Below are 144179 nucleotides of genomic sequence, written 5' to 3'. Positions count from 1 at the left end.
GAGAAACAATTTTATAAAATATGGGATCTCTTTTATCAGTGGTTAGAGAGGAAAATATGTTAAAGAGATTTAAGTAAGATTGAATAAAGAAAATGTTAAATTATATAACTGAGTTTAGGAATGAAATTGGAGATGCATAATATTAATCTAGAAAAGCTGACTTGAATAGAGAGAACGAAATGCTATAGCTAATTAAGATTAATTGATTAAAATGTTGAGAGATATATTATATTGATAAAAAATAAGATTAGATAAATTAACTGCAACAAATATGGTGACCTGCACAAAAGAGTGGTGATCAACCCACCGACGCAATGTATTTGGATTAAAGATGGTTTTATGTATGTGTGTTTGTTAAAAAAAAATAAAAAAAGTTTTTCTAAAAAAAAAAGAAAAAAGAAAAAAAATAGGACAAATCTTTCAAAATGAAGGGAGGAAATATTGCAAGTACAGTCTACATCTCTTTCCTCTTCCCCGAACTCAGAATTTTCCAGTGCTAATGGATATTTTCATCTACTTAGTGAATATAATCCAAGATACCATTTGAATTTGCAGCACGAATGAGTGCCCATTTCCTAGGGTTGCTTTATTGTTCTTTAAAGCAGAATAAGTAGGAATGTGAGGCAGAACATGGCACAAAGTCTTCTCATTCTCATCCAGCTGTTAAAATGAGAAACCAAGAAAATCATTTCTAATCCTCTCACTTCATTTTCAATTATGCTATCTCACTCGCGAACTGTTATCCTAAATTAATCTAACTTTGGCCATAAAAACGCTATTCTCATGGAGCCCAAGAGGCATGCACCTTAGAATATTTGCTTTTTTGCCAAGGAATCTCATAAAATGCTTTGGAAATGTTTCAATCAGTTTTGGAAACAGACCATCAGGAGCCAAACATTGAAACTGTTATTTAACAAACATGTTCGACATCATCTCTTCTTTATACTGCCTGGTAATGCAGTGTGTGAACTCTGGTTAAAACCATAGATTTCTATATCATATGACTCAAGGCTACATCGATCATTTGCTAGAGTGTAACACAGAATTACCAGTCTGGATTGGGCACATTAAATGATGGAAGGAAAAGCTATCTTAATAACTCAATGGACTGAAGTCAAAAATCTATGAAGAATGGTTGTAGGAATGAAAAGAAGAACTAAGGGTCACATGATAGCAATGTTCTGAAATCTAAGGACTGCCACAAAGAAGAGGGGGTCAACCTATCATCCAAAGCATCTGGATGTAAAATGAGAAGCAATGGGTGGAAACTAATAAATGAAAGTAGCAACCTAGAACCAAGGAGAAATGCCCTGACAATTAATCAGTGGAATGACTTGCCTCCAGAGGTTGTGGGTGCTTCAACACTGGAGGTTTTTAAGAAGAGACTAGACAACCTTTTGTCTGAAATGGTATAGGGTTTCTACTTGAGAAGTGGGTTAAACTAGAAGACCTCTAAGTTCCCTTCCAACTCTGTTATTCTGTTCTGTTAATATGCAAGGAATTGAAGAAAAGGACTTCTCAATATTAACTTCCAATTTCTGACCACAGCTGTGCTGCAGAAACACAATTAAAAGGACCTATCGTGCCCAAAATCTTTTTGTAACCCTGATGTTCACTTTTGACTAGAGTTCCTTGATTTAACTTGTAGAATGTTGTATATGAATCCCAAACTTGCTTTCTGCAACTATGCCCTAAATCAGAAAAATTTATATGAAAGTATGCTTCCATAAGTCTTCAATATTTTCAGAGATGGAATTTGGTAACCAAATATATTACATTATTATAAGCAATGGATGCTACCTGGTAGTGTACAAATAGTCCTTGGTGTATGACCGGTCATTAAATCATTCAAAGTTCAAACAGGCTAAAAAAAAGTTACTTAAGATCCGTCCTTAAAGTTATGACTGACACACATTCATCCCAGTGGACACATTATCACATTTCAGGTGATCGGTGACCAGCTCATATTCACAACTGGTGGCAGCATGCTGTGGTTATGTGACTGTGTTTTGCGATATTTTTCTTGCCATTTTTTAGCAAAAAAAGCTGGATTCAGACTTACGGCTATGTGAGTTGCTTAACAACCACTGACTCACTTACCAACTGTTGTAATAATGGTTGTAAAATTGAGTCTGGTCATGTGATGACTTGACTTACTATCAAAATTCTGGACTGAATTGTGATCATAAGTCAAGGACTACTAAACATAAAATTACCAATTGTTGTGACTGAGGCCCAAGTAGTGATTACCAAACACAATTCAGTCCTGAACAAACTTAGTTTATTAAAACAGCTGAGAATTAATTCATTCTCAGCTTTAGTCCAAAACAAATTCTTCGGCCTTATCACCAACCTTTGATGTCTTTGGCAACCTGCCAAAGGCTTTTCTTGGCAAAAACCCCACAAAGTTCAAGAGATGCTGATAAGAAGCACTGGAATCAACGTCGCTTTTCTACAAAGAATCTGACGGCTCATTGCTGCTCTATTAAGCCTTATGGGAGTGGCCAGTCATCTTCCGGCCTTACTCCCAAGTCATCGTTTTTGCTTCAGCTGCTCTTGCCTTCTGGCAGGTCTTCGCATGCGTGTACTAGGAACATGCTCCTCCTGTTCCTCTGCCTCTCTGCTGTCTGCCTCTGGAGGCTCTGGAGTCCACACATCGCTCCCAGATGGCCCTGGCCCCATCTCTGCCTCCGACGCAGAGCCCTCGTCCAGGTCTTCCCCAGACTCTAGGACTGGCCCATTGTCCTCCCCAGCCTCCTCACTGTCTGACTCCGCTGCCAGGTCCGCAGGCTGCTGGTGGACCGTAACACCAATGTAATAAAAGCTAAGCAGTAAAAAAGACAGAATAACCTATTCCATAGTTTTTGGCAGTCATTTTTGTATTTTTATTGTTATAAAGCTACGTCACGGTGCAAATGTTTCTTAACAATAAATTTATTTATTTAGTGTATGGCAATTGAACAATAAAGAGACACGCCTTTAACTTTTTGTCTCAGTAAATTTTGCCTTTGCTGATTACAATTGGTCCCCACTGATTAACCCATTACACCTTTTGTTGATCACTCTGTTAATTGGGCTAATTAAAACATGTAGCCCTAGTTTTATTTTAACATAAGGAAGCAGGAAGGTTAGAAAGAAGAGACATTTAGAGCCTCCTAAAAGTTGCCCTCAGGATTATGGATACAAAAGAGGAGCAGCTGTAGGACTGCCCTGTGAAATCAATCTTTTTAAAAAAAAAAAAATACAGTAGACATTATCTTTATTGGGTTACTTTCTGACATTTTGCTGAGTAACAATGAAAACAGGTATTGAACATTTGCCCAAACCAGCATACTGATTTCTCCTTCTCTTTGGTGTTGGGAACACTGGATTTTTACCACCGGCAGCCAAGAATGAATGTGGCTGAGTTTTTATAAGTATTGCAGAAAAAAGTCAGCAGGCCAAGGCTGGAGTTGAGAAGATGGGCAGCAATTTACAGTGACAAACCTACATTCATTGAAATATCTAGGTTTGACCTCAGTCCCTGAACAGTCTTAAGCTTTCTGCTCTCCAGTTAAAATGATAAACAAACAAGCTTTTTCAATAACCACAACACAATGTTCCTAGGCAGCAACTCAGTCTTAGAATCGTATTGTAACACTGGCTTGTTTATTTTGATGTGATTAACTTTCTGGTTGAGTTTCTGGCTTGTTTTTCTCCATTGTTGGCTGGAGCTCTGAAAATAGCATATGTTAATATTTTCGGAATGGTGTGTAAGAAATAAAAATTAAAACCGAACTTGCATTTTAGTTTATTTCAGTCTTCCTTTATAGAAGGACCCAATACATAGGCGGAGAAATAAGCTGGAATTTTTTAAAACAAAATGAAATGGTTTGAATGGAAAACAAGGAATGGAAGGCCAAGGAAAAGTAGGAATTGAGGCCATAATGAAATCTCAATTGCAGCCTTCAACCCAGGGAGGAACTGCCACTGTGCCGTCCTGTTCAAAATGTGCAGTGTGATGCAAGGTGACAATTGGAAGATGTATGTGTCGACATCTCATTTTGTTGCCTCTAGCCCAGTAAACTACAGAGTGTACTGTCGGTTTGGTGATTTAGGAGCTGTGACATCCCTGTTTGTAAGCAAAAAAAAAAAAGGAGGGGGGAGGAGGGGAAATTACATTAGCGATACACAGGGAGACCTGTCATCTCATTCCTATCCGCATATACACAAAATGTGTTTATATGTGCAGATAGTGACAAATCTGTTGAAATTCCACAAATTCCTTCCTTCCTTCCTTCCTTCCTTCCTTCCCTCCCTCCCTCCTTTCCTTCCTCCTTCGTTCCTTCCCTCCCTCCCTCCCGCTCCTTCCTTCCCTCCCTCCATCCCTCCCCCTTTCCTTCCTTTCCTCCACCCTCCTCCCTCCCTCCCTCCCTCCCTCCCTTCCTTCCTTCCTTCCTTCCTTCCTCCCTCCCTCCCTCCTTCCCTCCCTCCCTCCCTCCCTCCCTCCCTCCCTGCTCCTCCTTCCTTCCTTTCCTCCATCTTCCTCTCTCCCTCCCTCCTTCTTTCCGTCTCAAAAGAACTTCCTGAAAATACAAATCTGGGTGGGATTAATCTGAAGAGAAAGAACAGATGGGACTGTTGTTGTGGCTGCCAGTCGCATGGGCAGAAGGCAATGAAAAATAATTCCATTTCCCTCCTCAGTTGGGAAAGCTTAAACTGGTGATCAGTGGTGGATATGGCAGATGGAGGAGGCTGGCAGACTTCATCACAAAGTGATGTCGGTATTAATAAAAAAAGGATCACATTTATGCCCAGGGAGAAATTTTTTGTACTGGCTCCACAATCTAAGTTACTAGTAAGGAAGATACGCATGCGTGTGTTAGGGAGACTCTCCCTTCCTCTTCCTTTCACAGCTAGATGCAGATATTATTGTGCTGGGGAGGGGAGGACATTCTTCATTTATCCCAAAATATATGAACTAATGACAATGATTTTCCTTCAATGCTTTCATCTCAAAATAATTTTCTTAAGGAAATCCCAGAGTGGCTTAAAGAATTGCAAGTATTAGCCATGAAATAAATCAGTCCATTTTCTTGATCTCGCTGTGTTCTATTTACTCACTCACTAATCAAGGGTCTTGATATCCTTAGCACAGAATTAGATTCACCATGTATGGAATTGCCACCCCAAAGGTACTTCACTGCCACCGACCTTAGCATTATTTCAGTACCAGGTGAAGATCTTATTTATTTTCTGAGGCTTTTAAACTGGCTTTTAATTGTATTTTGATTCACACAGTTTTAGTTCTGAATGACAGCCTTGAAGCTGCATAGTATATATGGTGTTTTATTTTGCATTTTGTTTATTTTTTTTTAATTGGAACTGAATTTATAGTGTGTGGTATTGTACTGGATATTTGGTGGTTTTTTAAACTGTAAATCACCCTAGGAACTTCAGCTGTGGGCAGTTTCTTCTTTAAAAAATGAATGAATGAATGAATGAATGAATGAATCCTTAAGGAGACTGGGTGTGTTTAACCTGAAGAACGCAAGGGTAAGAGGAAACATAATAGCAGTCTTCCAATATTTAAAGAACTGTCATATGGAAGAGGGTGTGGATTAATTCTTCATAGTGCCAGAGTGTAGGACAAGAACTAATGAAACTAGTGAAACCTTAAAGAAGGTGTTCTGATCTGAAATAAGGGAGAATTTCCTAACAGGGAGAGCTATTAAGAGGTGAAACAACCTGCTCAATCCAGGTTTTCAAATCAACATTTAGCATCCATTTGTCCAGGATGAGTATGGAAAGTCCTGTCCTGGGAAGGTAGTTGGACTAGAAGATTTCCAAGCTATCTTTCAACTCTATGATTTTTATGTGTAGGATTCCCTTTGCAGACAGCTCAGTCCAATGTAAGGATGAGAGCTCAGCTCCCCTTTATCTACGTATCATAAAATGGAATAGATGTCTGCCGTAATCCTACCAGTAGCGTTTGTTCACTCTGTATTTTCAAATGTCATTATTCCTCCTGCCTTCATTTGCTGCAGCTTTGAAAGTTCTGAAATAAAGAAAAGCAAAGTGTTTTAAAATAAAACAAAACCTGAAATACGACTTTTTAAAAAAAAACAAAACAGCGAAATAATATCGTTGGTGTATTAGATAACACAACTGTTTTTATGAAAACCAGGTTGGCTTTTTGAGAACCGTTTGAGAAATTAGTAAATGCTTGTATAGAGTGGTACTAATTGGCAGACGATAAAAGCAGAAACCCAGAGTTGGGCTTTGCTTTTTTCCTAGTAATTTGCAGATCTTTTCCCTTCCAGTTCTTGCAAAAACAGTAGTCTAGGGACCAGCTCCCAAAAGACTTCCCATCTTTAGTTACACTTGAATTCCAACATGGAGAAAGCTATCAATTTGTTGTTGCAGGATCGTTGTTTTGCTTCCCTCCCCCCTCTCTCGCCCATGCGCTTGCAAGACCCACAAGCCTTTATTTTATATCATTGGTAATTTGTTCTTTTTCCACAACCTAAAGCCAAGTATTTCTTCTGGGAAGTGATGGGGGGGAGAAAAAAGCAGTCTGGTCGTCTCCTTTGATTTTTCTCAATTTCAGAGGAGAGCAGAGCCATAAAGATACCCTTGAGAAGAAGCCAGCTAAGGAATCATTTACTCTGTTCCGGTTTTTTTCTTTCTTTCTACAAATACTGCTTCTTTCTGCAAACTTTCACAACTTGTTAGCCTAACAGAACTGCTGAAATTCAATGACATAGTTTTTGTCAGCTTGCATGACACTTTAATGAAGATAAAGGGGGCTTTCAAAGGTAGCTCTTCACAAGATTTTGTTTAGGAGGAAATAATGAACAGGGTACATGGCCTGGTTAAAGGTACAAAGCTAAGATGGATCACTTTTCAGTGCTGCAGAACATCACAATGGCATTTTGACCAAACTCTCTTTGAAGAATGAGCTCATGAAAGGAAAGGAAAGTTTTATTCTGTCCTAGATAGATAGATAGATACATCCACCGTTGGGCTTTTCAAGAGATTTTCAAAGGGAGGGATTGAAACAACCCACAGGTATGTATTACTGTGAATAAGAATTTATATATTAAATTAGGTCATTCAGGACAAGGTAAATGCTGGTCGTTGGCTCCATATTCAAGTATGGCTTGAATAAATCACCGTCAGCTGAGTTTGGACAGCAAGCTAGGACCAAAACCCTGGACTCCATACCACAATGGTGGGTTCATACAACATCATCAACTTCTTCTTTTAATGACCCTGTCATCATTTGCAGGGTAGAGTCTGGGCAACTGAATGGAGCTAGCGGATTGTTTACTGGCCAGATGCCCTTCCTATGGCCAATGCAGAGTTTTGTTCAGCAGATATATTCTCATTGTGCCTAGAGAGAGAAAAATATCTGTCTCTACCTAGGATCGAACTCACGGCCTTCTGATTGTGAGGCGAGAGCTCCAATTCCAGGCCACCGCACCACTCCTAGGGTCACACAACATATTAAACCAAAATTCATTGTAGCAGATCAAGATGACAAAACCATCCCAGTGTTCAGGTGTGTAAGCAGCATAATTACAGCAAGTAAAGAGTTGGAGAATGTGACCAAATATTGTTTCTGGCCTGCTCATTCATCAACCATCTCTGCACTTGTTCCTACCAGTGTAGAGGAAACCAGAATTGCAAATTGATGTGGAAACAGAATAGAATGGATTTCAGGCCAGAAAAATGACATCCGCATCTACTTGAGTTGCATGTATAAATGTAAATTGAAAAACAAAACTGGAGGAACAAACAATGGATCTCTTTTTCTAACTTTTTGAAATATTATGGATTCAGTAGAACTGTTATTTCCGAGAACTTGGAAGCATCAAGATACTTAAATTTCTCCTCAGTGCACCTGGCTAATATCAGCCTGATTCAGAGAAAAAGGAAGATGCAATTTAAAACTGTTTTATTTTGCAACAAAACTTGGCTTCTGCAAAGATAATCAGGACAACCACAATGCTGAGTTTAAAAAAAAAAGGACAAAGCACTTTGTTTACATAAAGTGGTCAATAAAAAAAAAGTGTGAAGCATTTTGGTTATTTTTTTCTAAAAGAAGGATCATCTGTATTCGGCACAGGTTATTGTGTGATAATGATAATGAGGACCATAATGCTCAGAAAGTTTCCTTTACTAAATGTACAGATGGCTACCGAGTGCCTAAATATCGGAATTTGGGATTTGGGGATGTTAATCTCAAATATGAAATATATCTGAGAGACTGGAGATTCTAATAGAAAAACTAGCTTTCTGTCATTCTGTCATGCCAAATTGTTTCATGTTTCATCCAGCAAAGTAAAAATATAAAAGGATCATCACCTAAGTGATAAACTGCCTGCTCCCACAAAATTGTTTTAACTGATTTACACTACTTTTCCCTCCAGAAAAATCTACATTTGTTTGAAGTATGTCTTCCTAAATTAATAAAGGCAGTGTTATAAAAAAACTTCCTTCCTTCCTTCCTCCCTCCCTCCCTCCCTCCCTCCCTCTTTCTTTCCTTCCTTCTTTCTCTCTCTCCCTCTCTCCCTCCCTCTTTCCTTCCTTCCTTCTTTCTCTCCCTCCCTCCCTCCCTCCCTTTCTTTCCTTCCTTCTTTCTCTCTCTCCCTCTCTCCCTCCCTCCTTCCCCTTTCCTTCCTTCCTTCTTTCTCTCCCTCCCTCCCTCCCTCCCTTTCTTTCCTTCCTTCTTTCTCTCTCTCCCTCTCTCCCTCCCTCCTTCCTCTTTCCTTCCTTCCTTCCTTCCTTCCTTCCTTCCTTCCTTCCTTCCTTCCTTCCTTCCTTCCTTCCTTCCTTCCTTCCTTCCTTCTCATTAAATTAGGCACAGGGGTGACTTTGCGATATTATGCTTATCATTCTACCCCTTCTCCATTCAAACACATGCCATTCGACTGCCATGAATAAGTTACTGATGATCTCTGATCTCAGCATGGTAGGGAGGGAGAGTTGCTTTTCAAAGAAAACTTCAGATACCGTTCAGCTTACCATCTTGTGAGTCCAATTCATTTGAAATATGTCAAAATATATTTTGCCCAAAACAGCACAAAAGCAATATCGCTGACAGATGTCAAATGGAAATGCCAGCTGGTTTCAACAACAGCAGCATATTATAATTAGGATATATATATATATATATATATATATATATATATATATATATATATATATATATATATATATATATATATATATATATATATATATATATATATATATATATATATATATATATATATATATATATATATATATATATATTTGTTTTCTGAGGTTTTCACGGTGTTTGTATATAGGTCTTTGGTTGTTCGGGTTTTCTCCGTGTAAAATTGGAAGTGTCTTGGCGACGTTTAAGTCTCATTCGTCATCTTCAGGCTTCAGCTTCGTGCTTCTGGGAGCAATGTGTGATCGCAGCTGTTTCTTCCTTTTAACTGCTAGTGGGGTTTGAACTGATTGGGTGGGAGCTTGGCTGTGCTCTGATTGGATGGGGGTTTTGTGCTCTGATTGGCTGGGGTGTGTCCTGTGTTGGTGGGGGCTTGGTTGTGCTCAGTCTAGTCTGTGCTGCAGGGGATTTGAGCTGGTGAGCTGCATAGCTGTTGTTTGGCTTTGTGGTCGTGCTACATCTTCATAGTGGGTGTCAGTCTGCTGCATGTATGGATTGGAGGGGTTTGAAATGGCTAATGTTGCAGCTGCGGTCTGGCTTCTGGTCCTTGGTCGTGCTTCATGATCAGTGTGGGTTTGGGTCTGCTTTCTGGGTGGATGTGTGGTGGTGACATCCTGTGTGGACCTCGTGAGTGTGGGTCTGGTGTCATTCCTCGTGTTAGGGACTCGTTTGTCAATAAGGCGGGTTTCCAAATGGCTGGTAGGCGGAGGTGTCATCTCGTTTGTACATGCTGTGTGGGCGTTTTTGTATCACAATGTCTACTCTGATTATTCTGTTGTTAAAGTGTTCAGTTTTGGCGATAGTTCTGGTCTTTTTAAAGTCAATATCATGTCCTGTGACTTTAAAGTGTTGGACCAGAGAAGAAGTTGGTTCCTCTTTTTGAATGAGTTCTTGTGTTCTTCAATCGTGCACTTATTCTTCTGTTGGTTTGTCCAATGTATGTGGTGGGGCAGGCGGTGCATGGGATTTCATATACTCCTTGATTTTCTAACTCAATTTTGTCTTTGGGGTTTCTTAGGATGGTGGATATTTTTCTGTTTGTGCAGAATGCTGTCTTGATGTTGTGTTTGTGGAGGATCTTGCTGATTCTGTCTGTGGTGCCTTTTATATATGGGAGGAGGGCTGTGCCGTTTTCTTGTTCTCTGTCTTGGATTTTAGTGGGGGGTTCTTTTGGATTAGCTTGGTAATCTTATTTCTTTGGAATCCATTGGATGTTAGTACGTTAGTGAGAGTGTCTAGTTCGGGTTTTAGGTGTTGTTCATCAGCTAAGCATTTTGTTCTGGAGATGAGTGTCTTGGCTACGGAGTTGATCTGTGCTGGGTGGTGGTGTGAGAGTGCGTGCAGATAGCGGTTTGTGTGTGTTTTCTTCTGGTAGATGGTGTGTCCTAGGGAGCCATTGGGTTTTCTGTAGACTAAGACATCCAGGAAGGGAAGTTGGTTATTAACTTCTGTTTCCATGGTGAACTGTATTTTGGGGTGTAGGCTATTCAGGTGTGTGAGGAAGTTGTCAAGTTTTTCTTTCCCGTGTGGCCAGATTATGAAGGTGTCGTCTACATATCTGAGCCAGAGTTTGGGTTTGTGATCAGATTTTTCTAGAGCTTGGGTTTCAAAGTGTTCCATGTACACCTAAAACCCGAACTAGACACTCTCACTAACGTACTAACATCCAATGGATTCCAAAGAAATAAGATTACCAAGCTAATCCAAAAAGAACCCCCCACTAAAATCCAAGACAGAGAACAAGAAAACGGCACAGCCCTCCTCCCATATATAAAAGGCACCACAGACAGAATCAGCAAGATCCTCCACAAACACAACATCAAGACAGCATTCTGCACAAACAGAAAAATATCCACCATCCTAAGAAACCCCAAAGACAAAATTGAGTTAGAAAATCAAGGAGTATATGAAATCCCATGCACCGCCTGCCCCACCACATACATTGGACAAACCAACAGAAGAATAAGTGCACGCATTGAAGAACACAAGAACTCATTCAAAAAAGAGGAACCAACTTCTTCCTGGTCCAACACTTTAAAGTCACAGGACATGATATTGACTTTAAAAGACCAGAACTATCGCCAAAACTGAACACTTTAACAACAGAATAATCAGAGAAGCCATTGAGATAGAAAACGCCCACACAGCATGAACAAACGAGATGACACCTCCGCCTACCAGCCATTTGAAACCCGCCTTATTGACAAACGAGTCCCTAACACGAGGAATGACACCAGACCCACACTCACGAGGTCCACACAGGATGTCACCACCACATCCACCCAGAAAGCAGACCCAAACCCACACTGATCATGAAGCACGACCAAGGACCAGAAGCCAGACCGCAGCTGCAACATTAGCCATTTCAAACCCCTCCAATCCATACATGCAGCAGACTGACACCCACTATGAAGATGTAGCACGACCACAAAGCCAAACAACAGCTATGCGGCTCACCAGCTCAAATCCCCTGCAGCACAGATTAGACTGAGCACAACCAAGCCCCACCAACACAGGACACACCCCAGCCAATCAGAGCACAGAAAAACCCCATCCAATCAGAGCACAGCCAAGCTCCCACCCAATCAGTTCAAACCCCACTAGCAGTTAAAAGGAAGAAACAGCTGCGATCACACATTGCTCCCAAACCTGAAGCTGAAGCCTGAAGATGACGAATGAGACTTCGTCGAAACGTCGCCAAGACACTTCCAATTTTACACGGGAGAAAACCCGAACAACCAAAGACCTATATATATATATATATATATATATATAAAACTTTAGCCTGACTGTACACTTTAGTTTCAATAATGTACGCTTTCGTTTCAACGATGGAAATATGAGCATCCATTTTTTTCAGTATTTGCAGAAGCCAAAATATAAGCAAAAGAATGTTGAAGTTTCTATTCAATTTTAGCAGACACCTTACCAGCCGCAAGATTTTGCAAAATAGGTGACGGGGGTGGGGGAAACCCCACATCAGAAGATGTCAGAGATTAGTAAATCTGAAAAGTAACCAAAATAGTGATGCTGTGCAGAGAAGGGTTAAAACTGAAATAAAAAAAAAAACCCCGGCATAGTTCAAAGTAGGTTCTGCTGTGAATGATGAGCTGCGTCCATATGACTAAGTTATAGGTTACACACATGCCCCCTTAAAATGTTATGAATTCCCATAAAAAGCCCCAGCAGATATGATATTGAGTGATCCTCAGGAGTAGTCTAATAAAGCAAATGGAGCTAGGCTTCCCCAGATTTCTGAAATGGTTCAGCAACTTTCCAGGCCAATTCACTTCCCATTAACCATCAGAATTATTTGAGGTTAGGGCATGGATGAGTGAAGAATGTCAGCTTGCGGTAACTCAGTCTTAGTCCCCTAACCTAGGAAGAGTCTGACGCTGAAATAAATGCTGTTCTTTAGAGCCAAGCAGTGCCCTTGTTTCTGTGGCTGTGATTTACCGGGTCAAAGGAAGGGTAGCATATGTTATGACTAGCTAAATCTAATCGCAGTAGGTGGGCTAGATGAACTTAGTTTTACCCCCAAACAGCTCTGCCTAAGCTGCTTCCCCCAGGCTGTTCTCTTTTCTGATTATAGAAAAAGTGAGTTGACAAAGTTAACTCTGCTTCAGGTATTCCCCTCCTGACCCCCATTAACTAATCAGAGATTTGGGTTTGTTTGTTTTTTAATCATTACATGTGGGAGGAAGAAATCCAGAAATGATTGCATTCTGGCAAGTGGGAGGACAGTGAAACTGCCCATTCTCCATTTGACACAGACATCAATGATTGCCTACTGCAATGCTCATGATTGTCTTTACCCTGGGGAACCAATAGACAAGTCATAAGAACATGGAAGCTTGTTTCGGGATTGAACACGGTAAACCTTTGCAGCATCTGTGCTCAAATGCAAGCCAGAAATATGCAGTGTTGCTTAAGGGATGGGTTTACTATCCCTTAATTAGATCAGGCATTTCCCAGAGTCTGTATGTATTTTTCCAATGCTCAGATACCGTCTGTATATCCAGAATTTCCAATGGGGTATAGAGGCAACATATAAATGGCTGCTTCTAATTATATATTCCCTAGGGAACAGGATTTGATAGCTGGGGGAATAATGAACCACCATTAACATTCAGCTTTTGTTAACACAACTTTGACACAGTTAGTATGTAGTTAATTAGGAAATGCAGTTCCCCTTTAATGAAAGATTAGGAAATGAGGATAGTTTTAGAATACACCCCCCCCCCAAACACACTCACATATTTTTCATTCTTTGGGGGGGAAAAACCAAAGATATGCTTGAATAATGCAAGCTTGGACCCACTGCGCATGTGCAGACGGTTAAAAACAGGTTGACGTCTGGGTGGGTGGGCGGAGCCTTGCACTGCTGCTGCTACCAGTTCTCCAAACCACGTTCTGCTGCCACTCAGCCGCTTCAGCCGAACCAGTCCGAACTGGTAGCATTTCACCCCTGCCCCAAAACCATCCTTATCAATAGAATTCAAAATAGTTATCATTTGACTGGTATTAGAAATAGTACCTATAGAAAAGATAAGAAAAGAGGGAGGAAAATTGGGGAATACATAAAGCAGAAAGTATGTGGAATGAAACTGACATGTAAATAGAAAACACATATTATGTGTTTGTGTTATATATGTTTGTGTTGTGTTGTGTTGTTGTAGTAAAATTATTAAAAATTTTGGATAGCAATAGTACCTATTTACTACATTTTTGTGCCATATTACAGATTAAAAAAAAACAAAACACCTTCAAAATACAATAATAAAGCAATAAATTGCCAAACAGTGCCTATGACCTTGAAATCTTCAAGGCATTGTTTGTCCTTCCTATACCACATAAGCATTTAGCCACTCAAAAAATCTCAGCTGAATGATATTCATTATGGTTATTACTATTATTACTGAAATGTATAACTCAATCTTCTATTCTAGAGACCTTTAGAGCAGTATGATATTTCAAAGCATTAAAAAAAAACTATAAATACCAAACATTAAACAATGTTAAAACAGTTATGTCAGCATGATCTCCACTAGGACATAGAATTTTAATTCTGTATTATTATATTGATTTGTTTCTGTTTGTATTTTTCATGGGCTAAGCTTTGACTGAAACAACATCATGGAGTAAATCCTAACAGCACTCAGCAGAAAACCAGATGTGCACATTTCTAGTCGGACATCACCCAGTGCCAAACAAACAGAAAATCTGGATTCACTGTGCTGAGCTGACCATTAATGGGGCATTCTGTTCCCTTAGCTACCACTTACCATATTTCAGTAGATGAGGAAAGCAAAAATAAAAAATAAAAAAAAATCCTAGTCCTGGGATTTATATTAGGACTATGCACTATTTCAGATTTGGGAGGAAACAGGGACCAAGGTGCTACAAGGTGGGTGGAGACACAAACGTAACCCCACCCTGCAACTCTTTGAAGGCATCTTTGCCCCGGGTATAACTGCAACTGTGGAGAACAGCTGTGGAATGCAGGAGAAAGAGACAGATACTTTCAAGACCTATAAACAGGTGCTGCCCTCAAATATCTCTGTGTCGTGCATCTCTTGTTCCTTCAAACACTGGACAGCCCTAGTTTATATGCAGTCAATCAATATTATGGGGTTTAAAAGGAATTCCTATCTTAGCTAAAGTCAGGCAATGAATTACATTTTTAAAAAATGATCCCAACCTATAGAATAGAATAGAATAGAACAGAACAGAACAGAACAGAACAGAACAGAACAGAACAGAACAGAATAGAATAGAATTTTTTATTGGCCAAGTGTGATTGGACACACAAGGAATTTGTCTTGGTGCATACGCTCTCAGTGTACATAAAAGAAAGGATACCTTCATCAAGAATCATAAGGTACAACACTTAATGATAGTCATAGAATACAAATAAGCAATCAAATTATATTAGGAAACAGGCAATATAAATCGTAAGGATACAAGCAACAAGGTTCCAGTCATAAGTGGAAGGAGATGGGTGATGGGAACAATGAGAAGATTAATAGTAGTGCAGATTTAGTAAATAGTTTGACAGTGTTGAGGGAATTATTTATTTAGAATAGAATAGAATAGAATAGAATAGAATAGAATAGAATAGAATAGAATAGAATAGAATAGAAGTTTTATTGGCCAAGTGTGATTGGACACACAAGGAATTTGTCTTGATGCTCTCAGTGTATGTGTATATGTGTATATGCTCTCAGTGTATATAAAAGAAAAGATACCTTCATCAAGGTACAACACTTACAACACTTAATAATGGTCATAGGGTACAAATTTAACACTTAATGATACAACACTTAATGATAATCATAGGGTACAAATAAGCAATTTATTTATTTATTTATTTATTTGTTTTATTTTGTCACAACAATATATGTAGGTATCATACAAAAAGATTATATAGTATATAAACACATATATGAGTAAATATAAGGAGGTATAAGCATATATATAGGAAGAAAAAACAATAGGACAGGAACAGTAGGCACGTTTGTAACAGCGTTATATAGTGTAGTATGGATGGGTCAGTTGAACATTCATTAGTTGTCCAGTTAATGAGAAGTAGATTTAGGTCACCCAGGAAGATGAGAGGATATGGGCAAGAGGTAGCCCATGTTAGCATTGAGGTTAGCATATTTGCATGGGTAATGTCATAGTCAGGGGCTCTGTAGCATAGTAAGAATCGAAGAGTAGTGTTAAGGGATAGGTTGCATACTATAGTTTCAGGAAGAGAGAGTTTATGTGCTACTTGGATATTTTTTAGATTCAGTGACTTTTTGTAAAAGATAGCCACTCCACCACCTCTTCGGTTTTCACGATCTGATCGATAGACTTGATATTCTTTGTTTGAGATAATGGAGTCAGGAAGGGATGAGTTCAGCCATGTTTCACAAACAAAAATGATATCAAATGTGCCACTGTTTAATAAGAGGATAAATTCAGGTAATTTGTTGACTATGCTTCTTGCATTTATCAATTTGCATTTAAGATCTGAAGTGATTGGTGTTGAAGAGGTTTGCTTTGACTGTTTCGTCATTGCATTCTTTGTTGTTAGAATCTTTTAGTGGTGGGATGGATCTTGAGTCTTTAAGTTTATTGTGTACTACTGAGTCAAAAGCTTTGCAGAAGTCTATGTAGCATCTATCTATGTAGCATCTATGTAACATCTATTGATTTGCCTTGATCGAGATTTGAAGTCCATATGTTTTTGCAGTGGAGAAGTTGTAAGTTACATGATAATTTTTTCCTGAAACCAAATTGTTTGCTGGAGAGTAGGTTATTAGTTTCTAAGTGTGAGGTAATGGATTGGTTGATGATAGATTCCATGACTTTGCAGGTGATGCAGCAAAGGGAGATCGGTCTGTAGTTTTCGACTAAGCTGGGGTCTCCTTTTTTGAAGATAGGGATGACTGTGGCTAGTGACCAAAGTTTGGGAAGAGAACTGGGGAAGCGATTAAGGAAAGTTTTGGCCATTTTAGGTCGGCAGGATTAAAAGTTAAAGCAAGCAAGTGTCAGATAGGGGTCGAATCTGTTGAATTTTGGGCTATAGAATAGACAAAAAGGGATTCACCCACTGAGAGCAAAGTCAAAGCAAGCAAGTGTCAGATAGGGGTCGAATCTGTTGAATTTTGGGCTATAGAATAGAATAGAATAGAATAGAATAGAATAGAATAGAATAGAATAGAATAGAATAGAATAGAATAGAATAGAATAGAATAGAATAGAATAGAATAGAATAGAATAGAATAGAATAGAATAGAATAGAATAGAATAGAATAGAATAGAATAGAATAGAATAGAATAGAATAGAATAGAATAGAATAGAATAGAATAGAATAGAATAGAATAGAATAGAATAGAATAGAATAGAATAGAATAGAATAGAATAGAATAGAATAGAATAGAATAGAATAGAATAGAACAGAACAGAACAGAACAGAACAGAACAGAACAGAACAGAACAGAACAGAACAGAACAGAACAGAACAGAACAGAACAGAACAGAATAGAACAGAACAGAACAGAACAGAACATTGAAATCAATAGAACAGAACAGAACAGAACAGAACAGAACAGAACAGAACAGAACAGAACAGAACAGAACAGAACAGAACAGAACAGAACAGAATAGAACAGAACAGAACAGAACAGAACAGAGCAGGACAGAACAGAACAGAACAGAGCAGGACAGAACAGAACAGAACAGAACAGAACAGAACAGAACAGAACAGAACAGAACAGAACAGAACAGAATAGAATAGAATAGAATAGAATAGAATAGAATAGAATAGAATAGAATAGAATAGAATAGAATAGAATAGAATAGAATAGAATAGAATAGAATAGAATAGAATAGAATAGAATAGAATAGAATAGAATAGAATAGAATAGAATAGAATAGAATAGAATAGAATAGAATAGAATAGAATAGAATAGAATAGAATAGAATAGAATAGAATAGAATAGAATAGAATAGAATAGAATAGAATAGAATAGAATAGAATAGAATAGAATAGAATAGAATAGAATAGAATAGAATAGAATAGAATAGAAGTTTTATTGGCCAAGTGTGATTGGACACACAAGGAATTTGTCTTGATGCTCTCAGTGTATGTGTATATGTGTATATGCTCTCAGTGTATATAAAAGAAAAGATACCTTCATCAAGGTACAACACTTACAACACTTAATAATGGTCATAGGGTACAAATTTAACACTTAATGATACAACACTTAATGATAATCATAGGGTACAAATAAGCAATTTATTTATTTATTTATTTATTTTATTTTGTCACAACAATATATGTAGGTATCATACAAAAAGATTATATAGTATATAAACACATATATGAGTAAATATAAGGAGGTATAAGCATATATATAGGAAGAAAAAAAAACAATAGGACAGGAACAGTAGGCACGTTTGTGCGCTTATGCACGCCCCTTATGGTCCTCTTAGGAATGGGGTGAGGTCAATAGTAGAAAGTTTTTGGATAAAACTTTTGGGATTATGGGAAGAGACCACAGAGTCAGGTAAAGTATTCCAAGCACTGATGATTCTGTTACAGAAGTCATATTTTCTGCAATCTAGATTAAAGCGGTTGACATTAAGTTTAAATCTATTAGTTGCTCTAGTATTATTGCAATTAAAGCTGAAGTAGTCTTCAACAGGAAGGACATTACAATAGATGATTCTGTGAGTTAAGCTTAGGTCTTGTCGAAGGCGGCGGAGTTCCAAGTTTTCTAAGCCTAGAATTTCAAGTCTGGTGGGATAGGGTATTTTATTGTTTTCAGAGGAATGGAGAACTCTTCTTGTAAAATATTTCTGGACACGTTCAATTGTATTGATGTCAGAGATGTGGTGAGGGTTCCAAACAGGTGAGCTGTACTCTAGAATTCGTCTAGCAAATGTTTTATATGCTCTGGTTAGTAGTGTGGTGTTTTTGGAAAAGAAGCTACGCAAAATTAGGTTTACAACTCTTAGAGCTTTTTTTGCTATGTAGTTGCAGGGGCTTTGGAACTTAGATCATTTGACATGAAAACTCCAAGGTCTTTAACAGGATGGGGGTCATCTGTAAGGTAATGTCCATCTAGTATGTATTTAGTTTTTGGGTTCTTTTTTCCTATATGTAAGACTGAGCATTTGCTGGCTGAAATTTGGAGCTGCCAATTTTTAGACCAAGCGGATAGATGATCAAGGTCGTTTTGAATGATAGACGTATTGTCTGTGGTGTTAAATAGTTTGACATCATCAGCAAAGAGAACACAATTACTTGAGATATGGTGACAAAGATCATTAATGTATAATATAAAGGAACGCCACTCTTGACAGGAACAGGATTTGATAAAGCATTGCCAATTTTGACCACTTGTTGTCTGTTAGACAGAAAAGCAGATATCCATTTGTGGAGGGGTCCTGAGATGCCATAGGATGTTAGTTTTAGGAGAAGTTTATTGTGTACTACTGAGTCAAAAGCTTTGCAGAAGTCTATGTAGATTGCATCTATTGATTTGCCTTGATCGAGATTTGAAGTCCATATGTTTTTGCAGTGGAGAAGTTGTAAGTTACATGATAATTTTTTCCTGAAACCAAATTGTTTGTTGGAGAGTAGGTTGTTAGTTTCTAAGTGTGAGGTAATGGATTGGTTGATGATAGATTCCATGACTTTGCAGGTGATGCAGCAAAGGGAGATCGGTCTGTAGTTTTCGACTAAGCTGGGGTCTCCTTTTTTGAAGATAGGGATGACTGTGGCTAGTGACCAAAGTTTGGGAAGAGAACTGGTAGTGAAAGCTTTATCAAAGATAACACTTAGGGGTTCTGCTATATTAATGGAAAGTTTTTTTAAGAAGTATGCACATAGTCCATCGGGTCCAATAGAAAGCGATGGTTTTAAGTTGTGAAGAGCTTTTCCAACGTTGTCTTCTGTGAAATCTATATGAGTTAAATCATCATAGTCATTGCTGGTTCGTTTGTGGAATGTCGGATATGTGTTATCGGAGTTAACAAAAACTGAGCCAAAGAAAATGTTGAAGAGGTTTGCTTTGACTGTTTCGTCATTGCATTCTTTGTTGTTAGAATCTTTTAGTGGTGGGATGGATCTTGAGTCTTTAAGTTTATTGTTGACAAAATTATAAAAGGCACGATTGGAATTTGTGCGTAGAAGGTTCTCTTCTTGCTTGGTGTGGTAATTTGTGCATTCAGTTTTTATTTGGTTGCATATGTTTCTGTAGCGGTTTTTGAAATTTGTAACATAGCCTTTTTGTTTCTTTTCAGAGGATTTTTTTGATTGAAGCTTTTTTATTGATATGGGTAGTTTGTTTTTCTTGGTCATGGTAGTCATTTGTGGTACATATAGTTTAATGACTCTATTGATTTCAAGTAGGAAGACTCTATAGTGGTCTTCAGCGGTTATGCAGGTTGCAAACAGATTTTGCCAGTCCAGAAATGAAAGATCGTTGTTTATAAGGTCGTAATTGGCTTTTTTGAAGTTGTAGTTGGGAGTACTGTTGTTATGACGATTTAAGTATGGACGTATATTGAGACGAAAATCAATCATGCAGTGGTCACTGTTGGAAAAAGGTTCTTTAATTTGTAGTCCGTAAATTGAGTTTGAATTGTTGCAGAAGATGAGGTCAAGGCAGTTGTTGAGTCTTGTATTGTTAGTTACAAGTTGTTCAAGACCTAGGTTTGTAACAGCGTTGTATAGTGTAGTATGGATTGGGTCAGTTGAACATTCATTAGTTGTCCAGTTAATGAGAGGTAGATTTAGGTCACCCAGGAAGATGAGAGGATATGGGCAAGAGGTAGCCCATGTTAGCATTGAGGTTAGCATATTTGCATGGGTAATGTCATAGTCAGGGGCTCTGTAGCATAGTAAGAATCGAAGAGTAGTGTTAAGGGATAGGTTGCATACTATAGTTTCAGGAAGAGAGAGTTTATGTGCTACTTGGATATTTTTTAGATTCAGTGACTTTTTGTAAAAGATAGCCACTCCACCACCTCTTCGGTTTTCACGATCTGATCGATAGACTTGATATTCTTTGTTTGAGATAATGGAGTCAGGAAGGGATGAGTTCAGCCATGTTTCACAAACAAAAATGATATCAAATGTGCCACTGTTTAATAAGAGGATAAATTCAGGTAATTTGTTGACTATGCTTCTTGCATTTATCAATTTGCATTTAAGATCTGAAGTGATTGGTGTTGAAGAGGTAAGGGGCGTGCATACCTAGTTTTGGATGTTAGTAGATTGGGGGTTGAGTACAACAGATGGTTGTATAGATGGTTGGATGGTAGTTTGGTTGGCAATCAGGAAACAATCAATATCAATATAAATCATAAGGATTACCAGCAACAAAGTTACAGTCACACAGTCATAAGTGGAAGGAGATGGGTGATGGGAATAATAAGAAGATTAATAGTGCAGATTTAGTAAATAGTTTGACAGTATTGAGGGAATTATTTGTTTAGCAGAGTTGCAGAGATGGCGTTTGGGAAAAAAACTGTTCTTGTGTCTAGTTGTTCTGGTGTGCAATGCTCTATAGTGTCGTTTTGAGGGTAGGAGTTGAAACAGTTTATGTCCAGGATGTGAGGGATCTGTAAATATTTTCATAGCCCTCTTCTTGATTCGTGCAGTATACAGGTCCTCAATGGAAGGCAGTTGGTAGCAATTATTTTTTCTGCAGTTCTAATTATCCTCTGAAGTCTGTGTCTGTCTTGTTGGATTGCAGAACCAAACCAACCAGTTATAGAGGTGCAAATGACAGACTCAATAATTCCTCTGTAGAACTGGATCAGCAGCTCCTTGGGCAGTTTGAGCTTTCTGAGATGGCGCAGAAAGAACATTCTTTGCTGTCCTTTTTGATGATGTTTTTGATGTTAGCTGTCCATTTTAGATCTTGCAATATGGTAGAGCCTAGAAATTTGAAGGTTTCTACTGTTGATACTGTGTTGTCTAGTATTGTGAGAGGTGGAAGTATGGAAAGGTTTCTCCTAAAGTCTACCACCATTTCTACAGTTTTGAGTGTGTTCAGTTCCAGATTGTTTCGGTCGCACCACGAGGCTAGTGGTTCGACCTCCCGTCTGTATGCGGATTCATCATTGTCTCAAATGAGACCAATCACTGTTGTGTCATCTGCGAACTTCAGTAGCTTAACAGATGGATCGTTGGAGATGCAGTCATTGGTATACAGAGAGAAGAGAAGTGGGTAGAGCGCACAGCCTTGGGGGGCCCCTGTGCTAATTGTACAGGTATCTGATGTGATCCTGCTTAGCTTCACCTGCTGCTTCCTATTTGTTAGGAAGCTTGTGATCCACTTACAAGTCTGTTCAGGTGCCTGTAGCTGGTTTAGCCTAGTTAGAAGAGTGTCTGGGATGATGGTATTGAACTAAAGTCTACAAAGTCTACAAAGAGGACCCTTGCATAGGTCTTTGGAGATTCAAGATGTTGTAGGATGTAGTGCAGAGCCATATTAACAGCATCATCTGTTGATCTATTTGCTCGGTATGCAAATTGCAAGGGGTCTAACAGCGGATCCATGATGGTTTTCAAGTGGGACAGGACTAGCCTTTCAAAGACTTTTATGACTACAGATGTTAAAGCAACTGGTCTGTAGTCATTCAGTTCCTTGAGGGTGGGCTTCTTTGGCACTAGGATGATGGTAGAGCATTTGAAGCAAGAAGGAACATAGCACATCTCTAGTGATTTATTGAAGATATGGGTGAAGATGGGGGCCAATTGGTCAGCACAGACTTTTAAGCAAGAAGGAGTTATCTTGTCTGGGCCTGGAGCTTTTCCTGGCTTTTGTCTGTGAAATAGGTCCTGCACTTCCTTTTCTGTGATCACTAGGGGTTGTGAACCCAATGGGATGGGGTCAGTTGTAGGAGGCTTGGCTGTTGTTGGTGTGTCTGAGATGGGGGTTGTGGAGATAGGTGGCTGTAGTTTCCTTTCAAACCTGCAGTAAAACTCATTCAGGTCATCTGCCAGTTGTTGATTACCTTCAGCCTGGGAAGGAGGTTTGCCATAGCCGGTGATATTTTTAAGAGTTTTCCACATGTTTGCTGGTTCATTTGCTGAAAACTGATTCTTTAGCTTTTCAGAGTAGCTTCTTTTTGCTGCTCTGATCTCCCTTGTTAGTACATTTCTGGCCTGATTGTACAGCATTTTATCACCTTTTCTGTAGGCTTCCTCTTTAGAATGACATAGCTGCTTAAGTTTAGGTGTGAACCAAGGTTTGTTGTTACTGTATATTCGCAAGTTCCTTATTGGTACACATAGGTCTTCATAGAAGCTGACATATGATGTTACAGTATTTGTGAGTTCATCCAGGTCTGCAGAGGTATTTTCAAAAATATTCCAATCAGTGCAGTCAAAGCAGGCCTGTAGCTTTAATTTTGCCTCCTTAGTCCAGATCTTCACTGATTTAATTGTTGGTTTTATGGTTTTAAGTCTTTGCCTGTAAGCAGGTACAAGGTGAATCATGCAATGATCAGAGTGTCCTACAGCTGCTCATGGTAAAGACCGATAAGCATCTTTTAGTGTTGTGTAGCAATGGTCTAAAGTATTCTTGCCTCTGGTGGGACAATTGACATGCTGAAAGTATTTTGGTAGCTCTTTCCTTAAGTTTGCCTTGTTTAGATCTCCCAAAATAATGACCAGTGAATCAGGGAATTTGACTTCAGCCTCCATGATTTGGTCAGCTAGAGTTCGCAATGCCTTGTGGTGGGACATAAAGAACAATTAGAAGAGTGTCTGGAATGATGGTATTGAATGCTGAACTAAAGTCTACAAAGAGGACCCTTGCATAGGTCTTTGGAGATTCAAGATGTTGTAGGATGTAGTGCAGAGCCATATTAACAGCATCATCTGTTGATCTATTTGCTCGGTATGCAAATTGCAAGGGGTCTAACAGCGGATCCATGATGGTTTTCAAGTGGGACAGGACTAGCCTTTCAAAGACTTTCATGACTACAGATGTTAAAGCAACTGGTCTGTAGTCATTCAGTTCCTTGAGGGTGGGCTTCTTTGGCACTAGGATGATGGTAGAGCATTTGAAGCAAGAAGGAACATAGCACATCTCTAGTGATTTATTGAAGATATGGGTGAAGATGGGGGCCAATTGGTCAGCACAGACTTTTAAGCAAGAAGGAGTTATCTTGTCTGGGCCTGGAGCTTTTCCTGGCTTTTGTCTGTGAAATAGGTCCTGCACTTCCTTTTCTGTGATCACTAGGGGTTGTGAACCCAATGGGATGGGGTCAGTTGTAGGAGGCTTGGCTGTTGTTGGTGTGTCTGAGATGGGGGTTGTGGAGATAGGTGGCTGTAGTTTCCTTTCAAACCTGCAGTAAAACTCATTCAGGTCATCTGCCAGTTGTTGATTACCTTCAGCCTGGGAAGGAGGTTTGCCATAGCCGGTGATATTTTTAAGAGTTTTCCACATGTTTGCTGGTTCATTTGCTGAAAACTGATTCTTTAGCTTTTCAGAGTAGCTTCTTTTTGCTGCTCTGATCTCCCTTGTTAGTACATTTCTGGCCTGATTGTACAGCATTTTATCACCTTTTCTGTAGGCTTCCTCTTTAGAATGACATAGCTGCTTAAATTTAGGTGTGAACCAAGGTTTGTTGTTACTGTATATTCGCAAGTTCCTTATTGGTACACATAGGTCTTCATAGAAGCTGACATATGATGTTACAGTATTTGTGAGTTCATCCAGGTCTGCAGAGGTATTTTCAAAAATATTCCAATCAGTGCAGTCAAAGCAGGCCTGTAGCTTTAATTTTGCCTCCTTAGTCCAGATCTTCACTGATTTAATTGTTGGTTTTATGGTTTTAAGTCTTTGCCTGTAAGCAGGTACAAGGTGAATCATGCAATGATCAGAGTGTCCTACAGCTGCTCATGGTAAAGACCGATAAGCATCTTTTAGTGTTGTGTAGCAATGGTCTAAAGTATTCTTGCCTCTAGTGGGACAATTGATATGCTGAAAATATTTTGGTAGCTCTTTTCTTAAATTTGCCTTGTTTAGATCTCCCAAAATAATGGCCAATGAATTGGGGTATTTGGCTTCAGCCTCCATTATTTGGTCAGCTAGAGTTCGTAATGCCTTGTTTACACAGGCTTGTGGTGGGACATAAACAACAATTAGAAGAAATGAGGAAAATTCACGAGGTGAATAGTATAGTTTGCAGTTGATAATTAAAGTCTCTAAATTTTCGTCACAGAATTTGTAAATTACAGTTAAATCCTGACACCAGCTGCTGTTAAAATATAGACATAAGCCTCCTCCCTTCTTTTTACCAGAAGTTTCTGTAATTCTGTCTGATCATTCAATCTAAAACCCTGGGATATACAGGCTGCTATCTTCAATTGATTCATTTAACCAGGTTTCAAAGAAGCATAGGACTGCTGAATTGTGAAAATCAGAATTGTATTTGTTTAAGAGGAGCATTTCATCCATCTTATTTGCAAGTGAATGTACATTGGTTAGGAAAATTGAAGGCAGAGGAGTTTTATTTCTCTTATTTCTTAGCTTGATTAGAATCCCCGTCCGTTTACCTCTCCTTCGCCGCTTCTGCCGTTTGGTTTTTTTGGTAATCCATGGCTCCAGGAAAATTGCCTCTTTCTGTGTTAGAATCTCCTCCGCGTTTGTAAAGATGGGTGGGGTGAGATCACAGAAAGCTGTTCCTTAAAGAAATGTTGCTTAATTTTTAGCAGATGGTCTCATGAGTAGGAAATCCGTAGTGAGACGCAGAGAATAATTAGAAATAAAGAAACCATAAGAGAGCATTTCACCAAGGCAGCCATCGTCGGCGCCATCTTGGAAATAAAAAGCCAACTTTAGCAGAGTGATGGCGTTCGGGAAAAAACTGTTCTTGTGTCTAGTTGTTCTGGTGTGCAGTGCTCTGTAGCATCATTTTGAGGGTAGGAGTTGAAACAGTTTATGTCCAGAAAGTGAGGGGTCTGTAAATATTTTCACAGCCATATTTTTAGCTCATGCAGTATACAGGTCCTCAATGGAAGGCAGGTTCGTAGTAATTATTTTTTCTGCAGTTCTAATTATCCTCTGAAGTCTGTGTCTGTCTTGTTGGGTTGCAGAACCAAACCAGACAGTTATAGAGGTGCAGATGACAGAATCAATAATTCCTCTGTAGAACTGTACTAGGAGCTCCTTGGTCAATTTGAGCTTTCTGAGTTGGCACAGAAAGTGCTTTTTTGATGACGTTTTTGATGTTAGGTGTCCATTTTAGGTCTTGAGATATGGTAGAACCTAGAAATTTGAAGGTCTTTAATGTTGATACTGTGATAATGAAATAATGAAAAATATTTATTCATCTATAGCCAGAATATGGCAGTGGAAATCTTAAATTTCAAATTAGTTTAGGCTCTATTCTTGTGGTTTAAAATCAATGGGCCGTCTTCAGATCAGATTGTAAAGAAGATTATTTCAAACACAGATTTTTCTCCCTGAAGAAAATATAATTGATGATCTGACCAATTCTGTTGAGCATCTCAGTCCAAAGTTATCTACATTATATTTTCAGTTTTACAAAACGTTATTCAAGTTTGCCACACTTTGCTCATATTTTTGGAAAACAAATGTATAAATAAATGTCTGCATGATATCTGTTGCAAATATAAATCTATTCTTGGGCTTCAGCCAAGAATTTGGATATTCACTGGATATTGTGATAATTAGGCATTGAAGTTGCTTAATAATATTTATATTCAATATCTTCTCTCATTTAGTTTTGATAAGAGCCCCACTTCTCTGTTGCCTAATAGACCCCACATTTCCTCCTGAAATTGACAATGCCTGAATGATACATATTATCTAGCACAGAAATGAAGCAAGAGAAACTGGCATACTATTTCTAATCAGTTAAATACTCTATGCAGCTATATTTTCTATACAAACTATAACTTTTTCAAAATCACAATCAGTCAACAAAATTATTATTATTTGCATGGGGAAATGTACATATATATGTACACTAACTGGATGCCCGTGCTTTGCTATGAAACTATGTGATTGGGTGCGATAAACTGACATTTAAAGCCTGAAAGTTAACGTAGAATGTGTAACTCTATAGCATCAGAGCGTATTAATATAAGACAAATGGCATTTGGAACAGAGGGGAAGGGGGAGTAGAATGTCCCATCCCGCAGGCTGGATGAGTTCCATGCTGGCCACACCCAAACCCAGTTTAGCAAAGGGGTAGCATCAGAGCGTGTTAATATAAGTCAACTGGCAGTTGGAACAGAGTTCTTTTCAGGTGGGGTGGGGGAGTAGGATGTCTAGCTCCTTAGCATCAGAGCATGTGAATATAATTCTGTATATGAAATACTAATGATTGATGGTCATTTTGAAAAATTCTTTCTTAGCGAGCACCTAGAAGCCAAGAAAAACATACATGCCAAATTTGAAGATTGTAGGCTTTATTGTTCTGGAGATTTCGTGATGAGTGAGTAGTATTTGGCTTTTATATATATAGATTAATATAGGGTAGCTGGAATATAATACTACCCAGAGACTGGATTGATTTTTTTTAATAAATTATGGAACAGTTTATGATGACAAGAATTAGGTTTTTTTAATTTTTTTAAATCATTTTACAAACTTTTTATGGATCCTCACTGCTTCTGTGAGCTAGAATTATGGCAGAAGAAATATATCCCATGACTGTCAGTCAATCAATGAAACAAACAAATAAACATGTTGTCTCTACCTGTTATAAGAAAGACACTTGATGTTGTTGTTTTTATATGAACAACCTGGTCTGTTTTGGTATATGATTTGGTAGTAAACCACTTTCTGCTCTTTTACCTATGCCCAATTTGGAAGCTCTGCCAGACTGGAAAGTACTTGAAAGCTTTGTTTCTTAACCTTGACAACTTTAAAAAGATGTGAGGGTTTCAACTCCCAGAATTCCCCAGCCTGCATGAGAGATTTCTGGGAGTTGAAGCCCACACATCTTCTTGAAGTTGTCAAGATTAAGAAATGCTGATCTAAGGTAAAGACAACTTTAGGTAAAGATAAAGGTTCCCCTTGCACATATATTCTAGTTATTCCCGACTCTAGGGGGCGGTGCTCATCTCCGTTTCAAAGCCGAAGAGCCAATGCTGTCCGAAGACATCTCCGTGGTCATGTGGCCAGCAGGACTCAATGCCAAAGGCGCACGGAACGCTGTTACCTTCCCATCAGAAATGGTCCCTATTTTTCTACTTGCATTTTTTATGTGCTTTCAAACTGCTAGGTTCGCAGAAGCTGGGACAAGTAACGGGAGCTCACCCCGTTATGCAGCACTCGGGATTCGAACTGCTGAACTGCTGACTTTTCGATCAACAAGCTCAGCGTCTTACCCACTAAGCCACCATGTCCTAAAACAACTTTAGATTACCCCTTTTTAAAATTGTGGATATAAAACCTGGGTAAGGGGACATTTCACCTGTTCGTTTATATGTTCAATGGTTATTTACAACACAAGAAATGCCTGTTGCGACATTAGATTTTAAAAGGGAGATGTCTTCAACTTCATGGAGTCCCTGGTACTTTGTGAGCTTGGATGTCTCTGACTCCTTTAAAAAAAAAAAAAAGAGTCCAGAATCAGAAAATTCTGTTGAAAAGACATTTGCTAAATTCCATGCAACGGCTCTTCAGTGTATCCACTAGAAGAAACTGCAAATGGTCTGTTGCATGCAGTGATGGGTTTCAAATTTTTTCACTACCAGTTCTGTGGGTGTGGCATGGCTTGGTGGGCGTGGCAGGGGAAGGTTACTGCAAAATCCCCATTTCCTCCTGATCAGCTGGGACTTGGGAGGCAGAGAATAAATGGGGGGGGGCAGTCAGAATTTTTACTAATGGTTCTCCCAACTACTCAAAATTTCCACTACCAGTTCTCCAGAACTGGTCAGAACCTGCTGATCAATATTTTCTGACAATGCAGGAAATGTTCCTATTATTTTTTTTAATCCCAAATCCTTTACAAAGTACATTTCTAAAATCTAATGCATCCAGAAAAACTATAAGCCATCTGTGAAAAATATGAATAATATTCAGTGTCGGTTTTGCCTTCTTGCAAACAGGTTCCTAGATAACTAGAGCCTCATGAAAATTGGTAGTAAAAATGTTCCAGCTGGTTTTTTTCCCCAGTATCTATCCACCCATGCCCTTATATACATGCGATGAGATGCTTTCTTAAGCTCAGTTTATTTTTTTTCAATTGCCGTGACCAAAAAATGATAACATCAAAAGCTCTCAAAGAAGCAGATGATACCTTGCAAATGAATTTCTCTGCATCTGTTCCAACTAGCCAGCACTGGATCCTACTCCTCGGATGCTCACCTTTTTCTTCCTTTTCACCCAGAAATGTGTGTGAATATTCTAGGATTGCAAAAAAGCTCCACTTATAGATCGAAGCAATCTGGTATCTGACCGTTTCTATCATATTTTTGAGGCATTTTCAAATGTCTTTAATGGGTTCACATACTTTTAAATACAATATAATAATAATTTGCATACGTTTAAAAATTCTGCAGGGGAAGCCCAATGATATAATTGCTGACCCCATCCATTCTTCCCTTCCCTTGCCAGTTAGACACAGGAAGCCCTCAGTTTACAAGTGGTCACTTAGTAACTGTTTGAAGTTATGAGGGACCTCCCCAAAATGACTTAGGACTCAATTTCAAAGTTCTGATGGTTATCCCCCTCATTTTGGGCACTTGGTGATCAGTCCACGTTTATGACAATTTGCAGTGCCCCCTGGGCTACATTACCAAGATCTACACTACTTTTATTTTTGCCACAAACTGGTTTTTATTTCTGGTTTTGGATTAAAAACCCCACCCAATTGGCTAAAATGGATTCACTTAATAACCATGGTGTGGTTTAGCGTCCCTGATGTTTGCAGAACAACCGCCACAAAAAAAGGTCATATAATTGGGCACAATCACATCAAAGGTGGATTTCAGCAGGTTCTGACCAGTTCTGGAGAACCAGTAGAGGAAATTCTGAGTACTTCTGAGAACCGATAGTAAAAATTCTGACTGGCCCTGCCCCCATCTATTCTCTGCCTCCCGAGTCCCAGCTGATCAGGAGGAAATGGGGATTTTGCAGTTTCCTTCCTCTGGAGTGGGGATGGAATGGAGATTTTATAATATCCTTCCCCTGCCACCAAACCATGCCCACCAAGCCATGCCATGCCCACCAAGCCACGCCCACAGAACCGGTAGTAACAAATTTTAAAACCCACCACTGAATCACATGGTGATCTGCTTAATGACCAACATGATTTATGATTATAAGTGGGGGAGAGATAATCACACAGTTAATCCCTTCACTGTCACCTTTGATTTTGGTTGGTTTGCTTCTTTTGTAATTGTCCTTATATGTCATGTTTAACTTTAATCTGCTTCGTTAATTCCCCCCCCTCCTTGGCATGGTGATTAAATGTAAGAATGCGAGTCTCACATGTTTTTCAGTAAGCAGTGGAAGGGCCGAGGGAAACCATTGCTGGGTCATGCTTAGTGTAGCAATTGGCCTTAAACTGACCTTGGGGACATCTCTTACCTTAAGTGCCGATCGAGCTCTTCCCCACTGTCTTCTTGACCTCAAATGCAGTGGAAAATGTTAGCCCATCTTTTGATGTCAAATAGGATTCAGTGGCCACCTCAGTCAGCTTCCGTACTTCCTGAGCTGGGACTGAATACCATCTTGAGCAGTGAACCCAGTGGTGGGATTCAGCCAGTTCGCACCACTTCGGGAGAACCGGTTGTTAACTTTCTGAGCAGTTTGGTGAACAGGTTGTTGGAAGGGCAGAGAACCGGTTGTTAAATTATTTAAATCCCACCACTGAGTAAACTGCCTTGGGTCAACCCACTGGGATATGGTGCAACTGTGGGAAGCATTGTCGGAAGATGTCTACAACACATTGGCATCCACCTTTCCTTGAAATGTAGCATTTTTCACCAGCTACTGTCTTGAGCCATTACTACCGAATCACGATCATCATATCTGCAGCTGAAAGACTTGCATGTAACAATATACCGAGAGGGAGTTACAAAGATTAATAATAAAAAGCGTTTAAAGTAACGTGGTAATTGGTATATTTACATTTCGCATATGGCTTTATGGAGCTTCAAAAGAAATGTTGCTCAGGCATATCTTTCCTAATGATTATTGTAGGCTGAGAAAGCAGCCGCTAAGCATATTAATTTTGAGACTCTGCATGCATCTATTTATTTCATCGTGGTTTTATTCTCTCAGGTTTCCGAAACTGCATCTCATCTCTCTTTTCCCCACCATCTTTTCTCCCCTCCTCCCTCTATTTTTCTACTTATCACATGGTGCATTTTTTTTTTTTAATCGTGTTTGCATTTCTCTAGATTTGAGCTGTTCACCTGCTTCCCACAAGTCTGATCCTGCCTGTCCCTCTGGGCTATTCTCCCCCACCCTGTTCAATTAACACTCTTCAAATGAGACACTTTATTTTTATCACTATTATTTGTTCCAGGAACGGAGAAAAGGAATCACAGCAGCTGAAATGGAGAGCCAGGGTAAACCCAGCAGCCGCCAGATGCTTTCCTTAGCAGCAACAAATCTGAAAGGCCTGTTTTTGAAAAAGAAAAGAAATTCTCAGTGTTCCCATTTGCAGACCGTTCACTGCAGTCTTTAGGCTCAAATGAGTTTGCTCCCTGACTTTTTCAGCATCAACAGGGTTTTCCACTAATGACTTCTTACTCCTCTACTAGAGACCAACCAGAAATGTAGCAGCTCTAATTTTTGTACCCTGTAATTTTTCTACTCATCTTTAGGAATCTACCTTCCTTTGTTATACAACTGAGCAGTTTATCAGACTCACCAGGTAGATCAGACGTGAAAATCAATGCCTTAGCAAAACTGAAACTATTTTAGTGAGGCTGACTAGAACAACAGAATTTTACAAGCTGATTGTGCTGCCCTTCCTTCCCCTTTTTATAGTTTGGTGAATTAGGAATATTATCTATCTAATGTGGTCTTAAGGTACGTTTTACTCCATTTCTCTGACAAATGGTGCTTGTCTTTCGCCATCAAGATCATCTTCCTTTACTTTTTGTGGTCTTATATGTAGCTAAGACACAAACACAAAGCTTTTTACACATCTCAAGTCAGCTGCCTTGAAGGGTAAGTGGTCAAAAATATCAAGATGGCAGCTGCAACCACATGACTGTGTCACTTATGAGGGGCGGGGCCTTGAGAGAACAGTTTTGGATGCCATATTGAGTTTTCTTTTGACACAGATTGTGTATACCCCTGCCTCATCTCTAGACTTTTGGTTGTGGAGAGTGTCATATTTCAGTTGCTCAACTGAGAAGAAGAAATATTTTTTAAAAGGATTCATTGTCATAAATTTTATGACAACCAGTGTGGTGTAGTGGTTTAGGACAAGGGAGGCCTAGATTCAAGTCTACCTTCGGCCTCACTGGGTAACAATCTCTCTCTCACACACACAAAACCCCACATAGGGTTGTTGTTGCAAGGAAAAATGGAGGAGGGAATGCTGCATGCCTTGAACAGCACAAGGAAATGTAGGCTGATGTTCTAACTAAATAGATTAAAACTCTAATATTATTGCCCTTCATCTTCTTCTGCTTGAGATAAATGTGTGACTTGAAGTCAGTGAGGATATGGAAACTTTCATTTAGCAATTGCTCATTGCTAAATGCTATAAACACTTCAGTGATATAATAAAATTAATAAAACAGTACTCAAATGATAAATTAGAAACAGCAACAACCCAGTTATCCTTTCAACACAGACTTTTTGCTCCAAAAGATTCTGCTCCATCCTTTTCCCCAACAGTCTCAGTTGACAATTTGTATCTCCTTGGGATAAATATAGCCCCCAACTTTATTTTCTTTTTTAAAATCATAGGAACTCTAGAACAGATTTGCTGAAATCTACAAAAGTAGAACCAATGATTTCACCAAAACATTGAGTGAGTCTTGAACTATGTCAGATACTTGAAGTTGGCCTTAACGATATGTTAGTAGGTTTACCACATTTGGGATGTAAGACCCTGGATCAAGGTTTTTCAAACATGGAACTTTAAGATGTGCGGACTTCAACTCCCAGAATTTCCCAGCCAGCATGGGAGTTGATATCCATATATCTTAAAGCTGCCAAGTGTCAAAAGTGCTGCCCTTGATGATAATGGATGGCAGTAAAAAATATTTTTGCTTCCATCTAGCAATAGCACTTAAACTTATATATGTTCCTCAGTGCTTTACAGACCTCTCTGAGTGATTTACACAGTCAGCATATTGTCCCCAACAATCTGGGTCCTTATTTTACTGACTTTGGAAGGATGGAAGGCTGAGTCAACCTTGAGCCAATCAGATCGAACTGTTGGCTGTGGGCAGAGTTAGCCTGGAATACTGCATTCTAACCAGAGGTGGGTTTCAGCAGGTTCTGACCAGTTCTGGAGAACCGATAGTGGAAATTTTGAGTAGTTCGGAGAACCGGTAGTAAAAATTCTGACTGGCCACACCCCCTTCTATTCTCTGCTTCCCAAGTCCCAGCTGATTGGAAGGAAATGGGGATTTTGCAGTAACCTTCCCCTGGATTGGGGAGGGAATGGAGATTTTACAGTATCCTTCCCCTGAAGTGGGGTGGGAATGTAGCAGTATCCTTCTCCTGCTAAGCCCATCAAGCCATGCCCACTAAGCCATGCCATGCCACGCCCACCAAGCCACACCCAAAGAACCGATAGTAAAAAAAATTGAAACCCACCACTGATTCTAACCACTGTGCCACCAGAGCTCCTCTTTGCTTCCATTTAGGTATTTTTTTGGATTCTCATAGTCCAATTTTGAAAGAAAGGAAATCTTTCATCTGAGTAAACATTATAGCCTTTGACCGTAAGGCTGCAAACTTCTAAATAGCATTGCACTAACAGTCTGGACATGAAATCAATTCATAACTTATCTATTTAATATTTGATAGGATTCCTTTCCTTTTGAAGAAATAGAGGTTGGAAGCAGGAAATCAAAGGAAATCTTTCTGATAGTGAAAGAAATAGAGGAAAATTTCCTCTCTATATTGAGAGACAGATTACAGAAACTATGAGGAGAACAGCTGTGGTATATAAGACCAATTAAGTCTCTTATCTGCAATAATAGTTTTGAAAGTGTAGGTTTTATTTTCCAAGCTTCAGGTTAAAAGGGTAGTCCCTAAATATTGTTTCAGAAACATCGTAACTTTCTCAGACTATATGCAGATTTTTTCTTGTCACCTTATGTATACTGAGACCATATGCACCAAAGACAATTTGGTGCATGTGCTCTCAGTATACATAAGCTGTATACTGCTCTCAGTATACATATGCCAATGAAAGAATTCTATTCTATTCTATTCTATTCTATTCTATTCTATTCTATTCTATTCTATTCTATTCTATTCTATTCTATTCTATTGGCACAAGATGATCTCAGTCTCATCAATGATGTTGAAGGAAGACTCCCCCCCCCCCCACCAGAATCCGGCTTGTATTGAAAGGCGGCGGGGAGGGGGGCAGAAATGAGGAGAGAATCATTCTCTCCTCTCCTCAAAGCAGACACTGCTGGTTAATTTTTGCATTATCGGGCATTCTTCTCTTGTAAGGGCAAGGAGGATCTGATGCAAAATTCTCTCCACTTTCTTTTTTCCAGATAGGAAAAAAAAGAATAGCTTAAAGAAGAATTCCATAACATGTTTTTGTGATCTCTCCCAATCATAAAAAGGTAGTCTTAGGCAGCCGAAACTACTACTATGTATTACCATTGTAGTCTCCTGGCTAATGTAACATCGCCATCTGATAGAGAGATAGATAGGTAGATAGATAGATAGATAGGTAGATAGATAGATAGATAGATAGATAGATAGATAGATAGATAGATAGATAGATAGATAGATAGATAGATAGATACAGTGGTGGGATTCAAATAATTTAATAACCGGTTCTCTGCCCTAATGATTTCTTCCAACAACCAGTTCACTAAACTGCTCAGAAAGTTAACAACCGGTTCTCCCAAAGTGGTGCGAACTGGCTGAATCCCACCACTGGATAGATAGATAGATAGATGTGTGTGTGTGTATGTGTGTGTGTGTGTGTGTGTGTGTGTGTGTGTGTGTGTGTGTGTGTGAGAGAGAGAGAGAGAGAGAGAGAGAGAGAGAGAGAGAGAGAGAGAGAGAGAAGCAGGCAGGCAAACAAATATATGTTTTTAAATTTTCCCCAAAAGTCCTCGTTTCGTGACTTGTTTTGTACAGCAACCATTCACATTTATGACAGTGATGAAAATATAACATGGTGACCCATGCCTGCATTTATGACCTATGCAATGAATCTCTCAGTTGGGCTTTCACCATTACACTCAGTTAGTATAGTATCACGTTGTTTTGTGTCTGCCCCATTCTCCCCCCCCCACTTTTTTTAAATCCCCTCGCAAGATGAAGAGATTGCTTAAACAAGCTATTTCTTCCTGAATTGCTTTTCCCATGGGTACAGCACTTCCCTGATTGCAAGTTAACAAACTCAGTTCTGTGAACTGAATTACTGAATTCGAATCTGGGAATACCTACCAGCTGCTGTCTGTAACTGACAAGGCCCTAACCAGTTTCATTCTAAAGGGTTACTATTGCCTCCCAAACAGTTACCCTGTGAGGGCACTAGGGAAACAGTTGGCACTAGTGCATTCTTTTCTCTCTGTATTCCCCACTGCTTACCTTTGTGTAATTTCTTCTCCGATGAATGTAAATGTAAACATTTTCTCTTATTTCAGAACCAGGTTGAGCATTTCCAAGGGTGAAGGAGAGGGGAAAAGGGCCTGTAACATTTGCCATTTTACCCAGCTTCCTTGTGAGTCAAATTCTGGGAAATGTCCCCACCATCTGGGCTCATCCAGCTGTTTGGGGGGGGTCTTATCTTTTTGATGCTATAAAGAAAGGGAAGGCTGAAGTAAAATTATAAGCCCAGTTATAGCCCCATGGCATACTTAATGGCTGAGTTACCAGTCTCAATTGTAAGTGCTCAACAAGAACTACCTGTAGTTATAGGAAGAGGTTTGTCCTCCGAACTTCCTGTTTGGCTCCCAGATATTTCGTTATCAAACTAAGTAACATCTTCAGCTTCAATCCCACTGAAGATCTTACTTAGTTTAGTAATGAAATGTCCAGGAGCCAAACAGCAAGTTTGGAGGACAAACCGCTGCCTAAATCTACAACCTGAGCTATGAATATTCTCTACCATTTCTAACTATCTGTAGTCTACATTATATAGTGCAGTGGCAAATATATTATATAGAAACTGTGAATAGAATCATATCATTTAAATAATACTAGAAGTTATTCATGTGCTGGATAATGCTGTTATTGTTTCTCCTCCTCCTCCTCCTCCTCTTCCCCTTCCTCTTCCTCTTCTTCTTCTTCTGTGCAATTGTTACATTCTGGAAATTGCCCTCTTAGATTCAATCCCCATAATTTCCAGCTCAAAAAACAGCAACAACAAACAATTCCTATGTGTGCCTGCCTTTAGCTCATAAATCCATTCTCTAATGTACTCAAGTCAATCTCTCCTACTCTTCTCAGTTTCATAAATAAATTCTTCATTTATCAGTGATGGGATATATCATTCATTATTGAACAGAATGCCTCCAAGTATCTGGCAGCCACCTCTGAAAAGAAAAAGGGAAAAAGGAGGGCTTTTTTTGTTTGTTTCTTACTCTGCTTTTCCTGAATGATAATGAATGTTCCAGTACACTAAATCATTCAAAGGGGTCATCGGGATTGATGAATCTATGTCTGATAAATGCTGGCTTACTTGGTGACTTCTTTGTCAGTGACAAAGCAAATCTCATTTTTCACCTGCTAATAGTTGCAGAGTTTTATCCTTTGCTTTCTAATCACTCTAAACATGATAATTATGGGGGTCAAAACCAAAAATAAATTAATTTAATATTGAGGTTTGACAGGGGCAGGCTTCAGCAAAATGACAAACAACCATTATTCATGTTGGTGACAACTGAGGTAATCTGTTGTAGATGCCGGGTAGATACCAATAGGTCACTTTACTTGTTTTAAAATTTCCTAGGAGGTGTACATAAATTTCAACTGAAATGCTATGCGAAGCACAAACAGGAAATTATAGTGGCGGCTACTTCATCAGCAATTTTGTGCGTTAAATAAAAATTATCGTGGTGTTCATATATTGAATGCTAAGATGTATTCACTGTCACCAATGAATGTTTGAGACTTAATGAATTTCACAGAGTCATTTTAACTCCATTTGCATCCAGACCAACCTATGATGCTTTAGACAGTTATCAAGGATTTAGCTATTTATAAACACACAGTTCTCAGTGATGTAGGTGGAGATGGGTGAGACATTTGTTTGATTGACTTAATAATGCAAGCCTATTTAAATTGCACTTCTTGATCAATGCATAAATTTTTCATCAGTATTTTCACTTTATCAAACTTTGCCAATGCCTGCTATATGAAATATACATCTATTGGACAGAAATATAGACGTATTGGTGAAAACGGGATGCAGAAATGCACTATACACCATTGCCAAAACCTGTACGTTAGGCAAGCAAAAAGCAAATGATGTCTCGCTAAGCAGATGCATGAAATAGCAATAGCACTTAGACTTATATACCACTTCATAGTGCTTTGCAGCCCTCTCTAAGTAGTTTAAAAAGTGAGCATATTGGCCCCAACAATTTAGGTCCTCATTTTATCCACCTGAGAACAATAGAAGGCTGAGTCAACCTTGAGCCTGGTGAGATTTCAACTGCCAAATTGCAGGCAGCCGACAGGCAGCAGAAGTAGCCTGCAGTACTGCACTCTAACTTCTGTGCCACTGTGGCTCATGGTGGCACAGTGGTTGGTATGATTATTGGTATGATTTTAGCTGAAAATGTCACTTTAAGAAAGAAGCCCTTTCCCCCTTAAGATTATTATTATTATTATTTATTATTTATTCGATTTTTATACCGCCCTTCTCCCGAAGAACTCAGGGCGGTGTACAGCCAAAATAAAACAAAACAAACAATACAATATACAATTAAAACCGGAATTAAAAAACTTATTACACCATTGGCCTAAAATTTTAAAACATATTAAACTAAAAACCCGTTAGAATTCATAATAAAAATTTAAAAACCCAATAAAATTACTAGACAAAAAACCCAATAAGATTACTAGACAAAAGATAGGTAGCACTCAACTTACGACCACAACTGATCCCAAACTTTCTGTTGTTAAGAGAGACATTTGTTCAGTGAGTTTTGCCCCATTTTACAACTTTTCGCCACCGTTGTCAAGTGAGTTATTGCAGTTGTTAAGTTAGTAACAAGATTGTTAAGTGAATCTGGCTTGATCAGATTGATCTGGCTGGTCAGAAAGTCACAAAAGGGGACTACGTGAGCCCAGGACACTGCAACTGTCATCAATATGAATCAATTGCCAAGCATCTGAATTTTGATCATGTGACTATGGGGATGATGCAATGGTCGTAAATGAAAAAAAAAAAAGGTGATAGGTCACTCTTTTCAGTGCCGCTGTAACTTTGAATGGTCACTAAATGAACTGTTGTAAATCGAGGATTACCTGTATCGAGAAGGCCACACTAATAGATCCATCTGTTGGTGGAGGTACAGAAGACTGGAGGAAAGTGATTGCATAAAGACCTCCAGCATGTGTTATGTTTCATCTGCAATAGCAATAGCACTTAGACTTATATACCACTTCACAGTGCTTTATTTTATTTATTTATTTATTTTATTTGTCATAACAATATAACAATATATATATACAAACGTTGCATAAAGGGTTATATAATATATGAACGTATATATGAGGAGAAACGAGGTACTAAAAACATATATATACATAGGGGAAGAAACAGTAGGACAGGAACGGCAGGCACGTTTGTGATCTTATGCACGCCCCTTAGAGTCCTCTTAGGAAAGTGGTGAGGTCAACCGTGGACAGTTTTTGAGTAAAGCTTTTGGGGTTATGAGAAGAAACCACAGAGTTTTTACAGCCCTATCTAAGCTGTTTATGGAGTCAGCATATTTTCCCCAACAATCTGGGTCCTCAAACTGTTTTTTAGATGCATGTTGCTGTAGAAACTTTCTTTACCCACTACTCATGAAAAGAGGAAGGGGAAGGGACACTAAACTGAGAATAGTGTCCCTTTCTGACTACATTCAGAGTGTCTGCATCTTTAAAGAACGGGCGAAAGGAAGCGTCCTACATTGTAGTTATAATGTATGAAACCCCTTTCATACATTTAGCTAAATGGTGAGGGGAGTGGACAGCCAAAGCATGGGCTGACAGCAAAAATATTACTATCTAGCACAGTTTCCCCTTTCTATCCACACATTCAGCAAAAGTGTGTCCGGATGTTTTCCCCGAAGTGTTCTGTTGCTGAGCAATTAACAATAATGTCAATAGACAATAAGAAATATTGTTCCATTTGTCCCTAACTCCCCTCACACTTATTTAAAACTGCCTTCACATGGTAGCTTATCAATTACATAAAATGATATTACGTCTAATATCAATAAGAAGATATGTTTTTTTTAAAAAAAGCATTAGTTTAATAACTGCATAATGAAATAATAAGTCAAGCCTAGAATACAATAAAATATTTTCAGAGCTCCCTGCCTCCTTCCTTCCTTCCTTCCTTCCTTCCTTCCTTCCTTCCTTCCTTCCTTCCTTCCTTCCTTCCTTCCTTTCTTTCTTTCTTGCATAGTTTATGGCTTTCCTGGGAAAAGGAACCAGATTGGCTCTTGTTTATATTTGTATGGGGGATGCAAGGCTTTTGATATAGTCAGATGTTCAAAAGACATTCTGGAAGAAGGCAATAACCATCCAATTCTGCCATGGTGCCATAAACTGCATGGGTGAAATCATAAGGAGTCAAGTCAAGGTCACTTTAAATTGTTATAATTTTCTAAGTTCTGTACTGATAAAGTCCTCCCCAGCCAACTGTTAGCAAAAAACAGAAACTTGGCTGTTGATCTTAATAATTCAAGCCTATGTCTTGTCCTTCAGTTTGCCTCAAAGTATTAATTGCATAATATTGGGCATGAATAGTCAATCCTGCTCCAATACATTGCCTCTAATGTTCACCAAGTCTAGTGGTGGGTTGCTCCCAGTTCGCCCTGGTTCAGGCAAACAAGTTGTGGCGGCAGCAAGAGGCTCCGCCCACCTTCCCAGACATCATCAAAAATGCTCTGCGCAGAAGTGGCGCACTGGTGAAGTGAGCGTGCACTCTGGTGCGCTACCAATAGCAAACCAGTAGCGCTGGGATTTGAACCCCACTACTGACCAAATCCCATGGCCAAGCTATATTTGAAGATGAGATTAAATGTGATTAAGTGATCAATTCTGAAGTTTATCATTCTTGAAAGAAAACCACCTCTCTACTGCTGAGGCATCGTTTCTTCTGCACATGACAATAGAGGGGGATGTTCAAGGGAACAAAGCCAGTTGTGGGTGGACCATACATTTTTTATTGATATTCTATGTCTTTATTTCTGCTCCCCTGCCTTCTTTTTTTCCACTCCAGAGCAGCAAACAGATGAAGAAAAAACACACAGCTCTTAGGAGAAATGGACCCAGTTATTGTTAGAAGTCTTTCAAATCAATAAAGGGTTGTTGATGATGCCTTAGAACAGTCAGTTGTCTTCTTGTACTTCAATAATTTAGAACAATGGCTGGTTGTTTATACCAAGTAAATATCATGTTGAGACCATTCATTTTTCTCCCTATATATAAAACTGAAAATTGAAATATCTAAAGAGGTGATGATAGTGGGAAGAGGAATGAAGGAGAAAAACCAATTTCTCTTCCCCATTTTCATATGTCTGTATCCTGGGTTTCTATTAAACTGATAAAAATACATCTATTTTCAGATTAAGGAGATTATATTGTAAAGTGGAAGGCCTGGTGCTTTCAGATCTCACAGGATAAAATTGAGGCCCCTCTGTTTGGCATATATACACATTTCCCCTTTTAGTGGCAACACTAACCTTCTAGCAAACTTTCTTTTCATAAATAACAGTGGATATTTGGGAGTTGTTTCAAATATTGTTCTGCTGACAAAAAGAGAAACAGGTTCTCTCATCTTCCTTTAGAACATCTTGAACAGCGCACAAGGGCAAAATTCTAGTTAGCCTAGAAAATGTTCAAGCCATTATTGTTGTCAACAAAAAGCAATCCGATTTGTTAGCTAGTCAGCACAAATGTTAGATTAAAAAAAAACAAAAATGAAATGACAGATAAGAAGAGACCAAAACAGAATATTCTTCTCTGGCCATTCTTCTGACAGTCTCCATGTAGATCACAGTTAAAAATGAAAGTTCCAACAAACTGAAAGCATGTTAGCAGAGTCGATTATTGTTTCAGTTTCTAGAAAACTGTATAAGGAAGAGCACACATTAAACTGAATTTATCATGTGACCCAAACCCAAGTAGTTATTACCAGACATAATCAAACATATTTTATTAGAACAGCTGAGTGAAGTAATTCATGAAGACTTAATTTGGACTATGAAGTAATGACTATGAAGTAATTCTCAGCTTAGTCCAAATTAAGTCCAAAACAAAGTCCTTCAGAAAAAGTCCTTCGGCCTTATCACAAACCTTTGTCTTCTTTGGCACCCTGCCAAAGGCTTTTCTTGGCAAGAACCCCACGAAGTTCAGAAACAGGAGACAAGAAAAAATTGTAGCAAGTTGCTTTCCTACAAAGAACCCAAGAGCTGTTTCTGCTCTTTTAAGTCTTATGGGAGGGGCCAATCATCTCCTGGCCTTACTCCCGAGTTGTCCTTTTTGCTTTAGCTGATCTTACCTTCTGGCAGTTCTTCACATGCGTGCACTAGGAACAGGCGCCTCCTGTTCCTCTGTCTCTCTGCTGTCCACCTATGGATGCTCTGGAGTTCATGCATCACTCCCAGATGGCCCTGGCCCCATCTCTGCCTCCAAAGCAGAGCCCTCATCCGGGCCTTCCCCTGACTCCAGGACTGACCCATTGTCTTCCTCAGCCTCCTCAGTGTCTGACTCCGCAGCCAGCTCTGCAGGCTGGTGGCGGACCACAATAATTTACTAGTATGATCCTGATGGAATGTTGCATATTTCTATTCAACAACTATGGTAGTATTCAGCTGGTAGATGGCAGTATTTACAGCCATCTGTGGTAGGTAGTCTATGCTCTTTTGTTCTAAGTAGAGTTTCCTGTTACAGTTATACAATTGAGCAGTAAAGCACATAGTGATTGTACACTTTGTTTGCTCTGTGTGGTACTTTATATAAACAGAATTTCCAACTGATCCAATGGTCAGAAAGCCATTCCAGAACAGGAGATGGTTAGAGCTGTATTTGGCTGGAGAATTGTGATACTAGTCTCAAACATTAGCCAAGACATCTTCACTCATGATTTCAAACTGACTCCTTTCTTTCTTTTATAAACTTTCAAGCTGTCACTATTGGAGCAATAGCAATGGACAGGTGAGAAGAAGATTATATTTCTATCCTTCTTCATTAGTAGAGCCTGAAATACTGTTGCATAGTCTCATGGTAAAATTGAAAAGATAGAAGCTTATAAGAAATTTGTACTCACTCCAGGACTGAGACAAAAGGCATGGATTAAAGCTTTCCTCTTCTTTGAAAAAATACTCCCTATTGGTGCTGTGAAAAGCAAGAGCAGGAAGTATAGTATTTTCTTTCTTTCTTTCTTGAACTAGCTTTATAATTATGTAGCTAAATCCAGCAACTGGACCTGGACTAACTAAAATCCAGCCCTGTTTTCTGTAGTTTTGTGCTATGCTGTAAATCTTTGCAGCCTAAAACTGTTTTTGGTTTGTTTGCTTTGAGGAAAAGTCTAAAAGAAAAGTAATTTTAGGGGAGCTTCAGGAAAGGTCAAAAAACCATGTTGCTGATTTTCCAGGGGATCAACAGCTGGATATCAGGAACCACAAAAACAGAGACCAAGGAGACAAATGCAGTTCAAGGAACAGATTTACCTAATTCTAATCAAGCTTAATATGGTTTAGCTTCCCTGGGTTTCAAATGCTGATTTCCATATTAGAATTGAAGTTGCTGGAAATTTAACTTATTTGACTCGGACAGAGCATGTAATCCCTCCTATTTTGTTAAAAAGGGGAGTATAAAATTAGGAATAGATGAAAAACAGGAGATTGAATTGATGCAAACACTAGGAAAAGCGGTACACCTTCATATTTATTCTTGAGACAGAAGACAAAATCAGTCACATGCAAAAGGGAAAAAAAGAGGGGGGGGATTTTCCAATTCTTTTGCGTCAGCACTCAGGCAGTTACCAACAATGAAAACCATTACAGACTGAATAATTGAAATCATATAATAAAGTTATCTACTAAGACCTGGGAGAGATGTAATATATGGTGAGGATGTGCTGCTGATAATCAACTTTCTTATAGATATTGAATTCTGGAGTTAGTAAAGAAGGAGCCATCTACAATCATACCCTGTAGGCTGGAATTGTTAGGCTGTTTATCAGTGGTGGAATTCAAATTTTCGTACTACCGGTTCTGTGGGCATGGCTTGGTGGGCATGGCAGGGGAAGGATACTGCAAAATCCCCATTCCCACCCACTCCTGGGGGAAGGATATTGCAAAATCCCCATTCCCACCCCACTCTGGGGCCAGCTAGAGGTGGTATTTGCTGGTTCTCCGAACTACTCAAAATTTCCACTACTGGTTCTCTAGAACCTGTCGGAACCTGCTGAATTTCACCCCCTTGCTGTTTTCAAAATAGACATACTGCCACCACTCTTACCACCACATGCCACCACCATTTGCTATGAAAACTGACAAACCTCAGCCTAAAAACAAGAGGTTACAAGCTTAAACTCTAAGGAAGAATTGTCTCCTATTTTCTTTTTTTCCCCTCAGGAACCCAGTAAACACATGGGGATGGAGGGGAAAAAGGAAGACTGAATCAACTCTAATTTTGAATTCACCACATTAATTGTGGATCAAGAGAAAGGAGCCAGAAATGGTCAACTGTGCTTTAAATTAAAATAAACCATACTTTATTGACTCAACTACTTAACTTTTATTTATATTTATTTATATATATATGTATGTATATATGTATGTATGTATGTATTTGTTTGTTTTCGTAGGTTTTCACGGGTATAGGTATGTAGGTCTTGGCATTTTCGGGTCTTTTCCTGTGTAAGGTTGAGAGTATCTTGGTGACGTTTTGCTTCATTTTGCTCACACAAGCACGAAGCCGAAAGCACCAGCCTGAAGATGATGAGTGAGACCTCGTTGAAACGTCACCAAGATACTGTCAGCCTTACACGGGAAAAGACCCGAATATGCCAGGACCTACATACCTATACCCGTGAAAACCTACGAAAACACACACACACACACACACACACACACACACACACACACACACACATATATATATATGCAAAAGTTTACAGCAAAAGCCTTGGCTTTTCACCAGCTACTACCATAGAAACCTAAGCAGATTTGCATAAAGGACAAAGAAGGGAGGATGCTTGTTGACATGTGGAATAGTTACCAAAGAGTTCAAAGCGATCACTTAATACTTTGGATGACCTGATCAAATTAAATATATCTCCTAAAAGATCTGTTTCACAAGGCTGAATTTAACTTAGGATATGAATTTTGGAAGGCTGTAGTCTAGACATGCTCCTTAGTTTATAGGAGTGGTTTAGCATCTGCTCAATTTTAAATTATTGGCACCAATAATCAGGAACAACAGCAAATAGCATCGCACAATTTCTGCATTTGAGAGCTGGTTTGATATAGTTGTTAAGGCATCAGGCTAGAAGCCAGCAGATTCAGTTCTAGTCTCACCTGAAGCAGGAAGCCAGCTGGGTGACCTTAGACCAGTCACTCTCTCTCAGCCTTAGGAAGAAGGCAATGGCAAACCACTTCTGAAAAACCTTGTCGAGAAAACTGCAGGGATTATTCCAGGCAGTTGCCAGGAGCCAAAAACTGACTTAAAAGCATGTGTGCGCACACACTTTCTACATTATATTACAAATCACATCTACATGTTGCTCAGGAATACTTTTTTTAAAAAAAATGTATCCTGCAGTGAAAAAGCTTAAAATGAGATAACTGCCTAATTATATATATTACGGTACTGTAATATGTAATTTTTTAGAATATTCTTCCATTTTACATAGGACCCTTAGAGGCAGATCAGAGAATATTTTTATAATCTAACTATGGAAGATCAATTAAATTCATAGCATGAGAAATACTTTTGATATTTGCTTCAGATTTACCAACTTTCTGTGTGTAAAAACCCTGCTGACACTTTGATATTGCCTTTTGCTATTAAAGCAGAACATTTACTGTTAAAATAGAAGACCCAATACTGTAAGAGTAAAAATACCAATATTTAAAGTACCAGACTATCACCCCCATCTTATGAATTGGTCTTAGCTTCCATGGAAGCCTAATCCTAAGGGTTTGCCCAGTTGGATCAAAATTCTGATCCATTTCTTTGGAAAACTGATGTCAGGCAGATATGGAATAATATATTCCTATCCTGTCTATGTCTAATTATGCATTTATTCTACCTATGTTCCGTGTTATGCATTTCTACTTTTTAAATAAATCTTTGCAATGGGTTTTTTGCTAATCTTCTGTTAAGAATGAATTTAGCAAGTCAGGAGTCAGTGGTTCTCGGGCTAGAAAACACAGGTCATCCTTGACTTACAACAGTTCATTTAGTGGTCATTTGAAGTTACAACTGCACTGAAAAAAAGTGACTTATGACAATTTTTCACACTTATGACCGTGGCAGCATCCCCACTTTGATCATTCACTTGATCAAAATTGAGATGCTTGGTAACTGACTCACATTTAGGACAGTTGCTGTGTCCCAGGATGATGTGATCACCTTTTGTGACCTTCTGTCAAGCAAAGACAATGGGGAAGCTGGATTCACTTAACGACCATGTTACTAACTTAACAACTGTACTTATTCACTTAACAACTGTGTCAAGAAAGGTCATAGAATGGGGCAAAACTCACTGAACTAATGTCTCACTTCACAGAAATTTTGGACTCAACTATGGCCGTAAAACGAGGACTACCAATATCTCTCAGCTATTCTTGTGATCTGAGAGAGAGAGAGTAGTGAAATATCCATTACCTCAGAAAGTGGTCTCCATGAACCTGCTACTGAGAAGCCATTTCCTGAATGATCTTCAGTGTCTTTAGAGTCTGGATTTCCAGCAATGCCTGAAGTAGGAACCTGCCACAAATGCATTTCTGTTTATTCATAAGCATGAAATTTTCTCTTTCCAAATGTTATTTACTGCTTCACCAATATAAACATAAACATGTAGCTTTCCTCAATATTTACTTTTACACTCAACTTTTGAGCTGAAATCTCCTCCCTTTGGAAGCATTCCTCCAAAGAAGTGACATCAGCAAAAGGTGTTACCACAAGGAGCACCCAGGTAAAACCTCTGAAAGGAGATAGGACCATTAAAATAGCAATGCACAGATGACAATGGCCCCATCCATTCAGTAACTAGCAGCTTACAGACAAGTAGGATTTTAAAATCGAGGAAAAGCAATGTAAGATTTGAATCTTACATTGAATCATTGAATTGAATTACATTGAATTGAATTGAATTACATTGAATGTTGAATCAACATACGCCCTCACATAAATTGTCATAATAATAGTACTCCTAACTACAATTTCAAAAAAGCCAACTATGACCTTATAAACAACAACCTCTCATCTCTTGACTGGCAAAATCTGTTCTCAACCTGCATCACTGCCAAAGACCACTACAGAGTTTTCCTACTTGAAATCAATAGAATCATCAAACTATACGTACCACAAATCACCACCAAAATCAAAAAAAGCAAATTACCCATATCAATAAAAAAGCTTCAATACAAAAAAAAAATCCCTCTGGAGAAGAAACAAAAAGGGCTATGTAGCAAACTTCAAAAACCGCTACAGAAATATTTGCAACCAAATAAAAACTGAATGCACCATTTACCAAACCAAGCAAGAAGAAGACCTTCTGCGCACAAATTCCAATCGTGCTTTTTATAATTTTGTGAACAATAAACTTAAAGAATCAAGATCCATCCCACCACTAAAAGAATCTAACTCCAAAGAATGTAATGATGAAACAGTTAAAGCAAACCTCTTTAACACATTCTTTGGCTCAGTCTTTGTTAACAGCGATGGCACATATCCGACATTCCCCAATCGTACCAACAATGAGTACAATGACTTAACACATATAGACTTCACAGAAGATAATGTTGAAAAAGCTCTTCGCAAACTGAAACCATCTTTATCTATTGGGCCTGATGGACTATGTGCATACTTCTTAAAAAAACTTTCCACTAATATAGCAGAACCCCTAAGCATAATCTTTGATAAAGCTTTCACGACCAGTTCTCTTCCCAAACTTTGGTCTCTAGCCACAGTCATCCCTATCTTCAAAAAAGTAGATCCCAGCCTAGTTGAAAATTACAGACCAATCTCTCTATGCTGCATCACCTGCAAAGTAATGGAATCTATCATCAACCAAACCATTACCCTCCACCTCGAAACAAACAACCTACTCTCTAATAAGCAATTTGGTTTCAGAAAAAAATTATCATGCAACTTACAACTTCTCCACTGCAAAAATATATGTACTACCAATCTTGATCAAGGCAAAGCAATAGATGCAATCTACATAGACTTCTGCAAAGCTTTTGACTCATTAGTACATGATAAACTTCTTCTAAAACTAAAATCCTACGGCATTTCAGGACCTCTTCACAACTGGATAACTGCTTTCCTGTCAAAAAGACAACAAGTGGTCAAAATTAGCAATGCTCTATCAAATCCTGTTCCTGTCAAAAGTGGTGTTCCTCAAGACAGCATTCTTGGACCAACGCTCTTCATAAATGATCTCTGTGACCTTATCTCAAGTTATTGTGTTCTCTTTGCTGATGATGTCAAACTATTTAACACCACCAACAATACTACTACCCTTCAAAAAGACCTTGACTTTGTATCTGATTGGTCTAAAATTTGGCAACTCCAAATCTCAACCAGAAATGCTCAGTCTTACATATTGGAAAAAAGAACCCAATCACTAAGTACAAACTTAATGGACATTACCTTCATCTGTAAAGTAATGTCCATTAAGTTTGTACTTAGTGATTGGGTTCTTTTAACCCTATTAAAGACTTTGGAGTTTTCATATCAAATGATCTAAGTGCCAAAGCCCACTGCAACTACATAGCAAAAAAGGCTTTAAGAGTTGTAACCTAATTTTGTGTAGCTTCTTTTCCAAAAACTCTACACTACTAACCAGAGCATACAGAACATTTGCTAGACCTATTCTTCAATACAGCTCACCTGTCTGGAACCCATACCACATATCTCTGACATTAATACAATTGAATGCATCCAGAAATATTTTACAAGAAGAGTTCTCCGCTCATCTGAAAACAACAAAATACCTTATACCACCAGACTTGAAATCCTGGGATTAGAAAACTTGGAACTCTGCCGACTCCGACAAGACCTGTGTTTAACACATAGAATCATCTATTGCAATGTCCTTCCTGTTAAAGACTACTTCAGCTTCAATCGCAATAATACAAGAGCAAACAATAGATTTAAACTCAACGTTAACCGCTTCAATCTTGATTGCAGAAAATATGACTTTTGTAACAGAGTTGTTAATGCTTAGAACACACTACCTGACTCTGTGGTTACTTCTCAAAATCCCAAAAGCTTTAACCAAAAACTGTCTACCATTGACCTCACCCCATTCCTTAGAGGACTATAAGGGGCGTGCATAAGAGCACAAAAGTGCCTACCGTTCCTGTCCTATTGTTTCCTTTCATTATATCAAATTAATATAGTTATTGCATACTTTTGCTCATATATATGCTTATATGATGTGTTGTTGTTTTATGTTGATGCTTGTATATACTGTTGTGACAAAATAAAAAAAAAGAATCTGGGGACATAGAAATATATGGTTAATGGGTAGCAGTTCCTGCTTTTCTGCTTTAATTATGACCCTTCTAATAATTGTAATAAAAGTACATTACCAAAAAGTTATTTCCTTCCATCTTTGTTTGCTAGCCTTCTTGACAATTAGTTAGATACCATTATGTTAGATCCAACTCTTGGTGTCTATAGTAAAGGTAAAGGTATCCTTCACACCTAGGTGCTAGTCATTCCTAACTCTAGCGGGTGGTGCTCATCTCCATTTCAAAGCCGAAGAGCCAGCGTTGTCCAAAAACTTCTCCATGGTCATGTGGCCAGCATGACTAAATGCCAAAGGCTCACGGAACGCTGTTACCTTCCCACCAAAGGTGATCCCTATTTTTCTACTTGAATTTTTTATGTGTTTTCAAACTGCTAGGTTGGCAGAAGCTGGGACAAGTAACGGGAGCTCACCCCATTACTCATTACTCACCATCAAACTGCTGACCTTCTGATCGACAAGCTCAGCATCTTAGCCACTGAGCCACCACGACCCTTTTGGTGTCTATGGATAGATGCAAATATAGTCTTGATCTGTTCCCAAAGGTAATCCAGAACTCTTCCAAGACACTTCTAATGGTAGTCCCCAGGAAACTTGCCTGATGGATATACTTGCCTGTGAAAATAGTTGTTCAACCTGGACAAGAACTTGTGGAAGTAGACCTTCAGGAGGTCTGGTTCCTAGCCATTTGGGACTTTATAAATTAAACCAGGACTCTGCATCAAATTTAGAAACAGACTGCATGAATGAACATGATACCATAAAATCATAAAAGCCCAATTAGTCCAATCCCCTCTTCAGTGTTGAAATTCAAATTGAATTATCCCAGACAGTCCAGATAAATGGCTTTCTAAATCTCCCATTAAAGGAAGCATATCACTTTTTGGACTAATTGATTTCATTATCAAACTGCTTGTAGTGTCAAGAGGTGGGTTTTTTTTTCCTATCATGTGAAAGGCAAAGTATTGTTATGATAACAGTAAAAGAGAATACCATATTCTTAGTCTAGTCCTAGTTTTACTGCCTTTAGAAGTGATCTTAAAGGCAGACTATGGATATTCAAAATGAGTACCAAAGGATTTTTTTTATTTATGCAAGATAGATTTGCAGCTTCAACCTCAGCTAATCAACCATGATTTAGAAGACCCAAATCCAGCTGTGCCTCTGCTGTGTGTGATCTATCTAGAAGCACTTCCACTTTGAAAATCTAATCTGAGGGAACAAGTAGAAAAGAGAAGAGGAGAAGTGGAAAAGAGTCACCTTTCAGCCACATCTTCATCCTGATTGAAACTAGCCTCACTTTCTTGATTTCTTCACCTTCCTCCATTCCATTGTCACAACTCACCACTGATTCACCACTGAGCCATTAGAATTAAATTAAAATGAATTAAAAAGATAAAGGTGAAGGTTCCCCTCACACATATGTGCTAGTCGTTGCCGACTCTAGGGGGCATTGCTCATTTCCGTTCCAAAGCTGAAGAGCCAGCACTGCCCAAAATGTCTCCGTGGTCATGTGGCCGGCATGACTAAACACCAAAGGCGCACAGAACGCTGTACCCTTCTCACCAAAGGTGGCCCCTATTTTTCTACTTGCATTTTTTAGATGCTTTCAAACTGCTAGGTTTGCAGAAGCTGGGACTAGTAACGGGAGCTCACCCCATTACCTGGCACTAGGGATTCGAACCGCTGAACTGCCAATCTTTTAATCAACAAGCTCAGCATCTTAGCTACTGAATCACCATGTCCCTTTAAAATGAATAACAGAACTTGAAATCTCAATCCAAATGTCTGGGTGATCTCACCCATAATTTCAGTAGTATAGAAATCAAACTGAGCACTGAAGGACATGAAAACATGGCAGTCAAGCAATTTTGTATTCATCCTCTTCAAAAATCAGCCTTTAAATAGGGATGGAACAATTGCAATGTAATATCCCCCTGTATCAATTCAGACAACCTAGGCAGAAGAATATTATGAACCCTGGGATCAGAGGTGAGTTTCAGCAGGTTCTGACCAGTTCTGGAAAACTGGTAGCAGGAATTTTGAGTAGTTCGGAGAACCGGTAGTAAAAATTCTGACTGGCCCTGCCCCCATCTATTTTCTGTCTCCCGAGTCCCAGCTGATTGGGAGGAAATGGGGATTTTTCAGTAACCTTCCCCTGGAGTGGAGTGGGAATGGAGATTTTACAGTATCCTTCCCCTGCCACACCCAAGCCACACCCATCAAGCCATGCCACGTTCACCAAGCCACACCCACAGAACCGGTAGTAAAGAATTTTGAAACCCACCACTGCCTGGGATCAAAAACTAGTGAAATACACCAGATAATTAAGATTATCTTTCATATCTCTCTTGGTCATCTCACAGAATGATCCAGGCACTTTTTCTATGTCAAAGAAAAGTTTAGTCCTGAAGTTGGATTCAGATATATCTACAAAATCTGTTTCATTTGTGGGCATCTGGAGACATTTGCTTAAGAAGAAGGACATCTGGAGATACTTGTCAGGAAGAAGAAATTTGGAATGGGTCTATGGTAGCTGTTATCTTGTACCACACTGAGTCACACACGCTTCTTACAAAGTACTTGGCAAGAGCAACTTATCACTTCATTTCTGTGAATTGCTTTAGCTTAGCAACTCCAACGATTGAGCCAAAGTACACAGGAGAGATAACGTTATTTCTTCCATTGGGCCTTGGGCAAATTGCATAGCCTGACCTTAATATAGTTTTGGAATTAAAAACTAATCTCTCCAACTGTGGACTTTGTGAAAGAAACTAGCACTTTTAAAACACAACAATTGCATTTTGCTAACCCAGATACAATTTTTGCAGATGAAATTGTGCACATAAAAATGTATTTGATTTTTTTTTTGGGTAGACTTTTAAAAAAGCAAGCATTAATAGGATAGTGCCAGATAGATTTACACTATTACCTAAATTCAGCCTCTGAGTTGACTCTTTCCACTGGGATATTTGTACTGGCTTAAATTCAGCAGGTCTAAATTGAGTCAGAGTTCGGAGGGAAACCAAACTCTATTATTTCTGTACCAGACACCATTTTGTAAATAGCCATTACTCACCTATCCATTAGAGTCACTTTCTTCTAAATTCTACACTCACTTTATTTAATTTATTAGACTCACATTTATTAGAACTAACTTACCCAATAGGAGCACTCAAAGCAATTAAGACCTAAAAAATAAAATACCAAACCGAAAACAAAACAAAACACAAATCCCTCAGCACATTAGAACATAATGAAAAATATAGAAGCCGATAATATAATCATAATTATTTCCCATGTGTATTCAATGATGTGTTAGCTTGGTAAAGTTTCCCAAAGCCTTATTTTTTGTAGTAATGAAAACAGGATGCTTATGGACTAAAGACAGATGATGTATCGGCTTTCCTGAAGCTGAACCATCTTGTGGTGAATTCCTGGATAAGAGCCTGGAAAAGACACACTGTTCTGGGCCCTACACGTGAAAAAGGGCTTTTGTCAGTCAACAGGTGTGCTGATTTTTTTAAAAATTTTTTTAATTTCTTTTGTCACAACAGAATACACAAACAATTGTTATAGATAAAACAACATATTTTGAAGAAAATATACATATATGTATAAAAATATGCATCAACTATGTCATTTCTGTTACATAGGAGCTGAGGACTCAGCAGCACAAGGAAACAACAGCCAATCAATACCCAAATCAATGAGTAAAAAGCCACATACAACCAAGCACCACATAAATATGACACATAGAATAGCCCAAAATACACATTCTGGTAGAGAGAAGTACTTTGAGGATAGGCTCCAGCAAGAGTCCGAAAGCTTGGAAGTCTAATCCCCTAGCCCTGGTGCCCGACTCAGATTGGATCCTGCAACATTATCCTGGGATGCATATATTTGCCTTCATTTATGACAAATCTAATCAAAAGGTAGAGGTTTTCCCTGTCCAGTTGTGTTCAACTCTAGGGGTTTGGGTTGGTGCTCATCTCCATTTCTTAGCTAAGGAAGCCATGTTGACTGAGGACACTTGGGGCCAGCATGACTATATGCCAAAGTGCATGGAATGCTGTTACCTTCTCACTGAAGTAGTACATATTTATCTATGTGAAGTGGTACATATTTATCTATGTGAAGCCCCTCCTCAAGAAGCCATCCTTGGATCCAGCTGTATTGGCGAACTATCGTCCAGTCTCCAACCTTCGCTTTCTGGCGAAGGTTGTTGAGAGTGTGGTGGCATATCAGCTTCCCCAATACCTGGAGGAAACTGTCTTTCTAGACCCGTTCCAGTCCGGCTTCAGACCTGGTTACAGCACCGAGACGGCTTTGGTCGCGTTGGTGGATAACCTCTGGAGGGCTCGGGACAGGGGTTGTTCCTCTGTCCTGGTCCTGTTAGATCTCTCGGAGGCTTTTGATACCATCGACCATGGTATCCTGCTGCAACGGTTAGGGAGATTGGGGGTGGGAGGTACCGTTTATCGGTGGTTCTCATCCTATCTCTCTGACCGTTCACAGACGGTGTTGGCAGGGGGCCGGAGATCAACCTCTAGGTGCCTCAATTGTGGGGTGCCTCAGTGGTCGGTTCTCTCACCTCTCCTGTTCAACATCTATATGAAGCCGCTGGGTGAGGTTATCCGTGGTTTCGGGGTGGATTATCATCTGTACGCTGATGATACTCAGCTGTATATTTCCACCCCGAACCACCCCAGCGAAGCTGTCGAGGTGATGGACCGGTGTCTAGAGGCCGTGCGGATCTGGATGGGGAGGAACAGGCTCCAGCTCAATCCCACCAAGACAGAGTGGCTGTGGGTTCCGGCGTCCCGGTACAGTCAGCTTACGCCTTCGCTGACTGTGGGGGGTGAAGTTCTGACCCCCAGGGGAAGGGTGCGCAACTTGGACATTCTCCTAGACGATCAGCTGTCCCTAGAGGAGCACTTGATGGCCGTCGCCAGGGGAGCATTTTATCAGGTTCGCCTGACGCGCCAGTTGCGCCCCTTCCTTGACCGGGACTCTCTACGAACGGTCACTCACGCCCTCGTTACCTCTCACTTGGACTATTGCAATGCTCTCTACATGGGGCTCCCCTTGAAGAGCACCGGGAGGCTCCAGCTAGTCCAGAATGTGGCTGCGCGGGTAATAGTGGGAGCACCACGTTGCTCCCATATAACACCTATCCTGCGTGGCCTGCACTGGCTGCCGGTAGCCTTCCGGGTGCAATTCAAGGTGTTAGTGCTCACCTTTAAAGTGCTCCATGGCTTAGGACTGGCTTACGAGACCACTTTCTGCCGCCGATAGCCTCCCAACGACCTGTGCGCTCCCACAGAGTGGGCCTGCTCTGGGTGCCATCAGCCAAACAGTGTCGGCTGGTGACCCCCAGGGGGAGAGCTTTCTCTGTGGCAGCACCGACTCTATGGAATGAGTTACCTCCAGGGCTGCATCAACTTCCTGACCTCTGAACCTTCAAACGGGAACTGAAGACTATTATTTAATCGTGCGGGACTAGCCTAAATATTTTAATTTAATTTAATTTTAATTTTAATTAAATTTTAATGTATTAATCTATTTATAATTTTAAAATTTTAAAGGTTTATATCGGGTTTGACCGTTTTAGTAAATTTGGCCTGTTAAATATTTCATTTTAAATGTATTTTAAATCTGGGAGTTTGTATTTATGTGTTTTAAATAAGGCTGTACACCGCCATGAGTCCTTCGGGAGAAGGGCAGTATAAAAATTTAATAAATAAATTAATTAATTAATTAATAAATACTTGCATTTGGATGCTTTTGAACTGCTAGGTTTGCAGGAGCTGTGGCAAATAATGGGACCTTACCCCATCTGATCTGATCTGATCTGATCTATAAATAACAACCAGTTCTTCTCTTTAACTTAGAAACTCTTGTAACTGTTAAAAGTTGAAGCATTCTGTCTGCATGTGAATATTTCTTGGGCAGGAATCTAATCTGAGTAACAATTACTGAAATAAACAAGAGGACTTATTTACAGGAAATACATTACAGCTATAGGAAAAGCATAACACCCTGTGTCCTGCTAGAAAAATAAGTGAATTAGCAGACACACTTTGTGTGTTTGTGTGCGTGCACGCCTGGGAGGAAAGGCAGAAGACAAACAGTCTCTTAGACCAAAATGTTTTTCAACCGCAGCAACTTGGAGCTGTGTGGATTCCTGTTGCAATCCACACATCTCAAAACTGCTGAGGTTGCAAAACACTGTTTTAGACAACGAACAGGCAGAATAATAGCTACAGGGTGAAAGTTAATCTTAACAAGAACTCTCTCTGCCTTAAAAACCTTCGTAGATGACTAATGGCCTTAGTGGTATTTATTCTATATAAAGTAATGGAACTGTTGATTAAAACAAAATTGTTAAATATTTAGGTGTACAATTAATGTCAATCAATGTATCTAGATGAAAACAGATCATGCCAAACACATGTGACAATCAACTCACTGCATATAACAGGCTGAGTAATATAATACTTCCAATTAAATATGTTTAAGCCAGGTTGCATATAGAGTTTTATTGGATTGTGCTATCCAATACTAAATATTTTGGAAGCAATGGATTTGGCGTGATATTAAAAAGAATCAAATTATGATAATTGAGGAGAAACAAAGAGAATAAAAATCAGGGTCTCCTGGGGGGGGAAAACAAGAGATTTCAAAAGCACAAGAGTTTCTTCCTTGAAAGATGAATCTTCTAGACATTTTCAAAACTTATCCCACAACATCTCAAATTATGATGGTTGTACAGGTAAATGATTAGAATAGAATAGAATAGAATAGAATAGAATAGAATAGAATAGAATAGAATAGAATAGAATAGAATAGAATAGAATTCTTTATTGGCCAAGTGTGATTGGACACATAAGGAATTTGTCCTGGTGCGTATGCTCTCAGTGTACATAAAAGAAAAGATACCTTCATCAAGAATCATAAGGTACAACACTTACTGATACTCACTAAATAAGCAATCAGGAAACTAGAGTAGAACAGAACAAAACAGAACAGAACAGAACAGAACAGAACAGAATAGAATAGTAAATAGAGTTGGAAGGGACCTTGGAGGTCTTCTAGTCCAACTAGTGCTTAGGCAGGAAATCCAACACCACTTCAGACAAATGATTATCCAACCTCTTCTTAAAAGCCTGCAGTATTGGAGCACCCACAACTTCTGGGGGCAAGTTCTCCCACTGGTTGATTGTTCTAACTGTCAGGAAAATAGTTCTAGTTCTAGGTTGCTTCTCTCCTTGATTAATTTCCACCCATTGCTTCTTGTCCTGCCCTCAGATGCTTTGGAGAATAGCTTGACTCCCTCTTCTTTGGGATTCTTCTTGGGATTAGAAACCCAAGCTGAGAAAAGTTACTTTACATTGTTACTGTCTGATTGGTTCAGCAGGAAACCAAGAGCTCTTTGTTCCCTACTGTTCTGTCTCCTTCCCCACTTCGGAGCAATGAGCTGGCCTTCAGCCAGTGGATTCACGGCTCTTATCAGTCCTGGCAGAGAAATCGCAGCTGCCTGCCAAAGTTCAAACAAATGACTCACAGAGTAAGACTTTCAGCTCTCTTTGAAACGGTTCAGCTAATTTGCTTCCCGTGGAATGAGAGCAGTCCCAAAGCTCCTTATATATCCTGTGGGGTGGGGCTCCAGCCCCAACCTTCCCTTTGATGATGCCGCCTCTCTAATCTTCTGAAGTGCGGGTCGATCCAAGCTTGATTTTTATTATTATCAGCTGGGTCTGAAGGCATAGCCTGAGGAAGGGAGGAATCAGGGGATGACGGCCTCATTACGTCCTCCAACTGGTCTGGTTCTGGCTCCTGGAGCCGGGCCAAAGGCATCGGTGCTCCCAAGGTAAGCCTTACTGGCCCTTCTCCCTCACTCTCGGAGTCACTTTCGGGCATGGGGCCAGGTTCAGGGGCTGGAGTCACAACAACACCTACTGAAGGAAAAATGTGGGGGGGACTTTCCTAATTCAGTGTTTCTCAACCTCAACAACTCCCACTTCAACTCCCACTTCACAAACCTCACTGGGGAGTGAAATCCATAATCTTAAAAATTCCTGAGATTGAGAATCACTGGCCTATTCCTCTTTTCTGTTGTCACAAACCAGGATGAGAAGTAATTTAAATTTTCACTGGGGGGGCCTTTTCTTCCAAGGATATCCTGGGGAAAATAATTACAGTAGGCGGCCGATAGCATCTTCTACTGAATCTTCTAACAGTACACCTTCTGCATTTGGTCCAGCTAGAGAGTTTTACTAAGGCTTTGCAGCTTTTTTTCGATCTAAAGGGAGAAATATGATTCAGAGCACAAGCAATTACATCTCAAACCAAACACATATTTCCCAGGATTTTTCTGTGGCTACAAAGGTGCTTTTCCGATGTTTCATATGAGCTGCCATGCATTTTCTGTACCACATCTCTCCCTTTCTGTTCAAACTGCTACAGAGCCCATGTTCACATCCCTTTTGATTCAGTCTTGCCGTCTTGAGCATAGGGAAGGTTTCAGTGATAAATAAATCAATAAAGCCGAATCTTGAGATAGAAAAAGAGAAAAGCAAAAATATAAGAAAAACAGTGAGGAAAGTGAGAACCATGCATTCAGAACTTCCAACCTCACCAAACAGGTTACTTATTAGCTCTTTGCAAATCTGTTGGGTGTGAGCCAATAGGAGTAATACTCAACTAATGACACCATTGAGCCCCAAATTTCCATTGCTATGTGAGACTGTTGTTAAATGGGATAGCTCAGGCAGTAGAGAAGCCTGTTATTAGAACACAGAGCCTGCAATTACTGCAGGTTCGAGCCCGGCCCAAGGTTGACTCAGCCTTCCACCCTTTATAAGGTAGGTAAAATGAGGACCCAGATTGTTGGGGGGGCAATAAGTTGACTTTGTAAAAAAATATACAAATAGAATGAGACTATTGCCTTATACACTGTAAGCCGCCCTGAGTCTTCGGAGGAGGGCGGGGTATAAATGTAAACAAACAAAAAAATGAATTTGGCCCCAACTTTATGATCTTTCTTGCCACAGTTGTTAAGTGAATCACTACGGTTGCTAAATTAGTAACATGGTTGTTAAGTGAATCTGGCTTCCCCATTGACTTTGCTTGTCAGAAGGTCATAAAAGTTGATCACATGACTCCAGGACACTGCAACCTTCATAAATGCATGCCAGTTGCCAAGCATCTGAATTTTGATCATGTGACCCGTGGGGGTGCTGCAATGGCTGTTAAGTGTGAAAACCAGTTTTTAAGTTGTTGTTTTTTTCAGTATCATTGTAACTTCAAACAATCACTAAATGAATGGTTGTAAGTCAAGGACTACCTATATTCACTGCAGAGAGGATGACTGGACTGAAAACATCTGGATTTCCTGCTTAGATGTCTATATGCAGGATATCCCTGAATTCCTTCTCTTCATAACATATTCAGTTTTACAGAATATAGAGGACAAAGAAAGCCAATTCTTTAGGGAACCTGATTCTAATTTTACCAATAAAGGAAAATATTCCATTTTTTTACATCCTGGGTCTAGCCAGCAAATCACAAATTGTCTAAGGGCTAAATTCATCCTCTCTATGAGCCATGGTGGAATTAAAATAACCCTTCAAGATTTCCTCCAATTGTAACTTTGTATGAAAGGGATTCATTAAGGGCCGTGGTGGCTCAGGCTGTAAGATAGCCTGTTATTAAAACACAGTAGCCTGCAATTACTGCAGGCTCGAATCCCACCAGGCCCAAGGTTGACTCAGCCTTCCATCCTTTATAAGGTAGGTAAAATGAAGACCCAGATTGTTGGGGGGGCAATAAGTTGACTTTGTAAATATACAAATAGAATGAGACTATTGCCTTACACACTGTAAGCCACCCTGAGTCTTCGGAGAAGGGCGGGATATAAATGTAAATAATAATTAAAAAAAAAATTAGGGACGACATGGTGGCTCAGTGGCTAAGACACTGAGCTTGTCGATCAAAAGGTCGGCAGTTCAGCGGTTCAAATCCCTAGTGCCGCATAACGGGGTGAATTCCCATTACTTGTCCCAGCTTATGACTACCTAGCCATTCAAAAGCACGTAAAAAATGTAAGTAGAAAAATAGGGACCAACTTTGGTGGGAAAGTAACAGCGTTCCGTGTGCCTTTGGTGTTGAGTCATGCTGGCCACATGACTACAGAGACATCTTCGGACAGTGCTGGCTTTTCGGCTTTGAAACAGAGATGAGCATCACCCCCTAGAGTCAGCAATGACTAGCACGTATGTGCGAAGGGAACCTTTACCTTTACCTTTTTATGAAAGGGATTATGGAGAAGCTTCTTTTGGTAAATAGATTCCATCTGTTCAGGTCTTGCAACATCAGGACATCTTAAACATGTTACTATAGAATGCAACATCTGGTTGATAAAACTGTAATTTCAGATTGGTTCTGAAATTGGTTCAGAGCCCCTGCCTCCCCACAAAAATGTCTCATTTGTAGAAAAGTAGCATATTGATTCAATTGCTCTTTAGAGTTCTAGAATTGTGCTATTCCATGGCACGGCTTAACTTCTATAATTTAGAATACATAAAATGATTATCTCCCCAATGATTTTTTTAAAAAATAGGGAATTGTATTCGTTTATTACAATTTTATGATCTATGAGACTTTTTGTGGTATGCTGCTAGGACCACACTCTAGAACAGGGATCTCCAACCTTGGCAACTTTAAGACTTGTGGACTTTAACTCCCAGGAAGGGAGGAATTCTGAGAGTTGAAGTACACAAGTCTTAAAAGTTGCCAAGGTTGGAAACCCCTGCTCTAGAAAAGGGGCTAAAGAAATGTGTGGAATCAATGTAAATTGTGACCTTTAAATTAATTAAGTACAGCTGATAGGATTTTTTTTCCTCTCCCTCTGCCATAGAAAATTTTATATAAATTATTTGATGATAACCACTTTTATAAGGACTTTGGGACTCATACTGAGACTGGGGAAGGGTAGAATATGGTCTTGTGATGAAGAATTGAACTAGTTTGGTTAAAAATGGGCCTTGTAGAGATGATTTTTGGCCTAGAACTTCCCTTCTGCTACCTGTTTCTGGCATAGTTAGCATCTAACTGACGGTGTGGGCTCTTCATCTGTAGAAACCACTAATAAATATTTAATTTTACAAATAAAAATTCTATCTGGTTTAAACAGGTTAGTTAATTGCAAACAAATTAATTAATTGGAAAGGATCAAATTTCATTGATAGAAAGTACAATTAGAAATATATATATATATTGGTTTATTTTAAAGATTGTTTTGGTTCTGAACTAGGATGTTAATGAAAAATAATAATGAAGCCATTTTATTCTAAGAAAAGACAACAAAGCATTTGTTTCCAGAACTATAATGTGACAATATTTCTTAAACTACTTTCAATTTGCCCTGAAACGTTTAAGATGAAATGTTAATAATTTGTTTAATTTTTACTTGTTGATTCTTCCATCAGAATTGGAGGTGATATGTCAAAAACTAGATTTATTTTATCATTGTCAGCCTTAATTAATCTAATCCTTTCAAAAGCCATTTGCACTAGTGGCCAGTATCACATCTCCAAGAGAAACTTATTTCATTATAATTAAAATGGTAATCGCATAATTACCTTTTAGAAGTAATTTAGAAGACCGGGCTAGGAAAGTTCACGATCAGCCACAGATAAAATTATTAGGTGGTGGAGGTCCCCCCTCCCCCCGTTATTGTTCTTTGCATTGGGCTTCAACAAGGATGGAGAACGAATTCCATGTCATAACTGCTAAGTTTCCTTGTTGGTCACAAGGGCACTTTTTGGTAATCGGACAGAGCAGGGAACGTAAATGTAATATATCTGGTCTGCTTTCTTTTCTTTCAGAGGCAAATTATGCTGGAAGGAAAAAAAAAACAGCTCACGACACTCCTGACAGCAAAGAAACAGAGGCACAAAAGACAATTTATCAAAAGTGACATTGGGGCAATGGCCCGGAACTGGCTACCCCAACCGAATCATCAATCACCATAGCAAAAGACTGTATATCTCCTTGCCGTAAATGAAGTGAAATAAAGAGCATTGCCAGGGAGATAGATCTGGAGCCCCTTTCCTCTGTGAAGCAGCCTGGGCTAATGATAAGTGTACGTTTTCATTTTCCTGGGACTCACTTTTAACACAGACCATACAAAAGAGCACTTTAACTTACCAGGGATGTTGCAGTTACCAATTTGTGGTCTTTTTCTTTTTTGGTCCTTTCTTCAATATTCCAGCAGACTGGTAAAATAACAGGTTATACCACTGGCAGATCCTCAATCAACTAACTTGATTAACTTGACTCTTCACAGGTCATTTGAGTGACATTGCAATCCCTAATCAACACAGTGAAGTGGAGAGCAAGATTGATGCTCCAGATACCTTAAATGGGCTCAATCGAAGTGACATAAGAAGTCGGCAGTAAATAAACAAACAACCTGGGTGGGATTCTGATGCCTACCTGACTGGAAAAGCTACAACTTTATTTAAACAACCTAATAAATGCCTAGGGTGGCTCAAGGGGCTAGGATGCTGAACTTGTCGATCGAAAGGTCAACAGTTCAGCGGTTCGAATCCCTGGTGCTGCCGTGTAATAGGGTGAGCTCCCGTTACTTGTCCCAGCTTCTGCCACCTAGCAGTTCGAAAGCACATAAAAAATGCAAGTAGACCATCTTAGGGGGAAGGTAACAGTGTTCCGTGCACCTTTGGCATGCCACATGCCACATGACTATGGAGACGTCTTCGGACAGCGCTGGCTTTTCAGCTTTAAACGGAAATGAGCACCACCCCCTATTATTACCTTTAATAAATGCCTACCCAACAATGCTCTGTCTCATTCTGGATGACACGTCATTGGAGCTGTGAGCAGGATTGACTGGAACAAATGAGGGTAATAAAATTGAGAACATTTTGAAAAAAAGATTGAGAAAATAACAGTGAATTAGCCAAAGTGAAGAACTTTGAATATGAAACCTGTATTGCTCAACCTGGACAGAGAAGTAATGGGAACATCTTGCACTTCTAAGAAGTACAGAACAGAACAGAACAGAACAGAACAGAACAACAGAGTTGGAAGGGACCTTGGAGGTCTTCTAGTCCAACCCCCTGCTCAGGCAGGAAAGCCTGTACAATTTCAGACAAATTGTTATAGGGTTTAAAAACCTCCCATGTTGGAGCATTCACAACTTCTGGAGGAAAATTGTTCCACTGATTAATTGTTCTGATCTTCATAAGTAGAAGCTAATTGCAGGCCTCTGTGTCCTACTGGAATCAAAGATTTTATATTTTATGAAGCAAGCAAAGTCCTGGAAGGTTTGTGGAATAATTTAAAATGATCCATTTACAACATGCCATTTAGGTGAAGTTCAACTGTTTTGAATGGAGATATTTTAACACATTTCAGTCTCTTAATAGAATGAATGGAGGCTAAAAGTGTTGGAATTATGCCCTTGTTTGTTATCTTTACACTGCTGTGAGATTATTTCTCAAACAAAGCATCACCCTTGATTATTTTACAGATGAATGAGCACCATTGAGGCTCAAAGACGTCTGACATTGTTCCAACTAGAAAAACTCCACTCTGTCATTCCCAATGCTATTTATCCACTCATTATTAAGTTTATGTCAAATGTAATAGATAGGGTCCATAGTACATATTTCAAATTGGCACTAAGATAATCTAATCAAAACCAATTTCAATAACCTAATGAAAGTTTTTCCAACCCAGAAAAACATAACAATCCATTTACAGGTACTCCTCAGTTTACAACCATTCATTTAGAGACCATTCGAAGTTACAATGGCATTGAAAAAGGTGACTTGTGACTGTGGTTCACACTTATGACCATTGCAGCATCCCCATGGTCACGTGATCAAAATTTGGGTGCCTGGCAACTGACATGTATTTATGACAGGTTGCAATGTCCACAGGTCATGTGATCACCATATGTGATCTTCCCAGTTGGCTTGTGACAAGCAAAGTCAATGGGGGTGTGTGTGTGCTGGATTCGCTTAATGACCACATGATTCACTTAACAACTGCAGTGATTTGCTTAACAACTGGGGCAAACAGATCATAAGATGGGGCAACACTCACTTAATAGCTGCCTGCATTTTTTGGAGCAAATTTTGGGATCAGTTGTAGTGGTAAGTCAAGGACTACCTGCACTTGAAGAATGGCATGTATGCAATCTTGCCCAATAATGCTAATGTTCTTGATGATGACTGTCTTAGGTAATTGCTGTTATGCCTTATATACCTATATATACCTATATTACATACTTAGGTGAGTACTATTATCCCATGACCAAGCCCTTACTGGGATGAAAAGGGGATTCCATTTCAAACACTGCATTATGCTGTTAGGCTTTCCTTTTTTTGCTGTACAATTTTTTCAACCTCACCATTTGATTGATGGAGATCACAGGGCTTCCTCAAATAATGCTTCTGCTATGGTCCTTTGCATAGGGTTCTCAGATTTTAAAGCATTTCACTGATGATAGCAATAGCACTTAGACTTATATATCACTTTACAGTGTTTTACAGCCCTCTCTAAATGGTTTTACAGAGTCGACATATTGCCCCCAACAATCTGGGGCTTTTTAGCAACCTTGAAAGGATGGAAGGCTGAGTCAACCTTGAGCCACTCAGAATCGAACTCATGGAGTGATGAGTGAGTTAGCCTGCAGTACTGTATTCTAACCACTGCGCCACCGTGGTAATGATAGTAATGATCATTATTATTGGCTTGGAAGACTTATGGTAAAAATAAAATTGGGAGGGGCTTATCTGAAAGGTTGCAAAGTTAAGGAGGGAGGATGCTTTTAATTCATATCTAAGTGTTTTAAGAATTATGTTCTACCAGTGGTGGGTCTCCAGCAGTTTACTATGCTAGCATCTGCTTTCTGATCTAACCAGAAGGTCTGTGGCAAACGATCAGAACTGTTTTCTCATCTCAGACAGTTTCAGTTTTTCATATCCTGTATCCTTCCAAATTCCCTGAACTTCTGTAAAAACCTGTCCTTAAGGCCACTTGGCCTTAAACTATTGTTGGAAGAAATATCCAGGTCAATGCCAAGCCAGGAGAAAGGCACTGGAGACAAAATGGAGGCTGGAGGCTGATTGGAAAAAGGGTCCATTTACTGATGAACCAGAAGCACATGTTTGTGGTTCTGGTGCTGCTGACCACAAGGAGTTGAGAGTGAGGGGCTTTTATACCTTCTCTTGGGCTTTGAACGTGAGCTTCCTGTTTCTGTGCAGGAACATGTATTTTATTGGCTGTTGTAGGGGTCGTAGCTGGCTCTGTATGTTGTCTGAGCTAACTTTGGTTGAAGTTTAAAGGGTGATGCAATGTCCTTAACAGATTGTGCAATGTGCTGAGCTCTGCTGCTAGATGGTAGTGGGTTTATCCTGAAGGGTCGTGTCTTAATCCCATCACCCTGGAGACCGAAGGTCTTTTTGTTTTGTAGATAAACTGGCCCAATCTTTCTCAACGGGCACAAAATATCTGCTGGGGGCTATTAAGAAAGGTGGGGGTGCTTTCCAAGAGCATGTTTCTCCATTTCTCCTTTTAGGAAAATACAATGTTCTGCCTTTTTAATAGTTCTCAAAATATTTCATTCTTCTAGGAGAGGGGTGGGTGCTAACTTTCTACACTTTTCATTCAGAATTGGTCCAATACATTTCGTTACCTGAATATTACACCTCTTTCATTCACCCAAGACAGAGCGGTTTCAAAATCAGCCAAGTTACACATGAGGCACAAAATCCCATGAACCCATTTCCCCACCCTTGATAGCAAAAACACAATCATGGCCAAATAAATAACTAGCTCTTTGCTGGCTTTTCAATAGTAATTGAAATCGGCCACCTGCAGCAGCTGCCTCACGCTGTCTAAGAATAGGGTGGGCTCTTTTTGGTTCACCTGTTGTTTCTATAAGCCAGCTGCTTTGTTACATACTCATCCTTTAGGGAAGCTATTCATACATGTGTTGGATTTGTACAGATTAATCTTGCTTGATTCACATTAAGTCCTTCCCTAACTGAAGGTTTGTGTTCAGAGCCTTCCTTCCTTCCTTCCTTCCTTCCTTCCTTCCTTCCTTCCTTCCTTCCTTCCTTCCTTCCTTCCTTCCTGTCTAATAAAAAGTAATAAAGCTTGTGCTATTCCTCCTTTCTTCTTTGCTAGAAATCGAATAAATAATCTCCCTTCACAATAAAACAACAGGCTTGATTATACCATGAATTCAACATATGATATTTGAAGATGATTAGCTTATTAATAGGTATTTCCCCCACACCTTGGTTTAGCGAAATCCAGGTAAATTACATGTCAGATATGTATCATCCCATGTGGTACATTATAACACTTCAACAAACAGAAGTGAAACCCAGCAGGTTGCTTAGTAACTGAATAACTTACTGTCAGATCTAATTAAAAAGAAGAATACTTTGTTTTAGGATAGCGTTAATTTTGATCTAGTTTTTCAACAAATGCACTCAAAAATTGTCTGAATGTGGCAGACAGTGTGAAGTGCCAAAATAAGTTGTCAGAAAGTTTTCAGATGCCTATTTAAAGTATGCAGCTGTTAGAGCAGGGAGAAAATATAGAAAACAACATTTCTGGGTCTATGAAATATTCATTCAATTCTGTCATCCCACATTAGTCCTCTTAAAACCTATCTTAATATTCAGCGCTTGATAATTGATACATTTCAACAAATCTACATAAACACAAACAAAGCAAGAGGAACAATCTCTACCTAAACTTGTAGAAGTTGGAGAGTAAATATTCTGGTAGACAATAAATTGTGGTAAATCAAATAGTTTGCCAATTGGCAAGAATATTCTGAAGGATGTAGAGTGTTTTTTTTAATTGTATTGAAGCTTTTAGTTAATAACTAGGGATTTGTCTCCCCAGAAAATATCCAGGTTAGTCAATGAGAACAGTTCAAAATATATACCCAGATGAAAAAAGCATTTTAAGGAGTGAATGAAAAGGCCTCTGAATTTGTGAGGAAGAACCAATGCTATGGAAATTAGTTTTGCATCAAGACTGACATGTATATTTTGAGAGCAGTGTTCAATGTGTTTTAAACAGATTGATAACAGCAGTGTGCGGCAGCATCCAAAAAATCTAATACAATCCTTGGTTGTATAAACAGAGGCATAGAATAAAAATAACGTGAGGTATTAACGCTTTATAAATTCTATTTATATTTTTTATAATTTGTAGGGGATATGGTAGCTCAGTGGCTAAGACGCTGAGCTTGTCGATCAAAAAGGTCGGCAGTTCAGCGGTTCAAATCCCTAGTGCTGCATAATGGGGTGAGCTCCCGTTATTTGACCCAGCTTCTGCCAACCTAGCAGTTCGAAAGCACATAAAAAATACAAGTAGAAAAATAGGGACCACCTTTGGTGGGAAGGTAACAGTGTTCTGTGCGCCTTTCGCATTTAGTCATGCTGGCCACATGACCACAGAGACATCTTCAGACAGAGTTGGCTCTTCGGCTTTGAAATGGAGATGAGCACCGCCCCCTAGAGTCACGAACGACTAGCACATATGTGCGATGGAAACCTTTACCGTTATAAATTCTTAATAAGACCACACCTGGAATACTGCATCCAGTTTTGGTCACCATGTTACAAAAAAGACATTGATGCTTTTGAAAAAGTGCAAAGAAGAGCAACTAAGATGATTAAAGGCCTGGAGACTAAAACATATGAAGAACAGTTGAAGTTATTGGATATGGCTAGACTAGAGAAAAGAAGGACTAGGGGTGACATGATAGCAGTATTCTAGTATTTCAGGGGCTGCTACAAAGAAGAAAGGGTCAACTTATTTTCCAAAGCACCAGAAGATAAGGCAAGAAACAATGGATGGAAACTACTCAAGGAGAGAAGCAACCTAGAAATAAGGAAACACTTCTTAACAGTGAGGACAATTAACTAGGGAACAGCTTGCCTTCAGAACAGGAGTGAAATCTAAATTTTTCCCCTACTGGTTCTGTGGGCATGACTTAATTGGTGGGCGTGGCTTGGTGGTCAGATGACTGGGTGGGCGTGGCCAATAATGATAAATAATAAAAATAATAAACAAAGTATACAAAACTATAAGAGATACCAAAAACCAAATTTTACACTTTACACACACACAACACAACACAACTGACTCACACACAATGTAAAAGCAGCTGCACTTCACCCCAAATGGCCCCTGCAACAAGCAGGAACCTCACACTTTCAGACTTTACACACCCCACAACACAACTGATACACACACACACACACACACACACACACACACAAAATGCCACATACAGCTTTGTGAGATTTTGTGTGTTTGTGTAGTTAGAGTAAAACACTACAGAAACACACCAAATCTCAAAAAGCTGCACAAATATTTTATTTTATTATTTTATTTATTTATTTTTTTAGATCAGGGGTCTCCAACCTTAGTAACTTTAAGGTTTGTGGACTTCAACTCCCAGAGTTCCTCAGCCAGCAAAGCAAGCAGATTCAGTTGCTCACGAGGAGATGGATTTTAGGCAGGCAGAGTCACATGCTAGCTGATGCAACTGATTACAGTACCTGAAGTAAAGCATGGCTTTGCCAGCCCAAAAGGAGCAGTGATTATAGGTGAGGAGGGGGGATTGGGTGGGCATGGGTGGGGACTATTGTAAGAGGTAGTTTAAAAATGATTTTAAAAGCCTGTGATGATCAGGAAACTCATCTGGGATCACCAGAGGAAAAAAAGATTTTAAAAGGCTCCTCTGACGATCCCAGCTGAAGTTCCCTCATCAGCCCAGAACCTCTTAAAAGGATTTTTTCTACAAGCTCTTCAGCTGAAGAACTTGTAGAAAACATGTTTTTTAAGGTTCTAGTGATGAGGAACTCAGCTGGGATCACCAGAGGAGCCTCTTCAGCCGAAGAGGTTGTTAAAAAAAAGAGTTTAAAGGGTTCTGAAAATCTCAGCTGAGCCACGGGATCATCAAAGGCTTTTTTTTTTACTTTTAAAGACATGTTTTCGGCTGAAGAAAAACTGCTTTTAAAAGTGAAAAAACAAACCTCTGATGATGGTGCGGCTCAGCAGGGGCAGGGGGCGGGGCCAGGGATTTTTGCTACCGGTTCTCCGAACCACCAGCCGCCATCACTACTGGATCGGGTGAGCCGGTCTGAACCGGGAGCATTTTACCCCTGCTTCAGAAGTTGTAGGAGCTTCATCACTGGAGGTATTTTTTAAAAAAAAGACTGGATAGCCATCTGTCTGAAATGTTAGGGTCTCCTGCTTGAGCAGGTGGTTGGACTAGAAGATCTCCAAGGTCCCTTCCAACTCTATTCTGATTGACTGATAAATTAATGATTAATTTTAATGGTAGGAGCCAGTGGTGAAATCCAAATTTTTTTACTACTGGTTCTGTGGGCATGGCTTGGTGGGTGTGGTGTGGCTTGGTGGGCATGACAGGGGAAGGATACTGCAAAATCTCCATTCCCACCCCACTCTGGGGCCAGCCAGAGGTGATATTTGCCGGTTTGTTTGTTTGTTTGTTTATTTATTTATTTATTTATTTATTTGATTTCTATACGGCCCTTCTCCCAAAGGACTCAGGGCGGTTTACAGCCACATAAAACACAATTATACGTATAACATAAAAATTTAAAAACCTATTAAAAAACTAATTCAATTTGGCCAGGTTCTCCAACTACTCAAAATTTCCACTACCAGTTCTCCAGAACCTGTCAGAACCTGATAGATTTCACCCTTGGTAGAAACGATACCCAGGATCTCCTTGTTAAAATATATATCTTTCTTAGGATGATGGCAGTTTTTTTCTCTTGATTTTAAACAATATTTTTGAGCCTATTTGTTAACCTGAAGGATGTACTAGAATCGAAGCAATCTCTAAGCATGTACCACTTACTGGGCATAACATTTAAATCTGATTTTTCCTCTCTTGAGAAATTAACACTTTGGAATAATTCTTACGTTTCAATGGCTGGCAATTCTTTTTTCTTTCTAATAGAATGATTACCCCCCAATCAACTATTAAGTAATCATCACTTCTTATGGAAACAAATTCCACAAGTTAATTAAGTACTGTACAAAGAAATATTTTCTTTGGTCTGCTCTAAAACCTCTTCCAGCCTTGTCCGACTTTTTTCCAATCCATTTTCTCTCTACCAGTCCTGATTTTATAAACTTTTAACAAGTCTCAAATTGGTTACCCTTTTCCCACAAGTTCCAGGCTTTTATCATAGAATAGATGTTGGAGCCTGTTGCAGTATAATTGTGAGTTCACATGCAGCTGGGCATGCTGGCTATGCCTTTAAGGAGGACCATAGCTTCACAGAGACAGAGAAGATGGAGGCTTTTATTATCTACCTCCAGCCAGTCTGGCCACAAAACCTCTATGGCACAGTGCTCTTTGTCATGTTGGTTGCTGATGTTTTCTAGACTTCTTTCACACACTTCAAATATGGTGATCAGGACTCCATAACCATTGTTTCAGAGTGTCTATGGAGATTCTCAATCATCCAGGTCATGGTTGTCCCAAAGATACTTTTTTTCAAAAAAGCAACTGGACTGTCTTGTTTTTGCTTCTCCAGTTGCCTTTTGAAAAAAAAAAACTTGTTTTTTTCAAAGGTGTTTCAGAGGTGAACATAGCATGGAGTGGAAAAAGCATTATATTGTTGGGAGCTTTATTTTCAGTTGGACTTAAGGATCTCTACTATGGTATGGTGTTTGTTTTTTTAAATTCCCCTGCAGTTCTCACACTCGCTTCATGTCTTTCCTGAATAATCCACTATGAATCCGAGACCTGGTTGGTTACATGAACTTCAGACCGCATCAGGTTTAGAGATGAAATTCTGGATGTGGGTGGGAAGTTGTTTAAATTTGCATTCGTTTCTATTTACTTTGAGTCACGTTTGTCATTAGGCCGATGATTAACCCAAGTTAGGGAGCTCTGTACATGTGTTCGCTTCACCATTCTGTTGGAAGAAATATCCATCTGGGTTCAGTTCCAAGTGGGGACAAAGACACTGGAAACATGGAGGCTGCTTGGAAAGATGGTTTAATGGTGGCCAGGATCACATGGCTTGAGATCCTGAACAGAAAAGGGCTGAGATCCTGTGTGCTCCCTGGCTTTATGCTTTTTCTGAGCTTTGAACTTTCTGGGGCACAGGAAGAGTATCCTGATTGGTTGTCAAACTCCCAGGTGGTCTAGGGGTCTTAGCTAACATTGTAGGTTGTCCCTCAAGCTTGCCTGAGCCTTGCCATGTGGTGAGTTTCTGTTGCTAGATGGGTCCTATTATGTTGCAGATGATGATGGCCCATTGACAAAGGTGGGGAGAATGAGTTTCTACCTCTGACCCATTGACAAAGATGGGGGGAAATGAGTTTCTTTCTACCTCTGACCCATTGACAAAGGTGGGGGGAAATGAGTGAGCTTGGCTGAGGCTTTAATGGCCATTGACAAAGGTGTGGGGGAGTCAGGAAGTTGCAGGGAGCTGCTTTGTCTTTAAAACATGTTTCTCCATTTCTCATCCAGGGAAATATAATATTCTGTCTTTTTAAATATTTTCTAAAATATTTCATTCTTCTAGGAGGGGGGTGGGTGCTAAATTCCTACAGTTCCTTTTGGTTTTTACAACCCTTAATAATCTGATATCATCCATGAATTTATCCAACTCACCCATGTCCTCTCCCTTTATTTCTTTATCATATTTATAAATAAGTGAAAACCCACCAGTCCCAATATAGATTCTTAATGGAGTTCCTATCTTGTTTTTCTTTCTTAGTTTAAGCAAGATTTACTTATTTTAAGTTCTTGTTTTTTACGAAGTTATTTTTAAATGCTGTACACTGCATAAATAAATGAAAGGATCCGAAAACACCAATCTGCTCATTAAATTTAGAATTTTAAAAGGGGAAGGGGCAATTTAGGTCACCGAGGTCTTATTTAGTGCATGCAGTAAATCCTTACTCAATGCAGGGATCCAAACAAAAGCAATCCTGTCTAGCATCTCAATGAGCATAGTCAATGTTCTACTTCCTGAAGTAATTTACTTCACTGTCTTACTACTATTACCAATCTGACTTCCCTGCCCCACATACCCCCAAACCTTCATCTAGGGTCCACTCCATGAAAATTAAGTCAATTATTCTGTTTCCTGAATTCCAGAATATTAGAGAGAAATACCTTCAATGCCCAGGATATATAAATTTTTGGTTGGACGTATTCAGTGGTGGGATTCAGCTGGTTCATAGCACTTTGGGAAAACTGGTTGCTAACTTTCTGAGCAGTTTGGTGAACTGGTTGTTGGAAGAAATCATTAGGGCAGAGAACCAGTTATTGAATTATTTGAATTCCACCACTTGACATATTGATAACCACTGGTGTTACATTGCTGTCTTTGTTTTGCATTACGGAAATGGAGAGATAGAAACTCTTTAAGAAAATCTGATGTGTCTTCCACTGCCTGTCCTTGTTCTCAGTTCTACTCAAATCTGTCTCCTTCCCTTTTACATAATTAGCAACAGGTGGTTGTTATGGGATTTTTTAAAAAAAATATAAGAATGTAAAAATCAGCAGACAACTATAGAGCAGAAGAATCCCACCAACTAAAAAGTATAATCCCTCACCCATAATGCCAAACAAAAGGCCTAAACGTTTGGCCCCATCCACCCTGGGAAAAGGGGATGTGACGGCTCAGCAGTTAAAGATGCTGAGCTTGTCAACTGAAAAGCTGACAGCTTGGGTTCGAGACCCAAGCGTTGCATGACAGGGCAAGCTCCTGTTACTTGCACCAGCTTCTGACACCTAGCAGTTTCAAAGCATGCAGATTCAAGTAGATAAATAGCAGGGGTGAAATCCAGCAGGTTCTGACAGGTTCTGGAGAACTGGTAGCAGAAATTTTGAGTAGTTCGGAGAACTGGCAAATACTACCTCTGGCTGGTCCCAGAGTGGGGTGAGAATGGAGATTTTGCAGTATCCTTCCCCTGCAGCGGGGTGAAAATGGAGATTTTGCAGGATTCTTCCCCTGCCATGCCCACCAAACCACGTCCACCAAGCCACACCACGCCCACCAAGCCACGCCCACAGAACCGGTAGTAAAAAAAATTGAATTTCACCACTGATAAATAGGTACCATTCAGTGAGAAGGTAACAGCATTCCATGCCCCTCCATTATAATTCTGCTGGCCACATGACCATGGAAGTGTCTTCAGCCAACGCTGTCTCCCTCAACTAAGAAATGGAGATGAGCACTACCTCCTAGGATAGGACACGACTGGATAAGGGAAACCTTTACCTTTGCTCTGAGGAAACTCTGGGAATATATAAAAGGAATGTTTGCGATCTCGCTGTGGCTTCTGGGCCCCCCTTTCTGAATCCTTATTTTCAAGAGAGGGTATAGAATCTGAGCCTACCTGATGTAGCTGGCTACTAGCCCCAGGTCTACAAACATTTTGGCTGGGGCTGATGGAATTGGAATTAGAAAACTTTAGAAGGGCATTTCCGTACCTGCTGTTTATAGTGGCCTAAAAAGTGTTACAGGTTTTTTTCTGATGAGGAAACATAACCTCTTATCCAACTTTGAGATGGAGAACTACATCTCTTTCTCTTTTCTCTTTCTCTTTCTCTTCTCTTTCTCTTTTTTCTTTTTCTTTTTCTCTTTCTCTTCTCATTCTCTTTTTTCTCTTTCTCTTTCTCTTTTTTCTTTCTCTTTCTCTTCTCTTTCTCTTTCTTCTCTTTCTCTTTTTCTTCTCTTTCTCTTTCTCTTTCTCTTTCTTTCTTTTTTTTTGTGTGTGACAAGATGAAAGTGCCACCCCTTTTCACTTTTAAGAAAATGCCTATGAAATGAGCTGTCATGTCACCATAAATGTACATTTAAAGAAAATGAAAATATGGGGGAAATGGATGTCATAATGCCTGCCTTCCATTAGCTAAGATGGTAAGGATTAGCACGAGTGTATGGTTCTCTCCCTCCCTTACAAAAATTACATGGCATCTGACATTATTCTTTGATAACTGAACGGCAATCTGGGAGGTGTTTCTGTGGAAAAGTCATGGAATGTGGAGACACGCTTTGCTGTTTTTTGGTCCTCTTACGTATGATTTCTTTGGAATGTAGCTATAGCAATGCGGAATTTTCTTTCCAGCCTTTACTGTAAAGCACGTTACAGGGCTGTGTTGATATGGGACTGGAGTCAGGGTATGAATAATAAGGAAGTTAAGCATAGCTTTAGACTCTCTATTGATAGAGTGGGTGACTAGATTCGTTACCATCCTGTGGGAGGTAATTATGCTGTCCTGAACTGAAGTGTGACCTTGTTGGCTCTCTTATTTATTAAATCCAGGCCTGATGTCTGGTTTCATTTCAGACTCCCTGCCTAAGATGGATATCCTAAGGCCAAATGCGGCAAGGCAGTCAGCCACCATGCTTGCCAAGAGTCAGTATTTTCAAAAGAATCCATGCTGGTAGATTATTGTGTCTGTTTCATTTAGAATCAACATTTCTTTTCTTGTTCACTTAAAATCAAATACCCACTAGTTCAGGGTAGATGTACTTTAATTCACAAACAATCTGCACCTACACATTTCTTCTAACAAGAGCTTCTAGATCTTCAAAAGAATCCGGCTATGATTCCAGTTGTTTTGGGGAACAACTGGCCCCATGTTAATGCTTCATCTTTTGCTAGGCACAAGAAACAAGTGAAAGAGATTTCCAGGCTGAGATAGTTGGATCTGTAAAGAGACTTCAGGTTCATTGAATTCATTCGGAAGCCCTCAGCATGTAACTTGGGGAACAAAAGTTGAAATTTCTACCGTCAACCAAACCTTATTTCTCATTTTGGTGCATGTAAGTTTTCAGACATTCTTCATGAAGCAACAGTGGCTGGACATGAAAATATTTGAAAGAATATCAAATTTTCCCTGTCAGGATAAGGGAAAAACTACCTTGAACCCATCCATTGGCCACCAAGAAAGAAGTTGTAGGAAATTTGATTTTTACTCTCTCCATCACTCTGTGTGTTGTACGTGTAGGTGAATACAAATTCAGTTAGAAGTGCAAACCAATAGGAAGCCTATTCAGGACAGAACCAGAATTAAGTCTCCTTACTATTACTTTAGATACTAAATATATATAATATTGTTCCTCCAGAACCTTGAAGTAACAACTATTGTCCTAGGCCCACCAACCTTCACTCAACCTGGATATTTGCAGTCCTGATCCAATTCTCATTGACCTTGATCATATATAATGCTGAGTCAGAATGTCACTTTTTTTGTGGCATTAATGTTGTTGTTTTTTGAGCGCAACTCCCAAGGTTTGCCAGCTACAATAAAAGCTCACCATGTTGTGTGAGCCTAGCCAATGGTGCTTTGTTCAGTAAACCATGTTTACTAAAATGGTTTGCTTCTTGCAGTGTGTGAACTCAGCCACGTTAAATGTGAATTAGAGAGTTTATTCTATTCGTACCTTTTGCTTGCAAGTTACCTTTTTAAAAATCATTTGATGGCATAACAAAGTGCATATCTTTAAAATTAATCAAGAATGGAGTTCTTAAAACTGCTAATAGCCAGAAAAAGGCCATCAAAAATGAGGGAAGATAACTCTTTACTTTTTGGCATTGGCAGTGCTGTGGCTAAGTGAATAGGTCAGGTGTGGGCAATGAAATGAATATGAAACTTAGACCACTGTTATTTGCATAATACATTCCTGTGGCACATCTCATCCCATTTCTGTATGATAGTTACTGTAGTGCCCTCAATGGCTATGTGCTGTCAGTAGCAGTGATTAATTGGTTCTGCTAGAAATCCTTTCATTCGAAATGTCTACAGTCTTGATCAGTCAAGTGTCACTGTTGTAGCTGGTGGTTATATGAAGGAGGGAGAAGAAGAAGGATCTTTGCCAACTGCTGGGGAAGAAGGAAAACTAGGACCAAACTTATGCAAAGGATTTGCTGCAGAGGGCAACTTACCTTAGATTTCCTCAAACCCTGTGTTAATCTTGGATTGTATCAGTGGTGAAATGTAAAATTTGTTACTACTGGTTCTGTGGGCGTGGCTTGGTGGGGGAGGGGTAATGTGACAGGGTGGGCGTGGCCAACTTTTTTTGTTTTACTTTTAAAAACATTTTTTCTACAACCTCTTCGACCGAAGAGATTGTAAAAAAATGCTTTTAAAAGGCTCTGACCATCCCAGCTGAATTGCCTGATCGTCAGAGGCTTTTCTTTTCTTTTAAAAGCATTTTTTTTGCCTTTAAAAGCATTTTTTTTGCCTTTAAAAGAAAAAAAAGCCTCTGACGATCGGGCAACTCAGCTGGGATGGTCAGAGCCTTTTAAAAGCATTTTTTTACAACCTCTTTGGCCAAAGAGGTTGTAGAAAAAATGCTTTAAAGAGGCTCTGACAATCCCAGATGAGCCCTGCGATCATCAGAGGCTTTTTTTTTTAACTTTTAAGAGTATTTTTTCGGCTGAAGAAAAAATGCTTTTAAAAGTAAAAAAAAACTCTGATGATCGCATGGCTCAGCTGGGCATGGGCATGGGCGGGAGTGGGGGCAAGGATTTTTGCTACCAGTTCTCTGAACCACCCTCCACCATCTCTACCAGATTGGGCAATCCAGTCCGAACTGGGAGCATTTCACCCCTGGATTGTATCCAAGAAAATAGGGAAAAGATTATGGGAAGCATTCTTGTTTTATTCAGTTAATAAGAATGTCCTTGTCCTTGCCCATTTAATAGAGAAAATGCTGTTGATATTTCCTCACAGAATTGTGTAATCTGTCGTTTCAGTCCTACCAAAGCACAGAATCACACATTACCTATTCTTGCTCAAAATACTTGGTCACTATAAAAATAGCTGATTGAAGTCTCTAAGCAATTGCTTATTCGCTATCAGCTCTGGCTGAACTGTAAATTAATAATTACAAACTCTAAAGCTAACTTTGCAGTAGAGGCTGGAGAAGAGTATCACTCAGGCAGCAGCTTCTATTAGAAAAGCAGTCCAAGGCCAAACACAAGAAAAGGAACAAATAAGAATATTTATTCTAACCATCACTGCTCTTATGGGACTCATTGGAAAGAATTAAAGCACAGCATATAAACTAGACAATCTGTAAAGGGACAAGAGTAAGGACCTAAATTCAATGATAAATCTTGTCTCAACTTTTTTGTCTGAAGAAACATCCACATGCATGAAAAGTGGGTTATTGATAAAATTGATATGCCAAAAAAGCATCCAGGATCTCTTGTCAAAGGCGGCCCTCTATCTGCTTGTAGAGATGACATTACAAGAACAAATAAATACTGAAATTCAGAATGAAACGGAATTCCTTTTTGTAAAAATGTACAGTAGTGGCCAAAATTGTGGAAACCTTTTGGGTAAAAGTGTATTTTCTAAAACTAGCTAATAACACCACTTTGTTTGGAGTAGTGCCATAAAATTGTATCTCAATGGAAAGATAATTTAATCAAGAATGTAATGCAATAACGTTTATGAAGGATTTGCTATTAGAATAGCAGAGTATAAAGAAGAAAAGTGAAAATGAGATATACAAAAAATTATCACCATAGAAAAAATGAGATACCGTATATACTCGAATATAAGCCGATCCGAGTATAAGCCGAGGTCCCCAATTTTACCCCAAAAACTGGGGTAAACTGGGGACTCGAGTATAAGCCGAGGGTGGGAAATGAGGCACCTACGGTTGAAACCCTCCTCCCTCAGCTGAGAAGGCTGGCGGCTCCCCGCCCGCCCTCTCACTGCACCGGCAGGGCTTCCAGCCGTCCGGTAAAATGTGAAAAAAAAAAAAAAACTCGGTATAAGCCGTATATACTCGAGTATAAGCCGAGGCTTAAAAAAAACAACTCGAGTATAAGCCGTATAGACCCGAGTATAAGCCGAGGGGACGTTTTTCAGCACAAAAAACGTGCTGAAAAACTCGGCTTATACTCGAGTATATACGGTATATAAAATTTATTATGTCAGTTAATATTTAATTGGGTAATCTTTATCATGAATTATGGCTTTACAATGTCTTCCCATGAAGTGAACCAAGTCTTTTAGTTCTTCAGCTGTTATAATGTGAAACTAAGATTGAATGATCGTTTCTATTAACTGGGTTTTATTGCTGGGTCGCTTCTGACTAACAAGTTTCTTTAGTTGGCTCCATAGATTTTCAGTTGGGTTAAGGCCTGGGCTATTCCCAGGCCATTCCAGCAGTGGAATATGATTATCTTGAAACTAAAAAAAAAAAAGTGGTGTTATTAGCCATCAGACTTCAAAAATACACTTTTCCCAAAAGGTTTCCACAATTTTGGCCACTATTGTAGGTCTTTTGCTACAATAGCCTTTGTGTCACCCCAGGCCCACAGTCAAGGAATCCGGAACCCATTTTAATTGGTCTTTCAGAAGACCAGTAGACCTGTCTGAGATCAATATATTAATCTAACTGCCAGTTTATCACAAGTGGGAAAAAGTTGTTTTACTGGTTCTGTCCCAAATAACCACATTATAATATGTTTTCTTGTTGTTTTTGTTTTTGTTGTTATTGCTTCTGCTAACAAGGGGTTTTGCATGGGCATACTTTCTACTGTTTTTATTATTTTGGGGAGAGTAGACTGGACAGGACAAATTAAAAGGGTGAAGGGTGGGGAGAAACCAGCTTGCATATGGGGGCCATATAAATTGAATAAAATGAAATAAATACATACATAAATAAAGGTAAAGATTTACTCTATCCAGTCAAGTCCAACTCTAGAGGGTGCTGCTCATCTCCATTTCTTATCTGAGGGAGCCAGTGTTGTCCAAAGACACTTCTGTTGTCATGTGATCAGCATGACTATATGCCCAGGTGCATGGAACAATGTTACCCTCCAACCAAAGTGGTACCTATTTATCTATTTACATTTACATGCTTTTGAACTGCTAGGTTGGCAGGAGCTAGGGCAATGATGGCTAACCTTTTCCGGACCAAGTGCTCAAAGTACTCACGGGCCCCACACATGCACCCTCCAGGCATGCGCACATGCCCCCTGCATGTGCCTTGCTCTTTGTTCATGCGCACATGTGCCCCACCCTGTGCATGTGCACACGGCCCCCACACACACCCCACACGCACCCCCCCGTGCATGCGTGGCAGAGACAGAAAGGCCAGCTGGCTGGCAGGAGGTGCACACACATGCACGGCAGAACTGAACTGGGGCGAAGGCTCGCATGTCCACAGAATGTGGGTGACTGCTCCATTATAAGCACCCCAAGATTTCTTCCCGATCAGGTAACCCAGAATGGAATGGATGCAGCCTTTCCTGCATCATGAGCCATGGTGGCGTAGTGGTTAGAATGCAGTACTGCAGGCTACTTCTGCTGCCTGCCGGCTGCCTGCAATTTGGCAGTTCAAATCTCACCAGGCTCAACGTTGACTCAGCCTTCCATCCTTCCAAGGTGGATAAAATAAGGACCCAGGTTGTTGGGGGCGATATGCTGACTCTGTAAACTGCTTAGAGCGGGCACAATGAATAAGTGCTATTGCTATTGCTATCATATTATGGTCACAAATATGCATCATGTGGAGAAAAAAACAGGTTGGTGCAAACATAACACATTATTTTACCACACAGAAGAAAAGGCAAATGCTACAGGCACTGCTAGAAAAGAGGGTTAGAAAGAATGCTAAAAGCATGTACTGTGTGTTCTCATTAAAATGTTCTAATGTGCATTAAATCTCTTTGTGCAAACAAGAGAATAATGGGATAAAAGCAAAACTAACTTTCCAGCTCTTCTTTCATTTGATACATTCATAGATCTTTAATTTAATTTTCTATGGATTGCCTTTCATAGTTTATTTCTCCTGATATATCATTTTATAGCATATTAAAACACCCTCACACATTATATAAAATGATGCTAAAATAGGATATGTAAAAACATAGTTACAGTAGCTCCATCACACCCAATATGTCAATATGTTCAGATGTATTAACATATCAACATGGTTGATAACCTTATCATGTCAACATGTTCTAATGCACCATCAAACCAATTTAGTCATTCACATCAATAAAGTATTGGTATTGCCAGCAGAGCTATCAACAGGAGAATTAGGAAAAAAATGTGATTTGTGCAATCACAGACAGCTCAAGTTGTTTACTTTCTATGGTGAAGGATAATATAACCAATCCAAGTGATAATTAAATCTTTCTTTGATGTGGCAATGGGAATATATACCTCAAAAGAGGAAGGTAGCTTATTTATTTATTTATTTATTTATTTTGTCACAACATCATATAAAAAGATTATATAGTGTATAAACATATATATGAGTAAATATTAGGAGGTATAAGCATATATATATATATATATATATATATATATATATATATATATATATATATATATATATATATATGAATGAAGAAGAAAAGAAAAACAATAGGACAGGAACGGTAGGCACGTTTATGCGCTTATGCACGCCCCTTATGGTCCTCTTAGGAATGGGGTGAGGTCAGTAGTAGAAAGTTTTTCGTTAAAGCTTTTAGGATTATGGGAAGAGACCACAGAGTCAGGTAAAGTATTCCAAGCACTGATGATTCTGTTACAGAAGTCATATTTTCTGCAATCTAGATTAAAGCGGTTAACATTAAGTTTAAATCTGTTGGTTGCTCTTGTATTATTGCAATTAAAGCTGAAGTAGTCTTTAACAGGAAGGACATTATAATCGATGATTCTATGAGTTAAACTTAGGTCTTGTTGAAGGCGACGGAGTTCCAAGTTTTCTAAGCCTAGGATTTCAAGTCTGGTGGGATAAGGTATTTTTTTGTTTTCAGAGGAATGGAGAACTCTTCTTGTAAAATATTTCTGGACACGTTCAATTGTATTGATGTCAGAGATGTGGTGAGGGTTCCAAACAGGCGAGCTGTATTCTAGAATTGGTCTAACAAATGTTTTATATGCTCTGGTTAGTAGTGTAGTGTTTTTGGAAAAGAAGCTATGCAAGATTAGGTTTACAACTCTTAGAGCCTTTTTGCTATGTAGTTACAGTGGGCTTTGGCACTTAGATCATTTGACATGAAAACTCCAAGGTCTTTAACGGCCTTCTTTAGAAGAGGCCAGAAGCACCAATAGGTGGTCTTTTAAAAAATTATTTTATTTATTAAATGTTTATGCCTCCCATCTTTCCTGTGTTCTGTTCCTTAATGTCTCGTAGTAGCCCTAAGATCTTCTGATTAGGTTTGCCACCTTACTTTACCTAATGACTGGGAAAGTCCTATATAATAATCACTTTTCAATAAACGTAGGGTGATATTCAGCGGTGGGATTCAAGTAATTTAACAACCGGTTCTCTGCCCTAATGATTTCTTTCAACAACCAGTTCGCCAAACTGCTCAGAAAGTTAACAACCAGTTCTCCCAAAGTGGTGCAAACTGGCTGAATCCCACCGCTGGTGATATTCCCTACAATGTAGTAGTCCCTTCAATGTATCAAAACCATCAATCTTCAACAATATTCAGGAAAGGCTTCTGTATGGATTTTACTGGAGTTCTGTCAATGTTAACTAAGCATTTTTGATTTAAAGAAAAAAGTATTAAAATATAACGGCAACAGTAAAAACAAGTAATGCCACTATAGATTACGGATCTATCTTTATGTACCATAGCTCAATAAGTGGTCTCGGAGGTAAACACATTCTGTTGATCTGTTCACAACTTCTTTCTTCCAACCATCAAGATTTTGTACTGCCTGCTTGCTTGCTTATTAAGGAAGTGCCCTTTCTTCTTTAATTAGTGGTAAGCAATATTTCCCAGAACATCTTTTGAGTTAATTAGGGAAAAAAAGCATCTTTCCCACTGTTGTTTTTAATGCTCTAAAGTAAGAGCAGAGAACTCTGTACAACAATAGCAGTGATTAAGTTTATCAATTGTTTTCCAGCTCCGTAGGCGTTTTGCCCAATGCTTGGAAGATGCTTGAATGATTCAGGTCTTTGATTTTAATTATTGGAGATGGCGGCCATGCTATATTAACTACTATAAAATAGTGGTTTGTGGGCATTTAATTACCCACTCATATCTGTGTATTATTATTCTGACATACCTTCCCACTCTTTGTTCAATGTAGGAGCATTCTCATGAGAACAACTAAATTGTCAGCATTTTCTAAGTTTTTACAAGAGAAGAGAAGGAGAGAGGTTTATTATAAAGGCAGGACTTCACCAGCCCATTGTTTGGCTCACCAATACCCCAGATCGCCACCCCACCCCAGCCATTTTACGCTTTAGTTTAATTGGGTGTACATATTTGCTAGTCATTGGCAGGGTAGCTCAACATGTAAAGACAATTTCTGATCCAGTCTGAGACTAGCCGAAAGTACCTCTGAGGGATACTTGGTGCAATCTGAACTTGTTTGTTTGCTACTAGCACTGATGATGTTATCTAATTTGGATAATGAAACATCTGCAAACAACAACAACAACAACAACCAAGCTCAGAGAGCACTAAGGACCCCTCATTTCAACCCTGAACTACAAATATTCTTCTTTAAAATTATCACTAGCAGCTCATCAGAGTTGAAGGTTTCAAGCATAGAGATCAGCTAATGTAGGATCCATAACCTTGGGTTCTGGCAGAGAAAGGCAGGACTTCACCACAGAGGGAACAGTAATGGCCACATAGCTGGTCCTAAATCCTCAGGCCATTGACCAGTACCGGTCTGTGGTCTGTTAGGAACTAGGCCACATAGCTGGAGGTGAAGTGGCTGAGCAAGCAAAGCTTCATTTGTATTTGCAGCCATTCCCCAGCACTAGCATCTTGACAACAGTTCTACCTCAGTTCATCAGGCATTAAATTCTCATAGGAATTTAATCCTAAACACATCCTACACATCCTACTGTAAACGACATGTGAGGAATCTAGTTTAACTTCTCCTCCCCTCCCCCAGTCTGTGGAAAATGTATCTTCTACGAAACTGGTTGGAGACTAATGCTCTAAGTCATTAGAGTATGATGAACTTAGCCCAAGGAAGGGATAATATGATCTCAGTTTTTTTTTATTTGAATTTATATCCCATCCTTCTCCGAAGACTCAGGGTGGCTTACATTGTGTTAAGCAATAGTCTCATCCATTTGTATATTATATACAAAGTCAACTTTTATTGCCCCCAACAATCTGGGTCCTCATTTTACCTACCTTATAAAGGATGAAAGGCTGAGTCAACCTTGGGCCTGGTGGGACTTGAACTTGCAGTAATTGCAAGCAGCTGTGTTAATAACAGACTGCATTAGTCTGTAGAGCCACCAGAGGTTGATTGATAGAGCAATTTAGAGCTATAGTTCTCAGTCCATCAAGAATTGTAAATTAGCTCTAAGAATGAGAATGGTTCTAGAAGAAGCCACAGTAGGGTTCAGATTCTGTTGGTTGGCAAACAAGAAGAGAAGAGCTTGTGAGTATCAGGGGAGTGCAATAGCAACTATCTTAAACTCGGGTTCAAACAATACATGCCTTTTTCTACTTCTCTTGGCCAATGGTGATGGATAGATTTGCACAGTTTATTTATTATGGCTCTGGCTTTCCTGCTTAGTTGTTCAGGTCTCTGTCACAGCAGGTTTGAAGAAGAGCAGTCCCACTAGAAAAGAAGTACCCTTCCTGGAATGCTAAAATCAGTGCTGGTACCCCCGGTCCTCAGGTTAAAATCCCTCTCCAGATGAAAGTCTTCAAGGCCCATGTTGGGCACCAACTGTAAGATTAATAAAAAAGGCAAACCTCATAAAAAGAAAACAGAGGCCATGAACAAGTAAAAAGCAGATTTATTGAATGGGTATATATATATATATAACACTCCCCACCTCCCCACCAGTATTTATAGAGAGGCGGCAGCTCCGACCACGCTTTGCCCACAGAAGCTCGAAGCCGAAAGCACCAGCCTGAAGATGATGTGTGAGACCTCATTAAAATGTTGCCAAGATACTCTCAACCTTACATAGGAAAAGACCTGAATATTCCAAGACACACACACACACACACACACACACACACACACACACACACACATATAGGTCTTTGGTTATTCGGGTTTTCTCCCGCGTAAAATTGGAAGTGCCTTGGCGACGTTTCGACGAAGTCTCATTCATCATCTTCAGGCTTCAGCTTCGTGCTTCTGGGAGCAATGTGTGATTGCAGCTGTTTCTTCCTTTTTAACTGCTAGTGGGGGTTTGAACTGATTGGGTGGGAGCTTGGCTGTGCTCTGATTGGATGGGGTTTTTTTGTGCTCTGATTGGCTGGGGGTGTGTCCTGTTTGGGTGGGGGCTTGGTTGTGCTCAGATTAGTCTGAGTTGCAGGGGGATTTGAGCTGGTGATCTGCACTGCTGCTGTTGGCTTCGTGTTCATGGTCGTGCTACATCTTCGTAGTGGGTGTCAGTCTGCTGCATGTATGGATTGGAGGGGTTTGAAATGGCTAATGTTGCAGCTGCGGTCTGGCTTCTGGTCCTTGGTCGTGCTTCCTGATCAGTGTGGGTTTGGGTCTGCTTTCTGGGTGGATGTGTGGTGGTGACATCCTGTGTGGACCTCGTGAGTGTGGGTCTGGTGTCATTCCTCGTGTTAGGGACTCGTTTGTCAATAAGGGCGGGTTTCCAAATGGCTGGTAGGCGGGAGGTATCATCTCGTTTGTTCATGCTGTGTGGGCGTTTTTCTATCTCGATGGCTTCTCTGATTATTCTGTTGTTAAAGTGTTCAGTTTTGGCGATAGTTCTGGTCTTTTTAAAGTCAATATCGTGTCCTGTGGCTTTAAGGTGTTGGACCAGGGAAGAAGTTGGTTCCTCTTTTTTGAATGAGTTCTTGTGTTCTTCAATCTTGCACTTATTCTTCTGTTGGTTTGTCCGATGTATGTGGTGGGGCAGGCGGTGCATGGGATTTCATATACTCCTTGATTTTCTAACTCAATTTTGTCTTTGGGGTTTCTTAGGATGGTGGATATTTTTTGGTTTGTGCAGAATGCTGTCTTGATGTTATGTTTGTGGAGGATCTTGCTGATTCTGTCTGTGGTGCCTTTTATATATGGGAGGAGGGCTGTGCCATTTTCTTGTTCTCTATCTTGGGTTTTAGTGGGGGGTTCTTTTTGGATTAGTTTGGTAATCTTATTTCTCTGGAATCCATATCCTTATATATATATCATAAGCTTTTGCAAAATGGTTCTCCCGTGAAGGAAAGAGAGAACGTCTGACAGCTCTGAATACATGGTTTAAATACATTTTCAAACAATCAACAAGGCAATTAAAATGCCCCCACTTATCATTGTTTTTCGGACATTACATAACATTTTGGCTTATTCAGCACCATCTTCCTCCCCTGGAAAGTCCCCTGGGAAATATACTTCCCTTATGTCTTTTACCAAAACAATTAAGTGGAACATGGTTTCTTCCTTTTATTAATTTCTTTTGGGTCAGTGTGACCCAACTTAAAGGCTACAAACATAATTTTATGGCTTGTTTCCTCAGAACAGGCATCACACATACTTCCCCTTTTTATTTATATATTATTTATTTATTATTTATTTATTTATTTATTTATTTATTCGATTTGTATACTGCCCTTCTCCCAAAGAACTCAGGGCGGTTCACAGCCAATAAAAATACATAAAATACATATAATACAAATTATATAAACTAAAAACTAATTCAATATATGGCCTAAAAAAATTGGAATAAGATTAAAAACCCCATTTAAAAACCCCATTTAAAAACTACATTTAAGCTAACCCTGCGCAATGGAACAAAAGCATCTTCAGCTCGCGGCGAAAGGTCCAGAGGTCGGGGAGTTGACAAAGCCCCGAAGGCAGCTCATTCCAGAGGGCAGGAGCCCCCACAGAGAAGGCCCTCCCCCTGGGGGTCGCCAGCCGACATTGTTTGGCCGACGGCACCCAGAGGAGGCCCTCCCTGTGGGAGCGCACAGGTCGATGGGAGGCTACTGGTGGCCTCCCATTTTTAAGTGTCTTACACAGCTAAAATAACTCAGGTTAACTTAGGTCATAGGAACAGTACAATATGGAGTTACTTAGGCTATATTCTTTACAGAAATAATTTTTATCTTGCCTTTATTATTTTTACAAATAATTCAAGGTGGTGAATATATCCAGAACACCTTCCTCTTCCTATTTTCCCCACAACATCAACCCTGTTAATTGGGTTGGCCTGAGAGTCGTTGGCCCAAAGTCACTCACATGGGTTTCAAGGCTGTAGATGAGGCTACAACTCATGCTCTTCCACATTTTACCCTGAAGCCTTAATCACTAGACCAAACTGGCTATCAACGATTTCAAAGTTCAAAGGCTTTCATTTGAAGGGCATTGATTTGAACCGATAGTTCAGTTTGGTTCTTAGAAGTCAATAAGATTTCAAAAGACTGCAAATCCATTCAGAAATCCAAAAGTTCCGATACGCAAGAACAAATAAAATAAATAGAACAAAACAGAATGCAACAAAAAAAAATGGTGAATGGCTATAAGCACAATAAACATTCAATACCTTGCACTATATTGCTAAATTCATTTTCTAACCCTGGCTAAATAGATGAATCAATCTGAGAAAGTGCTAAGTGAAATTTTTGTGTGTGAAGAAACTCAGCTGCTCTCTTATTGGCTGAATGCATTTGACTGGCAGATCATTTACCCCCTGAGGTTTGTTTATTCTCCTAAAGGAAGCCAGTTCAAAGGCTCCTAGACTTTGTTGCATTCAAAGAGGAACCCCCGAAAAGCCACAATTGTCAGAGCTGCCTTCAAGCTTTTCACTTGTCAGGAAGCAGCAAGATGACTGCAAGCCACCTGCTTTATTTACAAGATTGGTCCTGCAATCTGAGGGAATGCTCATTTTGAGAGGCAGCAAATGTAAATCCACCATCTTTTTTGGGGGACTTGCATTTGGAGATTCTTTCAGGTAAAGGAGAATAACGCGCTCTGGTCTGGCTGCATATTTTTTCTGAAATTACTTTGTCAAAAAATAAATGGTCAATTTACCAGGGAGGTCTGTTTGGTTGGTAAAAGAAATTTTTTTTCCCTCTTAGGAAGCAATCAGCATGCAAGAGTTTGTTCCAAAACTATTATTAAAGGTTGGTGGAGAAGTGCAGGGGATGTTAAATAACTGTAGATTCTTTAAATGGGCTCTGTTCATTGAAAAATGATCCATCGTCTTTATTATCCTTGTTAATTGTGCTGCTGCCTGCCTGGAAATACATTTCAGCCGGTAAAATGGCTGCGTTGCTCAGCTGAAAGTAAGAAAAATGGACATTCGTTAATAAATATTTGAGGAATCAAAGATTGGCTGCTGCAAAATCTACAAAGAAGAACCTTGTGGAGGCAATTAGGAGAATGATACAATTCCTGTCTTGGAGGAAGATGGTAATGTTAAAGTCGCCTACGTTTAGAAGCCCAATATCTCTTGGAGAAAACTACATTGGACTCTTCCCTTCTTTTGATGCAAGGAGAAAAAATGTCCAAGAAAGCGCATCTGAATAATCTGGACATCATGAATTAATGGCATGATGTGATTTGTGACCTCTGAGAGTAGTATGGAAACTATCCATTTTATCTTGTCTACTTCTAAACCTTGAGATGCGGTTCTACACCGTTTCAACAGATGAAGGTTTTTTTAGGTTAAAAAAAAATTACAGAGTATTGTGGACAATGGACATGTAATTTAAGGCAATTACAGATTGAACCCTATGCAGCTGAACGGAAGAGAGAAATAGATTAATTCATGAACTGAAGACCATGTATTACAATTTCAAGCATTCTAAGCACATCTGAACAGCAGTGGCTTGGCTGTACATATTACTGATTTCTGCTTCTGCCACAATTGCATTGAAGAGTTTTACCCCCCCAAAAAAATGTATGGAAAAAAGAGGTGAGAAGAAAGGCAAGCTCCGTAGACGAGTCTTAGAAAAATCAAAACTTTTAATGATTTTGTACCAGAGAACAAAATGCATTTAGAATATTTAGAATATTTAGAATATTTAGAATATTTAGAATATTTAGAATATTTGTTGCTGGAGAATTCAAAGGCAGACTTTTTTTTTTAAATACCCTTTCCTTCCTTATTGTGTTGGGTCATTTCTCCCAACAAGGGAACCAAAAACACTAAACAGAAATGAAGAGGGGTTACAAATTCTGTCAAACCAGCAGTATCCTCAGGCTTTCTCTGCTTTTGTCAGCATGATGAAAGCAACACAGCAATAGCACTTAGACTTATATACCACTTCACAGTGTTTTACAGCCCTCTCTAAGCGGTTTACACAGTCAGCACATTGCTCCCAAAAATCTGGGTCCTCATTTTACTGACCTAGGAAGGATGGAAGACTGAGTCAACCTTGAGCCGGTGAGATTTGAACTGCCAAATTGCAGACAGCCGGCAGTCAGCAGAAGTAGCCTGCAGTACTGCATTCTATCCACTGTGCCACTGTGGCTCTGTCACAGCTCCTTTGGGGCTGAGCTTGTATGATGACAGCTCTTTCCTTACTATATCTCTCTTGCCTTCCCTGCAAGGGATGTTGGGAAGACTATTAGGAAATCATATGGCTGAATGCTCAGAAGATCAAGGGCAAGACCTTTCTCTAAGTGAGAGCAACTTCATTGCTCTATTTCTTCTGAACTATTCCATCTTGCCAATACAATGATCCCAGAAGGCAAACCAATTCTCCCATAGAGATGGCAACCCAGCCATAGAGATATGATTGTGGAGATGAAAAGTCATCAGTAAGAAATGTTTGAAAAAATTCAATTATTGGGTTATTATTATTTTTTTTAAAAAAATGAAAGGTGCTGAGTGCCCTAATTGAGCCTAATATTACATTTCTCTGAATGCTGTAGAATTAGTTCTCAGACTAATAAAGATTCAAGTACCTGTTTTTACCAATACAATCCACAGCTGCATAGACCCCATAACTGAGAAAAGACCCACTCCTCACTGTTATAAAACTGTGAGAAAAAGATGCTGAAAAGTCTCTTCAAGGTATTGGTTACCACCTTTAAAGCGCTCCATGGACCGTCTACTGCCGGCCTCTATCTCCCATCATCCGGTGCGTTCCCACAGAGAGGGACTCCTCAGGGTGCCGTCAGCCAAACAGTGTCGACTGGCGGCCCCCAGGGGGAAGCCCTTCTCTGTGGGGGCTCCGACCCTGTGGAACGAACTTCCCCTCGGACTTCGACAACTACCTGACCTTAGGACCTTTTGCCGCGAACTTAAAACTTATTTATTTCGTATGGCTGGACTAGCTTGATTTTTACCTTTAAATTTTAATTGAATTTGATGGGTTTTTAAAGTTTTGTAATTTTATGGGAGTGTATGTTATTTTAATATTTGGGCAAATTTAAATCAGTTTTTTAAGGGATGTTTTAACTATTGTGTATATCTGTATTTTATCTGCCTGTTCACCGCCCTGAGTCCTTCGGGAGAAGGGCGGTATACAAATTAAAATATTCATTCATTCATTCATATTCATTCTTTGTTAATGTTACACAGATATATTTTGGTTCCCAAGAGAAAACAATTCTTTTGTTGGTATTCGTGTAATACTCTTACCCAGGGGTGGGTTTCACTTAACTTTGCTACCGGTTCGCATGTGCAGAGAGTCTTTGGTGACGTCCGGGCAGGTGGGTGGAGCCTCCTGCCACTGCCGCTACCAGTTTGTCCGAACAGGGGTGAACTGGTAGCAAACCACCACTGCTCTTACATTATTCTTAATAAAGTTTGCTAATGCATACTCTACGGGTTTGTGCTTCGGAAAGAGATTGCCAAATATTGTCGTGTATTTTCCTTTAATATGTAATATAGATTCACATTATTCACAATATATATATATTGCGGCAGGCCTTTTCTTAAAAGGAATACACAGATAGATGGAGAAATGGAATGAAATTATAAGCAAAATATTAAAAAATGACATTGATCTGGCATAGATTGTCTCTCATGTTAGTCTGTAAATGTGATTATAGAAAAATATTCAATCTAGAATAGTATATAGAAATAGAATTATAGAATATAGACTAGAATTCTTTATTGGTCAAGTGTGATTGGACATACAGTGAATTTGTCTCTGGTGCATAAGCTCTCAGTGTACATACAAGCAACAAATGATAAATCATGATCATAGTCATAAAATACATTCATAATAAATTATAAGATACAAAACTCAGTGATAGTCATAGGATACTAAATAAGCAATCAACATAAATCATACTAGATACTAAGTAAAATAATTAATATAAATCATAAAATACAAGCAACGAAGCAGGGGTGAAATCTACTTACCTTCCTTACTGGTTCGGAATTGCAGGCATCTTGTGCGTGCGCTTGTTTTGCTCACACACACACACACACACACACACACACACACACGTGTCACATGCACATGCAGACCTTTTGTGCATGCGCACAACCTTCTGCGCATGTGCAGAAGGTAAAAAACAGGAGGTAATGACACCCGGCTTTGCTCCACCATCACTACCGGATCGTTGAACCACCGGCCACAATCGCTACTGGATTGCACAATCCAGATCGACTGGGAGCATTTCACCCCTGCAACAAAATTATAGCCATAAGAAGATAAGGAAAGAGGTAATAGGAAAGATGAGAAGGATAATAGTAATACAGCCCTACTAGGTAGATTCACAGTGTTGTGGGAATTAGTTGTTTAGCAGAGTGATAGCATGGTGGTGATGGTAGGGGGGCTGTCCTTGTGTCTAGTTTTTTTGGTGTGCAATCCCTTATAGTATCATCTTGAGAGAATAAGTTGAAACAGTTTATGCTCAGGATATAAGGGGTGTCTAGATATTTTCACAGCCCTCTTTCTGTATTGCAATAATCCATCGATTCAGGAAATGACAACTTATAGTGACTGCCATATCATTTCCTGAGGACAGTCGTATAAGAAAGTTATTTATCTTCTTGGGTAAATGATCTATTTAAAAAACCATTGCTTAATTTCTATCAAAGCTTTGACTCTCATATCTCCATAAGGAGCCAACCTCTACCCTTATTTTCTCACTTACTTTCTCTTTGTGTTGATAGCTGGGGCCCTTGTTCATGTTGTCAAGCTCAAGCAAGCAGATGCATCACAAATGTGCCTGAAACACACACGACAGCTGTCTTCTAAATGTACCAGAAGTAGGAGTCTCCCCTGTGATAATGTGAGGGAGACTACAACAAAGAAAATGAAGTTGCAATTGCCCCGAGCAAAATGTCAAAAGGACAAATTTAGCTAGAAAGGGCAGGTTTGAAAAGAAAAAAAATCTGCCTGGGTATTTTTTTTTTCCTTCTGAAACTCCACTTGAAAAGATTCTACGAAAAGAAGCAATGTAAGGTGAAAATAACATTTGCTCCATGGACCGTCTACTGCCGGCCTCTATCTCCCATCATCCGGTGCGTTCCCACAGAGAGGGACTCCTCAGGGTGCCGTCAGCCAAACAGTGTCGACTGGCGGCCCCCAGGGGGAGGCCCTTCTCTGTGGGGGCTCCGACCCTGTGGAACGAACTTCCCCTCGGACTTCGACAACTACCTGACCTTAGGACCTTTTGCCGCGAACTTAAAACTTATTTATTTCGTATGGCTGGACTAGCTTGATTTTTACCTTTAAATTTTAATTGAATTTGATGGGTTTTTAAAGTTTTGTAATTTTATGGGGGTGTATGTTATTTTAATATTTGGGCAAATTTAAATCAGTTTTTTAAGGGATGTTTTAACTATTGTGTATATCTGTATTTTATCTGCCTGTTCACCGCCCTGAGTCCTTCGGGAGAAGGGCGGTATACAAATTAAAATATTCATTCATTCATTCATATTCATTCTTTGTTAACACAGATATATTTTGGTTCCAAAGAGAAAACAATTCTTTTGTTGGTGTTCGTGTAATACTCTTACCCAGGGGTGGGTTTCACTTAACTTTGCTACCGGTTCGCATGCGCAGAGAGTCTTTGGTGATGTCCGGGCAGGTGGGTGGAGCCTCCTGCCACTGCCGCTACCAGTTTGTCTGAACAGGGGCGAACTGGTAGCAAACCACCACTGCTCTTACATTATTCTTAATAAAGTTTGCTAATGCATACTCTACGGGTTTGTGCTTCGGAAAGAGATTGCCAAATACTGTCATGTATTTTCCTTTAATATGTAATATAGATTCACATTATTCACAATATATATATATTGCGGCAGGCCTTTTCTTAAAAGGAATACACAGATAGATGGAGAAATGGAATGAAATTATAAGCAAAATATTAAAAAATGACACTGATCTGGCATAGATTGTCTCTCATGTTAGTCTGTAAATGTGATTATAGAAAAATATTCAATCTAGAATAGTATATAGAAATAGAATTATAGAATATAGACTAGAATTCTTTATTGGTCAAGTGTGATTGGACATACAGTGAATTTGTCTCTGGTGCATAAGCTCTCAGTGTACATACAAGCAACAAATGATAAATCATGATCATAGTCATAAAATACATTCATAATAAATTATAAGATACAAAACTCAGTGATAGTCATAGGATACTAAATAAGCAATCAACATAAATCATACTAGATACTAAGTAAAATAATTAATATAAATCATAAAATACAAGCAACGAAGCAGGGGTGAAATCTACTTACCTTCCTTACTGGTTCAGAATTGCAGGCATCTTGTGTGTGCGCTTGCTTTGCTCACACACACACACACACACACACACACACACACACACGTCACATGCACACGCAGACCTTTTGTGCATGCGCACAACCTTCTGCGCATGTGCAGAAGGTAAAAAACAGGAGGTAATGACACCCGGCTTTGCTCCACCATCACTACCGGATCGTTGAACCACCGGCCACAATCGCTAATGGATTGCACGATCCAGATCGACTGGGAGCATTTCACCCCTGCAACAAAATTATAGCCATAAGAAGATAAGGAAAGAGGTAATAGGAAAGATGAGAAGGATAATAGTAATACAGCCCTACTAGGTAGATTCACAGTGTTGTGGGAATTAGTTGTTTAGCAGAGTGATAGCATGGTGGTGATGGTAGGGGGGCTGTCCTTGTGTCTAGTTGTTTTGGTGTGCAATCCCTTATAGTATCATCTTGAGAGAATAAGTTGAAACAGTTTATGCTCAGGATATGTGTCTAGATATTTTCACAGCCCTCTTTCTGTATTGCAATAATCCATCGATTCAGGAAATGACAACTTATAGTGACTGCCATATCATTTCTTGAGGACAGTCGTATAAGAAAGTTATTTGTCTTCTTGGGTAAACGATCTATTTAAAAAACCATTGCTTAATTTCTATCAAAGCTTTGACTCTCATATCTCCATAAGGAGCCAACCTCTACCCTTATTTTCTCACTTACTTTCTCTTTGTGTTGATAGCTGGGGCCCTTGTTCATATTGTCAAGCTCAAGCAAGCAGATGCATCACAAATGTGCCTGAAACACACAGGACGGCTGTCTTCTAAATGTACCAGAAGTAAGAGTCTCCCCTGTGATAATGTGAGGGAGACTACAACAAAGAAAATGAAGATGCAATTGCCCCGAGCAAAATGTCAAAAGGACAAATTTAGCTAGAAAGGGCAGGTTTGAAAAGAAAAAAAATCTGCCTGGGTATTTTTTTTTTCCTTCTGAAACTCCACTTGAAAAGATTCTACGAAAAGAAGCAATGTAAGGTGAAAATAACATTTGCTGCCCAGATATGCTGATACAGGTTTAAAAACAAGGAAAATGTTTTTTATTCCCTTGCATATATTTCACAATAATTTCATCACAAGGGGGAGATTGCCAGAATCTTAGAAAGATAGAAGTGGCGCAGATTCCAGATTAAGGTCTTCCTGATAAATGGCTGTCCAGCCTCTGTTCAAACACATTAAGTGAAAGAACACCCTACAGGTAAACTGGTGCAGCACCATCATTTACAGCACTCAAGGATGATAAATAAATAGGTTCTAATATGCAGTGTGTATCTTTTCGTGTAGAGCAGAGACATCACCCTGCCAACAAAAGTGTGTATAGTCAAGGCTGTGGTTTTCCCAGTTGCAATGTATGGCTGTGAAGGTTGGACCATAAGAAAGGCTGAGCACCAAAGAATTGAAGCTTTTAAACTCTGGTGCTGGAGAAGACTCCTGCGAGTCCCTTGGACTGCAAGGCGATCAAACCAGTCAGTCCTAGAGGAGACTGATTGCTCCTTAAAAGGTCAGATCCTGAAGATAAAACTGGAATACTTTGGCCACCTAATGAGAAAGAAGGACTCACTGGAGAAGAGCCTAATACTGGGAAATATTGAGGCAAAAGAAGAAGGGGACGGAAGAGAATGAGGTGGCTGGATCAGTGGTGGATTGCTACCGCTTTGGACCAGTTCTTGAGAACTGTTAGCAAAAATCTGGCCAAGTTCACAGAACCGGTAACGATGCCCAGCTGGCCACGCCCCCAAACCGGTTCCCTTGGCTGAAGAGGTTGTAAAAAAAAAAGTGATTTTAAAAGACTCCTCGGACGATCCAAGCTGAGTTGCCTAATCACCAGCACCTTTAAAAAACATGTTTCTACAAGCTCTTCAGCTGAAGAGGTTGTTAAAACAATCCTTTTAAGAGGTTCTGGGCTGCAATGAGGCAACTTCAGCTGGGATCGTCAGAAGAGCCTTTTACAATCTTCTTTTCCTCTGGCGATCCCAGATGAGTTGCCTCATCATTACAGGCTTTTAAAATCATTTTTTAACAACCTCTTACAACAGCCCCTGCCCATGCCCACCCAATCACCCCTTCCCCCACTTACCTAATTACTGCTCCTTTCGGGCTCGCTGTGCTGCAATCAATTGCATCAGCTAGCAACTGAATTTGCCTGCCTGCAATCCATTTCCTCGGTGAGCAACTCAATCTGCCTGCCTTCAATTGGTAAGTAAATGGGGGGAGCTTTAAAAATAGTTAATTGGTGTTTTTTTTAAGGAGTTGGTTTTTTTAGATAGCAATTTAAAGTTAAGGAAGTTTTAAATTTAGCTGCTTTTATCTAAAACAGGGGTCTCCAACCTTAATAACTTTAAGGCATGTGGACTTAAACTCCCAGAGTTCCTCAGCCAGCTTTCCTGGCTGAGGAACTCTGGGAGTTGAAGTCCACAAACCTTAAAGTTACTAAGGTTGGAGACCCCTGATCTAAAAAATATAAATAAAATAAAATAATAAAATAAAATATTTATGCACTTCTGAGATTTGGTGTGTTCCTGTAGTGCTTCACTCTAACTACACAAACACACAAAAGCTCACAAAGTTGTATATGGCATTTTGTGTGTGTGTGTGTATGAGTGAGTCAGTTGTGTTGTGGTGTGTGTGTGTAAATTGTGAAAGTTGGTTTTTGAGCTTTTTGAGGCTGTGTGAGGTTCCTGCTTGTTGCAGGGGCAATTTTGGGTGAAGTGCAGCTGCTTTTACATTGTGTGTGAGTCAGTTGTGTTGTGTTGTGTGTGTGTGAAGTGTGAAAGTTGGTTTTTGGTACCTCTTATTGTTTTGTATACTTTATTATTTTTATTATTTATTGTTATTGGCTACGCCCAACCAGTCACATGACTGCCAAGCCACTCTTACCCAGTCACATTTATTTTATTTATTTATTTTATTTGATTTTTATACCGCCCTTCTCCCGAAGGACTCAGGGCGGTGTACAGGCATAATAAAACCGACAATACAATATACAAGTTTAAAATACGATTTAAAAAACTTATTTAAATTAGCCCAGTAATTAAAATTTACCATACTAAAAAAAACCCGTTTAAAATTAATAAAATTTAACATTAAAATCCCAATTTAAGCCAGCCCCGCGCGGATAAAAAGATGAGTCTTGAGTTCGCGACGAAATGTCCGAAGGTCAGGTATTTGGCGTAAACCGGGAAGCTCGTTCCAGAGTGTGGGAGCCCCACAGAGAAGGCCCTCCTGGGGGCCGCCAGCCGACATTGTTTGGCGGACGGCACCCTGAGAAGTCCCTCTCTATGGGAGCATACGGGTCGGTGGGAAGCGTGTGGTAACAGCTGGCGGTCCCGTAAGTACCCAGGTCCTAAGCCATGGAGCGATTTAAAGGTCATAACCAGCACCTTAAAGTGCACCCGGAAGGCCACAGGCAGCCAGTGCAGTCTGCGCAGGAGCGGTGTTACATGGGAGCTATGTGTAGCTCCCTCTATAACCCGCGCAGCTGCATTCTGGACTAACTGAAGCCTCCGAGTGCACTTCAAGGGGAGCCCCATGTAGAGAGCATTACAGTAATCCAAGTGAGAGGTAACGAGCGCATGAGTGACTGTGCATAAGGCATCCCGATCAAGGAAGGGGCGCAACTGCCGAACCAGGCGAACCTGGTGGAAGGCCCTCCTGGAGACAGCCGTCAAATGGTCTTCAAACGACAGCCGATCATCCAGGAGGACACCCAAGTTGTGCACCATATCCTTTGGGGCCAGTAACTCGCCTCCAACAGCCAGCCGCGGCTGCAGCTGACTGAATCAGGGTGCCGGCATCCACAGCCACTCCATCTTGGAGGGATTAAGCTTGAGCCTGTTTCTCCCCATCCAGACCCGTACAGCTTCCAAACACCGGGACAGCACTTCAACAACTTCATTGGGGTGGTCCGGGGTGGAAAAGTACAGCTGGATGTCGTCAGCGTACTGCTGGTATCTCACCCCGAAACCACTGATGATCTCACCCAACGGCTTCATGTAGATGTTGAACAGCAGAGGCGAGAGAATCGACCCCTGTGGGACCCCACAAGTGAGGCCCCTCGCGGTCGACCTCTGCCCCCCTGTCAACACCGTCTGTGACCGGTCGGAGAGATAGGAGGAGAACCACCGATATACGGTGCCTCCCACTCCCAATCCCCCCAACCGGCGCAGCAGGATACCATGATCGATGGTATCGAATGCCGCTGAGAGGTCTAATAGGACCAGGGCAGAGGAATATCCCCTGTCCCTGGCCCTCCAGAGATCATCCACCAATGCGACCAAAGCTATCTCCGTGCTGTATCCGGGTCGGAAGCCGGACTGGAACGGGTCTAGATAGACATCTTCATCCAGGTGTTGGGGCAGCTGTCGCGCCACGGCACTCTCTACAACCTTCGCAACAAAGCGAAGGTTGGAGACTGGACGATAATTACCCAAAATAGCTGGGTCCAAAGAGGGCTTCTTAAGGAGGGGTCTCACCACCGCCTCTTTCAAGGCGGCAGGGAAAACCCCATCCAACAAAGAAGCGTTGATAATCCTCTGGAGCCAGCCTCGTGTCACTGCCTGAGTGGCCAGTACCAGCCAGGAAGGTCACGGGTCCAGTAAACATGTCGTGCCGTGAAGCCTCCCCAACAACCTGTCCACGTCCTCGGGAGCCACAGGGTCAAACTCATCCCAAATGTGCTCAACAAGACGTGCCTCCTCTCCCTCGCTTGGATCATCCCAAATTCGGTCCAGACCGTCCCTCAGCTGAGCGATTTTATCGTATAGATAACCACTAAACTCCTCGGCTCGTCCCTGCCAAGCCACACCTAGTGTCACATGACTGCCAAGCCACACCTAGTGTCACATGACCATCAAGGCACGCCCACAAAATAAGCCAGTTCTGATCCCAATTGTGGTCATAAGCAATGGCTATCTGCATAAGAGTAGCGCAAACTAAATAAGAAGCCTATAAGTATTCATCCTGAATCAAATAAAGAAATGCCAATAGCAGCCAAGAGATGTAGTAATTTATTTTACATCTAGGAAGATCAGGAATGAAATTTCACAAGTTTCTTATAGAAATAAAATTCAAATATTGGGACAAGAGGTATTGGTATTGAAAGAAATTCCTCCTAAAATGTTAAGAAATAGAAAAGAATATGCTTTTTTAGTGGATCAGCTTAGAAATCTCCAGATACAGTATAGATGGAATGTACCAGCTGGATTAACAGTAAACTATAAGGGAGGGAAATATTGTCTTAATACAGTTTTTAAAGCAAAAGATTTTTATACTAAAGTATTGAAGGTTGGAAGTTTGCCATTGATAGAAGTTAAGACGAAAGGAGAGGTGGGAATGCTTAAAAAAAGGGAAAATGAAGCAAAGCAAATACAACCTAAAATTGGGGCTGTAAATTTGGGAGAAGAAACACAGAAAACCATAGGGAAGAATCAAAGTATGATTGTAACTATTAAACGTAAAGAGCAAGGAATAAATAAGTAATATTTTCAAATGAAAAGACTTTCCTTTCATGGGATAGGGTAAATTATAAGCAATATTTCTGAATATAAAAAGTAGAAAGAAGTTATGGATTGTATGATAAATGGGGTGTAAATTATTTAGAAATTTATGGTATGGGGAATATGGGGAAGAATATGAGGTAAATGTTAAATTTATATAAGGAAAGATGATATTTATTATTATGTATGATGGATATATAAATAGGATGGATTATAAGTATATGGAGGAATAATTTTTGATATTACAATATTGGAAAATGGGATACTGTTTATTACAGAAGATTGGACTTTAAACTTAATGGACTTAGATGTGAAGGTAGAATTATCAGCATATTTGAAAGATTATTTTTGAAAGATATATATATATAATGGAGATTGAAATAACAAAATACTAAATAGCTTTTAAATGAATAGAAGGTAATTGTATTAGTATTAATATTTTCCTTTTTCTTCTTTTTTTTATGGAAAAGAGGAGTTGAGGTTCAAGAAGAGGGATGGGATTTTATGTTAATTAGCATATTTTAGTTTATGATTGTTAGATACGATACCCTGTATTTGCTCTGGGAAGTCGGGGGTAGGGGTAGGGGATGGGGGAAGGAGGGAGGGGAAGGGTTGGGGTTGGGGAAAGGGTGGGATGTATGGGGGAAAAAATCTTGTAAAACTTTTTCAATAAAAAAAAAAGAAATGCCAATAGCTGTATTTTGGCAATGTAAGTAAAGCAAGTTGCCAATTGCATATTTCTTGGGAGAAAAGTTATGCCGAGAAACAAGACATGCTCTTTTCTGAGTGCTTAATATAGATCTTTTACTGATGGTAATTGAAACTCTTAACATTTGGATCAGATAATATTAAAAGAGATGCTGGATTCTGTGTTTATCATCTCTTAATTATGCTGCCGTGGTCTTAGCAAATTGACTGCAAAAATAGCATCACACGTTTAAATGTTCTTGATATGAAACTGGAATGTTTCAGAAAGCCTTGTAGCTTCTTTCTATACTAATGCTTTTAATTGCACATAGTGATTGCCAGAAAGCCCTGATCACTGAACTCCCCCAGCCATGCTCCCTCCTTCCCCACCTACCCATCCTTTATTCTCATATTGCTAGATCATTGTTTTCTTTTTCATTGCTGAGTCTATTGTTCCATTGAGTAATGTGGTTGCCTTGTGGTGAAGATGCTTGCCACCCACTCAGAAAGTTGAGAATAGAATAGAATAGAATAGAATAGAATAGAATAGAATAGAATAGAATAGAATAGAATAGAATAGAATAGAATAGAATAGAACTTTTTATTGGCCAACTGTGATTGGACACACAAGGAATTTGTCTTGGTGCATATGCTCTCAGTGTACATAAAAAGACAAGATACATTAATCAAGAATCATAAGGTACAACACTTGATGATAGTCATAGGGTACAAATAAGCAATCAGGAAACTATCAATATCAATATAAATCATAAGGATACAAGCAACAAAGTTACAGTCACACATTCATAAGTGGAAGGAGATGGGTGATGGGAATGATGAGAATAGTAGTGCAGACTTAGTAAATAGTTTGACAGTGTTGATGGAATTATTTGTTTAGCAGTGATGGTATTTGGGAAAAAACTGTTCTTGTGTCTAGTTGTTCTGGTGTGCAGTGCTCTATAGCATCATTTTGAGGGTAGGAGTTGAAATAATTTATGTCCAGGATGTGAGGGATCTGTAAATATTTTCACAGCCCTCTTTTTTTTTTTTTTTGCATTTATATCCCACCCTTCTCCGAAGACTCAGGGTGGCTTACACTATGTTAGCAATAGTCTTCATCCTATTTGTATATTTATATACAAAGTCAACTTATTGCCCCCAACAATCTGAGTCCTCATTTTACCTACCTTATAAAGGATAGAAGGCTGAGTCAACCTTGGGCCTGGTGGGACTAGAACCTGCAGTAATTGCAGGCAGCTGTGTTAATAACAGACAGGTCCTCAATTCTAGGAAGCAGGATATATTTTTCTCTTGGGGTGCAAAGGCAGTAAACGTTCAGCTCCACCCAGTCGCCCCAACTCTACTCTGAATTAAAGGATTACAAGGTTGCAAACAGAAGCAAAAAATATTATTCCATTACTTTACTACTTTATGTTTACACTTTTCAGTTCTCCATTTTTATTGTTGTAAGAGTAGCCCCATGACAATATAAAGCAGCAAACAAATTTAATAAATAAATAAATAAACACAGATTAATTCTAATAAGAAATTCCATTTTAGGCCCAGAGGTATAAATCCACAGTGTGCCATGGCTATTCTGCAGAGGGTGAATTATAATTTCCAGCATCCTGTACTTTAACTATGTGGACTGATGTTCCTGGGAGTTGCAGATCTGCATAATGTGTGAATTGGGCTCCTGCCATTGAAGTTCTTCCTACTTCTGTATGCAAACTAGCTCTAATTCCAGAGAATTATTCTTTGTCAATAGCGATTCATGTATTTAGGAATTTTGTGCATCTTCTTGTATACATGTATACATTTCCATCAAGAACTTTGATGAACACGAAAGACTTCTCTGTTTTTCTAAGCCACAGAAGATCTTGAAAAGTGAATTTTGCACTTACCCACACGCTGCAAATCTATAGAGGCTGCAGCTTCTCTTTCTCAAATAGACTCCAGAGATGCCGAAGATTTCCAAAATGTTATAATGATCTGGAAATAATTTAGTCTGAGGGGAAGGTTGCTTTCCTTCATTGCTATTATGAAGATTCACAAGACATTGGGTTTAAAATTGCTGCAAATGTTCAATTTGTTGTAGAATTCAATTGGCTGCTCCCATGATTGTATATTGTCATCCAATATCTTCATACAGTGCCTATGTGTCTCTGCTGTCTGAACAAAGTCTCATTAAAGCCTGATCAGAAAGAAATTATTTATGTGGTTCTGACTCTTTTGCCATCCCTTGGAATTCCCTTGGAATTGGACAGAGTTTATTCCCAATCTATAATAAAGAAACATGGCCAGCTGTGTTTTGAATTCAGTAATCCTGGTTTACAACCACAATCTACTAGCAGATCATATTTTCAAAATGATGTAGGAGAAGCTTCAATCCTCCTGAGACTGAGAGCACAGCAGAGTATCTCTGTAATTCAATAAAGTGGTCTGACGGGGTTTTTTTTTTCCAGGCGTAGAGAAAAACCTCAAAGAAGCCTTCAAGATTATTATTTATGGAATTCATTCAATCAAGAAAAACAACTCTTATAGCAGTTACATCTTTTTCCAGGCTGGGTTGAATACTGGAGGAGAAAAAATGTGAGGTGGGTTGGTTCAGCAGTAGCAGAATTGGTGCTCTGTTTCAGCAGGTTCTGACCAGTTCTGGAGAACCAGTAGCGGAAATTTTGAGTAGTTCGGAGAACTGGTAAACCACTTCTGACTGGCCCCGTCCCCATCTATTCTCTGCCTCCTGAGTCCCAACTGATTGGGAGGCAATGGGGATTTTGCAGTAACCTTCCCCTGGAGTGGGGTGGGAATGGAGATTTTACAGTATCCTTCCCCTGCCACACCCACCAAGCCATGCTCACCAAGCCAAACCCACAGAACCAGTAGTAAAAAAAATTGAATCCCACCACTGCTCTGTTTGCACCAGATCTGCAGTATTTCTTTGGAAGCCACAATCCTGTGATTAGCATGAAGGCAGTAAGCTATTCTCTCTAGAAACGGAGAACGTCCATTCCTGAATTTTGGCCATAAACCTTTAGAACCATCAGAAATCAGAATCAGGGGATAGCAAACCACTCTAATCATGAGGCAGTATTAATAATATCTACTAAGAAAGGAAGTGAAGCAAGTATTTTCTGGCTATGTGGACCAACATTTAAAATGGGGCTTATAGCTACTATATCTAGAAAAGAGATTTTTTTTAAAAAAAAAACTTTATTTTTGGGTTAGGACTAGCATTGATGATGTTACCTAGTTTGAGTAATGAAACATCTGCAAGAAAACAACCACGCTGAGAGAGCACCAAGGACCCCTCATTTCAACCCTGAGCTACAAATATTCTCCTTTATTGGTTTCACATATGGGCATCAAATGCTTCAGAAAGCACAGCAAATGAGAACAATTTGCCTGCAGGCACACTTCAGCCAGACTAGCAATGATGATGTTACCTAATTTGGGTAATGAAATGTCTGCAAGAAAACAACCAAGCTCAGAGAGCACCCAAGGACCTCTCATTTCCACCCCGAATTACAAATATTCTCTTGTTTTAAGATTCTCTCTATCAGGGGTTATCAAGTAAAGATCTGGACTTATTTGGATTTCACCGTGTCTGTCTTTAGGCTTGGGCCTGACAGATACATTGCTTTTGCAAGTAAATAAAATTGATAAAAATGAATTTTAAAAACTTCCGGTGATTTTATCTGGTGTTCTGGAATACCGTTCATAAAAGAGCTGCATTCTTCCTGTGACCTAATACATCCAAGCGCATGGCTTCATCCATTCAGTGGTGCCTTTCTGCTCCTCCCCCCATACCCTTCATATATACAGCATGAGGACTAGAACATACAGTACAAGGTTTGCGTCTGGCATGGTGGTCATTGGTGTTGCTGGCTAGGAATTCTTAGAGCTGCATTTCCAGTAAAACTGTAAATTATCAGATTAGGGAAGGCTGGTTTAAAACCCAGGATGCCCCCCACCCCCATCAGTATGTTTAAGAAATGTTTTTTGAAGAATTCTCCACCCCCTACCTGATTTAAATAAGTATCTATCATTACTGCAAAGGTACCACATTATTAATGTTCCTGACCTCTTCCGCGCGGTGTAGGAAATAATGGTGGGTAGGATTAAAATGCTGAGAACCTTCTTGCATAAATGAAATTTTGAACTAACCAACAAGTGAATGAGCGGCAGCAAAACTAAACAGGGTAACGAAAGCTCACAGTATCTAATGAGTCTCTGTTAAGCAGCTGACATTTGGAGTCAGTCTCGCTTTTCTCAACCCTCCTTCTAATGAGTGGGCTTTTTGCAGGTCATTTGTTTTAAATGAAAAAGAGGTGACCTCCTGTAATTTTTCTGTCTTCCCTATGAAATGATACTCTGTATTACTGTCAAAGAGTATTTTTCCCAGCCCTGTTTTGCATTGGGAGCCATTCACTTCCATATATACAAGAGCAGAGAGAGGATGGGTTTTCCTCCCTTTCCCACAGATCTTGGGAAATGGTCTGAGGGAATGGGTCTGCTTCGGGCCACACTCTTTCCTGACCATCAAAACTAGCCCATCTTTGGGACTTCCGGTTGCTCTGCTTCATTAATGGCGGTCTATTTCAGACCGCCAGTTCTGTGTGATTCTGTAGAGCTGCTCAGACAGCGTTAATCTGCTGTCAAGCGGCTTGAAAATCTCTCCCTCAGGCAAAGAGGGAGAGGTGAGCATTCGGGCTGAAGTAGAGCCCCCAGGAAAACCCCAGGAAGATTTCTGGTGGCTTCATGGGAACGCTCCTTCTATAACCCGAAAAAAGCTCCGGAATCCGGAATGCTTCTGCCAAATGGTGGAACAAAATGCAGCGCCCATCTCCGTGACTGAAATGGATTAGTGAAGGACTACTAACGCGGACAGAGCTGAAACAGGAGCATTGGCATTTGATTGTAAGAAGATTTTAACTCCCTGACAGAAAATGTATTCGTAGTCAAGATTGGAGATATGAAAGTAAATGGTGTTTTGTGTATTGAAAGTAAATGGCGTTTTGGGTATTGGAAGTGAAAGCTAAGGAAATGCTTATTACAATTGCTGGCATGGAACCTTTAAGAAGAATATAACAAGATATTTTTTTAAATGGTATTTTTTTGTCTCTTTTTTTTGTCTCTTTTTATTACAGTGTTTAAGAAGAAAAGTTTATTGAATTTTTCTTTTTTCTTTTTCTTTTCTTCTTCTTCTTGGTATTACTTAGTTTAAAAATGGCTTTCAAGCAAAGAGAATTGACCACTTCTAAAATACTGGAAACTTCTTCAGTTCAGATATGGAAATTAAAAGAAGATATCAAAGAAGGTTTAAGGAATTTTTTACAGGAGCTTATGGAGGCTCATCTTTCAGAAATAGATCAAAAATTTAATGAAATGGAGAAAGAAATACTGGATTTTAAAGATATGGTGGAAGAGCAGAGGAGGGAGATGAAAAAATTAAAGGAATCAATTACCCCATTATTGCTATGTAGTATTCAGACAGAGGAAAGACTGGAAGAACTTAACCAAATTAATTTAGATTTGCAAAGGAAAATAGATGAAGTTCAAATTAATTTGAATTTAGAAAATAAAATAGATGATATTCAGGTTAAGGTAGATAGGGCAGATGAAGAAAGGGTTATATTACAATATAAATTAATGGAATATGCTATAAGGGTGAGGGGATTAAAAGAATGTAGGGAGGAAAATTTGAAAGAGATTTTTACTCAGGCCTTTGCTCAGATAGATGGAGTGGAACCAGAAGATTTTGAAGTTAATATTGAAAAAAATTATCGTGTTAATTCTTGGTTGGCAAGGCAGAAGTGTTTACCGAGAGATGTGGTTATTTATTTTACAAATAAGAAGATTAGTATGGAATTTTGCAAGCATTTTATAAAAATAAATTTCAAATATTAGGACAAGATATAATAATGATGAAGGAAATGCCTCCTAAAATGTTAAGAGAAAAGAATTTGCCTTTTTAGTGGATGAGCTTAAGAAACATCAGATATATTTTAGATGGGAGGTTCCAGCTGGCTTAACAGTGAATTATAAAGGAAGAAAGTATTTTCTCAATACAGTTTTTTAAAGCACGAGATTTCTACACTAATGTATTAAAGATTGAGAATCCTTTATCGATAGATGTTAAGTTGATTGGTGAATAGATGGTGGAAAATGTGTAAGATAGAAGATAAGGGGAGGGAGAATGTTTAATTCTATTATATATGATTATGGTTAATTTTTGTAAATGATTTATTTTGGATATAAATGTGTCATTTTAGGGGTACTATTTGATATATTTGAGGTATAAAGGAATAGGAAGATGGAATATTGTTTAATTTTGGAGGATAGATAGTAAAATTTAGGAATTTGGATTAAATATTATATTTAAGAGATGGATGTAATGTTGTTATATGGTTAACTAGAATTTAATTGTTATAACTGATATATTTTGGATAAGTTATAGGTGTAATTTTAATAATGTTATTTGATATAAGCAAGGTAAAGTGAAGATTTTAATTATTACAATTGATATATTGTGGAGATAATATAGGATTAACAATAATATTTGTAATATTATTTGATGTATGTAAATGATATCAAAGATATGAAAAGATGGATTATTGTTTACCTTTGGAGGTTGGACAGTAAAATTTAAGAAATTAAGTTGGAAATATGAACTATTCTTGAGAGACTGCTTAAGGAAGAAAGACATTACAGAAGAATCCTTGGTGAATATTGGAAGATGGAACGTTAGCCTTGTGGTGCAACCAAAACAATCTGGAACTGAACATACTCAAAACCGTAGAAATGGTGGTAGACTTTAGGAGAAACCCTTCCATACTTCCACCTCTCACAATACTAGACAATACAGTATCAACAGTAGAAACCTTTAAATTTCTAGGTTCTATCATATCGCAAGATCTAAAATGGACAGCTAACATCAAAAACATCATCAAAAAAGGACAACAAAGAATATTCTTTCTGCGCCAACTCAGTAAGCTCAAACTTCCCAATGAGCTGCTGATTCAGTTCTACAGAAGAATTATTGAGTCTGTCATTTGCACCTCTATAACTGTCTGGTTCGGTTCTGCAACCCAACAAGAAAGACACAGACTTCAGAGGATAATTAGAACTGCAGAAAAAAATAATTGCTACCAACCTGCCTTCCATTGAGGACCTGCACGAATCAAGAAGAGGGCCGTGAAAATATTTACAGATCCCTCACATCTAGGACATAAACTGTTTCAACTCCTACCCTCAAAACAATGCTATAGAGCACTGCACAACAGAACAACTAGACACAAGAACAGTTTTTTCCCCGAAGGCCATCACTCTGCTAAACAAATAATTCCCTCAACACTGTCAAACTATTTACTAAATCTGCACTACTATTAATCTTCTCATAGTTCCCATCACCAATCTCTTTCCACTTATGACTGTATGACTGTAACTTTGTTGCTGGCAATCTTTATGATTTATATTGATATATTGATCATCATTTGTGTTGTAAATGTTGTACCTTGATGAACGTATCTTTTCTTTTATGTACACTGAGAGCATATGCACCAAGACAAATTCCTTGTGTGTCCAATCACACTTGGCCAATAAAAATTCTATTCTATTCTATTCTATTCTATTCTATTCTATTCTATTCTATTCTATTCTATTCTATTGATTGATGAAGGTTGGATATTAAAAACTATGTACTTTACTGAAGAACAAACACCAACTCAATCGGATATTTCTGAGAACTCTAGGAGTGGAATGGTCTGATATATAATGGATTGGAAGAATTGTATTTTCTTTGTTTCTGGAAGGGGAGTTGAGGTTTTAGGGAGTGACTATGGATTATGATTTGTGTTATATTTTAATTTTTGACTGTTAGTTTTATACCCTGTATTCGGTTCTGGGAAGTCCCGGGGGGTGGGGGGAGGGAGGGGAAGGGAGGGGGAGGGGGGATGAGGGTAGAAAATGGATTGATGGTTAATGTACAGAGATGATTGAAGATGTATAATTAATGTAAGATCGGAGCTGCCTGGCTACCATTTCAGAATGATGGGAAGGAAGGAAGTAGAAGAGAGAAGGAGGTAGGAAAGAGAAGAGGAGGAAGAGGAAAGGAAGGAAGAGGTATAGAAGAGGGAGAAGAAAGGAGTAGGGAGGAAGGAGGAGAGGATGTAGATAAGAGAAGGGGAGGATGGTCGTGGAAAGTAGAAGAAGGTAGAGAAGGGAAGAGAGTTAAAGGAAGGGGGTGGTGACTGGGCAGGTCTGATTAATTGTATATGATGGTACACTAAATATGTTATTGGATATGAATGTTAAAATAAAACTTTTTTATAAAAAAAAACAAAAAAAACCTTAGCCCATCTTTATCAGGCATAAGCCAGCTTGTGGATAGAACATTCTTCTGATAGACTGCATCAGTCAACTCTGCTGTTCTGAATCCAGACAGTCACATGACTGCCAAAGCATTCGCTAAATTGAGCAGGACTCAACACCCACACAGCTGACTTTTCCACACCGATCGAAGGAAACACAGATGGAAAAACTGCATATTCATTGAATTATTCTTCAGGGATGTTATTCAAACTTTATATACTGGTTTTCATTTTGTTCCAGAAGCCCAAAGTGAATTCCCTGACCACTATGGTATCATCCTTGGTACCATTATGTATCTTGAATGATAAGCTACAGCAGGGGTGTCAAACTCAATTTCATTGAGGGCCACATCAGGGTTGTGTTTGATCTTGGGGGGGGGGGCAGGGGACATGGACAGGGTGGGGGTGGTCAGCTCGACATCCATTTTTGGGCACGTTTTGGGCACAGTGCCTCCTGCAGCCTTCTGCCAGTGAAAACAGAGTTTGGGAGGGCCGTGTGCAGCCCCCCCCAGCTCCATTTTCAACCACAATGGCCTCCTGCAGCCCTCTGCCAATGAAAACAGAGCAGGACTGCCCTGGAAACAGCAAAGGACTGGCCCGTGATGCCTCTGCTGGAAAAAAATGGAGCTCGGGGAACCCCTTGCATCCCCTCCCTGCCCCCGAGCTCCATTTCTGCTGGCAGAGGGCTACAGGAGTACATCCTGGTCAAAAACGGAGCTCAGAGGGTGCTGACAGAGGCACCACCAGCCGATCCTTCACTGTTTCCAGGATGGCACCGCCAGCCAGATTTAAGCATCCTGTGGATCCGGCCAATGGGCCTTGAGTTTGACACCCTGAGCTAGAGGGAAAACAGAGTTGGACAACTTCAAGCTGATAGTTGGAGCAGAAATGAAAAAAAGAGATAGACTGGATGGGAGAGCACTCATTCTTTCTATAACAGCTACTTAATAATAATAATAATAATAATAATAATAATAATAATAATAATAATAATAATAATAATAATAATAATATTAATGTCACCCATCTCATTCTCAAAGCAAGTCTCATATCCTCTTTTGTCTCTCATCAAGGCAGCAGGCAGCAAAAAATCCCTTACCAGCTCTTATCCCTTGAAAAAAAAATACTATTATAGCCAAAGGCCTGAAACATGACATACAAATGTGCAAACTGCAACAAGATTATACAAAATTGCATACCAATATTAGAATACATAGGCTGCATTATAACTGTGGGAGAACCTGAAATAATTGATGCCTCACTTTTACAACTGCAGCATAATTTTGCTGCCATAGGCTCTTAGGATGTAGGCACCACTGGCATTAATCTGAGAGGCAAATTGCAGACTGCCTGTCTACAGTCCAGGAGATGCTGAACCAGTGCAAGACATTTTACTACCAGGTTAAAAAAAAGAATCTGTTGTTACCTTTTTTACCAGGTTAAAAGAGAATCTGTTCTTTCTCTTTTACTCCAAGTACTGAATAGCAATAGCACTTAGATTTATATACAGCTTCACAGTGCTTTTACAGCCCCCTCTAAGTGGTTTAGAATCAACATATTGCCCCCAACAATCTGGGTCCTAGCTTAAGAGATAGAATCAGCTTAAGGGATACTTGAGTCTTATTTCTATACTAGCAATGAGGCAGAATCTATGTCACAACTGGTGATAGCACACTGGCTTCAAATACATGGGGCAGGCACCCACAACTCTGTCCTAAAATGACTTCCTAGCGCTGTTGCCAGCACATCTCCCTCACTGATTATGAAGATACTCACCATAAAACCACCTTCCATCCCACTAACAATGCTATGCTATGAAATTTGATTAGTGAGGTTCAGGAAGTGAGCCTCCTCTATTGTTGTCCTGCCCTGTGGAAGACTCACCCCCCTGGAGGTCTCCACCAGAGGTGGGTTTCAGCAGGTTCTGATCGGTTCTGGAGAACTGGTAGCAGAAATTTTGAGTAGTTCGGAGAACCGGTAGTAAAAATTCTGACTGGCCCCGCCCCCATCTATTTTCTGCCTCCCAAGTCCCAGCTGATCTGGAGGAAATGGGGATTTTGCAGTAACCTTCCCCTGGATTGGGGAGGGATTTTACAGTATCTTTCCCCTGCCACACCCACCAAGCCATGCCACACCCACCAAGCCACACCCACAGAACCAGTACTAAAAAAATTTGAAACCCACCACTGGTCCCCACTCTCCTGATCTTCCATAAAGGTGTAAAAACATGTTTCTGCATCCTTGCTTGGGGCACACAGAAGAGCAGGCAGATCTGGGGCTGGTTAGGGTCCTGAAAGCCACACACCTCTGCCTTTTAATTAATTTTTAGCATTTGTTGCTTCTTTTATTTATTGTTTTTATGCTTTTAATATTTTGTCTTACACTGCCCTCAGACCCCCTTTGAGGGAGGTGGGAGGTTCTTAAATATGATAAATAAATGGTCTAGAAACATTTGCACTATTAAAATTACACAGGGCAGAAGTCCCATCAGTCCAAAAGATTGGATTTTTAAACTGGCATTAAAAATTATCTTTTCAGCTTGACCAGAAGGAAAGCTGAAGGAAATCAATATATACTCCAGTGAGATATGGAAGCTGATTTATAAGTTAGGAAATCATTTTTCTAATTAATTGCTGTATTGGTTGAGCAGGGCTATTTATTTATTTATCTAGCTATCCAGTTTAGTCTCTCTTTTTTTTCCAAATATGTGTCTGTTACTCAGAATCAAATTTTGTTGAACAGGGCTATAAACATGAGCCATATGTTTTTATGAAGATAATAGCCCACAATATTATGTGTTCAGTTTCCATTAATGGGGGAAAAATATTTGGAGCACACCAGGACTCATAACCTAGTTTTGCCCCATGTTTTTGCCTCCATGCTAAATACCAAATATTATGCTCAGCACTTCGAAGGAGGTGGTATATATGGAAGAGAATAAGATATACTTCAAGACACTGTGAAACTCACCTTATTAGACCATTGTTTGGAAAAATGAGTATTAGATGAATGAGAAAACATTTAAATAGGGTAGCTATGCAAAGCTTCTGAGCTGCCCTAAGGAAAATAAGCAGTGGTGAAATCCAAGTTTTTTTACTACTGGTTCTGTGGGCCTGGCTTGGTGGGCATGGTGTGGTGTGGCTTGGTGAGCGTGGCTTGGTGGGTATGGCAGGGGAAGGATACTGCATAATCTCCATTCCCACCCCACTCCAGGGGAAGGATACTGCAAAATCCCCATTCCCACCCCATTCCTGGGCCAGCCAGAGGTGGTATTTGCCAGTTCTCCGAACTACTCAAAGTTTCTGCTACCAGTTCTCCAGAACCTGTCAGAACTTGCTGGATTTCACTCCTGAAAATAAGCCTGATTAGGTCCTGAACACAAAGACAAGCCACACTTCATGCTCCTCTGCAGTAGACTTTGTGGTACTGTGGGTCCCACCTGATGATGTTTATTTATTTATTTATTTATTAATCAAACTTATATACCGCACCATCTCCCGTAGGACTCAGGGCGGTTCACAGGCATATTAAAACAGTATAATAAATAAACATTAAAACCCAGTTAAAACTAAATATTATCATGGCCTGGTCACTAAAACAGTAAAAACCTATAAAAACCCCATTAAAATATGCTAAAACCTTTTATCTTAGGCTAGTCCTGCACGCTGAAACAATAGAGTCTTCAGTTCACGTCTGAAGGTCCGGAGGTCGGGTAGTTGTCGTAATCCTGGAGGAAGCTCGTTCCACAGAGCTGGTGCCGCCACAGAGAAGGCCCTCCCCCTGGGGACCGCCAACTTACATTGTTTGGTCGACGGCACCCTGAGGAGGCCCACTCTGTGGGAGCGCACAGGTCATTGGGAGGCAATCGGCGGCAGAAGGCGGTCTCGAAGGTATCCCGGTCCTAAGCCATGGAGCCCTTTAAAGGTGGTAACCAAGACCTTGAATTGCACCCGGAAGACTACCGGTAGCCAGTGCAGGCCGTGCAGGATAGGTGTTATATGGGAGCAACGCGGTGCTCCCTCTATCACCCGCATTCTGGACTAACTGGAGCCTCCGGGTGCTCTTCAAGGGGAGCCCCATGTAGAGAGCATTGCAATAGTCCAGGCGGGAAGTGACGAGGGTGTGAGTGACTGTGCGCAAGGCGTCACGGTCAAGGAAGGGGCGCAACTGGCGAATCAGATGGACCTGATAGAATGCTCCCCTGGCGACGGCTGTCAAATGATTCTCTAAGGACAGCCGATCATCCAGGAGGACGCCTAAGTTGCGCACTCCCTCCCTGGGGGTCAGTACTTCCTCCCCCACAGACAGCGATGGTGTAAGCTGACTGTACCGGGACGCCGGTACCCACAGCCACTCTGTCTTGGAAGGGTTGAGTTGGAGCCTGTTCCTCCCCATCCAGACCCGCACGGCCTCAAGACACCGGCCCATCACCTCGACAGCTTCGTTGGGGTGGTTCGGGTGAAATGTACAGCTGCGTATCATCAGCGTACAGATGGTAATCCACCCCGAAACCACGGATAACCTCACCCAGCGGCTTCATGTAGATGTTGAACAGGAGAGGCGAGAGAACAGACCCCTGAGGCACCCCACAAGTGAGGCGCCTCGGGGCCGATCTCTGCCCCCCTTCCAACACCGTCTGCGAACGGTCAGAGAGATAGGAGGAGAACCACCGATAAACGGTGCCTCCCACCCCCAATCCCTCCAACCGTCGCAGCAGGATACCATGGTCGATGGTATCAAAAGCCGCTGAGAGATCTAAAAGAACCAGGACAGAGGAACAACCCCTGTCCCGGGCTCTCCAGAGGTCATCCACCAACGCGACCAAAGCCGTCTCGGTGCTGTAACCGGGCCTGAAACCGGACTGGAACAGGTCCAGATAGACAGATTCCTCCAGGTGCTGAGGAAGCTGATATGCCACCACACTCTCAACAACCTTTGCTAAAAAGCTAAGGTTGGAGACTGGACGATAGTTCGCTAAAATAGCCGGGTCCAGGGAGCATTTTTAGAGCATGTTTGGGCCTCCAGCACTTTGCAGGATTTCAAAAGTGTAATGTATTTGAAATTTTGGAGGGAAATTTGGGCGGGAAAATACACATAGCTGATTGGCTGGTGCCTCAGCCAAATACTATATAAAGAGAGGTGTTTGCCTGTTGTCTTTCGCTGGGTTTCACAATAAACTAAAGAGCTGTTGTCACTTGCATCATCTCCTGCCTCTTCATTGCCCAAACTTAACATTGGCAATGAGGATGGGATATTGAAGGCAGTGAGACTAAGGAAAGAGCTGAAGGAGCAACTTAGTTTCAAACCCAGACAGTTATCAAGGATGGATTCATAGCAATGTCTAGCTATACGCCACCAGCGCCATTCGACCCAGCCAAAGAAAAATGGGGGTCATACATGGCTCGCTTCGAGTGTTTCCTCGAAGCAAACAAACTGCAAGGAGTGTCAGATAATCGAAAGCGTGCTTACTTCCTGAGCCACTGCAGACCAGAAGTCTTCAATACCGCCAAATCGCTGTCGGAACCAATGCCAGTTCAGTCGGTACCGTGGCCAGTGCTCCAGACAACGCTATGAGCACACTACGTGCCGGTGCCATCGAAGTTCGTGCAACGCTTCGAACTAAGGCAAAGAGTTCAGCGAGAGGGCGAGATGATCAGCGTGTACATGGCTGCATTAAGAAAAGCCGCAACCCACTGTGAGTACAGGGACTTGGAGGACACTCTATTAGAACAACTCATTTGTGGGGTCAGGGACATCCGACTACAGAGGCGGCTGCTTTCGAAAAGCAACCTAACTTTAGCAATAGCCCTAGATGAGGCCAGGGCGCATGAGATGTCCACCAAAGCAGCGGAAACCTTACAAAAGCTGAACACGCCTAATTCCTCAGCGAAAGCGACGCCGATTCACAGTGAGGAAATCCAGGCAGAGTGGGAAGACGAAGAAGAGGAAGAGGTTTTCCGCACAGGGGGGCCGGAAAGAAGCGACCGTGACGAGTGTGTGAGTTGCGGGGGCCAACACCAACGACAGAATTGCAGGTTCAAAGACGCAATTTGTCGGCGGTGTGAAAAGAAAGGACACATAGCCCAGGCGTGCCGAGCCTCCCAACCTTGCCGCCAAAAATTCAAACCGGCCAATCAGCAGGGCGCCGGTTACACGAGGTGGCCAGGGATTGGCCAATTCAAAAAAGGCGCGAAGTCAAATCACACCACTGTGCGAGTGGGTCACGCATCAACACGACTGGAAAAGAAAATATTCACCAAGACCTACATCGAAGGAGTGCAGTGTTAGATGGAGGTGGATACCGGCTCATCAATCACGATTATGTTCTGGGACACAATCGCAAGGGACCTGCCAGAAGTCGCAAAACGCCAGCTGCAACCCCAGAAACTGAGAGTGCAAGACTACCAGGGAAACCGAATCCCTGTTCGAGGAGTCACGTCGGTCAGAGTGAGATACGGACAATTCAAGAAAACCCTGCCGATCACCATCGTCGATGGAAACCTGCCCAGCTTGCTGGGTCTCGACTGGTTCCGAGCCTTGGGAATGGGCATTACCGGGGTTCACAGCATTGGCGGCAACCTGAAGGAAGAACTGTTGCGGGAATTCGAGGACGTTTTTCAAGACAGCCTGGGCAAGTACGTGGGGACCCCCATTTCATTCAATTTAAACCCCCAGATAGCTCTGATTAGGCTAAAAGCAAGAAGGGTTCTGTTCACGCTCAAACCCAAAATAGGGAATTAGACAAACTAGTAAACCAGGGAATCCTAGTCCCAGTCGACCATGCAAAATGGGAGACGCCAATAGTGACCCCAGTTAAACCGGATGGATCTGTCCGCATTTGTGCTGACTATAAGGCAACACTGAACAAAGCATTGCAAAAGAGTGCTTACCCTGTCCCCATCGTACAACATTTGTTGCACTCGTTAGGGCAGGGACAGGTTTTTGCCAAACTCGACCTGGCACAGGCCTACCAACAGCTACCAGTTGACAACGAAACGGCCAAAGCACAGACAATTGTCACACACAGGGGCACTTTTAAATGTACTCGACTTCAGTTCGGAGTTAGTGTAGCCCCTGGGTTATTCCAAAACCTCATGGAGCGGCTCCTACAGGGTCTACCAGGAATATTCCCCTATTTTGACGATGTGTTAATATCAGCTGAAAATTTGGGAGAGCTAAGGGTCAAGTTGCGGAAAGTTTTGGAAATTTTCAGGACTGCGGGACTTAAGGTTAAACTTAACAAATGCCATATCAGAGTTGAATCAGTAGAATTTTTGGGGTATCGGATAGATAAGGAAGGCATCCATCCCACGGAGAACAAGGTGCGAGCCATTAGGAAGGCTCCACCCCCAAAAAACAAAACTAAATTACAAGCATTTTTGGGGCTTGTTAACTTCTATGCTGTATTTTTAAAAAATAAGGCATTTGAAGGTGTTAAAAGACTTTTGTCCAGCGACAGCCTGTTAATTCAGTATAATGGGACATTGCCATTAGTATTGGTTTGTGATGCATCACCCTACGGGGTAGGAGCTGTCCTCAGCCACAAGTTACCGAATGGGTCGGAGGCCCCTATCACATATTTTTCCTGCATGATATTGGCAACAGAAAGGAACTATAGCCAACTAGACCGGGAAGCGCTTGCCATAGTCTCTGGGGTAAAGAAATTCCACGAGTATCTGTTTGGGTGGCAATTTGAAATAGTCACAGACCACAGACCTTTATTGGGACTCTTGGCGGGGGACCGTCCAACACCGGTTGCATTATCGCCCAGGCTGACCCGTTGGACTATTTTCCTGGCAGCGTACTCGTACAAACTGTCTCACCGACCGGGCAAGGATTTGGGACATGCGGACGCTTTAAGTAGATGCCCATTGCCAGAGACTCTTGAAGACCCAACCCCAGGGACACCTGTATTGTTAATTGACTCTCTGGACTCTGGCCCGGTCACGTCCACAGAAGTAGGGCATCCTACAAAGATGTTATTGTCCGAACTGTAATCGGCTGGGTGCAGAGGGGATGGCCAACTGCACCAGGAGAATGATTTAAAGAGTTTACCAAAAAGCGTTCAGAACTGTTGGTACAAGGGGGGTGTCTGTTATGGGGGGATAGAGTGGTTATTCCAGAGAAATTACGAGGGCATGTCTTGGAACTATTGCATGTGGGCCACCCAGGGATTGTGAGGATGAAAAGCCTAGCGAGAAGTTATGTGTGGTGGCCACAAATGGACAAAGATATTAGCGACCGGCTGAGGAAATGCCAAGCTTGCCAGGAATCAAGGCCACTACCCCCAACAGCCCCCATAAGGGAATGGGAAAAACCCCAAGGTCCTTGGTCTAGGATCCACATAGACTTTGCTGGGCCTTTTCATGGGCAAACCTTTTTGATTGTGGTAGATGCCTACTCAAAGTGGTTGGAAATTATACTCATGAAAACCACAACAGCTGAGGCTGTAATAACAGTATTGCGGCGACTATTCATGACACACGGGCTACCCAACACCATAGTGTCTGATAACGGCCCACAATTCACGGCCACCCAGTTTGAGGGGTACTTGGCCAGAGAGGGCATCCGACCTTTCCACCCGGCGACGAATGGACTTGCAGAACGCTTTGTGCGCAGTGCAAGGAAGCGTTATCCAGAATTAACCCAGGAGATTGGCAAGCCAAAATCGACACCTTCCTGGCAGTCCAACATAGAACACCCTATGTGGCCACCGGCTGCAGCCCATCAGAGTTATTAATGGGGAGAAGACTCCGGTGCCCCTTAGATCGGTTAAACCCAACATACTCCCCTGATGGGTACCAGAATACGGGGGACAAAACTAGAACAATGACCACAGGCGACATGGTATGGGCACACAACTACAGTGATGGTCCAGCTTGGTTAAAGGGAACCATTGTGGGAGTGACAGGCCCAAAATCATATTTAGTGGACATGGGGGATGGCCGAGTGTGGAAACGCCACATAGATCAATTACGAAAAAGAATACAAAACAATCCAGAGACCAAACAACCAGACCCTGACTACCAAATATTTGAACCAACAGCTAGCTCAATCTCGAAACGATCGGAGGACTTAGCTGAATCAGAGGAAGTCCAGTGATGCCAACCGGTTCCTCCAGAGGACAGCAGGGACGACTCTGCCAATAATCCAGGGCCGGAGGGCCCAGAGGAGGAGCTGGGAGGAACAAACAGTCCCTCCGACCAGCTCGACTCCCTCCCAGGGAATGATTTGCGCAGGTCAGAAAGAGTTAGGAGACGCCTTGTCTACCTGCATGACTACGTGGAGAAATAACATGCAAATTTTATGCAAATAATGGGCTAAATGCGTTCTGGGAGGGGAGGAGTGTAATGTATTTGAAATTTTGGAGGGAAATTTGGGCGGGAAAATACACGTTGCTGATTGGCTGGTGCCTCAGCCAAATACTATATAAAGAGAGGTGTTTGCCTGTTGTCTTTCGCTGGGTTTCACAATAAACTAAAGAGCTGTTGTCACTTGCATCGTCTCCTGCCTCTTCATTGCCCAAACTTAACAAAAAGTGCCTTTCTTTTCGATGAAGTTTTGATTGAGACACACCTTCAAAACCGTTCCCCCTTACTTATTAGCAAAGTGATCACATTTGCTTCATTTTGTTCTGCTATATAGCCCATCTTCAGCATAGTAGCTCTATAGAAGTCATCCTTGCTGTTGCCTGGTGAATGATAAGGGGCAGTGCCAAAGCACCTTCCACCTTCTCCAGGACGCCTGGTGGCAGAGTGACTAAAGTGCAGTATCGCAGGCAAACGTTGCCCATAGCCTGGGTTTCGATCCTAACCGGTTCAAGGTTGACTCAGCCTTCCATCCTTCCAAGGTTGGCAAAATGAAGACCAAAATTATTGGGGACAATATGTAATTATGCTTACATTGTAAACCACCCAGAGAGTGCTGTTAAGCACTATGGGGAGGTCTATAAATCTAAATGCTATTACTATTACTATCCCTATTCACAGTGCCAGCAGAAAAAAACTCTTCTGGGTATCGAGACCCAGGTGACTGAGGCAGGGAAGAACTTGAGGTGATACAAAGAGACAAAGGTACAAAATTAAGGCAAATGGTATTGCTTGAAGTTCTTTTGTCTTTCCAAGGTAGCCTAGCAATTTGAAGCTGGAGGCATGAGTAAGGTCACATGTACCCTAACCTCACACCTGAGGTTTTTGTATACATATTTCTGCTGATATGTGCAGTTTTGATTGTAGTTTTATTCTCTTTTCATTGCAGTGATGAAAGGGGAATTTGTTATCCTGTTAGAATGCAAATAAAAGATTAATTGCCACTAAGGAAGAACAGACAGAAAATAAGAGAAATTAGAGGGATGACATGAGGATAGAAGGAGAAAAAACAATTGGTAGTTGCACAGAATAGAAAATGGAAACAGAAATATGGATAGCCATTACATATAGATAACGTCTGGTCATTTTATTATATAGTCAACCATAGGACAATTATAGACTATAATGTTCACCTTAGCAAGTAACCCATCTGGGCTCAAGAAACTAAGGAGGATTGAGCCAGAATGTCTCCTGGGGACACTATAGAGGTCTGGGAAGAGGCAAAATAATCCTGGGAAAAACAAAATGCCAAACAACTTCTGTAGCATTGTCAAGAAAACTGTATGGATGCTACAAACTCACCTTGAAGGGGGTTTAATATTACTTTTTTCATTAAAATGAATTTTGTGGTTCTATTGTCCTGCATGCCAAAGAATTCAGAAGGACAAATGTCCAAAATCAAATGTGTATATTGCATGGTATGTGTGCGTGGATTGGTATGCCTGTTTGGATGGATGTGCCTGTGTGTGTGTTGGGTCTTCAAAGACAAAGTGTCCTACAATATTAACACACTTAATTGTAAAAGTAAGGTAGAGGAATCCCTGTGGATTTTATTCTTCTAGTCATTGCTGATTATAAGGGATGGTGCTCATCTCCGTTTCAAGGCCATTGAGCCAGTAACATTGAGCGGTTACTTAATTAATCACTTAATTGTATCTTATTTTTAAAAAACAGCCAAGGTTCATGTCTTCGCTCTAGGCCAGACAATTTTTGCTTCCTTAAAAACAGCAAAATCATCTTCCAGAGTTGAGCTGTTCAAAGACTTTTGCCCAAATAGAAGAGATAAATTGATGTCAGATTCTGGAAACACTAGTGCTGGGCCATGACTGCATGGGTTTTGCTGCTGAGTAATTGCGTTTCTTCTTAGCTGTTTTTCAGCCAGTGAAGAAATTATAAAGGCACCTTCCATCTGAAAAATAAATCTTGAGCAAATATTCCCATTTCAAGAATGGGACCTATTTATTCCATCTTTGGTGAGTTGCAAGTGCTTGGTGTCAAAGTCAAGTAATAAAATTAAAGTGCATTGTGTTGTACTAACTCATACACACTAGAACTGCATTACCAGTTCTTCTCTTTTTCTCTCATCTCCAGAAGCTCGTTATTTCCTACAAGAATTGGTTATTTGGAAATGGCATCATTTGTTCGGCTGCCTGTTCTTCCCCAGTTGAAGCATTTTTCCCCCTTCTCTATTTCCAAATCTATAATTAGAAAAAAACAAAGGAAAAAAAGAGGAGACCCTCTGCTCCATTTTAAAATAGCCCCCCCGCCCTGCCATTGTAAAAGAATATGCAGATCTTGGAATCAAAATAGGATACTTGGTGGCTTCATTTGCATGCAAATACTAAACATTTATTCTGCATTTGTAGATGCTTTTAATTTCCTTTGTTCTGCTTCAGAAGCTATGGAAATGACTGCTTCCACTTAAGAGTTTTGAGGTTAATTTTTGACAGTATGTTCAGAAATGCTCATGGATGCCCAGGGTCCTGTATTCAGTTCATTACTATTTAGAAATAATTTACAGCCACTATCAAGTCATGATTCTGAAACAAGAGCAAAAAATTGGCAGGCTCTTCACAACTTTGCATACTCTGTCACTCTTTAGACCTTTAGACCAGCAATAAGGACAGAAACTATGTATTTATCTATTCATATAACAAATGGCATGCTTTCCCATCCCAATTTTCTTTTTACAACCCTATATTCCCTTTTATCGAGGTGGAGTCGGGGTGATTGAATGGAGCTGAGTATTTACTAGCTGGATGCCCTTTCTGACACCTACACAGAATTCACAGCAGATATGTTCTCTTTGTACCCTGATAGAGAAACATCTGTCACTGCCTAGAACTAAATTTTCAATCTTCTGAGGGGAAGGCAAGAGTCTCCATCTCTAGGCCACCACACTGCTTGTGCTTTCCTATCACAATGACTTACAAAAATATAAAAAATCAGCCACAGAAAAAATAAACCTATGAGTCATCCAAACAAGAAAACCTAGGAACTTAAGAAGTAGAAACTCTAAAGGATATGAGGGTGAAGGTGCATTCTCCAAGCCTGTGGTTTGGTTTCTGAACATTTCATTACCAGGCTAGGTAACATCTTCAGTGGAGTTTATGGGATGTCAGTGTCAGTGTTCTTCTGTTTATAAGGGCTTCAGGTGTGGGTGTGTCAAGTGAGGGTGTTGTGATGGGTCAGCTGTGAGTCATCAGTGAGTCTTGCGATGAGTCTTGTGATAAGGAGATTACGTCAGGTCAGGGTCAGTGGCAGTGGGATTCAAATAATTTAACAGCCGGTTCTCTGCCCTAATAACTAGCTGGGTAGGCATGACCAGGTGGTCATGTGACTGGGTGGGCGTGGCCAACTCATCACACCCACACCCACACCCTGGTCACTCACCTCAAAGGCAGAGGTGGGATTCAACCGATTCGGACCAGTTTGGGCTAATCCCACCACTGGCTAGCCCCGCCCTCACCTGTTTTTTGGCCAGTTTTGAAGTCCACAAGTCTTAAAGTTGCCAAGGTTGGATACCTCTGAGCTAGATGTTCTGATAGATCAGTGTTTTTCAAATTTGGCAACGTTTAAGATGTGTAGACTTCAACTTCCAGAATGCTGTCCAGGCAATTCTGAAAGTCCACACATTTTAGGATTGCAAGTTTGAAAAACCCTGTCAAAAATGGGCAAATTAAGATCCTTTTTGGGAATCTGTGCTTTGGTCTCCTTTTTTAAAAAAAACACATGTTACAGATTATCCTGAGCAGCACTTCCTTCCTATGAAGGAAGATTCTAATAGAAACAAGTTTTATGCATAAAAATATAGAAAGGCATCTAAGAATCACTAATCTCCCCACATTCATGGACCATAATTTATGAGAAAAAGTTCGTAATGATCTCAACAGAAGTTTTCCTCAGCTCTGCTTTGCTTGAATATGCAATATCTATGCTCTGTCATTGAGCTCTGATCATTCTGGCCCTAAAAATAGACATAAAGTTCTCTCAATCACAAGAATTGTTCTCCATTCTCTTTATTTATAGTATGGGACCTTAGAAATAGACACAAAGTTATCCCAATAATAAAACTGTCCTCTTCCGCTTTTATTTATATTTTGGAATAGTCAGATAATGAGGAAAAGCTGAGCAGGAGAGATACATGGGCAGACATTATTATTGATCTGATTTATCCTAGAACTGTTATCCTAGAAAAGGGACTTTTACACTGATATTTAAGATTCCTTCCCTTCCCCACCTCATTACTTTTTTGGGGGGTATCTCTTGGTTTTCTTCCCTCCCCTTCTTGATTTCTTTCCGAAGAGTCTGCTTGTTGTCCAACTAAATGTGCTAGATGAGACAGATGTGTGTTTTAAAGCACAACCTGTTTTGCAAAGAGCTGTACTGATGTGAGGAAAAAGTCTAAGTGGGTGGAAGGATTTTTGACCCACTTTCAAGCTTACTTTCTCAGAATTGGTTCTAAAACTGGTCGTAAAGTTTATTAGTACAGAAATCGTAAATGGAGCAAAGAAGGAAGCAGGGGACTTTAGGAAGACAACATTATGGCAATTCAAGTTTTTGATGAAGTTTTCTTGTTTTCCTTATTTTCATATCTTGGCTTTAAATTAACCCACAGACATTACATTTGTTCAGCATAATCTATATATGGGCTATGGGAAGTTATATCTATTTTTTTCACAAAGTTTGCTATAGTGCAGGTGTTACTGTGCTTAATAGTGTGATTTTATACTATTTCATATGGTTGTGTAATAATCCAAATTCAGAAGGGGGAATATACTTCGGGGTGAAGGCTCACTTTGTGTTTGCCAGCAAATGTTTAAAAGATTTGGACTGGTTTTTTTGCTTTTGTTTTTTGGGGGGCTGTTTTTTAGGCAATTTTCAGGCCAGTTTCAGGGTGGTTTGGGGACTATTTTTGGGCCATTTTTGGCCATTTTGGGGGTATTTATCAGGCCATTTTTGGCCATTTTGAGGGCTGTTTTCGGCCATTTTTGGGCCATTGTTTGGCCATTTTCAGGCTGTTTTTTGGGCCGTTTTGGATGTTCAGTGGTAGTAAATAAATAGAGAGGGAAATTGTACCTTGTTGAGGCCTTTGGCTCAATTTCCCTCTCTATTTATTTACTACTACTGAACATCCAAAACAGCCCAGAAAATGGCCCCAAAAAGGCTAAAAATGGCCTGAAAAATGGCCCCAAAACAGCCTGAAAATGGCTGAAAAATGGGCCAAAAATGGGTAAAAAATGGGCAGGGGTCAGCCAGTGCTGGGATTAGCCAGTTTGCTGAACTGGGAAGAATTTTAACAACTGGTTCACCAGAACTGGTCCAAACCAGTTCACCTCTGAATCCCACCTCTGGTCAGTTGGAGGTGAACTGCTGGTGAGTTAAACTGCTAAAAGATATGGCTAAAAAGAATTGTGGGAAGATGTTCTAAATTCCCATGTAAGCAGGAACTCTTCCTTTTTAGCATTCCTGACTACAGATAATCCTCGAGACTATTCAAAATTATGACAGAACCCAAAAAAGGGATTTAAGATCCAGATTTGTAGTTTGATATTGAGCTCATTCCCACAGTTATGCACTTTGGGCAGTCAGACTGGCCTTTACAATTGTTTGCTGCACCCATGGTTATAGGTCTGCAACTATTTTGCCAGAAATCAGGGTTTTCTTAATGATTGCAGCATTCACTTTATGACCACTGTGTTCACTTAACATACGCCACAAAAAAGGTCATAAAATCAAGTCCAGATTAGCTTTATGACCACCATGATTTTGAATTTGTGGGCTCAATTATGGTCATATAGGTCAAAGACCACTTGTACAGGTGAAAGTAGTTATAGACAGGAGTTTAATACTAAAGATGCATATGCTTTTAGAGATGGGCCTTGAAATTTTAACTGTGGCATGACCTAGATAATGACTATTCAGGACTGATTTAGAAGGAATATGTAAGCATTTCCTCAGCTGCACATAAATTTGGGTTCTGTTCTTTGAGTTTACATTAAGAATCATGAGTATTTGTGTTCATAAATTGAATTTACTGTATTTTTTGAAGTATAAGATGCCCTGGAGTATAAGACACAGCTTAGTTTTTGTGAGGAAAATAGGAAAAAAAAATCTGCCTACCAGGTATTCATCTGGCTAGCGTCCTTAGTCTGGTCAGCTTCAGCACATTAGTTTGCTGGTTTTTTATCCCCTGCTTGGGGATAAAAAACAGCTTCTAAAGCACAACTGATCCTTGGAGGGAGAAGCAGTGAGAAAAGCAGACAAACCACGGAGATCACTTCACTCACTAGCGCCTCATTAGGGCTGAAAAAGCTTCGCAGCTGAGAGTCGGAGGGAACAGGCAAAGCATGGAAAATTGCTTCATTGAAAAAAAGCTTAGCATGGAGATCACTTCACTTGCTTGTGTTACTGCCTCATTAGGGCTGAAAAAAAAACTTTGAAAAAGCTACATTCCGAGTATAAGACCCACCCAAATTTTCAGCCTCTTTTAGGAGGAAAAAAAGTGTGTCTTATACTCTGAAAAATACGGTATATGTAGTAAAAACAGTGGAATGAAGAAATATAGGCATAAATTTGCCCAACCTGATCAGATTGAGTAGATTCTGCAATCTACTGATAAATACATTTAGGGTCAAAACAAGAATTGAACAGACAGTGGTAGTTCTAATAGCAATCACTCTTTTTTCTTAATTGTTGTTTTATTAAAAATATATAATTGCAAAGATACAAACTGCTGCAAACTTTAAAAAAAATAGAAAGAAAAACAGAGGATGCAGAAAAGAGAAAAGAGAAAGAAAAACAGACGATGCAGAAAAGAAAAAAAAGAGAAAGAGAAAATAAATAATAAGAATATAGTTAAAAAAAGAAATAAAGAAATTACTTCCCCCTACATCACAAGTATAAACAATTTTAATAACTTTATCACCTTGTCTTAAAATATAGTAAATGATCTCTTCTTCCAATACTTCCAGTCTCCATTTTTGGTTCACCATTGGGGGAGTAGCGGTTTAGAGGCAAAAATTAGGAAGAATATCATCTGATATAAAGTGGACATTTTAATTCTCTCCTGAATAGGTGTTTTGGAGCTGCTGATCCAATTCTACAGAGGAATTATTGAGTCTGTCATTTGCACCTCTATAACTGTCTGGTTCGGTTCTGCAACCCAACAAGAAAAACACAGACTTCAGAGGATAATTAGAACTGCAGAAAAAATAATTGCTACCAACTTGCCTTCCATTGAGGACCTGTATACTGCACGAATCAAGAAGAGGGCCGTGAAAATATTTGCAGATCCCTCGCATCCTGGACATAAACTGTTTCAACTCCTACCCTCAAAACGACGCTATAGAGCACTGCACACCAGAACAACTAGACACAAGAACAGTTTTTTCCCAAAGGCCATCACTCTGCTAAACAAATAATTCCCTCAACACTGTCAGACTATTTACTGAATCTGCACTACTATTAATCGTTTCATAGTTCCCATCACCAATCTCTTTCCACTTATGACTGTATGACTATAACTTGTTGCTGGCAATCCTTATGATTTATATTGATATATTGATCATCAATTGTGTTGTAAATGTTATACCTTGATGAACGTATCTTTTCTTTTATGTACACTGAGAGCATATGCACCAAGACAAATTCCTTGTGTGTCCAATCACACTTGGCCAATAAAAAATTCTATTCTATTCTATTCTATTCTATTTTCCAGTGCCAGATCTTTTGAGTTAAGTAAGGCTTAACATAAAATCTGGGCTGCAACAAGTCAAAGCCACCATTAGATGTTAGCAAAAAGATACCAAAAAGTCAAACTTTTTGCTTCCATCTACTGGTTGTTAGATGAAATGTAAAATCAATCCATCTCAAAAGCTTAAACCTATTTGATGGAAACTTCTCCATATGTGGAGTGCAAGATACTCAAACAATTGACCTCCTGCCTAAGATGCTGATAAAAAAGATTCCACATATGCTTGCTGCCTTCAGTTTGCTACAAGCTGATCGATGAATGGCACGTCAATTGGACTTCAAGATTTCATTCAATATCCTTGAATGGCACGTCAATTGGACTTCAAGATTTCAAACAATAATATATGGATCTCAAAAAATGAAGAATAGAAGAAAGGAAGCCAACAAATGAGGATTAGTGCCCTCTCTGGTTGCATGTCATTCTAGAATTCCTTCAGAAGAGAAAAAATTGATTGCCACTAATCATTAAAACACCCTAAGGCATACAGCAGAATTTAACTACAAATATTTTTCATTTGATCAAAACCCCTATATGCCACATCAGCTCACTGACATTGCTAACTGTGTTGCTTTCCTATAATTATTGCAGAAATCAAAATATTTTCTACCTTCAAGGAAAAACAATTATGATCTGCTATAAAATGGTTAATTATAGCTTAACGTAGCTTTACCTTGAGGTGAGCTTTAATGCTGCTGCTATCTCTGTGTATGTTGCAGTAAAGAAATTGAGCTGCAAACTTCTGGAATTGGCTTATTAAGAAGAGCGGTAAATACTGCTGCTCAAAATTTCAGCAAAGCAGAGATAGGAACTCCTTCTGGAAAATGTTTTTTAAACAGAGAATAAAAGTGACCCAAAGTATGATCTGCAATTAGAATGGATGGCTCAGAGAATGGCTCACAATCAGAATGTGGCATTCATTCATTCACTCATTCATTACGACCCCAAATCAGGGGTGAAATGCTCCCGGATCGGACGGGATCACGCGATCCGGTAGCGATGGCGGCTGCTGGTTCAGAGGACCGGTAGCAAAAATCCCTGGCCCTGCCCCCCCGCCTCTGCTGAGCCGCACAATCAGCAAAGGTTTTTTTTTTTTACTTTTAAAAGCCGGTTTTGCTTCAGCCAAAAAAGGCCTTTAAAAGTAAAAAAAAAGCCTTTGAGGATCCTGCCCCTCAGCTGAGACCGGCAGACTTTAAACTTAAAAATTAAAATTAAAATTAAAGGCTACTCTGGGGATCTCACCTGAGTTCCTCATCAGCAAAACCTTAAAAAACATGTTTTCTGTAGAAAACATGTAGAAAACTCCTTTTAAAAGAGTCTAAGACACTTACCTGATTACTGATCGACCTCATGGCTTTTCTCACAGCCGGAAAGCCCCAGTTTCGCTTTTAGCACTAGACTCAACTAATCTAAACTTAGCTAATCTATTTCACTACTGAGTGATTAATGCTGTCTGGCTGAGGAACTCTGGGAATTGAAGCCCACAATAAAATAAAATAAAATAAAATAAAATAAAATAAAATAAAATAAAATAAAATAATAAAATATTTGTGCAGCTTTCTGAGATTTGGTGTGTTTCTGTAGTGTTTCACTCTAACTACACAAACACAAAAAATGTCAGAAAGCTGTATGTGGTATTTTGTGTGTGTGTGTGTGTGTGTGTGTGTCAGTTGTGTGTGTGTAAAGTGTGAAAGTTGGTTTTTGAGCTTTTTGTGGCTGTGTGAAGTGTGAAGTGCAGCTGCTTTTACATTGTGTGTGAATCAGTTGTGCTGTGTGTGTATAAAGTGTGAAAGTTGGTTTTTGGTACCTCTTATTGTTTTTTTATACTTTGTTTATTATTTTTATTATTTATTGTTATTGGCCATGCCCACCCAGTCATCTGACCACCAAGCTACGCCCACCAATTAAGCCATGCCCACAGAACCGGTAGGGAAAATTTTTAGATTTCACCCCTACCCCAAATGATTGTGTTTCTTTTCATCAGACATGTTGGATAGAATGGATTTTGCAAACTACTTGTGGATAAGCAGGAAGCAGGAACAGATTGTTTTAAAGAACAATTAACCATTATTAAAATGCAAGTACAATCTATATATATACCAAAATGAAAACCACTGACTCCATAATCATGAAATCTCCAGAACCTTAAAGGCTACAAACTTGAAATTTGCCACGTATGTTCCACTTGGCTTCTAGGTGCTCACTAAGAAAGGATTTTTTGAAATGACCATCAGAGCATTAGTATTTTCTATATTATTATTAACAAGCTCTGATGCTAAGGAGTTCTACTCCCACTCCTCACCTGAAAAGAAATCTGTTCCAAATGCAAAACACAAGCTGAGGAGAGGAGTTTCACTTTCAGTTTTACTTTCACGGCAGGAAGCAGCCTTAATATAGAGCACTTGAGCTAAGCCATGGCCAGGCTCCTTCCTGTCTCCTTCTTGCTCACACAGAAAATATTGTTTCACTTTCCAAACAGCCCTCTGATGCTAAGGAGTTCTACCTCCCCTCCCCACCTGAAAAGAAATCTGTTCCACGCTCTGATGCTAAGGACTTCTACTTCTACTCCATACCTCAAAAGAAATCTGTTCCAAATGCAAAACACAAGCAGAGGAGAGGAGTTTCACTTTCAGTTTTACTTTCACAACAGCAAGCAGCTTTACTACAGAACAGTTGAGCGAAGCCACACCCAGCCTCCTTCCTGTCTCAAATACTGTTTGAGTTTCCAAACACCTCTCAACTCTCTCACACACTGACAGGATGCTAGCCAGATGAATACCGATGGATGCTGCGGGCTGGGGCATTCTATTTCCTCTCCCCCTCTGTTCCAACTGCCAGTTGCATTATATTAACACACTCTGATGTTATGAAGTTACACATTCTACATTAAGTTTCAGGCTGTAAGTGTCAATTTATCAAGCCCGAGCACAAAGTTTCGTAGTGAAGCACGGGCATCCAGCTAGTAATATAAAAGAAATACAGAACTTTTTATCCAAGCAATTAAAGGTTTTGTTTTAAGAGAAACCCACATTTTGGATCTGGTATAAACTTGTGTATAGCATAGACACAACTTCCAAATTAAATGAAATTATATATTAGATTTAATTTTGAAACATGAAAAGTTGATATGAATCTTGACTGTCTGATCATGACATAATCCTACCAGGGGCTTCTGTATAACTGACAGATTATTTATTTGCTTAATTCAATTTGTATGGCCACAGACAAATGTGATGGGCTTCACTGAAAAGCTAAGCCTCTGAGGTTATAAGCACATGTATACATCAACTGATAGACATGCATGACTTGGCCATGTCTGTTTCTTCATAGATGTATATGAAGATGGTCATATTATGCCTGAATTACCTTATTATTAACTGTATTGCATGCATAACTCCATTCACAGATTTATATCCTGCCTTTCCTGTGGCAGCTTTTGGTGACTCACATGAAGAATTTGTTTCACTGTATTCCTTCAACAACAATCCTGGTTTGGTCCAAATCACACAGCCAGTTCCCATGGTTGAAACTGGATTTGAATTTAAGTCACTCCAATCCTTATCCAATCCTATAACCATTATAGTGCCTTGATCACTATTCTTGTCATATCTCCAAAAGATTACAGAAGAAATTAACTGTACAGTCTATTAGGCAATTTTATTAAAGGGCAGAAGCTTTTGAACTACATCTCACTTCGTCACATGTAGTTCACAAAAGTTTATGCTTTTTAATAAAATTAATTAATCTGAATAAATGCTACCAGACCACTATAGCTCTCCTACAATTTCAGCTGATTAAGTATCTGATTATTTTAGGATTGTAATCATATCCTGGCACAAAGGCAACATGTGTAAGTAAACCTTAAGTGGAACATTGGAAAAGGTTTTTGTTCGGCTCAGTATTGGCATATGGCATCTCTATTCAGATGATGGCTACAGCCCCTTTAAAGGGCCCTTGTCCTACTAAATCAAACCAAGTTTTTTTTAATTGGAAAATTCCAAATTTAACTTATGAAAACCTACTTACAAAGCAAATGATTACTCTTTCTGCTGTCAAGTCTGTAAGAGCTTTGCTACCCATTGTTTACTGATTCATTCATTTATTACTGTGGAGCATCTACATTACTGACTTCTATTGTGGGAAAAGAACACTATATTAAGATAATGTCAGTAGCAATAGCAGTTACACCAGGAGTGAAATGCTCCCGGTTCGGACCAGATCGTGCGATCTGGTAGCGATCATGGCCACTGGTTCGGTGATCTGGTAGTGATGGCAGAGCGAAGCTCTGCCCACCCGTCCCAGACGGGTGGGCAGAGCTTCGCTCCACCATCACTACCGGTTTTAACTAGGAAGTAATATGTTTTTTACCTTCTGCGCACGAGCAGAAGGTTTTGCACATGTGTAAAAGGTCTGCATGTGCATGTGACATGTGTGCATGAGCAAAACGAGCACACACACACGGTGCATGCACTTCCAAACTGGCAAGGAAGGTAAGTAGATTTCACCCCAAGTTAGACATATACCCCTCCATAGTGCTTTGCAGCACTCTCTAAGTGGTTTAAAATGTCAGCATATTTCCCCAAACAATCTGGGTCCTCATTTTACCGACCTTGGTTGGAAGGATGGGAAACTGAATCAACCTTGAGCCTATCAGGATTGAACTCCTGGCTACAGGCGGAGTCAGCCTGCCATACGGCATTCTAACCACTGTACCACTATGGCTCTAGTAGCTGCTAAGTTTCAAAGTAGACGGTTCAGTATCACTACCCACAGTCAACTGCTACTATATAGGAGCTTCAGGGTTTATTCTTTACTTTGCAATTCAAGTTGGTAAGTCTTTCTTTTCCCTTTCTCCATACTGCCCCTGACATTCTTTTTGTCGTGTCCCACTCCTCCGCTGACGGCCGGGTCAGGGAAATCCGAATCAGGCTTGCCTCTGCAGCTCTGCCCAAAGTCCTAGCAAAGTCCTCAGAGCAGGCAGGAGACCAGTAAGTGACTTCAGCAAGATAAGTTCAACTTTTGCCTGACTCAAAGACTGCCAGAAAGTAGATCCTTTATATAGGCCATGGGGTGTGGCTCCATGACTCAGCACTCATTAAGGCCTGCCCCTCCCTTCCTTCTGTTGCCTCCGCCTCTCCAATCTTCTGATGCGAGGATTACTCCAATCAGCTGTTGTTGGGAGTAAACCCTCCTCAGGCTCACCTGCTGTGGAGGAGGGGGAGGGGTCTAGCTGCTCCGTTTGCCTGGGCATGGAGTCAGGGCTGGGGCAGGGAGATGCTCCTTCTTCTGCAGTTTGTGTGGGCATGGAGCCAGGACTTGGGCCGGGAGGCATACATTCCTCCGTGTTCGGGAGCAGGTAAGAAGGCCCCGGCTGCTCTGAGGGCGGGCAAGACACAACACTTTTTCTGTCAGCCTTACAAGGTAGACCAAGACCAAACAGGAAACACAACCAAGTAATAATCACCTTTCACACTTCATTATATCAGCATTCCTTAACTTAATCCTTAAACAGCTAATAGCTTAGGTTTAGCTTAGGTCATGAGAGGTGTAGATATGGAGTCACCAAGACTCTTATTCTTTACAGGAATAATTGTATTTATCTCAACCATCAAAGGAAATCAGAAGATGAATAGGTAGTTCATCTACCACCCTATCCTGAACAGAAGTCAAAGGGGGATATACCCCCCTTTTAAAAAATGCAGGCATATTGTAGAACTAAGGTATTTTCATACAAAGCAAGGAGGAAGAGAATACGATTCTTTTCAATATAGAAGATTGCTCTTCTGCTCCAGTTCATTAAATGAAGCCATTTTAAATAGAGATAGCATAAACTATCATTAGTTGTGGACAATAGACCCATTTTGAAGCAAACACACAAGAAAAACATCCCATGTTCCCAGGGCATTATGAATATGGTTTAAACTGACAATTTTGACTAAAGCTAATTCCCAAATCCATATCCTAAATTGATGAAGCCTACAGCAATATTTTGATATTTAATACTTGAGTCCCACAATAATTGAGCATTCTGTATAGTTCTGCTGATACTGTTCGCATTATATCTGCAGAAGGAAGTCTTTATAGAATAGAATTAGAAATTTTTTTTAATTGACCAAGTGTGATTGGACACAAAAGGAATTTGTCTTGGTGCATATGCTCTCAGTGTACATAAAAGAAAAGATCATTAAGAATTCTAAGGTACAACACTTAATTATAGTCATAGGGTACAAATAAGCAATCAGGAAACAATCAATATCAATATAAATCGTAAGGATACAGGCAACATAGTTACAGTCATACAGTCATAAGTGGAAGGAGATGGGTGATGGGGACGATGAGAAGATTAATAGTAATGCAGATTTAATAAATAGTTTGAAAGTGTTGAAGGAATTATTTGTTTAGCAGAGTGATGGCATTCAGGAAAAAACTGTTCTTGTGTCTAGTTGTTCTGGTGCACAATATCAATGTCAATCGTAAGGATACAAGCAACAAGGTTACAGTCATACAGTCATAAGTGGAAGGACTTTGTGTACAGACATTTTTTCATGAAGGAAGGCAAATGGGGATGGGATTTTCTGAATATACAAAGAGAATGTTTATCAGAACCCCAGGACAGGCGTTCATTTACCAGGGGCCAATTCTCTTTAATAAAATGCACTGAGACATGTTAGACTGATATCCCTTGTTGTGTTAAGACTACAGTTCTCAGAATTGCTAGTCAGTTGGTACATTTAGAAGACGTTAAGTCAGGAAAGCTTTTTCTACCTTCTTAATGAATACATGGTTGGATTGCTTCCTCTGACAAACAAGACACCGCACTTTCAAAAATGGTAAAACAACAACAACAACAGTGATTAACACTATTTGTGTAAAGTTTTTCTCACTGCCTCACTGAAAGAGGCAGTGAAAGAAAAATAAATGGGTTCCATTTTGTAAAAATCTCAGAGCTTCCAATCCCGACCAACAATTTATTCAGAGATGGAGCTGTCATGTGCTATTATGTTTCTTTTTAATGAAGTACTGCTTCTGACTTCAGATGTCCACTTCATCTGAGCATTCTTCCATTTCTTGTGACAATTGTGGACACTGAAATAACGCAAAGTATAACCCAGTCAACAAAGCATGAAGCATCTGCAAGCGAAAGACAGATGTTCAGAAGCAATAATCACCTTTCACACTTCATTATATCAGCATGAAACAAACAGATGATAAATCACATTTTCATGATGGCCATAGTGTTTGGGTTTTTGTTTTTTTTAAAAAAAAGAAGAGTTAGTTAACAGAATTTTGGAGGCGGTATATTAAAAATTTGCACATGCTTCCCAGAAAAGGGACTAAAAACCCAAATGTGTCTACAAAAAAAGCAGTCTGGAGTAGGGAATCAATGATCCCTTATGGATTGCTGAACTACAAATCCCAGAAGTTATCACTATTATCACTATTATCAACCAAGTTATCACTGGCTGCAACAGTTGCTAATCCAAGGCTTTGGCAACATATAGAAAGCACAGATTTTTCACTTTATGGGTATCACTTCAGTGGTGGGTTTCAATTTTTTTTACTACCAGTTCTGTGGGTGTGGCTTGGTGGGCGTGGCTTGGTGGGCATGGCAGAGGAAGGATATTGTAAAATCTCCATTCCCACCCCACTCCAAGGGAAGGATACTGTAAAATCTCCATTCCCTCCCCAATCCAAGAGAAAGTTACTGCAAAATCCCCATTCCCTCCCCACTCCAGGGGAAGGATACTGTAAAATCTCCCTTCCCTTCCCATTCCAGGGGAAGGTTACTGCAAATTCTCCATTCCCTCCCCAATCCAGGGGAAGGTCACTGCAAAATCTCCATTTCTTCCTGATCAGCTGGGACTTGGGAGGCAGAGAATAGATGGGGGCAGGGTCAGTCAGAATTTTTACTACTGGTTCTCTGAAGTACTCAAAATTTCCATTACCAGTTCTCCAGAACTGGTCAGAACCTGCTGAAATCCACCTCTGTATCACTTGATAAGTGTTTGTGCTAGTAAGCACAAAGGCCACTGAAGTTGGAGAAGATAAGTAGAAGACCTGATTGCAGAGTCTACATTCAAGGAATCTGCCCCAAGCAGTAGAATCAAGACCAATACCAGATTTCACTATCGACTCTTCTATAATCTTTTCTAATTGATGTTCTGAGCCTTGTTTACAAACCACTATAGTTTGTCATTCAATCCCATCCTTGATGGTAGCTTTGTAGGGAAGGTGAGTTGGCAAGCCACTATTTTGCCTGAACTACACCTCCAGCAGCAGAAAAGGTGGAGGAACAGGAGGAAGGTCTATGTGATTCATTAGCACTTATCCAACTAAACCTGAGACTGTCACCCAAAAAATCTAAATCAAAAGCAGCACATATACACACTCCATCTGTCGTCTGTCACTCTACTTACCTACCTGACTCAGCTTCCAGTAGCATGTGTCTTGTGTTTAATCTGTCTTTCTACCTGGAAATTCAAATCTCGTTACTAAGTCCAATTTGGCAGCTCACTGACTTCAAAATTTAGCCTGTGGGGATTGCATTTCCTTCCTCTCTCCCCCCACCCCGCACTTTCACTCCCAGTTGGCATGTTCCTCATCTGTTCCTAGAGCTCATTATTTAGACAACTATAGAGAAGGAGAGCTTAGAATGAGATCACCACAGGAGAAGGGGAAGCACTTTTAATCTGTTCACTTTCAGTTTGAGGAAATCAATATTTAAATCAATATTTGAGGGGCTCCTACAAAGATGAGAGGGTCAAACTATTTTCCAAAGCACCAAAGGGCAATGGTTGGAAAGTAACCAAGGAGAGATGCAACTAAGAAGAAATTTCCTAACTGTGAGAGCAATTAACCAATGAAATAGATTGCCTTTAGAAGTTTTGCTTGCTCTATCACTGAAGGCTTTCAAAAATAGACTAGACAATCATTTGTCTGAAATGATAAAGAGTCTCCTGCTCGAACAGGTGGTTGGACTAGAAGATTCCAAAGTCCCTTCCAACTCTATTATTCTATGTTTTTTTTTTATTTGCATTTATATCCCGCCCTTCTCCGAAGACTCAGGGTGGCTTACACTATGTCAAGCAATAGTCTCCATCCATTTGTATACTATATACAAAGTCAACTTAATTGCCCCCAACAATCTGGGTCCTCATTTTACCTACCTTATAAAGGATGGAAGGCTGAGTCAACCTTGGGCCTGGTGGGACTTGAACCTGCATTAATTGCAAGCAGCTGCTGTTAATAACAGACTGTCTTAGCAGTCTGAGCCACCAGAGGCCCTTCTCTGTTCTGTGAAACTTCTTTTTCAAATTAGAAGAGGATTCTGGAAAAAAATTTAAGTGTGGGATATGGCAGCCTTGTATTTGTTTAGTTGTGAAATGATTGGAGACTGGGCTTGTAAATGTTCTGTCTTTCTGAATTAAGGTTAGATTTCTTTTAATTCAAAGGAGGAAATAGTAGGAACTTGTCCCATTTCCAAAAAAAGATACTACCGTTACCCTACAAGAAAAGCTCTGCTCTTAAGAAATTATTGAAGGTTATTTTTTTTCTTTCTCTTAAAGAAATCCAGGAGGACAAGAAACTCAAGGTCTCTGTGTACAGACATGGTAGATAAACGTGGAAAGGTCATTTCTTCTCTGTTTCTCTTTTCTCATGAAGATAGTGATAAAGGGTATATTGTCCAAATGGGGTGTGTGAGCATGAACACATCTGCATGTGCTAACTAGCTAGCCTAGAGGACAGCCAACAAGATAAATATAATATATATATATATTCAAAATGTAGGTCTTTATCATGCAAGTCTGTTGATTCCCAAACAAATTTAATGGCAGATTGAATATACTATTCCTATTTAACATCCTGATTAAGTATGATTTGGAAGGACCAATATCCATGGAAAAAGACTGCACGGATAAAATTACGGATTGTCTAGGATAAAATTAAAAAGGCATTCTCAGAATTTTATACTGCACTATATGCAAAAGACAAAATATTGGATAGGGACATTTATGATTATTTGAAAGATTATAAGGTGAATATTCTAACATTAGAACAGAGGGAGGAGCTGAACCGGCCGATAGCTACTGGAGAAATAGTGGAGGCAATTAAACAATTAAAAATGGGGAAAACCCCTGGTACAGATGGTCTTACAGCAACTTATTATAAAAAAACACAGGATGAAATATTAGGCCCACTTAAAGAATTATTTAATCAGATACAATTAGGAGTGGGAATACCCCCGTCATGGAAAACATCTTTTATTTCACTGATACCGAAAGAGGAGCAAGACTGCTCTAAACCTGGTAACTATAGGCCGATTTCACTTTTAAATAATGATTATAAGATTTTTGTAAAAATAATAGCAAATAGATTAATGTTAGTTTTACAACAAAGAATTCATACTGATCAATCTGGTTTTATAAAAGGGAGGCAGATGAGGAATAATGTTAGACAGATTATTAATATATTGGAATATTTGGAAAAGAAGAATACTTCAGCGGCACTTATTTTTTTGGATGCAGAGAAAGCCTTTGATCGATTGCATTGGGATTTTTTATTTAAATTAATAGAGAAAATGCAATTTGGAGACTGTTTTATTAGAATAATTAAAGCGATTTATGGAGAGCAAACAGCACAGATTATAGTAAATGGTAGTTTGACAGAAGTTATTAAGATTGCGAAAGGAACAAGACAGGGATGTCCCTTATCACCATTATTGTTTGTTTTGACTCTGGAACCATTATTAGATAAAATACGAGAATTAATGAAAATAGAGGAATTAAGATTAGACAATATGAGTACAAAGTTAGAGCTTTTGCAGATGATGTAGTGGTTACGTTAACGAATCCTATAAATTCAAGTAGATTTTTGTTGGAAGTAATTGATAAATATGGAAAGGTATCAGGATTTAAAATAAATCAGAATAAAACAAAAGTGATAATTAAAAATATGTCTATACAACAGAAACAAAAACTAGAGGAAATGACAGGATTTGAGGTAGTAAAAAAGGTTAAATATTTAGGGGTCTATATTAGCTCATCGAACAAGAAACTTTATAAGAATAATTATGACTTGCTATGGCAAAAAGTTCAGAATGATATGAGTGGCTGGAAGAAATTGCAGTTATCCCTATTGGGAAGGATTGCGGCTATTAAAATGAATGTGTTACCTAGATTTTTGTTTCTGTTCCAGATGATACCTATAATTAAAAAGGATAAAAATTTGGAAGATTGGCAGAGTGGGATTAATAAATTTATATGGCAGGGTAAAAAGGCGAGGGTTAAAATGAAAATAATACAGGATTCATGGGAAAGAGGTGGTTTAAGAATGCCTAACTTTAAACTATATTATGAAGCAGTAACCCTTTCAGTAATAAGTGACTGGTTTAACTTAACAGAGGAAAGAATTTTGAATATAGAAGGTTATGACTTGTTATATGGATGGCATGCGTACTTATTTTATGGAAAAAAAGTGGATAGGGCTTTTAAGAATCATGTGTTGAGAAGTGCTCTTTTGGTCTGGAATAAATATTCCTATAAATTAGATTACAAGATTCCTATATGGGCGAGCCCTAGACATGCAATAGAGAATATAAATATAGAACAGAAACAGGAAATGATTACATATAAAGAACTTTTGTATGCTGAAGGAGGTAGATTGCAATTAAAATCATTACAGGTATTAAATGAAGAAGGGAGGAATTATACTTGGTTTCAATATGGGCAAATAAGTGCTAGATGGAAAGAAGATCAAAAATTGGTATAATGCAAAGGAAGGAAAATTTAATAAAGCAAATTAGAAATCAGACCCAGGAGCATATAAAGAGATTGTATAATGTGTTGCTTGAAATAGATTCGGAAAAGGATTTGGTAAAGGATTGTATGATAAAATGGGCACAGAATATTCAGGAACCAATAATGTTGGAAACAGGGAGAAAATCTGGGTTAGAAATGTTAAGTTTACACAAGCACAGAATTTAAGGGAAAATTTTTATAAGATGTTTTATAGATGGCATTTAGATCCCAAAAAATTATCATGTATGTATCCTAATATCCAAGCGAAATGTTGGAGGTGTGATTGTGATGATGCTACATATTTTCATATTTGGTGGACTTGCAAGAAAATTAAGGTCTTTTGGATAAGAATTTGGTGGATTATTTTTTTTTTATATAAAAAAGTTTTTATTGGTCAAAAAAGATTTATGCAAATACATATCAGGTATGGTAAATTTTCATTTTTCTTATACATGATAAGAATTTTACTCAAAATTTTAAACACATACAACAGCCATATGGCAAGCAGGTGATACGAAGTAGCTAAGTTTCAATCTTACATACACATAAGGAAGGGTCAAGAATAATCAGAATATCATACGAAAGAGAATAAGGAAAACCAACACAATACCAAATATCTTTGTCACTTCCTAGTTTTGGATCTCAGAACTCTGGGTTCAGCCTGACCCAACTCCAGGGCCGCAACAGCGGCAGCCGCCTCCGCCCCATGGTCTATAACCTCCTTCTTCAATTCCTGGGTCATCTAAATCCAGGAGGGCTTTGTGTTCCTCCACGTAGGCCGCAGCCTCCGCAATTGTACTAATTTTTTCGTAATGCCTCCCGAAAATCATCAATCCCTCTGGCATCAGCCATCTGAAGCCCACTCCCTTCTGGTACAATTTGCTTGATAAAAGTAATATTTCTTTCTCATTTCACGTACCTGTCTGGGAATCTGCCTCAGAATGGCTATCTCCTGCCCCTATAAGTCAGTGCCCCACTCCTATGTTTTCTAAGAATTTCATCTCTCGTCTCTCTTTTCACAAATTTGACATGAACCTCTCTAGGAACTGCATGCGTGCGTGCATATTGTGAATTAACTCTATAAACTCGATCCACATCCCAATTCATAAAATCAACACCTCTCCCAAGAAATTCTCCCAACAGTTTAGTCACAACATCTCTCAAGTCTTCTTGGTCCACTTCTTCCAAATTTTGAAACCTAAGGAAATAAGACATTTTATCCATCTGTAGTCCAAGCACAGCATTGCTTGTCGTCTCCCCTCTTTTCTGCACTGCCCGCATCTCACCCTCCAGACCTTCCACTTTCTGCTTATTTTCTGCTGAGACTTGTTGAGTATCCTTTAAATCCTTTTGGATAGTCACAATTTCTGCTCTTATTTCATCCAGTTTCTTGTCCATATTAGATAACTTTTCCAGAATTCTCTCCATTTCTCCAGCAGTTAGTCTCTGACCTTTTGCCATTAAAAAAAAAATTTTCAAAATCCTCAGGCAAGCACAGTATCCTTATAATTTCCTCCGGATCCACCAGGGGGCACTCACAGGAGCAACGAGTCCAGAGTACAGTTAGTCAACCAGGAAGCCGAAGGGAAGTGATGTCATCAAGATTCTCATAGTGAAGGCGGAAGCTGACGCCACCATTGTTCCCCAGAGGAGGGGCCTCAAACCTCCCTCCTAAATTTCTCCATCACCTCTTCTCTCCAGAGCTCCACAAAACCCGTAATCTTGTTATTTTAAGTTCTCCTCTCTCCAAAGTGATTCGTACTCCTTCCAGTCGCAGGGGAGAAAAAACCCCCCCGCACTCCGGAGTACTCCACTCACGTTTGCCGATATTCCCTTCCCTTCTTCATTCCTCAATTCTTCTCCGTTCCCTGTTCACCACCAGGCTGCTGCAATTATAAATCCAAAGCCCCGGTGTCACGGGCACAGCGCCCAGGCGGCGACCAAAGTAATGGCCGCGGCCTGTGGCCTCGAACCCCGCCGAGCCTAGGGGCGCCAGCATCGGTCCCCAGTCCTGTATATCGGCTGGGAGACCCCTGGCGAGCCGTCCATGCGGCAGGTGTCCTTTTCGGAACACCTGGCCCCTAAGGGCCTCGGCGGCGGCCGGATTCGGACACTGGAGGCAGGAGAAGCCTTCCAGACGTCCGTTGCCACCGGACACCGGAAGTCGTCTCTAGAATTTGGTGGATTATTCAAAATGTACTGAAGAAGAAGATAAAGTTCCTGCCACAATTTTTCCTTTTGGGAATTATAATGGATTGTACAGGGATTGAGACTAAATTGATTTTGAACTTAATAACAGCAGCAAGACTGTTGATTGGACAATACTGGAAGAAAGAAGAGATACCTACAATAGAAGAATGGATATTGAAAGTTATTAATTTGGCTGAGATGGCTAAAATCTCAGCGTTTTTAAAAGACAATACGCAGGAAAGATATTTAATTGAATGGAAAAAATGGATTGATTATCTACAAAACAGATATCAGATTAAGAAATATCAGATTGCCTTTGAATAATTAGAAAGTTATTTTATGTAATGGGGAGGGTTGGGAGACGAAAAGCTTTGGATGTGGTTATTTGGATTGGACTTTACCTTGTGATTGACCGGGAAGCCGGGGGTGGGGAGGGGGGTGTTTTTGTTTTTTTTTTGGGAGGGAGGGGGAAAAAAGGGGGAAAAATGTTTTTGTTTTTTTAAAACTCTTTCAATAAAAAAAAAAAAAAAGACTGCAAGGTCATTAGAATGGCCATCAATGTAGCCCTGTCTGCCCCTCTTATAGGGATTGGGATTTATTTATTTTTTTGTATCTTGTGAACCAGTAAGCATTTCCATGCATTTTGAATGGAGATATTTGAAAGGGCCTCTGGTGGCTCAACAGGCTAATGCAGTCTGTTATTAACAGCAGCTGCTTGCAATTAATGCAGGTTCAAGTCCCACCAGGCCCAAGGTTGACTCAGCCTTCCATCCTTTATAAGGTAGGTAAAATGAGGACCCAGATTGTTGGGGTCAATAAGTTGACTTTGTATATAATATACAAATGGATGAAGACTATTGTTTGACATAGTGTAAGCCGCCCTGAGTCTCCGGAGAAGGGTGGGATAAAATTCAAATTAAAAAAATAAATACCAAGCATGTATAGGAAACCACCCATGATTGAATGATTGACCCTCCCTCCCTTCCTTCTTTTATTCATCCATTCCTGGGATAATTCAGCTATCCCTTTTCCTTTCACAGAGCATTGCAGAAGAGACTATGAAATATTAGCCACATCTGGTGTGGCTAGACCACACATTAGAGTAAACTGTCTATAGTTTCCCCTCCTATGCTTATTATCGTGTTGTACATAGTCCCTGATTTTGAGAAGACATTGAATTGTCCCCACCCCAAGATACACATTTGAAGATTGGGAAGAATAGATTCCACTATTATTCAAAGACAAACAATAACAGAGGGGGAAAAATCCATTGCTCCAGCTAAGAAGAAAATAATCAAGTAATGCAGTTCATTATAATCCTAGGCAGCCAAGTTATCAAACAGAAGATTAGGAGTGAAGCCCATTCAATATCACTTACTACTGAGTAAATCTGTATATGATTGTACTTTTTGCCAGTTTGTTGGCCTATTTTGAAGAAAACTAACATGTATTCCTTAAAGTCCTGCCCAAGGCTGTATTTCTGACATAATTCAAAAAAGAAAAGAAAAAAATAATAATAAAAATAAAAATGCAATTAAAGAGGACGTAAACTTCAAAATGATGCACAAATGCAATAACTGAGCCAGAGAGTCTGGTAAAGTAATAAAAGCAAGCCCAAGATGAAAAATTACAGTGCGGTTTGTTTCAACAATGCCAGCCCCAAGGACTGCAGAAAATCAATAAAAGGAACTAAGGAATGCAGAGGGCAGGAGGGGCGCCTGTAAAAATATAGTAGAATTTCATGGGGAATGTTACAGAGCATCAGTCACCAACAGCACAAGTTTATATTTGAAGTATTAAGCTTTAAAAGTTTCCTAAATGGAGAGATGTCTGTTCTAAATGTTAAGGGGGAGGGGGGGAACCAAGTTCCAGATATTTTGTCACTACATAAATAAAAGTAGCATTACTTAGTCTTGTCAAATCCGATTACTGTATTCCAACATTGATATTTGTTGCAAGATTAAAGATGTTTGTTTTTTTAAAAAAAAATCACATTTATAATGGTATTCCCAGTCTTCAAACTTCACCATCATGCGCTATTTTTATTTTTTAAAAATAGAAAATGAAATTGCGTATTGCCATTTACACTGCAAAAAAAGCTATTCACAGAGCTTGTTTAGGATTAAGAGTAAGTGCTCGTATATGTGAAATACTGAACCAGGTTCAGAGGGTCTGGAATTGTTATATGTGCTATATCTAATGTTATTCAGAGGTATCCTTTAGATCAGTGTTTAATTGGGCTCAATCAATTCTTCAATAATCAGGGGTGCAATCCAGCAGGTTCTGACAGGTTCTGGAGAACCAGCAGCGGAAATTTTGAGCAGTTCAGAGAATTGGCAAATACCACCTCTGGCTGGCCCCAGAGTGGGGAGGGAATGGAGATTTTGCAGTAATCCCGTTTTTGATGCTCTGCGCATGCGCTCACATTTGTGAACCAATAGCAAAGATAAGTGAATACCACCCCTGACACTCATATACTGTAAGTGATACATACACAACTCTATCCCGAGATAACATAGAAAATAACACACATTTTAAAAATTATAATGTATTTCAATTAATGTCTTAACCCAGTTCTCCCAGTCTTGGCTACTCATACTGACAGAGAATTCTGGAATTCTATTCCAACAGACTTAGAAACTCTAATGGAGAAATCCTGTCATCTTTAACCAATTAATTGTATCACGAATTTACACAGGCAGATGACTTTGCCTGAACTGTGGAAATTGAAGATCTTCAGGCATACCTCTACGAAGGATTAATGAGGGAAGAATCTGTTTTGCAAATTGGTTAAAATATAAAGGACTGCTCTTCAAGTTGTAGACAAAAAGGAAAAACCTTGAATAAATATTTTCCGTTAATAAACAACAAACCCAACACTAAATGAGCCCCAAGTGAAATAATTTGCTACAAAAGCACCACACAGAGCCTGTTTAGGATTAATAGTGCTCCTACATGTGAAATACTGAACCAGGTTCAAAGAGTCTCAAATAGTTACCTGTGCTACATCAAATGTTATTCAGAGGTATCCTTTAGACCAGTGTGAATTGGGCTCAATCAATTCTTCAAATCAATTTGCTTTCCAAAATCAGATGGATCAAATAGTCAAATCAGTTTGAACAAGCAGATCATCCTGTCACATATTTAGAAGAGTCCAAATTCACTCAGATTCTCCATTCTTTTTCAAGGCATTGAATAGTTGAAGCTGCACTAAATTGAATCAATACAATGAAGATTGGCACCACTTGAGCGTTGCTGCTAGAATCGCTGCTTGCCTTCCATGTAATTCTTTCCTTGGTCACAGCTCTGAGTAGCGGTCGAAAAGCATGGTCTTACCTATGTCTTATAATCAGTTCCACAATGAATCCATCCTCCTAGACTTTCAGCTTCCAAATTTCAATGAAGTTCATTGATGTCTTGTTCCAAAAGTATATAGGAACTTTGAAGTTGCTTTTTCATTTCAAATGATTGTTCCTTAAATCTACACTTTTTTTTTGTTTGTTTACATTTATATCCCGCCCTTCTCCGAAGACTCAGGGCGGCTTACAATGTATAAGGCAATAGTCTCATTCTATTTGTATATTTTTACAAAGTCAACTTATTGCCCCCCCAACAATCTGGGTCCTCATTTTACCTACCTTATAAAGGGTGGAAGGCTGAGTCAACCTTGGGCCGGGCTCGAACCTGCAGTAATTGCAGGCTTTGTGTTCTTAATAACAGGCCTTACCAGCCTGAACTTTTACCTCTAACCCCTACCTCAGTTGTTACTATGCTATAATATAGATGCATTTCGTGAAAAATATGATTTTAGCCATGGGCTGTGACATTGGTACAGCTTGATTCATAGAACAGGAAAGCTATGGTCAAAAGCATCTCCAGTACTGCAATGACTGAGTTAGTCTAAATGTAGATACTATACTTGAAGAACTACAGTGTTTCAGTTGGGTTTCATCTAAAGCTAATAAAGATAAATTCAGGAAGATCTTCAAACTTCTAACAAATTTCAGAAAGAAACAGCTTGTAGTTATTTTAAGCTCTTAGGTTTTCAGAACAATATCTCTCATTATGGGGGTCCTTGGTGCTCTCTGAGCTTGGTGGTTTTCTTGCAGATATTTCATTACCAAACTAGGTAATTGATTGATAATGAAACATCTGCAAGAAAATCACCAAGCTCAGAGAGCACCAAGGACCCCACAGTTCAACTCTGAGCTATTAATATTCTCTTCTATCAATCTCTCATGACTATGATCTAATTATATAGAGATGAGTATAGAAATGATTTCCCTTGAGTATTAAACCAGTAAAGAGTTATATATGAATTAAACAACATTGTATAATTAGGCCAAAACTGACATGATGGTCAAGAACACTTAGGTCACTTTCTAGCTGTCTTCTAGATTTTTTTCATCCACATCTGACAGCCTTTAAGTAATATGTGTTTTTAAGGAAACTTGTGTTGTGTATAAATGGCTGTGGTATAGACACAAAATTAATCTAGGAATTTATCATCTACATCAGGGGTATCAAACTCAAGGCCCAGGGGCCAGATGTGGCCCATGAAGTGTTTCAATCTGGCCCACAGGGCTACCCTGGAAACAGTGAAGGACCAGCCTGCAGTGCCACTGCCAGTGAAAATGGAGCTTGGGTGGCTGCGATGGCCTCCTGCAACCCTCTGCCAGGGGAAACGAAGTTCGATAGGGCTGCATGCAGCCCTCCCAAGCTCCTTTTTCCCTGGCAGAAAATTGCAGGAGGCTGTTACAGCCACCTAAGCTCCATTTTCTCTGGCAGAGCACTTGGTCCACTACATGAGTAGTGCCCCCTACATGAGTGAAGTCAAGTTAGCCACGCCCCCCTGGCCATGCCTATCCAGCCCCCAAGGTTAAACACAACCCTCAGGTGGCCCTCAATGAAATTGAGTTTGACTTTCAAGGTCTTGTCCCAGTGTTTGGGGACTGTGTGGGTCTGGAGGGGAGGAACAGGCTTAGGCTCAATTCAGGCAAGCTTGCATGTCTGTGGATGTGTGGACTTCCGGGATCTGGAGTGATTCCATATGTGGCTCTAAACAGGATTGCACTGGTACATAATTATGGGGGCTTCTTGGATTTACAGCTTCTGCTTGAACAGCTGGTGGCAGTTTTAGCCAAGAAGGCTTTTGTACAGGTTCATTTAGTGTACCTGTTGCATCCATATTGGGCTGACAGGCTCTTAAAACAGTCACTTCTATTTTAATCACCTCTGGACTGGAATCATGGAATCATAGACTCAGGAACCTGTTATAGACTCATAGACCAGTCGTGGGTTGCCCCCCCAGTTAGGACTGGTTCGCAAGAACCTGTAGTAAAACTGGCAGGGGGCTCCGCCCACGGACTCAGACGTCATCAGGAAGCTTCTGCATGGCCCCGTTGCAAACCATTAGTAAAAGTAAGTAGAACCCACCTCTGTCATAGACTCAAAAATTCATAGAATCATAGGTCTGGATGGGGTCTTAGAGGTATTCTAAAGCAACCCCCTGACCAAGGCAGCAGTCCTCGTTATTGCAATATGCTCTACAAGTGGCTCCCCTTGAAGGTCTCTTGGAAGGTATAGCTGATCCAGAAATTATTTGTTTATTACATTTGTTTGCCACTCATCTTGCTGTAAGGTGACTCTGGACTAGCGCTGGAATACCTCTGCTTCAGAAACTGTATTGGTAGCCAGCAGCCTTCTGGGTGCAATTCAAGATCCTGGCTATCATTCATAAAGCCCTTCATTGCATTGGCCTTGGTTATTTGAGGTAGCGTTTATCCCTTCTGTCCATCCCTTCTGTCCTCCCAGAGTTAGCTTGCTCCAGATCCTATAAATTCTCCAGTGTCATCTGCCAATTCTCCAGTGTCATCTGTTGGGACGTCATGACCTTCTCCATCGTGATGTCTGCTCTGAAACAACCTCTCTCCTGAAATTTGCTTGGCCCTCCAGGCTTCCCTTATTTAAATAAACCGTCAAGGCCTCAACAGTGTTTAGGTTAGAATGAGCAATTGGCCCACCACATGATGTCTTGGTCTTTAGTTGGAATGTTCTTTCCAGACTCTTCTTTTAAACAAAAGTGTTGCATTTGTAAAATTGTAAATTGGAGTGGATACCAGATTTGGAGCAGATTTGTCAGGTCTATTATAATAGATCCCAACAAACTACAGAGAAGAAGTCTTGTCTATGATTCTTCCAAAAATCCACATAGACAAGATCACAATATGGTTGTGAGAAATGAAGATATACAGGAATAGCTTCAATAAACTCCACAGAAAGGTAGTATTGTGAAAACAGCTCGCCATGTGACAGGGTGAGTTTACTTTCAAGTGGTTGGATTAGGTGACCTAAGTGGTATTTCCAAATCCATCTCAAAGGGGCATTTTCAAAGCATGACTGGATTTTGTTTTTCCTTGAAGATGTTTCACTTCTCATTCAAGAAGCTTCTTCAGTTCTGAACTGAACAGTTCATGAACTGAAGAAGCTTCTTGAATGAGAAATGAAATGCCTTCAAGGAAAAACAAAGTTCAGTCATCTTTTGAAAAAGCACCTTTGGGACAACCATTATGTCTCCATGACTGAGAATCTCCACAGACTTCTGATTCTATGATTCTATACAAATGTAAGTTTTAAAAGCCATCCTTGGAGAAACTTAATATAATATAACAACAGAGTTGGAAGGGACCTTGGAGGCCTTCTAGTCCAACCCCCTGCCCAGGCAGGAAACCCTACACCATCTCAGTCAGATGGTTATCCAACATTTTCTTAAAAATTTCCAGTGTTGGAACATTCACAATTTCCGCAGGCAAGTCTTATGTTTGGGAACTCTGCATTTAAAAAGAGTTCTTTAGTGAATTTAACTAACTATTCTACAGTCAGGAAATGCTCCATGTCTTGGGAAAAGTTATGAAAAAAAAAATGATGCATTTTAAACAGGTTTTCCCCCCCCTCAAAAAAAAAATCCATTAAAAACCCAAAGAACTGCC

The sequence above is a fragment of the Ahaetulla prasina genome, chromosome 1, assembly GCF_028640845.1.
Source record: "Ahaetulla prasina isolate Xishuangbanna chromosome 1, ASM2864084v1, whole genome shotgun sequence".
Lineage (NCBI taxonomy): Eukaryota > Metazoa > Chordata > Lepidosauria > Squamata > Colubridae > Ahaetulla > Ahaetulla prasina.
This window is presented reverse-complemented; position numbering follows the sequence as displayed.